The sequence below is a fragment of the Pleurodeles waltl genome, chromosome 4_1, assembly GCF_031143425.1.
Source record: "Pleurodeles waltl isolate 20211129_DDA chromosome 4_1, aPleWal1.hap1.20221129, whole genome shotgun sequence".
In the NCBI taxonomy this organism is placed as follows: Eukaryota; Metazoa; Chordata; class Amphibia; order Caudata; family Salamandridae; genus Pleurodeles; species Pleurodeles waltl.
The window spans coordinates 51,397,796-51,541,974 of record NC_090442.1 but is presented as its reverse complement, the minus strand read 5'-3'; the positions used below and the strand labels follow the sequence as shown (position 1 = coordinate 51,541,974).

Below are 144,179 nucleotides of genomic sequence, written 5' to 3'. Positions count from 1 at the left end.
GGGTGATATCCTGAAACCGGTCCCAGGATGCTTGTCGCTGGTCCAAGGAGGACCTGGCCTGGCAGTTCGGGCTGAACTGTTCCCATGGGGAACAGGGTCAAGACTGATTTCCATACGTCTGGGTCCCCACTGGAATGGCATGGCGAGCTAAAATAAATGTTGGATTAAACCCAGGTCTGTGACTGGGGGTGAATGTTTGGTCTGCTCTGAATTCCATCCATCATCTGTTGCTTTTGCATTAATACAAATGCACCTCTATGTGGCATTTCACATGGTACCAAACCCTATCCTAATCACACGCCTTCACAACATTGCAATTGAGGGACGTGCCTGCGATAGATCTGCTCCTTCCTGGCAAAAAGTACTCAGTCAACCCGACGCCATACTCCTTGGAAACCAGAAATCTCATCTGTGCAACCCCTCAGGGCTCAACACTCAGCCAGACCTTCTTCAACACTTGCAGAACCCCACCGGCTAATGTCATCCATGCCCACTACGTCAACATCCTCTCCTACACTGATGGCACACAACTAACACTGTCCCTCTCTGACAAATCCACAACAGATCGAACAAGTTCACCACCTGCACGGCAGCAGCAGCCAGCTGGATGAAGTCCAACTGTATCAAATGCAAAACTTATAAATCATAAGTGTTGATCTTTGGAAACAACAAGAGACCCTGGGACTCCACCTGATGGCTAGCCAACCTAGGACCTACTCCCACCCCTAGCTTGCACGCCACTAACCTAGGGATCATCATTGATAAAAATGGCGCCCAGGTCAATGCCATCACTGTTTCCACACCCTGAATATGCTGAAGAAAATCTTCAAATGGCTCCAGTGCAACACCAGAAGACATAACTATGCACTCATCACCAAAAGTCTGGACCAAGGGAACTGTCTCTAGTCAGGAATCATAAAACAGTTCACCAGAAGGCTGTAAACTACCCAAAATTCAGCGGTTAGACTCATCTTCAACCTCCCATGCAGAACACATATCACACCACACCTGAGAGAGCTCCCTGGCTCTAGATACATAAGCGCCCACAGTTGAAACGCTGCACCCACACATTCAAGGCACTACACAACAAAGGCCTTGCCTACATTAACAACTGCATCTTTTTCCTTCATCCCCCTAGCACCTCCGCTAAGCCGGACTCATACGCTGACACATCCCACGCAAACACAGAAACGGATTCAGAGGCCAAGCCTTCTCATACATCGCTCCTACACCGCGGAGGGACTTCCTTCAACACACAGAGCCTCCTCTGCTCTTCTTGAGTTAAGCAAGAAGCTGAAGACTTGTATCTTTAAATGACTCTGCCCTCAAGGCTAGTCTTCCAAGCCTGCACAGCCAAAGGATGCCCTCCCGGGTGATAGTGCGCTTTACAAATACACTTAACATTATCCATATACTAACTTTTTCCCCCTGTCAAGGTAAAAAGCAGTGCCAGGAGTACAGATTTAGCCTTCAATACATTCCTCCTTGAAGTGAAGTAAAAAGAAGCACAATGTGGAGGTTCTCCTTCTGTTAGCACTGCATACAGTCTGAGTGATGCAATGGTCCCAGACACCCTCATTTATTTAAAACCACACACTCAGTAAAAAGTGGTACAGTGTGTGAAAGTTTCCAAATAAAGTAAATAATTCCCTTAGTGTGAGCGAAAAGCAGCACAAAGCTCACAGATTTCTTAAACCCTAAATACTGTCTTACTGTAAGTAATACTCACTGCACCTTACAGATGTGTAAATACCCCTTACAAGGGTATGGAATTATTCAAAACAATCTGCTTGCTCAAAAGGCAGACTGACACAGGAATCAACTTGCCGTTTACAGAAATCCACTTGCCTTAATACCTAAATATTAGAAAGACCATAACAGAAACATTCATAGCTCTTTTTTAATAGCAAAAGCATGTCTAGAGTTAGGATAGCTTGAGGTGTTCTTGGGTGCAAAATTGGTGCAATTTAACAGTACTCTTTAATAAATTTTTTTATTAGGAATTTATTAGTATTTGTACTTGTCATACAAAGGTAATGCAGATCGATGCAGGTTGTACATCAACCGCTTAAACAGGAGGACAGTTGGAACATGGGACCCCTTAACTCTCTCACTAGAGTTGAAACTTGTAACCCCCAGGAAAATACATGGATCCCTCCAGTTGGTGCTTTTACACTGTTTGGTGACTGGGATTAAATTGCAGCTCCTTAGTTCTAAAGTTGGTTCAAGTATTAGTACCACTCAACAGTAAATTACACCTATAACTCTTCGAGTCGCATTCACATGGCACTTAAATCATATTTTTAACACACAACATACAATTCAACTTTTTGCAATTCATAAATACTGTTTATTCTTGTCCCTCTTCTGTCCTTCTTTTCAAACTCTGGTACCCTCCCCTACAGATGTCTTTCTTTCATATCATTTACTTTACTTTACCCTTCAGGTTTTTCCTCTCTGTATTGCTCTTATTTTTCTTCTCTGAACTCTTCTCGCTTTTTATGTTTGGCCATCGTGTTCTCCCCTTCCTGCCGAAGTAACGAGTGGAGCAGAATTACTTCAAGAGTCTCTTGGACTCCTTCACATAGACTCCTATATCATAGTACACTCCTCATCAACACACCGTTGATGAGAGAGTGCAGCAACCCTTTGTAGCATTATTGTGCAAATAGCCTTGGGGGCTTGGTGCACTCACACATTTGGAGGTTGTGCTGAAGCCTCACTCAAACCTGGCTAATTTTTCCAAACTATGGGGAAGAACTACAACTTTGTATGTGACTTTGCTCAGATGTCTGCTGTGTGCCGAGTAATACCTGACTATTCTGCACAGAGTAGGCTCTTTTCAGCCAGTGACCCTGAAGATCACTGTACAGAAAGGAGAAGCCAAGGAGAGTGACTGACAGCCCCCCAACATCTGCTGAGACAGACAACCTGCAAAAAGATGGACACACACACAGCCTGCAAAGACAATCCTACCCTGTTCATATGCACACACATCCAACTTGCAGATACACAACCTCCTGCACACGCGCATTAAAAACACAAAGACACATATGTTCAACCGCTTGACAGGTTTCCTACTTGGTAGACCTAAGATCTGATATATCTATTCCCCCCCCGGCAGCAGACAATGCCACAAACCCCAAAGGAATCTAGAGGAATGACTGATCTGAAACTTACTTAAATGGAGAGATGGAAATGAGGGAAGGTGGTAAAAGGGGCATGGGACAGCATGGTAGTCTTTTTTTTTTTTTTTTTTTAATATATTTTTATTAACATTTTGTTATTTTACATTTGTATGTCAGTTCAAAGTAATCACTTACACTCGTTATACATGATCATTAAACAAGCCGCACTTGTGGTATACATTACTTGTGCTTCATTGTATATTCCCATGATGCACTCCTTAGCATTTATGGGTTTGTCGGATCCTAACACTAATACGCTAATCCTATTGACAATCTGTACAATGCTCTCCGTTGATCTACAGCATTGATTTGTAAATGCATATGAATAACAAATTTAGGGAGAGGAAACCCGTTTCAATCTATAACTTGGAGGATAAACCATAAGGAAAAGAAGAACGGGAGTAAGGAGAAGAAAGGGAAGAAAAGGAAAGAGGAGGAAAACTAGGGGGGGGAGGGGAAGGAAGGGTATATAAACTAAACAGAAGGTCAACTTTACAGCATTGTGTGGGTGAGACTTGTGGCTGATAAGCTTTAAGGAACTAAAGCACAGCAACATAAGTGAAAAGGCCGTGCCCGGGGCGCACCAGTGTATAATGGGGGCAGTAGGCCACTCACTCCGCCCCCGACTCTTGTGGCATTGTGGCTGGTGGTGACTCGTTCTTCTCTTTTTCTTTTTTTGCATTTCTCCATGCGGACCATGTATCAGTACGGGGATCTCAAGGCACCACCTGGGAAACTTCCTCCACAGGACCATCCCCCAGGGTGTGCCGATCCTCTCCCACTCCTACTTCAGCGTTTGTTGTGCTCTTGGATAGCCCATCCCAAGTCGTCACCAGGTCTTCCCAGGCCGGGGCAATAGGAACCTGTCGGATGCCCTTGGCCTCCTCAGCCTTCAGGACCTGCAGTTCGGCCCCGGACCATTTCGTAACATCCCTTTTCCAGTCAGCCAGCGATGGGTGGACCGAGGCCTTCCAGCCCTTTGAGATCAGCCTTTTATAAAGGGCCAGAGTTAGGTCCAGGAAACACCCACTTACTTTCCCTTTTAACACAGTCGGCCTGAGACCTAATAAGCACAGGCCCGGGGTGGGCCGTAGCTTTGCTCCGAGTAACTGAGAAAGGACAGCCAATACCTCCCTCCAACCAACTTGAAGTACTGGGCACCCCCATACCATATGGTCAAAGTCAGAACCCAACCGAGGACCTCAGGGACCGAAGCGCGCTGCCCAGATTACCCTCCCCGAGATCTCCCAGCTCTTGGAATATCTGAATACCCAGGTACTTGAAGGTCCGTGGGGCCCAGTTCACGTCTACCGGGCATGTTGCTGGGCGTGCGCAGCCAGGAGTCAAGGGAAACACATACGTTTTGCCGCGGTTTAGGTGTAGTCCGGAAACTTCACCGAAGTCCTCCAGTACCCTAATGGCCCAGGGGAGACCACTAGCACCATCCCTAAGGTATATTAGTATGTCGTCAGTGTAGAGGGAGACAATATGTTCAGTTGGCCCCCATACTACCCCCCTCCCCGCTCCCTCTCCCCGCAGTCGGGCCGCGAGGGGCTCAATTGCCAGGGCAAACAGTAGTGGGGAAATGGGGCACCCTGTCTGGTTCCGCGAAACACCGGGTATGTTCTGGATATTGTTCTGCTCGTCTTCACTCTTGCCAGTGGGGACGAGTACAGTAGGTCCACCCATCTCACCCAGTTCTCCCCCAGGCCCATTCCTACCATCACCGACCTCAGATAGTCCCACCTAATCGAGTCAAAAGCCTTCTCGAAATCCACCGCCAACAGGAGTCCCGTCGGCGGAATCAATTCTTTGGGCATATGCAAGATAGAGAAGATACGTCTAAGATTCAGGGAGGTGCTGCGACCAGGAATGAAGCCGTTTTGGTCAGCAAGTATCAGCATGGGCATATGGGGAAGCAGTCGGTCGGCCAAGATCCTGCTGAGGATCTTAAAGTCGCTGTTCAGCATTGATAACGGGCGGAAGTCGGTCACCGAGGCTTCCTTGCTGGTGGTCTTAAGGAGTGGCACTACCAGTGCCTCACGCAGCGTGCCAGGCAACTCTCTGGCCTGCACTGCTTCCGCGTACATCTCCGCCAAACTGGGAACTAACAAGGATTTATATTTTTTGTAAAAATCCATAGGAAGACCGTCTGTACCAGGGGTCTTCCCAGGGGCCAGTTGAGCTATGGCATTGTTAATCTCTTCTACGGTCACCGTCCCCCCAGGCTGTCCCTGTCCTCTAGCCTCAGCACCTGAAGTGGGTCTGACTCAGATAATTGTCAAATGTCGCTGGCTCCAGGTTGCTAGGTCTCCTATACAGGTGCGTGTAATAATCTCTGAATGCGTCATAGATGAGGCCTGGGCTAAGTCTGCGGTTTCCCTCTTTGTCTGATACACTTGTGATGGGTTCGCTGTCCCCACCCGGGCGTACCAGCCATGCCAGGAGCTTACCCGACCTCCCCTCTTCTGATTGTAGGGATGCCAGGTATTTCTGCATGTTATGACATCTAAGCTTTTCTTCGGCCTGGGAGTGTTCCCTGCGGGCACGGTTATATTCTTCATCCCCTTGTGCTGCAAGGCCCTGTCTTAGTTCCCCCTCGTGTATGATCTTCTCTAGGGCAGTAAGCTCCTTTTCTAGCTTTTTCCTCACCCCTGCCGACTGCCCAAGGCAGAAACCCCTCGTCACCACCTTGAGTGTCTCCCACTCCACTGCCCTGGAGGGGGTAGATCCCTTATTAATTTCTATGTGCTCAGACAGATGGCTACACAGCGCCTCTCTGTACGCCTGGTCCTCAAGTGCCGCGGGGGCCAGCCTCCATGATGGTATGGGGGGTCTGTCCTGTGCTACCCTCAATGTCAACAATAATGGGTTATGATCTGAAATTGTGCGGGCGAGGTATTCAGTATGTGTCACCCCTCGAGCTAGACCCGGGGTGAAGGTCACCCTGTCAATTCTGGTGTGCACCTGGTGGAGGCCCGAGTAGTACGAGTAATCCCTGACGGTCGGGTGGTGCACCGCCAGACATCCACTAATCCCCATGCATTCAGCCACTCGGCCAGGCTTTGTGCTATCTTAATTGATGTTGCTCCTTGTAGGGGCGGGGTGGACCTATCCATGTTTATATCTAGTACTGCGTTGAAGTCCCCTCCTATTAGTACCTCCCCCACGTGTTGGCGGGTGAGGTGTCGCGATAGGCCCGTCATGAATAAAACCTGGTCCTGATTAGGGGCGTAGATGCAGCTCATGACTAATGGAGTCCTATGTAGCTTCCCTTCTAGTATCACAAACCTGCCCTCCTTGTCTATGTTCGAGGTTTCAATTGTCAGGGGGACTCCCGCTCTAATCCATATCATTGCGCCCCTTGCGTAGGCTGAATACTCCATAGCAAACACTCACCCCCTCCATCTCCGCCTAAGTTTCTCTCCCTCTCCCGGGGCCAGGTGGGTCTCCTGTAACATTGCTATCTGCACCCCCCTTCTCTTTAGGAATGATAGTATTCTATGTCTTTTGGCCGGAGTGCCCATCCCCCTGACATTCCAGGTTATGATGTTGTAATCTGCCATCTTGTTCTTGGAGTCTGACAATCGGGGGACTGGTGCGCCCGGTGTTCTAGCTGACCCATTCCTGTGCTCGTTCCTGTATTGTGGTCAGATTCCATTACCGATGCTGTTGATTTAACTCGAAACTGCAAACCCCAACTCCCCAGCCCCAGGGCACCTCCGGAACTATAGGTAGCCCAAAAAACTGTGCATAAGTGCAACTTTTCCAAACACATAACTGCAGTGCTCGCCAGCCAAGCAGACAGGCGAGTGGTAAGGTCAGATGGGAGCGGCCAGGTCCGGAGGAGCCACTCGTTCATGCAGCGCGCCATGTCTCTGGGCGCAACCACGCAGCCGGGCTATCCAAGTTCATCAGCTGTTTGTGGGGTCACCTTCGGTGCTCGAGACGGGCTCCCCGAGCCTCCGGCAGAGGACACCATTGTGTCGTTAGACTCTACTTCTGAGCCCTCATGGGGGGACCCCTCACCTCCCACTCGGGCCGCCGCCTCCAGGGCTGCCCTTCTGCCTGTTTCTCTCTGTGTTTGCGTCGGCGCCAACCGTGGACGATCTCTGGACCTTTTCCCCCTCTGGGCACGGCGGGCCCCGCTTGAACCAGTGCCCACCCGCGCTGGCCGCACCGTTTGGGATCAGTGTCTCTCAAGCCAGTCCCATGCCTCCTCCGGGGATTGGAAGAATGTGGTTTTTCCCTCTACGATCACTCTGAGCCTTGCTGGGTATAGGAGCGAGTACTGAATCCCCTCGGCTCGTAGTGCTCTTTTTACCGTTAGAAATGAGGCTCGCCTGTTCTGGACTTCCAGAGTAAAGTCCAGGAATAGCGTCACCTCCCCATTTGCTACTTTAAACGGGCCCATCCCTCTGGCTTTCTGTAGGAGAATATCCCTGTCCTTGTAGTGCAAGAGTTTAGCGATTACAGCACGGGGGGTCTGCCAGGAGCAAGAGGTCTCGACGGTACGCGGTGGGCGCGCTCCAGTGTGTAGTAGGGAGTCAGGCATCCCGGTGCAACCACTGTGCTCTTCCATTTCTCCAGGAATTCCACCATGTTCGCCCCTTCGGACCCTTCGGGGAGGCCCACCACGCGTATGTTGTTCCTCCTGTTTCTCCCTTCCGCGTCTTCAGCACGCTGTTCAAGTCTTGCGACCCGGTCAGCCAGTGAGGTTACTTCCGCCGCCATGTCTTTCTGTCTTGGACGATGTCCGCCAACGTGGTTTCCGTTTCTTTAACTCTGTCAGCCAGTTTATGATGTTCAGCTCTCAGGAGTCCCAACTCAATCGCAACTTGGTTGATGTCTCGTTGCAGTGTTGACTTTGTGTCCTCTATGGCCCCCAGTATCTTGTCTAGGGTGTCTTGAACTTTGGCGTGTGACTGGTTCAATGGGTCCGCTTCGCCGTCCCCTGGCGGTGTCAGGGGGTCCATGGCTCTACTCTTGTGCCGGCCCTTGGGGGGCATCGATCCAATCAGGGGGTGCACCCCGGGGGGGGCCGGCAATCGACCTGTGTGTTACTGTAGGAGTCACCACTGAGATTGACCCCTCGTTTCGGTCTCCGTATCTTTGACTTTTGTTCGTGGGCGTCGCAGGCCGTGCTCCAGATACTCCACCGGCCGCGCACGGCGCCCAGCCCCAGGGGGCAGGGGGCTCTACTGTAATCGGTCGCAGTCGATCGTCACCTGTGGCTGTGCTGGCCCCTCTGCCAGCTCCCGTTGACCGGGCCCGCCCTACCAGACGGAATCCGGCGCACGCCGCAGCCGGGGCCCAGCCGACCCCCCGTACAGGGCACCCACCTCTTCTCCAGTGGTTCCACTGCGCCCGTGATTGCTCTTCCGCACTTGCACGATGCCCACACTCAGTGGCCAGCGGTGCTCCAGGTTGCCCAGGAAATCCGTGGTTCCCCCATGTTGATCCCCAAGCAGGGGCACCAAGCTGCCTTCGCCTCTCCTGAGGGGTGAAATACAGGGTGTCACACCCCCTCCCGGCGACCTCGCAGGTGATCACCGCTAGAGGGCCCGCCGGCCGCTCACTGCCGGAGATCTACGGTGTTCCCCCCGGGCACAGGACAGCGCTCCCGGGGTGGCCCCAATGAGAATAAGGCCGCGCCTACTCCACCGATTTCAGTTGAGGCGCCTCGACAGAAAAGGTCTCATCGGATCTCCCGGTGCTCAGCAGACTCAACGGGTCCCGCGGTCTGGTCACTGGATCTGACCACCGCCGCCGCCTCCCGCTCCTTCTGTTCGTGAGGCGGCCTGCTTTCCACGTAAGGTTGTGGCTTTAAAGGGGAGGAGGGGCCGCGGAGCCGCAAGCCTCCCCCGCTGGCCGCTCCTTCTGTTCGCGCCGCGGCCTGCTTCCACGCAAGGCCGCGGCTTTAAAGGGGAGGAGGGGCCGCGAGGCCGCAAGCCTCCTCCCGCTGACCGCTCCTACTGCTCGCGCCGCAGCCTGCTTTCCACGCAAGGTCGCAGCTTTAAAGGGGAGGAGGGGCCGCGAGGCCGCAAGCCTCCTCCCGCTGGCTGCTCCTACTGCTCGCGCCGCGGCCTGCTTTCCACGCAAGGTCGCGAATTAAAGGGGAGGAGGGGCCGCGGGCCGCAAGCCTCCTCCCGATCCGAGTGGCTCTGCTCGGCACACAGCGCGTCCCGAGTCCGCCGCGGGGGCCCAGCCGCGCCGCCCGCTGGTCAGCCGTGCAGCACTCGGACTCCGTGTGCAGGCAGCCCGGGCTGGCGCGTCAATTCGGAGTTCTTCAGGCGGCCCCTCCGGAGCTGAATCAACAGGCGTCCGCCATGTTCCGGATCCCGGCCACGCCCCCACAGCATGGTAGTCTTGATGTTCAAAGGTAAAGGTGGGCAGGTCAACAAATTAATAGGAAGACCCGTGTGCACTGATTTCTTATAGTACAGTAAGATGCAGTGCCACAGATTCCTCACAGTGCAGGACGATGCAGTGAACAGATTTCACATGGTGCAGTAGCCAGCAGTGCAATGGCACAGATTCTTCCTACTGCAGTAAATAGTACAGTGTGCAAAAGATTTCTCACAGTGCAGTAAGATGTGGTACACTGTGCACAGATCGTACAGTAAGATTCAGTGTAGTGTGCAAGGATTCCTCATAGTGCAGTAAGTTACAGGTAATTGTGTACAGATTTCTCACAAAGCAGTAAGATGTAGTGTGGTGTGCACAGACTGTAGTGCAGTAATATGCAGTGCAGCATACACAGATTCTTTACACTACAGTAGGATGCAGTGTAGTGGGCACTGATTTCTCATAGTGCAGTAATATGCAGTGCGTGTGCACCGATTTGTCACAGTGCAGTAAGATGCAGTGACATGCCCAAATTCCTCATAGTGCAGTAAGATGCAGTGTGCATGCAAGGATTTCTCACAGTGCAGTAAGATGCATTGCTGTGTACACAGATTCTTCATAGTGCAGTAAGGCGCAGTGCAGTGTGCCCAGATTCCCCATAGTGCAGTAAAATGCAGAGCACAGACAATACAGTGAACAGCAGTGTAGTGTGCACAGATTCCTCGTACTGCAGTAAGAGGCAGTGCAGCATGCACAGGTCCCCACTTGAACACATGGGATGATCACAAACACCCTGAGGCAAAGAGGTCCTGGGACAGAAGAGCCCAGCTCAGCCCGGCTCCTGGCAGAAATGTCCTAAAAACACAACAGAAGGTGCTGACAATCTCCTACCTGAGCAGAACCTGTGCAGTTCTCTCCTCCTCCTGGGGCTGGGCGGGGCAGGTGAACATTTGGGGCTGGGAAGGTGTGAAGATGAAGATAACTGGATGAAGGGAGTCCGTCTCCTCTGCAGCAGACTGGACATGCAAGAAGATACCGGAAGTGATGTCAGCACCTGCTGTTAGTGCTGCCTCTGTCCTCGCTGACCCGGAAGAGGAAACCCCTTTTCCCTTCCATTCAATGTACTCAGTGAATTTCATCGGTAGGTGGCAGGTGCCCTGTGGTGGCCACTAATGTTGGAGTGTGTCCTTTTAAAATAAATATTAACATGAAAAGCTTGCAAAATATTGTGTAATGAAGCTGCATAGAAAATGTGTTAACATAGAAAATAAAGTACGCGTTTGAAATGTGCCCACAGGGAGTGGCCACCAATGTATACGAAGACTAATGAAACTTATTAATGATGAATAAATTAGTGTACTAATGTTATGAATCTGTATTATCATATTATAATTAGAGTCACATATTAGGGGTTTGTTAACTAAATTACTATGCCTTAGTTAGCGAGGGTCTGGGCCTAGCTGCCTGGTCTCATATTAAACTGTGTTTTTCTTAACGTTCAATGTGCTATCTTCCTGAAGGACACAAAACTGTACTTTTTCAGAAGCTAGAGATGTGTGTGTAGCCGTAGTAAATTCTTTACATGGGACCAGACTTGCTCAAGGAGACATTCTTGCTGAATGCAACAGTGTAATTCATAACAGGTGCAAGGCTGCCTGGAGTAGGAGAAAACAATGGGACTACTGACTGGAGCGTAAAGTGTAACTTTTTTTACCTGACATTCCACCCGATGAAGACGTCAATAACATGGGCCAATCAACGGCATAAGAACTGTGTTCTGTGGAAAATTCTAGTGAGGTGTGTGAAGAATTATTGGACAGAGATAATGATGCACCAAATATTATCCAATAGGGAATTAAGGGCTAGTTCGACAGTTTTGATTTAACCGCATAACCCAAGGAGAAATCGGTCATTACTGGACATTCCACTTGAAGCTATACCTTGCCATTGCTCTTTTGAGACTTTGCTGTTTATTCTTCCTGATACTTTAAACCATCCTCTATCTAAGTCCTTACTGGTGCTTACTTCTCCATATGAGGGAAGTGCCTTATTCTTTAGCTATGCCATACTGAGACTTTTCCATGTCCTATCTTTGCTGATGGTGAATCGACTGATGTCCTGAGGACGAAGACTGACGCTGTTTGCTGATTCATTTGGAGGGGTAACTATCTGATGAAAATTGTAATTGTCTGTTTACCTTTTCTTTCTAGGTACCAACTTTTGATAGAGGCCATAGTTAGATGTTTTCCAAATTTGTGTTTGACAAATTGTTTTGCATGAAGCCCAACATGCTGATGCTAGTTCGAGATTAGTTAATGTGATCACAAATACCGGACGCAAATAGACAAATGACTGAGTTCTGGCTTTGTTGAAACTTGCTCTCTGAGACTTTGCTAAATTGCTTCTTATTAATGATGTGTTAATGCTTAATGAATATTCTCTATGCGTTAACTGTATTCAAATTATGTATCTGAAGAGTTACTAATGAGATTGACTGCTAATGAGATTAACGGAGATGACTATTAGATTGGAATGAATAGGGAAATAAATATCCTAACACTTAACTAGATTTGTGTGGACTGAAAGGTCATGGTGTACACTTTATTGATTCTTATTAAATGTTATTGATTAACTTGTTGATTAAGTACTAAAATATTGATTGGGTTATTGATATATTGATTTTGTGATGCCAGAAAGATACCTCGTACTGGGAGGTCTCCAAACGTGGTCAAAAGGTCCATCGGCCTAAGCGTGTCTCCTTGTAAGTTTACTTATCAAGGTTCTGACGCGCTATCAGTTTTTGGTAGCAGAGGTAATGGTTTGGCCCTTTGGGGCCCTAGGACGAGGGACTACTGTTTGATAAGATTGTTGACTCGAAAGGTCGGAAGGTCTGGTAGAAATTGATGAGCGAAGTTTGGAAGTAAGCAAGGTGTATCGGAAAATTGGGTTTTGGGAAAAAAAAATTCTTTTTCAATAATGTTAATTGGAGAAATGATGTGCCCCTAAGTCCCAAATGACTTTCCCGGAATCTCGGAGCCTGCTGAAGGGGGTTTGAGTATGTTCTCGGCGTTCTAGTGATAGTGTGAATGAAGTAGGGTTTGCGCTTGCACAGCTTATGCATACCGCAGGTGAAGTGTGAAGTTTGTGAGGATTTTAGGCCAAATGATGATGTTTTAGTAGGAGTGTGCGTACTCCGCAGTATGAGAGTAGGGAAGTCGGCGAATTTAATGCGAGTGTGGCGCTTTGTGCTAAAAAATTGTCCACGTGGTTGTTGGTGATGTACGGACCCTATGGTCTAAGACTCCGAAGTATACTGATAAGTGTATGAGACACTTGGTCTATGTTGTAATTTGCGTGGTTTAATAGGTCAATCGGGCGTGGTTGACAAGTCGAGTTTGAGTCAAAGTGAGTGAATGAAAACTTCGATGGAGATTTGGTGAGTTCTAAAGTGCACTAGAACAACCCATTGACAAGTCGAGAGTAAAATTTGCGGGTCAAATTTTGCTTGCGAGTGCGGGATCTGAGAAGGAGAGAGTAGCGGCAGAGGTTAAGCAAAATCTCTGTAAAGTTCTGAAGCGATTGTGTTACCCTTTCCTGTAGTAAACCGGCAAATTTGAGTTTTTTTGGTGCTCGCAATATATTGCATTAGTTTTGTGTGAATCGAAAGCGAGGAAGACAAGCCGCAAGACTTTGTCAGCCGCAGTGTGTGCGAGTGTGACGTCATTGGAGCCACGCTGGGGCTGGAGCTCACGGTTAGTGAGAAGGGTCGCGCACGGATTGGCAGCCGTCCGTGAGAGGCAATTGGTTGAGAAGATAGGCGAAGAGAGTTCTGGGAATTAAAGTCACTTCCTGATTCGATTGTGAACAAAATAAAAGACGCAAAAATGAAATTTTTCAAGGCTTTAAAGAGCGCCTTGAGAGGAGATGCATACATTACTGCGAGTGTAGGGAAGGTTATACCGCCAGAAGATACGCCAGCTTATGCCGTAATGGAGGAAAGGGGTGTCGTGCCATGTCTTTGGCTAAAACAGTGGTGCAAAGCGACAGAGAAAGAGGGGTGTTTGGCATTTCCGGAGCACAGAACATTCAACATAAGGGTTTTGGAAAATTTGCGGCGGGTGCTAAATGAATTAAAGCCACCTCCGAGGCCAGCACAGTTTGAGGCGTTAGCAATTTGGGGACTGATGGCAATACAACAGCAGCAACAGAAATTTGAGAGGAGGATGAGGAAAGCAGAAAAGACTAGCGGAGGCTAGGCGGGATAGTACACAGAGAGTGTGGAGGAGAGAGACAATAGATGGAATTAGGATGTTTCCAGCAATAGCTCAAGATGGTGAGGGTAAAGGAGGGAAGGCAACTTGTAAGACTGACAAAAGCTCTTCCAAAGACAAAGAGGCTAAGAAGCCCTGGTCAGAGATGGATGACTCAGACGATGATGAGTTCCTTAATCAGTTACTGAATGACTGACCACCGCCATATGCGATAGACGAGAATAGACCGAGTACTAGTACATGTCCTGTAAGTTCGACTTAAAACAAGGGGACAATGAATACGGTACAGGCTAGTCCAGTCTCCACACCAGTTCCAGTGCAGAGTAGTATTAGTGTGTCCACTGCTCCAGAGATGCAACCTCAGCTGCAGCCACCGCAGGTTCAGAGTCTTTACTCTGATGTCCCAGTCTTAGAGACTACAAAGAATCTGATGGTGCCGTCAGAGCCGGCATATACGAGACCAAAGCTGATTCAAACTGATCCAACTCCACCTTTACTGCGCCAGGTGCAGCAACAAATGATTCCGAATTTCACTTCGGTCACAGGACCGCAGTCAGCCATGGCACCAGTAATAAACCAGAATATGGGAGTTAATGCTCCACAGATTTTGGGAAACAGGCAGACACCAGCCGCCATATCCTTGCCCATTGCGGTTGGTCCACCAGTACCATTGTATGCGCAGACGAAACCTACTGTATGCAATCAAGGGATAATGACCCAAGAGATGACAAGAGGAGGGTTCGTAGGGAGCTCTCAACGGATGACTTCAGTGGAACCGATATTCAAAAGATCTAGGTCTTTGTTAGACTTTAGTCCGATTGGGGCTCCTCCAGATGCTATGAGACAATCAGGTTTGGGACTGGTGATACCGCAGATCTCAAATGCGAATATGCTGCAGACACCCATAGCACAGGGTGGGAATATCTCATTACAAGGTTTGACAGCCCAACAGCTGAATGACTGGTTAGATAAGTTAAATTCACCACAGTCTACTCCTGCAGTGGCAGGGAGGACGAAAGGAGAAGAGTACCTGAATTTTGTGAGGTTGGGCATGGAGGCAAATGAACTTGTTGAAGGGAGCATGGGAGTGAACAGGTTAGAGTCATACACGGAAGCAGAATTGAGATACTTGTGTCCAAAGATAACTAAAGAAGTGAGCAGAGTGCACCAGAGGTTGGCAAATTTGGCAGATAAATATGGAATAGACTTAATACCAAACATTTGAAGAGGAGTTACAGGTTAGACTTTGAGCCTAAGGATTTTGAGCACATGAGGTCTACTGGGATGAAGGCACACCTTAAAGAGATACTGCAGAGTGCACAAGTTTGGGGAGCCTGAGAGAAGTGGGAAGGTAGATGGGCAAAGAAGAGAGATAAGAGAAAGAGCGACTACATAGAGCCGCCAGCTAAAACCTCACAGGATGCTGGTGCGGTAAAGATGTTAGCAATGAGAGAGATGGCCGGAGACGTTCTTGTCCATGTGCCATGGACTAGAGGTGATATTCTATCATTCACAAATGACTTTCCCAGGCTGAGGGAGAAGCCGATAGAGTGGTATCAGCAGATGGACAGGTCTGTGAAGCTTGCGAAATGTCTCTGGGTAGACCAGAATACTCTCTTTGACATCATAGTTCCAGCTGATTTGTGGCTTGAGTGCAAGAGGAGTGTGGATTGGCCGACCGTGGAACCGGCAAGGGATAGAGTCACAGGAGCACCGTCTCCTGAGGTGATGAACTATTACTGTAAGGTGATTGAATTCTTGAAACGGAGGGTTTCGCCAAAGAATATTGATTGGCAAAAGATTGATCGGACAGCGCAAGAAGCCAAGGAATCGATACATGCCTATTATGAGAGGTTGTTGAAGGCGTTCAAGCACTTCAGTTATACAGAGGTTGTTGAAGCGAAGGACATGAAACACCTTGTGTTTAGGTTTGTTGAAGGGGTGAGACCTGAGATTAGTCAGATGATTAAGAACCATTTGATTTGCTGGCAAGAAAGCCGATTGATGAGGTGTTGCAGTATGCAAAGTACTGTAGTGACAAAATTGAGTTGACGCAGAGAAAGTTGAAGGAGAAAGTGATGGTGATGCAAATTAAGGCAGCATAATCAGGGATGCAGGGAGGTTGTTCTACAACAGATGGTGCAACAGCCGCGAGAAAACGGGATGTTTCAGGTGCAGGTGAGAGGCAGAGGTCGAGGAGGTTTTGTGAACAGGAGCACAGACTTGAACACTATAGTAGTTCAAAATGATGTACAGGGAATGAAGAAGATGTTACCTTGTCATGCTTGCGGGGGCGTTGGACATTGGAAGTGGGAGTGCCCGATGATGGTGCAGGAGGGTGTTGTTCAACAAAGCAATGATGTCAGTGCATTTCAAAATGTGAAAGGACCGAGGCTGAGAGGTCCTAATCCGAACTTCCAGAAAACATGAATCAGATGCCACGTATACAACCGATGCAGATGCAGCAAATGCAGCAGCAGGTTCCTATGGTACCTAGATAGCAAATGCAAGTGCCTTTAGCACCAATGGAACAGCAACAGGTGATGCTTCCTCAACATGTCACAGGTCAAAGAATGAGTCAAAATAACACAGTGCAACAGTTCCCATTGCGTGGTGAGAATGGAATAAACGATGAATGGTCGGACGAGAGTTCAGATAGTGAGGAGTGTAGGCTTGCAGCATCCTTAGAGGTAGATCAGAAACGGCCCTATGTTCAGGGGAGGTAATGGGTCACAAGGTTTCATTCTTGGTTGACACAGGAGCTACACGCTCTACAGTCAGAAGTGCAGAGGTTCCGAAACTGCCCCTTTCGGGACGTACAGTCATGGTAGTAGGAGTGGCAAATCAACTCCTGACTAACCCGATCACAGATCCGGTTCAGGTTGAGGTTGAGCTTGGCACTTTTCAGGGATTGCACAGGTTTGTGGTCTGCAATTCAAGTCCTGTGTCCTTACTGGGAAGAGACTTACTGTGCAAGACAAGATGCTCTATCACATGTTCCAATGAGGGGATTGAGGTTCAGACAAACAGTGACGATGAAGGAGATGAGGAGCAGATTTCAGAGCCTGAAACGGAGACCACAGACGAGGAGTATCCTCTGATTAACCTCTTCCCGATGTTCACAGTGGCTGATTTCCTGGCAGACTTGCAGGGAACAGTCCAAGAGAAAGTGTTGGATTTGACAGGAAATTAAGTAGGACTGATAAAAGGAGTAGAGTAAGTTAAAATCAGTGTGAAGCCAAATGCTGTGTTTCCCCAGGTACTGCAGTACCATATGGCGCAAGATGTCCTTATAAAGGTTGCGCAATTAATTGCAGACTTTGTGAAACAAGGAGTCTTGAAGGAAGTGATGAGCAGTCCTTGTAATTCACCAATAATGGGACTGAGAAAGCCTTGTGGGAAAGTTCGAACTGTCCAAGACTTGAGAAAGATCAATGACATAGTGGTGAAATGCTGCCCAGTGGTGCCAAATCCGGCTGTGATTATGTTCCAGGTTCCATGTGATGCAGAGTGGTTCACAGTAATTGATTTGTCCCAAGCGTTCTTTTCTGTGCCTCTTCATGAGGACAGCCAGTTTCTCTTCAGTTTCAAATTCCTGGATAAGGTTTACAATTGATGTTGAATTCCTCAAGGGTTTTCGGAATCACCTTCCATCTTCAATCAGATACTGAAGAAGGATTTGGAGTCGTTGGAATTGCCTTTTCAGTCGACTCTAGTGCAGTACATTGATGATCTATTGATCGCAACCAAAACAAGGGATGAGTGAAAGTATGATTAGATTGCTTTACTGAACCACTTGGGGAAGAACGGGCACAAGGTGTCCCCAAAGAAGCTGCAATATTGCCAGAAAGAGGTGAAGTATTTTGGTCATCAAATTGAGAAAGGGACGAGGAAGTTGTCCAGGGAAAGAGTGACTGCATTGTTACAGATGAATCCCCCAACCACACAGAGAGATGTTAGGATGTTTCTGGGAATGGTGGGCTACTGTTGTCAGTGGATCCCGAATTTTTCAGTTATCTCCAAGCCATTGGTGAGACTGATGGTCAAGGAAGGGCCAGATGTCATAGTGCTGACAGAGAAAGAAATGAAGGCATTTACTGAGCTAAGGGAGAGCATGTGCAGGGCTCCAGCTTTAGGTATGCCTGATTACGCGAAGCCTTTTGTTCTGTTTTGTCACGAACGTGATGCATGCTCTTTGTCTGTCCTGACACAGGTCCATGGAGGTGTAAACCTACCAGCAGCATATTTTTCAGCTACTTTGGACCCAGTTGCAGCAGCCTTACCAGGTTGTCTGCGTGCAGTAGCAGCAGTTGGTCAAAGCCTCACACATTGTGAGGGCATGGTGATGGGACATCCTTTAACAGTCATGGTCCCTCACTCAGTTGAGATCCTGTTGACCCGTACCAAAACGCAGCACATGACAAATGCAAGGTTGACAAAATATGAAACGATTATATTGGGGTCACCAAATGTAACGTTGAAAAGATGTACAGTATTGAACCCAGCAACTTTGCTTCCAAATGAAAACACAGAAGTCGAAGATGTTGAAGATGTAGAACATGATTGTCTTGAGGTAACAGAAATGTGCACCAAACCGAGGCCTGATATTAAAGATGCCCAATTGGAAGAAAATGATCAAATAACCTTTGTAGATGGCTCATGTTTAAGAGACTCAGTAGGAGTGTTGAGAGCCGGATACACTGTATGTACAATCTCTGGTATCCTAGAAGCATCTTGGCTTGAAAGAGCATATTCTGCTCAAGTGGCTGAATTGGTTGCTCTTACTAGAGCTTGCCATGCCGCTGCCCAGCTGAGAGTGACTATCTATACTGACAGCCGATACGGATTCGGAATTGTCCATGATTTTGGCCAACTATTGTCACAGAGGGGTTTTCTGACCTCTTCTGGTTCTCCAGTGAAAAATGGTGAAAGAATTAAGGAGTTGTTGCACGCGATTCAGTTACCTCATGAAATTGCTGTGGTGAAATGCAGTGCTCATTTGAAATCACAAGACTTTGTTTCAATGGGAAATGGATATGCGGATCAAGTCGCAAGGTTTTGCGCATTGAACTGTATATTGTTTAAGGATCAGTGGGAATTGTTACCTGAAACAGAAAATGAGACATGCACAGGTTACGCATTAAGGGTGATTGACATGTTAGAAGAATTGAGATTGTTGCAGGGACGTGCCAGCAAAGATGAGAAGCGTTCTTGGGTTAGGATGCAATGTGTACAAAGACCAGATGACTTGTGGGTCTCAGATGAAGGAAAATGGTCTTGCCGAACAGTCTCCTGTCACAGTTTGCAAGGTTTTATCATGGTCAAGCACATATTGGGAGGGATGCCATGATCAGGTTGTTCAAAATTGACTGGTTTAATCCAAAATTCAGACAAGCTGCAGAAGTGATCTGTCATAGGTGCATCATCTGCCAGCAGAGGAATGCGGGGAAAGGGACAGTGGTGAATTTGAGCCACATTGGGAGAGCAGGAGGTCCATTTAGCAGAATGCAATTGGATTTTATTGAGATGCCTGTGTGTGGAGGATTGAGATATGTGTTGGTGATTGTGTGTATCTTTAGTCACTGGATTGAAGCATACCCTACACGTAGGAATGACAGTCGCACAATAGCGAAGCTGCTACTTAGGGAATTGATACCACGCTTCGGGTTTCCGATGTCTTTAGAATCAGATAGGGGAAGTCACTTCAACAACGAGGTGGTTAAGCTATTGTGTGCAGCATTGAACATTGAACAAAAGTTGTATTGTAGTTCCCGCCCTGAAGCATCAGGACTAGTGGAACAGATGAATGGTACCCTGAAGTCGAGAATGGCAAAAATATGTGCAGCCACGAATCTGAAATGGCCCGATGCATTACCTTTGGTGTTAATGTCAATGGGAAATACACCTAACAAGAAAACTGGACTGTCTCCTCATGAGATTCTCATGGGCCGAGCTATGAGACTGCCCGCAGTGCCTGCGAATGCTCTTGTGAATATCACAGATGATATGGTGTTGGACTACTGCAAGGGTCTGGTTGATATGGTCCGCTCTTTTTCTCACCAGGTGAAAGCTACCACCGATAAATGATCCAGGACACAATCTGAAAGATGGTGACTGGGTTGTCATCAAGAAACACGTAAGGAAGTCGTGTTTGGAGCCACGTTGGAAGGGGCCATATCAAGTAATACTAACGACCACTAGTGCTGTGAAGTGTGCGGGAATTCCGAATTGGATCCATGCCAGTCACATGAAAAAGGTGACGTGTCCAATTGATGAGGAAGTTGAGTTGTTGAAAGTTCCAACAACAGAGAAGGAAGTCTCAGTGCCGGAGAATGATTGAAGGGGAACTGAGACAGAAGGAGAGCCCGTTGAGGACGGCTTGGTCACTCCAGTAAGAGACGAAGGAGAGGAGACCCAGAGGGGTGACGGTGAGCCTATTTCAACTGACGCACCAGGAGAGCCAAATCAGAGGGAGGTTCTCCCAGAAGCAGACGAATATGGAAATGAGCTAGAGCTCCTGAGCAAATTGCAGGTCCATCAAGAGAGAACACCATAGAGTCAGAGGAGGGCGAAGGGTTGCCACAGGAAAGATCAAGGACCAAAGAGACACTGAAAGGAGATAAGTGGCCAGAGTTGCAAGTGAAAAAGGGAAAGGTGGTTGTCGAAGATGCAATAGAGGAAGAGGTTGATACAACATGGAGAGAAGATCTAAGTGAAGGAGAGTTGCAAGGTGATCGCAAGTTGAAAAGAAAGAGTAGCGAACAGAAGGTATGCGGATCCTGAATGGGTGTATGCAACGTCAGCTGAATGGCAACAAGAGTTCTTGGTGTTTTGCTTTGATAGAGAGATCCCAGGTCAGTACTTTGGCACCTGAGTCTGGCGGAAGAGACTGAGTTGGCATAAGAACTTAATTAAAGAAAAAATGTTAAGAAAGAGAGAGACTGATAACTTACTGGATGAGACTCTGATAACCTGAATTGACTTTTGAAACCCGATTTTGACAAGCTGCTAACTTGAATTGACAAGGATCCTGGGAGTGAAACTGAGAACTGTAAATACTTGCTTGTTTTGACTTTGCTGTGAGAAAAAGAAAAAGAAAAAAAAAGAAAGAAGAAAGTTTTCTAACTGTCCTCTGTTGTTGTTTGAATTAACCTTTCTTCACTTTCTGATTCTTTAGATCATGCCTAACACTAGAGAGGATAATAGAGGGAGTAGGCGTTGTAAATATTTGGGTGTCGTATGTGTGATATTCATCATAGTTGTGATTGTGGGTATGCCACTAATGGATAAGAGTGGGACTAACAATGCTACAATTTCTGAGCCTACCACTGCACTAACAGCTTGGGAGAGGTTTGAGCAGGATACAAAATATTTGCATGGGGGAACTAACACAAAAGGGGAACTATCCACTAATGTTTTCTATCGCTTGCTGAGTGAGTATGTTGATACAATGGATGCGGAGGATTGCTTTGTGTGCACACAGATTCCCGTTTCGGTACAAGAGGGGGTTACCTATCATAGTCTATCTTTAACATATGGGATAAGCTGTAGTCTGTTACTAACAAGATTCTATAACCAAGAATAGATTCAGTATTTATATTCGAACCATGACCTTGTGTTTTATTATGTGCCTATCATAGAGGATTTGAGTAGTGTAGCTAAGTACTATTGTATAAAATTAGTAAAGGGGTTCTTTGAAGCAACATTAACAATTAGTACATCCTATGCACATCGCAATAATTTGACATGTTTGCTTACACCTGTAGAGAAAAGCTTTTTAGATCACACAGAAGATAGAAGAAGGGCATTGAAGGCTAAATTAGAGAAAGGATTGCAGCAGCGAGCTTTTGCTAGTAGTGAGGGTTATAGTGCAATTAGAGAACAGAGGAAGTTAGCTTTAGATGCACTACACGTAGGTAAGCTTTGCATATCTAGGCCAAAGTCATATTATGACAATGTGTTTGTGGGAATGAGTGAATGTAAGCATGTGTTTTTGTTTCAGAGTAAGTGGACGATCATGTTAAATGGACAGGATCCAGCGATCCCTGGGATCTATTATATATGTGGACTTAATGCATGTTACCGTCTTCTAAAGGGATGGTATGGGACATGTTATTTGGGGATAGTTTTCCCAAAGATATATCAAGTTGACGATTTGAAAAGGTTTCCGAAATTGTCTGAATTACATCGTACTAGACAAAAGAGAGTGACTGCTGCTGGTGTAGTAGGAGACATATTTGGGGCGATAATTCCTTCAGTGGGAGTTATCTTAAACTCCATAAAGATTCGAAAGTTGTCTACTATTGTGGATAACATGCTGACAAATTTTACAGGGGCTATACTCCTGATGGATACTGAACTTGCTGCGGAGAGGGCTATGACTCTGCAAAACAGGCTTGCTTTAGACATTCTTTTAGTGAAAAATGGCGGAGTCTGTAAGATGCTTAATGAGCGTCACTGCTGTGTTTACATACCAGACAATAGTAATGAGATTAGAAGTATGCTTACTAACTTAACTAGGGATAGTACAGATTTGAAGGAACTGAAAGAACCAGGTGTTTGGGAAAAGGTTGGGAAAGGATTTGCTTCAGTGGGAAATTGGTTTAGTGGTATTTGGCATGGGATATTGGCGAAAATAATACAGTGAATATTGATTGTTATAGCTTGCTTATTTGGCTTATGGGTGGCATGTAAATTAACTAAAAGAATAAAATTGAAAATGGCAAAAAATAATAAGAGGAGGGAAGAAAAACAAAGGGAAAAATTATTCAGGGCAAAATCACAGGGGGAAAGGTTAAGAGAAGAGATTGAAATTAAGGAATTTTAGAATGTAAAATTGGAAGGAAAAGGTTTGTTTGATGACAAGAGTCATCAGAAGAGGGATTGTTGGAGTATGTCCTTTTAAAATTAATAATATTAACATGTAAAGCTTGCAATATATTGTGTAATGAAGCTGCATAGAAAATGTGTTAACATAGAAAATAATGTACGCGTTTGAAATGTGCCCACGGGGAGTGGCCACCAATGTATACGAAGACTAATCAAACTTATTAATGATGGATAAATTAGTGTACTAATGTTATGAATCTGTATTACCATATTATAATTAGAGTAACATATTAGGGGTTTGTTAACTAAATTACTAGGCCTTAGTTAGCGAGGGTCTAGGCCTAGCTGCCTGGTCTCATATTAAACGGTGTTTTTCTTAACGTTCAATGTGTTATCTTCCTGAAGGACCCAAAACTGTACTTTTCCAGAAGCTAGAGATGTGTGTGTGTGTAGCCGTAGTAAATTCTTTCTCATGGGACCAGACTTGCTCAAGGAGACATTCTTGCTGAATGCAACAGTGTAATTCGTAACAGGTGCAAGGCTGCCTGGAGTAGGAGAAAACAATGGGACTACTGACTGGAGCGTAAAGTGTAACTTTTCTTACCTGACATTCCACCCGATGAAGACGTCAATAACATGGGCCAATCAACGGCATAAGAACTGTGTTCTGTGGAAAATTCTAGTGAGGTGTGTGAAGAATTATTGGACAGAGATAATGATGCACCAAATATTATCCAATGGGGAATTAAGGGCTAGTTCGACAGTTTTGATTTAACCGCATAACCCGAGGAGAAATCTGCCATTACTGGACATTCCACTTGAAGCTATACCTTGCCATTGCTCTTTTGAGACTTTGCTGTTTATTCTTCCTGATACTTTAAACCATCCTCTATCTAAGTCCTTACTGATGCTTACTTCTCCTCCATATGATTGCCTTTTAAATTATTAAGCTAGATGGCTCTGATGGGCACTGATAATGGCGACTGTCTCTTTGGTTTTTTCTTTGTTGACCATCTCTCCACCTCTCTCAACAAAGATTTACTTCTGGACCTGTGAAGACTCTCCTGAAAATAAGAGCTGCTGAAGGACTGCCGCTCTGCTGGACTGCTATCTTGCTTGACTCCTGCCTTGCTATGCTGCCTTGCTGCTTGCTACTCTCTCGCCTAAGAGAGAAAAACTGGACCAACATCACTTGAACCCAGAGTTGACTCCAAGGGCTACCGGGCTGGCCTCCTCAGGAACATATTGACTTCCAAACATCCTGCTTCTACATCTGGACTCTGCCTTTTGTGAGTATGTCCTGCCAAGCGGTGCCAACCCAGTCCTGGACCCCAGGAAGTGGACCTAGGTGCTTTGCTCAAGAAGAACTGATGTATCCTCTACTGCAAGAGTAGAATGAACAAATTGCCACTGTTACAAGGAGCAGAACTGATGCATCTCCTCTACAGCGTAGGTAGGAACCAATGCAGCTGCTTTGCCTCTCCGCTGTATCCCCGCATCCTGAGACCGACGCTCTGCTCTGGAACCTCTGCTCTGTGAGACTCTTCCCAGCACAAGTTCCTAACATCCCGTTGACGGCAGACTTGATGACACTGCCGAAACGTCACATTGCCGCAAATGTACTAATTGGAACCGATGCATTTCCTCGACTGCACAACATATCATCGACATCGGTCTTTGCACAGTAAGCCCAGTCATCTGCATCCTCATCGTTGATGCATCAGGTCTTAGCCCCACAGCCTTGCCGCACCCCAGAACCGGCACATCACCTCTGCTGCAATAGTAGAACTGGTGCATCGCCTCTACGGCATGCGTAGAAACTCATGCAACCTCAGATCGAGGTACTTTTGATCAGCAGGCCTAACGGGGTCGCTATATCTGGTCCGTGATCCATTGCGATAACCTCAACTCTAGACTTTTTCATGGTCCAGCATGACCATATATCCCATTTAAACATTTTGTTCTTCTCAGCGCTATTGTTATCTAAAATCAAAATCTCAAGTTCTACTTATTAGATTCTTGCCGCTTTGTTCTTGTTTTATTTATCAAAGTCAGATTTATTTTTCTAACTTGGTGTGGTATTTTCTGCATGGTGTTTTCACAGTTTTAATGTTTGAAATGTTGCACAAATACTTTACACACTACCTCTAAGTTAAACCTGACTGCTGTGTGCCAAGCCACCAGAGAGTGAGCAAAGGTTAATTTAAGGTTTCCTGACACTTAACCTGACTAGGATAGTGGTTGCTGTTTAACCAAGATTCACACCCAAGTCAACCAACAACCCAATTTCTAACATGTAATATCAATAAATTATTTTAAGGGGGCCGACTAACCCTCAGTCATAAGCACTCAACACCCATGGGTCTGCCAGCCCCCTGTGAACACTAAGCATTTCTGGACAGGAACCGGTGAAGTTTCTCCCCACAAATGGGATCAAATTAGTCCTGTTGGCTCTCTAGGGCCAACCACTATGGGACTGTGATTGTGGTCGATCAGCAGTCCTACTTTTGTTGTATTTGCCTGAAGTGTTCATCCGCCGGTCTTCTACAGGTGTTGCTGAAGAGGGTTGTAATATGTTGGAAATGAAAGAGAAAATGCCTTTTGTTCACCTACTAGTCTCCTACAGGTGCTGCTAGAGAGAGTGTAGAATAGGTAGCATTTGTGAGAGAGTGTTCAGTGTCCACTCGCCAGCCAACTACAAGTGCTGCTGGAGTGGGTGTAGAATAGGTTGGGTTTGACAGAGGGAGAGTCAACGAATGGCCGACCTTTTCCATGAAGGGGCACGGTCGGCAGATAAATGTACACATTCTTCCTAGCAGTACTAACAGTGTCACACAGGGCTTGGCATCACCCTCACCGTTCCTTTGTAATGCTTACATGTTTCCATTGCTTTCATGTTTTACATCACAAAACTTAGCTAGCAGCTATCTGGACATGGTAAGAGGTGGCCTAATCCAGTCACTTATTGCAATCAGTGAGGATGATTAAATGGTGATAGACAGGTTCAACATTGAAATTCCCTGGCTTTGAGTCACTGTGCCCTCCCCTTTAAGCTTTGACAAACCAACAGTATTCCATCGGGCCCCTCACACCTCTCTAATGAGAAAGAACATAGACATAAATTTCAAGCATTCTCCCTTCATAAATAAAAAATAATCACAGAAAAGCTGACAGAATGAGTAAAAAATCAAAATTTATTTCACAATATTCAGAAAATTGATACAGCATAATACAAAAGAATAAGTTAATGACTAAAATTCATTTTAACATCAACTAATGAATTCATAAACACTGGTGGGAAACAAGGAAGTAGTGCATAAAAAAGTATAAGATACATCCTACATCTAAAATGATTATAAGTTTGATTAAACATTCTAAGATATACAGACTGACTAAAAAGATTCCATAGTTAATCACACCAATAGTTAAATGAAACTAGCGGAAATATGTACCAGTAGCATCCTCCAACCCATGGGTGACAGGAATTCTTAGGCTAATAAATTCACTTTTTGACCTAAAACTCTCTAGTTTGTTTGTTTCATACTTTTGGCCAATTACTGCACAATCTTTGGATCATCTGAAGTTAGGAGGAAAGTTAGATTCTCACACTGGCTTTCTTAAAAAAAAAAAAATGTTATTTTCGTTTTAAGGGCCTAATACATTGAAAATGTAGCAATCCAAGGGTGTTGACCTAGGGTTACAAAAAAAAGGGCGCTTGGGATCCTATATCAAGCAAGTAAATATTCTGCAAACTGAAGGTGCCAACACAAGGGAAACACCCAACCCCTCAACGCTTAAGAACTAAGCAAACTCCATGGAAACAATGTATGGCATCTGACTCATTGCAGAAAAGAATATAAATTGTACATCACTATTGAAAAGAACATAATCAAACATTGAAATCACACTGTACTAATAAAAAACATGGCCTCATTACATATTTGTAACTGAATTACATTGAACAAGTGTTGAAAAATATACTCAATCGAGAATCCTCTTCCGTGGTGCTGCAATTAGATTTTAATGTAAACCCAGCAGCCTAATAATGACATCTCAAACATTAAAGATTATTTGTATTATCGCTGCAATTTGATGACAACATTTCAGCCAACACGTGTTTCGTCAAGGGAAAACTTCTTTTCCCTTCTTCTCACGCCAAATATCACGCCGTGGAAGTCAATTAGAGCGGTCCACGGCGTGATATTTGGCGTGAGATCGCTGAACTTGATAATTCATCATCGATGGCAGTTGGCTAATCATAAGTTGTGTGACTGGTTTAACGAAAGCCCTGAAGAAGTCGCTTGGGAAACCAAAGAAGTTTTCCCTTGACGAAACACGTGTTGGCTGAAATGTTGGCTGAAATGTTGTCATCAAATTGCACCGATTATACAAAAAATCTTTAATGTTTGAGATGTCATTGTTAGGCTGCTGGGTTTACATTAAAATCTAATTGCAGCACCACGGAAGAGGATTCTCGATTGAGTATATTTTTCAACACTTGTTCAATGTAATTCAGTTACAAATACGTAATGAGGCCATGTTTTTTATTAGTACAGTGTGATTTCAATGTTTGATTATGTTCTTTTCAATAGTGATGTACAATTTATATTCTTTTCTGCAATGAGTCAGATGCCATACATTGTTTCCATACATTGAAAATGTAGCTCAGCGCATAATGGTTGGCAAACCATGTTCTGTTATTCTTTTATCTGTGACCTTGGTGTCAGCAACTAGGTGTCACAGAAATTGATGACCTCCTTATTCTGTGCACTGCAGTGAAAGCTAGGGACAGTTGTCTTGTTGATCAACTAAACTACATTTTAAGTTATTTGGAACATCCCCAGTGGCCTCAGCCTAGGTTGTGATGGGCTCTCTGACCGCCCGTGCTCAGAGCCGATCAAATGTTAAGTCTATCGATTCAGCCTAGGTTGAGAAGTCTGCTCTCTTTGAACACCCACCATGTCATACAGGACAGGTCGCCAGTTGCTAGGAATGTCATTGAATTTCATTGGTTCATAAAACCTTCCATACAAGAAATGCCAGGGTGGACAGAACTCTGGCTTCCTAGATGTGCTATGCTCTTTTTAGCAGTTAGCTTCAACTAAAGGTTACATTTCCAAGTTCTGAAAGTGACCTTGGCCCACTCTACTGGATGTAGACCTAGTATACTGTATCTCACACCAGCTTTATAAACATTTCGCCTAGCATCTGTTTTAAAAAGAACCAGGGGCATAGAAAGGTAGACCCATAAAAAAAGCAAATACAATCATTTTCATGTCCCAATTCTTTTTGTCAAATATTTTGGTTCTCTAAAATTATCAAATGACTCAGCCTCATCCTAATAATTGTATTCAATCACTTAAATTTTAGTTATTGTGCCCTGACTTACGAAGCATTGGAGTGAATATGTAAAGGAAATTAGGACACCCCCCCTCTCTAATGCACATGTGCCCCCCCCTGCTGACAGGACAAATTATCTTGTTAGTATGAGGGAGAAATCTAATTTCTAACCAAAAAGCAGTAAAATATCATAAATCCAATTTTCTTTTGTTTTATTACAAATCAAAAACCTCACATTTATTTTTAACACGTCCAATCTAGTAATTATTGTGTACATTTAAAACCATCAGGATTGGTTCTAGATTTATAATATTTTAGTGAAATAAATCTCCTTTTTCGTGTCCTTTGTGAAACAATCATTTCAAAAGTTGGCTCCATTAGCCACCTGCCATCTACAACTGTCCTCCAAGAATGTAAAATGGTGATTTTGTTCACTTCGTGCTCTGCCTGGCTGTCACACAATGTGAGGCTCTGTGACTTTTGTTCATCCCTCACTCTCCTGCACAGAAGCCTTGTGCTCAGGCTGGCTATGACACAGCTATGTGACTTTCATTATTGATCCCGTACTCTTCTAAAGTGAAGCCTTGTGCTCAGCCTGCCTGTCACACAGCTGCAGCTCTGTTTGCTCAGCAGGCAGCATTCACCAGTGGGGTTTATATAAAATGAGGGTTCCTTTTTTATTGTAGACACAGAACCAGAATATCGTTTGTGCCAGAAATTAAATACCATCCATGTTCTTACTCTTCTGAATCCAGATTTCTTTTCCAGGTCAAGAGTCCCGAACTATAAAGCAGAGAGTCAATAGCTCTGCATTCTAGCCTCTAAGTCCTGCAATTCTTTACTGCTCAAGATTCAATCATTGCCTAACCATCAATCCTTCAGAAACCTATTCACAACTAAATGTTTCTGCTGCTCTGCCTCCTAGGATTTGATTGAATGATGACGGAAAGAAGTATTGTTTCTCCCAGATCAGGATGTTAGGTGTAAATGTCATAAACTGCAAGGATTGACCCAGAGAGCTACAGCTCACATTTTCCTACTTTCACTTCTCCTGCTTTTGGACACTGTACTCTGGCCGCTGTCACAGAATCATCAATGTTGCATAAAATGAGCAAACACCATAAACACCTATGAATGTTCTCCAGTGAGAGCTTGTTAAATTGGTTTGAGTGTGTTGGGCTTATATGTTTTATCACTAATCTCTAAAATTAGCTGAAATACCCTTGTTAGTTCAAGCATTGTTCATAATGATTTTACAGGCAGTGTGATCAGTTGTGCTTGGAGTTTCTTTAATTAAAACTATGTCACAACATAAAAACCAACAATGTTTCTTTCCTTATAATCCATATTGTGCTAGTTTCCAAATAAGCTCCCTGATATTTCATGCTTTTTCTTAAATGTAGGGAAATGATCAACAGATGGGAACATACACTTATAATTTTTGAAATATGTGTGTTTTTCTTCTTTCTTACTAGTTCAGTCTTCTATCATCTGCTTTTTATCAGCTGGTATTTGAATGCCCCATATATTTATATTTTTATAATTTTCTATAGTTCCTTCATCTCACAGTAACTGCACTTTTTTGCTTCGATGTATGTCCATAGATTGGTCAGTATTATTGTTGATGTACTTAAATACTTACCAAATTCACTGCATCTATGTCTATTTCTATTTCTATGTGTGTTCAGTGACTATGTGTGTTTGCTATGTCTTTGTAGGTTTGAAAATTGACGAAAGCTTTTCACACATTCACTGCAATGATATGGCTTTTCCCCCGTGTGCGCTTGCTGATCTGATGTCTATGTAGGTTTGATAAGCAATAAAAGCTCTTCGCACATTCACTGAATTTGATTGTGTCTTCTTCCCTGTGTGTTTTTGCTGATGATACATTAATGGTGAGGATTACCTAAAATTACTTCCACATTCAGTACACTTGAATTATTTTTCCAGTGTGTTTTCCGATGATGTTTTAGGTTTGATAAATATATAAAGCTCTTCTCACATTCATTGCACTTGAATGGTTTTTCCCCCGTGTGTTTTCTCTGATGCTGTTTTAGGTGTGATAATCGACTAAACCTCTTCACACATTCACTGCAATTATATGGTTTTTCCCCAGTGTGTGTTGTGTGATGGTGCTTTAAGTCTAATACTCTCCTAAAGCTCTTCACACATTCGCTGCACTTGAATGGTTTTTCCCCTGTGTGTGTTCGCTGATGATTCCTTAATGTCGATGAATCCCTAAAACTACTTCCACATTCACTGCAATGATATGGTTTTTCCCCAGTGTGTGTTACCCGATGCCGTCTTAGATATGCAGATTGACTAAAGCTTTTCACACATTCACTGCACTTGTATGGCTTTTCCCCTGTGTGTGTTCGCTGATGACTTCTGAGTTTTGAGGAATCACAAAAACCGCTTCCACATTCACTGCATTTGTATGGTTTTTCCCCTGTGTGTGTTTGGTGATGTCTTTGGAGATTTGATAATTGACTGAAGCTCTTTACACACTTATTACAATGGTAGGGTTTTTCCCCTGTGTGTATTCGCTGATGTGTTTTTAGATTTGATAACTGACTGAAGCTCTTCACACATTCAGTGCAATGGTATGTTTTTTTCCTTGCGTGTGTTCGCTGATGTCTTTGTAGGATTGATAACTGAATAAAAGTCTTTACACATTCAGTGCATTTGAACAGTTTTTCCCCTGTGTGGGTTTGCTGATGGCATTTTAATATTGATGACAAACTAAAGCGCTCACTGCATGTCTCTGATACTTCTCTCTTAATTAGCATCTCTGGGTCAGGTATATATTTGTTTACATCCCATGACAGTGCTTCCTGATGGGCCAACATGGTTGATAAAACACTTGTGTTACTACCACATAACCTGTATGTTTATGGAATTTTGCACGATTTCTTTCCAATTTAACATTAAAGTGCAATGGCCACCAAATACTTGCTACACTCAGTGTGTATAAGGTTTCTTTGTGGGTGATTCTTTCTTTAGACTGGATAATGGTACTGCACGATTACAGGTAAAGATCCATCCTCCTTCTCGTCAGTGCAAATTGGGACAGTACTGTGTATGTTAGATAGCAGAACTCCTCTTTCCTTTAACCTTCAGTTGTCTGGCTCCACCTTATTGTGATTTTCTCTGGGTGCTATGGAATCGCCTGAAACAGTTTACAATACATCTCTAGCACTGAATGGTGGTCTGATATCGCTTTAGAAAGGAAAGCAGTGTTGTAATCACACGGTACCAATCAGACAATCAAATATGAAATCGGGCTCGCTTGCACAGGAGCTGGTTTGTCAGTGTTGCCTTGATTTTCTAGAGATCACATCTTCGTCTTGGGGCATGGAGGTGCACAGCTTAGACTCAGAGCACCACTGAATTACCCTTGATGCTTCTTCCAGGATCTTTCAGTTTATGTTCTGGTTCGTCTGTCTCTGACTGCACTGATGTTCTCCTGAATACTGGAACTCAATATTTCGAAATGTGTTTTTGCAGAATTACAGGATTACCTTCATTAGTCAAACATTTTGTATATTCAAGGATTGTTTTCTGCCGGATGTAAAGAGATTTAATATTACTTAAATAAGAACATAATGGAATGTGCATACACATTTTTTTATTGATTGTAAAAACATTTCTTCATTACCTTCTATGAATCTTATGCACACACACATTTAACCATACACAGATATTTAAATAAAAGTTTTGTTTAACATGCCACATCTTATTTATTTCAGCAAGGGTGGTAACTTACCAGAGTTCATAGAGAAACTTAGTATAAAACAGAGGTTGAATACCACTCTTATAATAGTTACAGCTTTAAGTAAATGCATATGGTCAAGATTGTGTTAAAACAAGAACCGCTCTTGGAGTAAGAGATGGATCAGAAAGATGCCTGGATTCATACACTACTCCCACAATATGCTATAGAGTAGCAGCTTATTCATTTTATTTACTTTGTAGTTTTAGTTTTTTTAAATATTTTTTCGCTATTTTTATTTTGTAGGTATTAACCACCGAGGTGGGAGCTACCGGGCTGGACCAGGAGGCTGAGCTGGGCTACAGTCTGTTTTGCTAGCTGTTCCACTTTTGGGCGTGTCAGGCAAGAAATGACCATAAAATACATGTGCTTTTGTGATTATATGTCAATTTGTTTGTAAATAATCATTTTGCTCATTTTGTTAATTTTGCACTATTAACCCTTGTGCCCCCCCACCACCCAGTGCTTTTTTTGTCTATTTGCAGAAGTTCATGATTAGGCCCCCAAATCTTTTGTCCACATCCTGTGGATTCTAAAGGTACACAGGGTTTGTGGATTCACCTGGAGGGGACCGAGAAATTAGCCAAAATACAGCTTAATGGGTTTTTGGGAAAAATGAGGGTAAAGTGCTGCGCAAGAAAGCAGCTGGTGTTTTCCCTGCAAATGGCATCAACAATTGGTCTGCAAGACTAAAATCATCATCTTCCCAGCTTTCAGGAACAGGCAGACTTGATTCAGAAAACCAAATTTTTCAACATGGTTTTGGCATTTTACTGGGACATAGCCCATTGTTCTTATCTTTGTTGTTTTGAAACTCCTTCCTGTTAGTGGGTGAAATGGGTGCGAAACCAATGGTGGATCTCAGAAAGCTATACATTTCTGAAAAGGAGACAAAATTCTGAATTCAAAAAGAGGTCATTTGTGAAGATCCTTCAAAGTTTTCTTAAAGAAAGAAAAAGTTGGGATAAAAAAAATATTGAAATGGAGTTGAAAAAAAAAAAAAACTGCCATTTGTGTCTACGTTTTCATCTGTAAATTCTTCTAACTATGGCAGATTTTCAAAAGCAATATGCCGTTAGTTCGGCTCGACCCTTCTGGTTGAGGGGATATATAGGGCTTGTCGGTTCACAAACAGCTCTAGGTACTCAGAGCCAATAACTGAGCTGCACCTTGCAATGGTTTTTCATTGTGTACCAGGTCTACAGTAATTAACTTGAGAGCAAAAAATAGATATCAAGGAAGCATATGTATTCCCGAAATGGGCACAAGATATGGAGTTTAGAAGCAGTGGTTATTTGCATATCTTTGAATTTGGGGTTACACATACTAGCATGTGAAATAGAGGGCATTTCTCGAAATGACTTCTTGCTTACACGGTGTCTTACATTTGGAAGACGCAAATGCAGAAAAGACAATTGGTAATAACACTTGTTCTACTATTCTGTGTTCCCCAATGTCTCATGATTTGTGTGGGTAGGCCTAGTGTCAGCAACATGAAATGGCCCAAAATGCAACATGGATACATTAAAGTTTTCCATGCAAACTGACCTGTTTTTTGCAAAGTGGGTGGCTGTGGTTTTTGGGCCATTCCTCAGTCGGCATTTAGGGAAACCTGGCAAACATTTACATTAATACTAGGCGCCCAGGGGAATCCAGGATGGGGTAACTTGTGTGGCTCTCACCAGGTTCTGTTACTCAGAATCTTGTGCAAATCTCAAAATTTGTCCGAAAAACACATTTACCTCACATTTCGGCCGGGAGCCATCCAACGCAGAGAAGTACTGTAGCGTCGGAGACCTCCAGGCCATCTGATGCATGGAACCACATAAATATCCCCAAATGTATAAATACAAAAATAAATGCACACAGAGTTGTGTACTAGGATAAATTATTATATTTATGAGTTATTCTTTTTTTTTTTTATAAACGTTTTTATTTAGTTTATATATAGCAACAGTATAAAACCACAAAACCAACAGGTCGCAGAGGGGACTCGTAAAAACAGGCATCCTGTCAGACAATTGCACATAACAAAACGAAGTCTCTTGGTCGAAATACACATATATGGAGCCAAGACAGCGCATTAGACAAGTGTATATTACCTCGTATCGGTATTGTCCCCTCCCCACGCCCCCATCCATTTCCCCCACACCCTATCATGTTTACGGGGACAGCCCCTTGCTTCGTACACAAGCTTCTCTTGTTGAGCGCACCAGTCCACTCCTCTGCGCCGCTTCCCCACTGCTGGGGCCATCTCTGATTTCCAGCCTGCACCAATATCTCTCTTAGCCACCAAGTAGGCCGTTCCGATAAATGTCCGATCTGCTCTATTTGAACCCACCCCGTCAAGGACTCCCGAAAGGATGTGTATTGGGGCAACATCTAGCTCTTCGTGCAAAACCCCAGCAATCTCGGCCACCACTGTTTGCCAATAGGATACAATGTGCATACAAGTCCACACCATATGAAAGAAGTCTGGGGCTGCGCAGCGCGGACAGTCAGCCTGGGGCAGGAGGCCCATTTTATGGAGTCTCGCTGGGGAGAGGTATGCCGCGTGAAGATAATAAGTTTGTATGACCCGAAGTCGGGAGGTCATGGTCAACGTCCGTGGGGGCCATCAGAGCAGCTCTCCAATCGTTATCGTCCAATGGACCCACCCAGCGCTCCCATCGCGCACGGAGTTCATCTAGGGGCCTTGAAGTGTGGGTTGACAATGTACGATATATGCATGACACTCCGCCTTTGCCCAAGTGACCCATCAGCGTCTTGGCCTCTACAGAGCTAAACTCGGGAAGGATTGTCCCGGTCCGAATGTGTACGTGCAGTGCATGGCGGAGTTGCAAATATTTATGGAATTGGGAGGGGGCCAGGGAGAATTGCTGCTGAAGGTCCCGGAATGATCGCATGTGAGTACCAGCCCAAACATCTCCAAGCCGTGATATGCCAATGAGGTCCCATTTATGGAACGCCTCCAGTGCTGAGACGTCTTTGAGCCACTTGCCCTGCCACAGTGGGGTCTGTTGTGTGAGACGATATCGCCATCCCGTCGCCGCCAGTGTCGCCCTCCACCCCATCAGCACCACCTTCGTCACTTCTGGGAGTGTGCGTGGCAATGGGTTGCTGTATAGCAGCCTCATCAACCCTGAAAAGCTGAGTGTTGGCAGCTCCCGCCGGTAGGCCGGATCCGACCAGCCACCTCCCAACCAATCGTTGATCACCAATAGTTGCATTGCAAGGTAATAGTGGTAAAGATTGGACATCCCCAGCCCATCCTCATATACGACACCCTGGCAAAAGCAAAATGCCACACGGGGGCGGGAGTTGTACCACAGGAACTGTCGAGCTATAGTCCCTGCTTCTTTGAACCATTTCCTGGGGATAGGGTGGGGTAGTTCTGGAGCAAGTAGAGGTATCGGGGGAACACCATCATTTTGTAGAGTGCAATCCGGCCTAAGATATTAAGAGGTAGGGGCCGCCATCTCTGAAAGGGCCTCTTTAACCTTCCGTGTCAGGGGTCCTACGTTGAGGGACCAGGCCAATTCAGGCAAGAGTGCAATATGCACGCCCAGGTAGCAGAAACTATTATGACGAATTGGGATTGTACTTTGCCAATCATAACAGTCCCTGGCGGGGTGGAGTGGGATCAGGAGCGATCTACTGGGGTTAAGCACCAGGCCGGAAGCCTCTGCGAATAGCTCTAGCAGGCGCATCACCCTAGGACTGCTACGGGCTGGATTAGCCAAGAACAAAAGCACGTCGTCCGCATATAGAGCAATACGGTCCTCTTCTCCGGTAGGCCAGGACCAGCCCTCGACTAGGGGGTCCTCCCGGATAAGCTTCGCCAGGAGCTCTATTGCCAAGGCGAACAGAAGCAGGGATAGAGGGCATCCCTGGCGTGTGCCCCGACGAATAGGGAACCAGTCGGACATCACTCCATTCACTTGCACCCGGGCCGTTGGATTAAAGTATAGGAGTCGTACTAGCGCTCTAAATCGTGACCCGAGCCCCACTTTTAACAGCACTTGCTGAAGGTAGGTCCAGTCCACTGTATCGAAGGCCTTCTCGAAGTCCTGGAGGAGGAGCGCTAGCTGGGGGGTCAGTAGGCGACGGTGGGCCAAGGCCACATGTAATTGCCTTATACAGTGTCGGGTACTCCTAGTCGGCATGAAGCCGCATTGGTCCAGATGAATTAAGGAGGGTATTACTTTTTTCAGCATTTTGGCCAGGATGGTTGATAGTATTTTTAGTTCGGTATTAAGCAGCGAGCTAGGGCGGTAATCCACACAGTACTGCGGGGGGCTGGTCTTCGGGATTACCACTATGGTAGCCAGATCTAGATCAGGGGGAAGGCACCCCTTTCTTTCGGCCTCCTCATACATGGTGAGCAGGTGGGGGTAAGGATATCACAAAACTTTTGGTAGAGCTCCGCCGGAAAGCCATCGGGGCCTGGCGTCTTCCTAGCGGCCAGCCCCGAAATGGCCTCCGCGACCTGCAGGTCTAGCAGCTCGTCAAGGTCCTGCCGTTCCCCTGCCGAGATCATCGGAAAGGACACCTCTTGCAGCAAAGGGGCCTCTCTCTCAACCCGGGGTCTAGGCCGCTCCTCATAAAGTTCCCTATAGTAAGTGGCAAAGCTCTGTGCCATTTCATGGGGGGTCCTGGAGGGGGCGCCAGAGTCGTCAATAATCTCCGGCACAATTCTGTTCGCCATTGGTCAAGTGGCGAGCCAGTGGAGAAGCTTGCCATTTTTGTCCTCCCAACCGTATAGGCGGGCAACTGAAGCACGCCACATATGTTTGGCTGCCTCCATGGTGGTGTGTCGTATCTCTTCCCTCACTACGATTAGTTGCTGCGTCGCCGATGGAGAAATGGTGTTGTTTAGCTGGCCCTCCAGGCACATCGCTCTGGCCTCCAGGGCCGACACTTTCTGAAGGCAAGCACGCTCTCGCACTTGAAGGAGGTGCTTGGCATGTCCCCGGAGTGTGGCCTTGCAGGCCGCCCAGATCGTACCTGGGGACGGTACGGATCCCAGATTAAAGGCAAAGTAGTCTAAAATATGCTCCCGAAGAGCCTGGGGGTAATCTGCATCCTGCAATTATGAGTTATTCTTATATATTTAGTTTGACACAATTTAATATGACTTCCAAACAAATATATTGGTGCCTGAGCTGCTCATTACTTTATGGTCATTATATTAGCCCAAGTGTTGCAGTGAATAAGGAACCATCCTGTTTTTGAACCATATTGGAACTCCAAGAAGCTATTTCAGGCAGACTGAGACTCCCAAATATGGAAAAATATCCTATGGCGTATCATCTATCACAGCATATCACATTGCCACAGATCTGGAGTGCTCCAATTAGATAATCCTGAAACAGCAACTGGGGTGGGGGCGTGGGGGAGGGGGCATGGAGACCGCAGGTGATATATCTACAGTATACCTCACAGATACCTTAAACAGAACTCCTTTGTGAGACTCACTTAAACAAAAGAGGAGGCCCTAGCGATGGAGGGAGAAAATCTGCGCCACCACGGGGGGGGTTGTTCCTGGTTTGGATACTCTTGGGTCCCTGTTTTTCTCTCAGAGAGAGAGAGATCATAGACCCAGAAGGTCGCTATGTGATATTAGCAGGCAAATTGGATGGCAAAGTTCTAGCCTTTGTGAATATTTATGCCTCCAATGTACATCTCCTTCTGATCCACCCTAATACCTCCTCTCCTGAATACATAATTACTATGTTACTTGAAGGAGATTTTAACTGCGTAGCTGATGTCACTCTGATCACACCCCCGGGTTGGAGAGAGAGAGAGAGAGAGAGAGAGACCAGGTTTACAATCAGGCCAAGATTAATATGGCCTTTGTGGTCTATTATTCGACCCTCAGTTCCTGTACAGCAGCTGTTTATTGTTTTGTTTTTTTACTTTGTTGGAAATGGCCCTTTTTGCAGGGTTATCCCCAAACTGTTTGCCTTCTTCCTCCTATTTTTTCAGGGCTGTTTTTGCTGGTTTATTGTCTCTGTGCACTTTACAATTGCTAATCAGTGCTAAAGTGCAAGTGCTCCCTCGGTAAATTGCATTGTTGATTGGTTTATCCAAAATTGGCATATTTTATTTACTGGTAAGTCCCTGGTAGAGTGCACCAGAGGTGCCAAGGGCCTGTAATTCAAATGCTAATAGTGGGCCTGCAGCACTGATTGTGCACCCACATAAGTAGCCCTGTAAAAATGGTTCAGACCTGCCACTGCAGTGTCTGTGTGTGCAGTTTTAAACTGCCAGTTCGACTTGGCAAGTGTACCCACTTGCCAGGCCCAAACCTTCCCTTTTGGTGCACGTAAGGCACCCCTAAGGTAGGCCCTAGGTAGCCCCATGGGCAGTGTGCAGTGTATTAAAAAGGTAGGACATGTACTGGTGTGTTTTACATGTCCTAACAGTGAAATACTGCCAAATTCGGGTTTCACTGTTGCAAGGCCTATCTCCCTCATAGGTTAACATGGGGACTGCCTTTAAGTAACTTTAAAGCGCAGATTCCCTTTGAGGGAAGATAGAAATTTGGAGTTTGAGGTCTCTGACCTCACAATTTAAAAATACATCTTTTAGTGAAGTTGGTTTTTAGACTGTGAGTTTGAAAATGCCACCTTTAGAAAGAGAAATGTTCTCGCTTAAACCATTCTGTGCCTGTTAGTGGATTCCCCATCTGGGTCAGATTGACAGTTGGGCTGTTCACACCTCTCCTCTAAGCAGTGACACAAAGGGAGTTGGGGTGTAGCCTGCACATCCTGATGAGCCATCTGGACTAGAGTGGAGGGAGGACTGGTCAATTACACCTGAAAGGACTGTGCCTTTCCTCACATAATGCAGTCACCAACCCCCTGGTTTGTGTCTTGGGCCTGGCCTGGACAAGGAAGGATCTTGCAAACATTTGAGACTTTGCTTTGAAGTTTGCCAACTTCAAAGGCAGAAAGAGTGGTTTGTCCCTTGTTACGGTGATTAGTCTTGTGCACTCAAGGAAACAATTTCATGCATTTATGTCAGTTTATTTGTGGTAGATTAAATTAATGGCAGGGGAGAGTGGAATATTATGTGAATTCATGCATATAGTTAGTGGGGTTAGCCGATGTGCTTACGGTGACTTATGTATTCTTAGGTTGCAGGGGTGTGACTTTCAAAGAAGGAGAGACTGTCATCTTTGATAGGAGTTGTGGCCAATTTTCAGAAATACAGAGTTTAAGACAAACATGCATGTGCCTTTAAGGAGCAGCCATGAAAGGTAATTTACATTCTGATACATAATCCAGACAGTGAGAGTCTTTGGAAGACAGATAAGTCAATGTTTAGTAACCTGATTTGAGGTTCCTCTCAGGTGTTTTGATCTGCAGAGGAGACGACTTCCTAGAAAGGGTGAAGGCCAACATCTGATCCGTATCATTTATTGACCAAACCTGCTGAGAAGTGTGGGCCGTCTGCTGGCAGCCTGGTCTACCCAACCTGTGCACTGGCTGCTGTGCTGGTTTTACAGGCTGTTACTGCGCAAGTAGTCCTTCAGGCTCTCGCTCCATATGGCCTCAAAGAGGACTGCACAGTGCGCCTGCACCTCCAGAGATCCATAGGAAGGTGCTGCCAGATGGAGTAAGGTTAGAGGACTGACTTCTGGCCCAGTGCTTTGTCTCAGGACGAGTGTGCCTTATGGGTTGCAGGGCTTGCATGGTTCACGGCTGAAATATCTGGATCTGGTGGATGTCCTGGGCCTAGGTTGCTGCTGAAGTGGAGGTTTCCACTGTGTCCTCTTGCAGCCTGCCCTACTGCATGTTGGAACACTTGTAAGGTGCCTCTGTGAGTGCAGCTTTTACAAGGCAGATTAGCCAATATCATCAATCAATCATGGCTATTGAGTGGCACAAGCGGACATGCCTTTGAACTATTTCCCCACTGAAGAAAGTACTATCACCTATTCTCCTCCTAAAGAACAGCCCAGATTTACAGGGAAAGGAGTGATGCGGTCTAGTTAGATCTCAGTATACATAGGTTACCTTGGTATAATATAGGCGTTGGGCCAGGCCCTTCTTGCCTCTGGTACCCTTTTAGACAGCAGGGTTCCAAATATTATGACCTTTTGCTTATCTACCCCTTTTCTCGTTTTGACACTACCTGCTAAAATGGGAAAGTCCATATGGAAGCATAGTAACCTACCCTTTGATAATAAAGGAAGTGTAGGACGCCTAGCCTTCAAAACTGAAGGAGAGCACTGAAGTCAATCAGAATTCACCTAACTGTAATGTCAAATATTTATCAATGATAATGAAAAGAAGCCTAGAAAACAGTGATGCTAAAACGGACACAATCTAAGACATAAGAATTAATCAAATGAAAGAAAGACTGAGCAAATACACCACCAGAATTGGGGCAATTGAACAGACAACCTCAAATCTAGAAGATGGTACCAACACCCCAAATGAGTCCATACGTCATTTAGAAAACGTCATTTGATCACAAAAGCCATGAATGAAGTCCTGAGAGCCAGATCAAGGAGAAATAACGTAAGGATTACTGGAGTGTTAGAAATAACAGTCATGGGTAGTATAAAGGATTTTTGTAAAGACTCTACTCTTCGATTTGTTTGGTAGATACCAGTTCTCCAAAGGGCTGGTGGTAGAGTGAGCCCATACCACCTTAAACAGACGTAGACACTGGAGGCAACCACAAGACCAGTAATTGATAAACACTTTAATAACAAAGACCATGATGCCGTTCTCAGGCTGGCCAGGGAAAAGGGGGGGAACTACAATATCATGGTCAAAAGCTGGCTATACTCCCTGGCTTTACTGCGGCAGTACAGGAGGCCCTTCAGTGAGGCAGAACAATTTATATTGGTAGCTCAAAAACACATATGCAATGCTAGACCCTGCCAAGCTCAAGCTTATGTTCCGTGGGAAAACCTCCCCTATTTAGTTACCCAAATCAGCCTGTCAAATGCATTTAAAAAAACAAGCAGTACAAAGCCAATAGGTCTGGGGTTGGCACCCAGACCTTTAGCAATTTTTATTTGTTCTGTCAAGGTGTTTTTTGGGAAAGCTGCCAGCACTCATCAATCTAAAACAAACATTGGCTAAATGCAAAAATGTTTTTTGCCGTCAATAAGGCACAATGTAGTGCAGTGGGAAAGTGTGCGCACCCTTCCTACACATGCTAGGAATGGGTGCTTCTATGACTGGTTCAGGTGCTGTACACAAGAGTGCCCTGTAAAAAGGTACACCACATACCTGGGGTGGGTACGGCCCTGGCTACTAGTGGGATGTTGCACTGAGTGTGCCACCCACCTGACTAGCCTGTCAAGCATGTATCTGGCCTGACAATGCAGGCTGTGGAGGCACAGTTGCGTTTGTGCTTAGGTTCTTAGCCAATTCTAAGGGGCCCTCCGCTACCCCTAGAACACCCCCTGAAGGGCAGAGCAGATGGTAGACAGAAAGCTGGGCAGGTACACACGGGTGTCCCATGCCCAGTAGTGAAAAATCCCCATATGAGATTCTCCTACTTACGGGACTGGCTCTTTCCATAGGTTTTTGCTGATCCTCCATCCAGTGGCCTTACGACCCTGAACGCTTTCCAGGGGTGAGAAATTCCTATCGCCTGACACCGGGACATATTGTTTGGGGTCAAGGGCCCATGTTTATTTTGTCCTTGGGACAAGTAGGCACAACCCCCTGCAGCACAAACCCTTTGGCTGCCAGTTTACAGAGAAGGGAACTGCCTATAGTTGAGGTAATATGTGTATCCATAAGTTAATGCTTTTCAAACTTGTATTTATGGTTCATTAATGAAAAGCCTTCATTATTAGGGTGAGCACTGTGAATAAACTTTTTAAGGTCACACTGCACTACTGACAGTGGTTACAGTAAAAAAAAAAAAAAATGTTCTTTGCAGGAGGGCGCCCTCCAGTTTCATTATACCACTGCTTGCCACAGTAGTTCCTGGCACTGAACAAAACTACTTTGTGTGCCAATATGCTCCTGGTGGAAGGACAGAATGCAATCACTCACAGTAAAGCCAGCCAATAGGTAAAGAAAGAAATAGAAGTTGAATAAAAACAAAATGTCTTTGTTACCGCCAGACCTAATTAGGGACCCAATTCTGAAAGAAAGTCACAAAAAGTGCACCCATGGTATATGTCTTTGAATCTGTGGCTTTCATGAATTCACAAGACCTTACAGAAGTAAGAAATCATACTCCTAGAAAATGTTTTTGGATTGTATTTTAGCACAAGCAAATATGCATGTGTAGATTTGCTCATGTGAAAATCTATTGAGCGTTTACAAGTTCACCTTCCGCGCAACCACTTTTTTCCCAACCCTGGAAGAACTTCTACTTCTGCCACTGTCACAAGTAAATTTCCAACCTTTCTCATTATGGGAAAAGATTAGAGAAGAGCTGGTGAAAATCCTTAAAACATGCAAGTGAGGAGACTCAAAGGCATTTCAGCCCTATTTAGTAACCCAAATCAGAACTGCTTGCAGCTTCCTCCAGCTCTAGTATGTAGATCTATGGAAAAGTGGCAAAATAAGTAAATTGCTACAACAGGGATTGAAATTGCAAGTATTCAATCCTTACTATAGTATTAGCCCTGGCATATTCAGAGAGGCTATTATCAGAGATCTTACATAATGATATTGCTGCCATAATTTGTTGCCGCACTACATGGCACCAAAGAGACAAGTAGATGTTTTACAGGACAAGTAGGCGTAAGAAGCAGTCTGTCACATGCAGAAGTAGATATTTTATTAAATTCCACATCCCTGCCTTTCCCACTGAAAGTACAGAGTGAAAGTGTGCTCACCTCTCCTACATATGTTATGAAGTGGCACTGGCCAGTGTATAGAGCACCAGTGGACACGTGTGCAAACGTGCTGAGCCTGTCATAGCAGGCCTGTGCTCACTTGCACCTATGGTGTTCTAAAACATGATTCGAGCATGTCATAACAGGCCTGTGTGTGCCAACATGCATCTATGGTGTTCTCAAGTATGAGACCAGCCTGTCATAGCAGGCCTGTGTGCCTCCTTGCACCTATGGTGTTCTAAAACATGATGCCAGCCTGTCATGACAGAACTGTGTGTGCCAACATGCATCTATGGTGTTCTCAAATATGAGATCAGCCTGTCATAGTAGGCCTGTGTGTGCCCACTTGCACCTATGGTGTTCTTAAACGAGTCCAGCCTGCCATAGCAAGCCTGTGTACACACAGTTGCACCTATGGTGTTCTGAACTATGGGTCCAGCCAGCCATAACACGCCTGTGTGCTGACTTGCTCCTATGGTGTTCTTAAACACAAGCCCAGCATGTCATACCAAGTCATTGCGCACCAGATGGTATGCCCCATTTCCGGGGGTGGAGGGGTTGGAGTACATGGGTGGTTGGGTGCTATGCGTGTGTCCTACAGTGACCCTCTCCCCGTGCTCTGTAGAACAGGGCCTGTGCAGGAAGGCACGGTGCAGAGACCTTTGAGTAAACCTTTTCTTCACTTAATTATTTGCTCTTCTCAGGATTTATCCTGATTTAACATCAAAATACCTTTTGGTACTGGAGTACTTTCGAGAAATTCATTTATTTACATTGTGTAGTAAACGCAGGAATTCGTGAACAGATGTCCTCTGTAAATGTCACCAGAGTGTGAATAAAAAGCAGACTGAAGTGCATAGATTTCATAAGTGGTGTGGTGCGCACATACTTCCTCTTTTGTAAGCTACACTTCTAAAGTGACTAAAAATCAGTGCACTGTATACAGGTTACTTTTTTAGTATAACATATCTTGGTGTTTTAAAAATGTATGCAGCATGCATAAATTTTTTCTTCTGAAAGATCTCCCTTATTGTGTTGGAAAAAGTCAGTTTTTGGAAATGCCCTTTTTTGCAGGGTTATCCCCACACTTTTTTGCCGTCCTCCTCCTATTTTTTCTGATTTGTTTTTGCTGGTTTATGGTCTCTTTGCACGTTACCACTGGAGATCAGCGCTTGAGTGCAGGTGCTCCCCATGTAAATTGTATTGGTGATTGGCTTTTCCATGATTGGCATATCTGATTTACTGGTAAGTGCCTAGCAAAATGCACCAGAGGTGCCTAGGGCCTTCAAATCAGATGCTACTAGTGGGCCTGCAGCACTCATTGTGCCACCCACATGAGTAGCCCTGTAAACATGTCTCAGACCTGCTACTGAAGTGTCTGTGTGTGCAGTTTTAAACTGCCAATTTGACCCTTCCCTTCTTGCACATGTAAGGCACTCCAAATGTAGGCCCTAGGTAGTGCCCTGGGCAGGGTGCAGTGTATGTTAAATGTAGGCTATGTACTGATGTGTTTTACATGATCTGAGAGTGAAATACTGCCAAATTCTTTTTTCACTATTGTAAGGACTATCTTGTTCATAGGTTAACATGGGGAATGCCTTTAAACATCTTTTAAGTGCAGTTTCCCATTGGGAGCAGATAGAGAAATGGAGTTTGAAGTTAAAAATACACCTTGTGGTAAAGCTGGTTTTTAAATTTATAGTTTGAAAATGCCACTTTTAGAAAGTGGGCATTTTCTTGCTTAACCATTCTGTGCCTCTGCCTGCCTTTCTTTTCCACATCTTGGTCAGACTGACAGTTGGGCTGTTGTGCATTCCCTCTACACAGTGACACAAATGGAGCTGGGGTGTAGCCTGCAAATCCTGATGAGTCTCCTTGGCTAGAGTGGGGAGGGCGGAGCTAACACTTAGACCAGAAGGTGCTGTGCCTGTCCTTACACAATGCAGTCTCCAACCCCCTGGAGTGTGTCTGGAGCCAGGCCTGGGCAAGGCAGGATCTTGTGAACAACAGAGACTTTCATTTGAAGTTTGCCTACTTCAAAGGCAGAAATGAGTATAAGTAGTGGACCCAAAACCCCAAACTTTCAGAACACTTCTGGATCAAGAGGAACCTCTGCCAATGAGAAGAGCTGGAGGAGGAGTACTGCCCCTTTGCTGGGTTGGCCTGCAGTTGCTGCTTCTGCCTTAAAGAGGGCAAAAACTGGACTTTGCTGTGTATCCTGCCTGTGAAGTTTCTCCAAGGGCTAGAAGTAGAGCTTGCCTTCTGTTGGAAGTCTCAGGGATATCAAAGACTTCAGTTTCATCTGCCTACAGCACCGGGAACTGTGTGTTTTGTGATGCAACAGAAGAAAAACCACTGATGACTCCACAAGGAACCGTGCCCCACGTCGTACCGCAACCCTGGTCTCACAAACGACGCCACTTGACACCGTCAACAAGCCGCTGCTTACACCGTGACCTGTGGGCTCCCACTCTGCGTCACCTTGCTCACACCGCAGCCTTGGCATCCCCGTCGACGCCGCTCCATGCTGACCCTAATGCCGCTGCCTGCACCATGCCTTGAAGACACTGCCCGTGAGGTACATAACACACCGTCCCGCACCCCCGATGCCAACGCCATAGACTCCAGCCTCAACAGACGACCCTGTCTGCACCACGACCCGTGGGACCCGCACGGTGTTCACCCCGTGCCGCCGATTTGGGCCTATCGACGACAGTGCTTCAGCAACAATGCCAGCGCTGCCTGCACCGTGACCTGGAGACACCGCATGTTGCATCGTACTGCTTTGCACCACAGCCCCGACGCCATCCACGCTAGCGCTCCTGACTCCGTCAACAGACCAGAGTTTGATTTGCAACGGAAGTGGCTTCAAGAGCCTAACGAGCCCCGCACTGACCTCCGGAACTGACGCCTGTGGCGCTGCCCTCCAGAACAGACGCCCGTGGCGCAGCCCTCCAGAACAGACGCCCGTGGCGCTGCCCTCCAGAACAGACGCCCGTGGCGCTGCCCTCCAGAACAGACGCCCGTGGCGCTGCACTCCAGAACAGACGCCCGTGGCGCTGCACTCCAGAACAGACGCCCGTGGCGCTGCACTCCAGAACAGACGCCCGTGGCGCTGCACTCCAGAACAGACGCCCGTGGCGCTGCACTCCAGAACAGACGCCCGTGGCGCTGCACTCCGGATTTCATTGCAAGAATCACGACACCCTGCATTTCCAAGCTACTGTTTTGCGGGTCTACACAACACCCTAGCTGCCCTGCGACGCCATGGCCGGCCTGAACTGTTGGATTTGTTATTCACAACACCGTGATAGCCCCAGACTGAGCTATCAACTTCAAGAAACTGTATTTTTAAGTTAATTCTTGCAAAATTCATGTCTTTATTACTGTATGTTGGATTTTTCTTGTTTTGGTCTTGTTTTACACAGATACATATTGGCTATTTTTCTAAAACTGGTGTGGTGTCCTTTTGTAGTGTTTTCACTGTATTATAGTGTGTTATGTGCAAATGCTTTACAAATTGCTTCTGAGATAAGCCTGACTGCTTGTGCCAAGCTAACAAGGGGGTGAGCAGGGGTTTTCTGACCTGGATATCTCCCTTATCCTGACTAGAGTTAGGGTCCTTACTTGGACATGGTACAAATCGACTGCCAACTAGAGACCCCATTTCTAACATCAGTGCACTGTAAATTCCCCTGCTGGTGTAGGTAAAAGCAACCAGCATGCACTGATTTCTCACAGTGTAGCAAAAAGCAGTGCAGAGTACACAAACACTTCTCATAGTTTAGTTAAAAACAGTGCAGTGTGCACAGATTTCTCATAATATGGTAACAAGCAGTGCAGTGTACAAATTTAATTTGTGTTTGTCCTTTGTAATGTGGTAAAAAGCAGCACAGAGTGCACAGGTTACTTAGGGCCTCATTACGAACCTTGAGATCTCATTGTAGGAGGCTGGACTGGCTTGTAGTGGGTACCAAGGGGTACTTACACCTTGCACCAGGCCCAGGTATCCCTTATTAGTGTAGAGGGGTGTCTAGCAGCTTAGGCTGATAGAAAAGGTAGCTTAGCAGAGCAGCTTAGGCTGAACTAGGAGACGAGTGAAGCTCCTACAGTACCACTAGTGTCATATGCACAATATCATAAGAAAACACAATACACAGATATACTAAAAATAAAAGTACTTTATTTGTATGACAATATGCCAAAGTATCTCAGTGAGTACCCTCAGTATGAGGATAGCAAATATACACAAGATATATGTACACAATACCAAAATATGCAGTAATAGCAATAGAAAACAGTGCAAACAATGTACAGTCACAAAATAATGCAATGGGGGCACATAGGGATAGGGGCAACACATACCATATACTCTAGAAGTGGAATGCGAACCACGAATGGACCCCAAACCTATGTGACCTCGTAGAGGGTCGCTGGGACTGTAAGAAAACTGTGAGGGTTAGAAAAATAGCCCACCCCAAGACCCTGAAAAGTGGGTGCAAAGTGCACCTAAGTTCCCCAGAGAGCACAGAAATCGTGATAGGGGAATTCTGCAAGGAACACCAACACCAGCAATGCAACAACGATGGATTTCCTGACGAGAGTACCTGTGGAACAAGGGGACCGAGTCCAAAAGTCACGAGCAAGTCGGAAGTGGGCAGATGCCCAGGAAATGCCAGCTGTGGGTGCAAAGAAGCTGCCACCGGATGGTTGAAGCTGTGGACTCTGCAAGAACGACAAGGGCTAGAAACTTCCCCTTTGGAGGATGGATGTCCCACGTCGTGAAGAGTCGTGCAGAGGTGTTTCCGTGCAGAAAGACCGCAAACAAGCCTTGCTAGCTGCAAGGGTCGCAGTTAGGGTTTTTGGATGCTGCTGTGGCCCAGGAGGGACCAGGATGTCGCCAATTGAGTGAGGAGACAGAGGGGGCGCCCAGCAAGACAAGGAGCCCAGCAAGACAAGGAGCCCACTCAGAAGCAAGCAGCACCTGCAGAAGTGCCGGAACAGGCACTACAAAGTGGAGTGAACCGGAGCTCACCCGAAGTCACAAAGGAAGGTCCCACGACGCCGGAGGACAACTCAGGAGGTCGTGCACTGCAGGTTAGAGTGCCGGGGACCCAGGCTTGGCTGTGCACAAAGGAAATCCTGGAAGAGTGCACAGGAGCCGGAGCAGCTGCAAATCACGAGGTACCCAGCAATGCAGTCTAGCGTGGGGAGGCAAGGACTTACTTCCACCAAACTTGGACTGAAGAGTCACTGGACTGTGGGAGTCACTTGGACAGAGTTGCTGAGTTCAAGGGACCCCGCTCGTCGTGCTGAGAGGAGACCCAGAGGACCGGTGAAGCAGTTCTTTGGTGCCTGCGGTTGCAGGGGGAAGATTCCGTCGACCCACAGGAGATTTCTTCGGAGCTTCTAGTGCAGAGAGGAGGCAGACTACCCCCACAGCATGCACCACCAGGAAAACAGTCGAGAAGGCGGCAGGATCAGCGTTACAAGGTCACAGTAGTCGTCTTTGCTACGTTGTTGCAGTTTTGCAGGCTTCCAGCGCGGTCAGCAGTCGATTCCTTGGCAGAAGGTGAAGAGAGAGATGCAGAGGAACTCTGATGAGCTCTTGCATTCGTTATCTAAAGAATTCCCCAAAGCAGAGACCCTAAATAGCCAGAAAAGGAGGTTTGGCTACCTAGGAGAGAGGATAGGCTAGCAACACCAACAGTCCAGTGACTCTTCAGTCCAAGTTTGGTGGAGGTAAGTCCTTGCCTCCCCTCACCAGACTGCATTGCTGGGAACCGCGTCTTTTGCAGCTACTCCGGCCTCTGTGCACTTCCGGCGGAAATCCTTTGTGCACAGCCAATCCTGGGTCCACAGCACTCTAACCTGCATTGCACGACCTCCTAAGTTGTCCTCCGGCGGCGTGGGACTCCTTTGTGCGACTTCGGGTGAGCACTGTTTCACTCCACTTCGTAGTGCCTGTTCCGGCACTTCTGCTGATGCTGCCTGCTTCTGAGAGGGCTCCTTGTCTTGCTGGGCGCCCCCTCTGTCCCCTGACACAATTGGCGACATCCTGGTCCCTCCTGGGCCACAGCAGCATCCAAAAACCCTAACCGCACGACTTGCAGCTAGCAAGGCTTGTTTGCGGTCTTTCTTCAGGAAAACACTTCTGCACGACTCTCCACGGCGTGAGGGATCCGTCCTCCAAAGAGGAAGTTCCTAGCCCTTGTCGTTCCTGCAGAATCCTCAGCTTCTACTGTCCAGTAGCAGCTTCTTTGCACCCACAGCTGGCATTTCCTGGGCACCTGCCCATCTCCGACTTGCTTGTGACTTTTGGACTTGGTCCCCTTGTTCCACAGGTACCCTCGACTGGAAATCCATGGTTGTTGCATTGCTGGTTTGTGTCTTTCCTGCAGAATTCCGCTATCACGACTTCTGTGCTCTTTGGGGAACTTTAGTGCACTTTGCACTCACTTTTCAGGGTCTTGGGGTGGGCTAATTTTCTAACCCTCACTGTTTTCTTACAGTCCCAGCGACCCTCTACAAGGTCACATAGGTTTGGGGTCCATTTGTGGTTCGCATTCCACTTTTGGAGTATATGGTTTGTGTTGCCCCTATCCCTATGTGTCCCCATTGCATCCTATTGTAACTATACATTGTTTGCACTGTTTTCTAATACTATACTGCATATTTTTGCTATTGTGTACATATATCTTGTGTATATTTGCTATCCTCATACTGAGGGTACTCACTGAGATACTTTTGGCATATTGTCATAAAAATAAAGTACCTTTATTTTTAGTATATCTGTGTATTGTGTTTTCTTATGATATTGTGCATATGACACTAGTGGTACTGTAGGAGCTTCACTCGTCTCCTAGTTCAGCCTAAGCTGCTCTGCTAAGCTACCATTATCTATCAGCCTAAGCTGCTAGACACCCTATACACTAATAAGGGATAACTGGGCCTGGTGCAAGGTGTAAGTACCCCTTGGTACTCACTACAAGCCAGTCCAGCCTCCTACACTTCCTGGGCCAAGCCTGGCTGGACCCCAGGAGGGAAGAAACCTGTCTGAGGGGTTGGCAGCAGCAGCAGCTGCAGTGAAACCCCAGAAAAGGCAGTTTGGCAGTACCCAGGTCTGTGCTAGAGACCCGGGGAATCATGGGATTGTCTCCCCAATACCAGGATGGCATTGGGGGGGGGCAATTCCATGATCTTAGACATGTTACATGGCCATGTTCGGAGTTACCATTGTGAAGCTATACATAGGTAGTGACCTATGTGTAGTGCACACGTGTAATGGTGTCCCCGCACTCACAAAGTCCGGGGAATTTGCCCTGAACAATGTGGGGGCACCTTGGCTAGTGCCAGGGTGCCCACACACTAAGTAACTTAGCACCCAACCTTTACCAGGTAAAGGTTAGACATATAGGTGACTTATAAGTTACTTAAGTGCAGTGGTAAATGGCTGTGAAATAACATGGACGTTATTTCACTCAGGCTGCAGTGGCAGGACTGTGTAAGAATTGTCAGAGCTCCCTATGGGTGGCACAAGAAATGCTGCAGCCCATAGGGATCTCCTGGAACCCCAATACCCTGGGTACCTCAGTACCATATACTAGGGAATTATAAGGGTGTTCCAGTATGCCAATGTAAATTGGTAAAATTGGTCACTAGCCTGTTAGTGACAATTTGAAAAGAAATGAGAGAGCATAACCACTGAGGTTCTGATTAGCAGAGCCTCAGTGAGACAGTTAGTTGTAACACAGGTCACACATACAGGGCACACTTATGAGCACTGGGGCCCTGGCTGGCAGGGTCCCAGTGACACATACAACTAAAACAACATATATACAGTGAAATATGGGGGTAACATGCCAGGCAAGATGGTACTTTCCTACACTCATGACCGCCAGGTTCGTGGATGGTGGTCGAACTGCCGCCAATGCAGCGGTCCGCACGCCATATCATAACTACAGCGGTTGTGCTGCGGTCGGACCGCCAGGAATAGTCGTGCTGGCGATCTGGTGGTCACCACAATGGCGGCCACCTCCCCATCGGAAGTTCGGTGGACGAGTAGAACAGTCTGCCAAAATCGTAATCATGCTCTCAGTGTGGTAAAACACAGTGCAGTGTAGAGCTTTCTCAAAGTGCAGTAAACCACACTGACATACTAAAATATTGCTCATAGTACAGTAAACAGCAGCATGCAACACTTTATCATAGTGTAATAAAAGTAATACAGTGTGTACACAGAGACACTAAGCAGCAGTGCGCACAGTTTTGTCAATGTAGTAAAAAGCAATGCAACCCATATATTTCTACCATACATAAAAAAACAGAGTAGTGTGAACAGATTACTCACAGTGTAGTAAGATGCAGTGTATAAAGCTTTTTCACAGTGTAGTATGAAGCAATGCAGTGTGAAGATTTCTCATAGTGCTGTAGAAAGCAGTGTAGAATGAACAGTGTAGTAAGATGTGGTGCAGTGTGCACAGATTTCTCATAACATGGTAACAAGTAGTGCAGTGTACAAATTTACTTTGTGTCTGTCCCCTGTAGTGTGGTAAGAAGCAGTAAAGAGTGCAAGGTTACTTAGTGCGGTAAAACGCAGTGCAGTGTACAGACTTCTCAGAGTGCAGTAAACAGCACTGACGTATGCACATATTGCTCATAGTGCAGTAAACAGCAGAATGCAATACCGTAATAAAAGTAATAGTGTGTACACAGATACACTAAACAGCAGTACAGTGTGCATTGGCTGTGTCAACGGAGTAGAAAGCAGTGCAACCCATATATTTCTACCATACAGAAAAAAACAGTGCAGTGCAGTGAACCAATTACTCACAGTGTAGTAAAAAACAGTGTATACAGAGTTTTCAATGTGTAGTATAAAGCACTGCAGTGTGCAGATTTCTCATGGTGCTGTAAAAAGCAGAGTAGCTTGTACAGTTTTCTCAGTGTAGTAAGACATAGTGCAGTGTATAGTACAGTGCAGCATGCACCGATTTCTTACTGTGCAGTAAACAGCAGTGCAGAAAAAAGCAGAGAACTGCATAGATCCCTCATACTGCAGTAAGAAGCAGTGCCATGAGCACAGATTCCCCATAGTGCAGTAAAAAGCAGTGCAGTGTGCACAGGTTTCAATTAGTGCAGTATGCATGGATAGTGCAGTGAGAAGCAGTGCAGTGTGAACAGACTTCTCACAGTGCATTACAAGATTGTGTGCCACAAAATGTGGGATAGGTTTAGGTTAAAGACAAAAAAAGTGTAGATTTTGTAATATGCCTATTGCACCCAGTGCAAACAGTTTTAAAACTGTTCATTGAATGCACACTCTTCACAGCTCATTTCTGGGCATCTTAGATACCTCTCAAAAAAACAAATCCTTCACTTCAGGCAGCTTTAAGTGAACTGTATCAGTTAACATCTATACAGCATTCAAGCAGCCTTTACATGCGCAGACTAACCAGTTGCAAACATTTACATTTCTTTGAGGCAGCTAGCACCCTGGCAAGAAGGCTGGTTTTTAGTTGAGCTGTCTACCCTGCCCCATCCTTCCGAATCAGTCTTTTTTCTAAAACGCAGCAGAAGGTACCTGAGTAGAAACCTGTGCAAACGATTTGAGGCCCGCTCCTCCCTTTGGGGCTGAGGTGGGGGTTTTGGGGTCTGAAGATGAAGATAACTGCAGTCAGTATAAGGACCCTTCCTCCGCTTCAGCACGCTGAACAAAGGATGAGAAACCGGAAGTGGCGTCACCACCCACGGTTGTGCTGGCTCTGCCGCCACTGACCCGGAACAGGAAACCCTTTTCCCTTTCATACAATGCGCTCGGTGTTTTACATCAGCCGGTACGATGGATATTTAGTTTCCAATTCTGAATGTTGAAGATTCTCGGTTGTTGATGTATTTTTATAATTGGGTTGGTCTGTTCTGTTTTACGCCTGATTTGAGGGGTAGCCTGACACACGCACAAGGCACACCGAGTTACATAATATTTTGTTTTGAGTGTCCCTGGTGGTATTTATACATAACGTGATTAGAAGCGTGCTTACATTAATTCAGGACCGGAGTGCTAATTGTGATTGTATATTTCATGGCGTAAAACATTTGACTCACCGGATTGAACATTCCTGAAGGACCCACATATTGTGAGGAGGGATTTTGGATAGACCTGATTAGGATTAAACCACTTGGATATTTTATAGGTGGGTATTTTTCTACAGGTACACTGGATATCTTGTGGTGTTCTCCGTGCCCATGGGCTGTAGGTGTTGTACACTTTTTGGGTGTCTTTTTTGTTGTTCATGCAACAGAGTTCTTGATAAGGTGGCCACCCGTCCATACATTTCATGGACCACCCGTTATTTGAGCCTCACATTCGTTGTCCGTGATGATCCTTTTTATGGACGCCTTTTATCGGTAATTCTGGGGGCTGAAGTGAGTCATGCTGCTCCCCAGCGACAAGCCTCCCAGATCAGCAGCAGTCACTCCTGGGGACAAGACGCTCTTCTCTAAAGTCAAGGGCCTGCAGCACCCCCTCCCTCAACTAGCACTGACTGCCATAGGCCCAATGTCATTCTGTCTGCAGAGTGACCATGGGCCAACCTAGGAAGTTACAGCCTGTGGTGCCTCCTCTTGCGGTGGCCAGGAGCACAGCTGCTAACGCGTCCCTTTATGATAATTAATTACACATCAGGACTCGTTTTAGGCCAATGAATCTTTTGACCCAGTTGAGAGACACCTTAGGACGAGAGAGCTATCAATATGTCAATCAATACGTCAATAATGTCATCAATATTTATCATAACAATATATTTCGAAGTCATTAATCAATTCAAAACTCTACCATGACCTTGCAGCCATGAATAACCACACCAGTTTAGTAGAATTTTATACGTTTTTTTCCCTATTGATTACAAATCTAAGAGCAGGTGTGTTAATCTCAAAACCAAGAAACATAATAGCATAGTCATGATATGGCAACTTTGATAAGATTTCATTAAGGCGAGAATCACAAACATCAGAACATAACACGGCGTAAACATAGATCAGTTTAGCAGAGTGTCAATATTGCGTCAGTTCAACAAAGCATAGATTCGGTCGTTTGTCTATTTGCGTCAGTTTAGTGAACACCTGTCCTAACCACTGATTAGCATTCGCATGTTGGGCTTCATGCAAAACAATTTAGAACACCAATTTGGAAAAAACATCTAACTATGGTCTCTGTCAAAAGTAAGCAGTTGGTACCTAGAAAGGAAAAGCAAACAGACAAATCACAATTGCATTGTCATAATTACCCTCCAAAGTTTAGGTCAGCGCACAGGTTCAGTCTTCGTCTTCAGGACATCAGTCAAATCGCCATCAGTCAGGACTCAGCTCCGGGGCAAAAGGGCACTTCCCTCATAAGGAGGTAAAGTGTAAAATGGACAAATCTAAGGGCGAGGATGGTTTTAAGTTAAACCAACAAATCACCAAACAGAGTGATAGAGTTTCTGGATAAAATCAATAGCATTCCCTAACCCACCTAAATGGCTCCCCGTGTCATGGGTTTTTATCCCTTTGTTGTTGTACATTCCCCCCAAATTCTATTGGACGTTTGTTATACCCCACTATCTTTAACCTATCAGGAAACACATTATGTCACCTAACTTTCACCCCATATTATTTTACAAGTCTTTGATTGGTTTCCCTATTCGATGTCTTCAGAGGTGGCACGTCCGGTATGATTTCATCTTTCTGTAATTCTTTGCACATCTTTTGGTCAGTAGCTTCATTGTCTTCACCGGTTAGAATGACCTTGTACATTGTTTTAATATCATCCTACAAGCAATGGAAAAATTCATGGGAACGGATCTAGCATGGTTACATTCGCCTTCTAGTTTAAAGAAAAATAAAAGGTCATGTCCTTTTGTGAGTCAGCACACTGCAAGATAGGAAAAATACATTTAATATGAGAGCCAAGCAGCTAAACTTCGGCTCGTGCTAACTTAAGGCCTATAAGGATTTCAGCACAAATTCAATGATACAATTATTAATAATTAATATAAACGTATTCAATATAATAGTAATACATAAACATTTTAGTCATCATTATTAGTCCACGTATACATTGGCGGCCACTCTCCGTGGTCACATTTCAGGTGCACGTTTCAGCAAAATTATTATTCCAGTTTCTATGCGGCATTATCACACATTAATTCATAAGCATTTCATGTTAATATAGATTATATAAGCTACGCTCTCTCAGTCCCTCCTCTGATGACGTTCGTCATCACACAAACCTTTCCCTGAAACCTTTCACTTAATTTTTCACCTTGCGCATAATGCGCATTTCAACATCTTGTCCTTTGTGTGAACTCTCCCAAATTTCATTAAACATTTTCTCCCTTTCATTTCCTTCATTCTTTTAATTTCTCTTCGTCCAATTTCTTTTAATTTTATCATTAATTTTGCATGCTCCCCATAAACCTAATAAACAGGCCAGAACAATTAGCAGACCCCCTAGTATTTTTGCAAGAACCCCATTCCAAATATTGGTAAACCAGCTCCCTACCCTGGCAATTCCTTTTCCCACTTTCTCCCACACTCCAGGTTCCTTCAAATCTGCACTATCTTTAGTTAGGTTAGTAAGCATACCTCTAATCCTTTTACAATTGTCCGGTATAAATGAGCAACAATGACGCTCGTTGAGCATCTTGCAGACTCCGCCGCTCTTTGCTAAAAGAATGTCTAAAGCAAGCCGATTTTGAAGAGTCATAGCTCTTTCCGCAGCAAGTTCAGTATCCATCAGGAGTATAGCCCCTGTAAAATTTGTCAGCATGTTATCCACAATAGTAGACAACTTTCGAATCTTTATGGAGTTTAAGATAACCCCTACTGAAGGAATTATGGCTCCAAATATGTCACCAACGACAGCAGCCGCTGTCTCTCATTTTTGTCTAGCATGTTGTAATTCAGACGTTTTAGGTATTTGCTTCAAGTCATCAATCTGGTAAATCTTTGGGAAAACTATTCCCAAATAACATGTTCCATACCATCCCTTAGGGAGATGGTAATAAGCATTAAGTCCACAGATATAATAGATCCCAGGGATCGCTGGATCCTGTCCATTTAACATGAATCTCCACTTACTCTGAAACAAAAACACATGCCTGCATTAACTCGTTCCCACAAATAAAGTGTCATGTTCAGATTTCGGCCGATATATACAAAGCCTTCCTACATGTAACACATCTATAGCTAGTTTGCCTTGCATCTTTATTGCGGTGTAAGCATAATCATTTGCATATGTGCGTTTTTCTAGCCCCTTTTCTAATCTTTCCTTCAATGCTTTGCGCCTGTCATCAGTGTGATCTAAAAAGCTTTTCCCTACAGGTGTCAATAAGCAAGTTAGATTATTGCGGTGTGCATAAGCTGTCCCAAATGTAAGAGTCGGTTCAAAGAAACCTCTAACTAGTTTTATACTATGCTCTTTGGCTAACTTGTTCAGAAACTCAATCACCGGCACAAAAGAAAACACCACATCCATATTTGAATACAAATATTGCACATGCTCTTGATTATAGAATCTTGTTAGTAGCAAACTACAACTTATCCCATAAGTTAAAGGCAAGCTATGGTAGGTGACCCCTTCTTGCACTGATGAAGGAATCTTTTTGCACACATAACAGCTTTTCGCATCCATGGTCTCAACATACTCCTTCAGCAAGCGATAGAAGACATTAGTGGAAAGTTCCCCTTTTGAATTAGTTCCCTCATGCAAGTGTCTTGCATCCTGCTCAAACTTTTCCCATGGTGTTAGTGTTGTAGTCTCAGGTTTTGAAGCATTGTTAGTTTCTTTCTTATCCAACCACGGCATTCCCACAATTACACCTACAGTTATTATCGCACACGCAATACCTAATATAAGACTTAACCAACCACACACCTTACCCTTTTTGCTACTACCTCTATTATAAGCCATGTCTGTAAAGAATCAGATAGCAGAATAATCTTCAAAGCAAATAATCAACTTGAGGACGATATAAAACTTTTTCTTCGCTTCTCTTTTTTTTTTTTCTTGATGCAAAGTCTCTCTCTCTTTCTGCGTGTATTTACAGCGTTTAACTCACTCCAGGACCCTTTTGTCAAATCAGGTTAGCAGCTTGTCATAATCGGGTTTTCAAAGTCAATTCAGGTTATCAGTGTCACATCCGGTAACTTATAAGTCTCTTTCTCAGCTTTTCAGCTTTCTGTTTTCCCTTTTTAATTTCAGTTTCAACACAGTCTCTTTCTCTGATTGAATTCAGGTACCGTAGTATTGACCTGGTACTTCTCGATCAAAACAGAATGCTAAGAACTCTTGTTGCCATTCAGCTGTCGTTGCATATGCCCTTTCAGGACCTGCGTACCTTCTATTTGCGGTTCTTTTCCTTTTCAATCTGCGTTCGCCTTGCAATTCTCCTTCACTTAGATCCTCTATTCGGGATGTATCAGTTTCTTCTGTTATTGTTTCACCTGGTACAACCCTTTTTTTCGCAGCCTGCTTCTCTGGCCAGTTATCTCCCTTATGCGTCTTTTTCCTGCTTGACCTTTCAAGACGCTGAACAGCACCCTCCTCTTGTGCTATGGTGTTTTCTCTTGATGGATCTGCAACTGGCTCAGGGGATGCCGGTGTGCTTTGATCTCTCTCTACTATTTCCCCTTCTTCTTCTGGATCTGTAACGGGTTCAAGCTCTAACCCGTATCCATCTACTTCTGGGAGAACCTCTCCTCGATTTAGTTCTCCTGCTGCCTCTACTGAGATAGGCACACTGTCACCTCTCTCGAACTCGTTTACTGTTTGAGGGACTAGGCTGTTCTCAGTGGGCTCTCCTACAGTCTCAGTTCCCCCTTGGCTATTGTCTAACCCTGAGACTTCCTTTTCTGGAACTGTTGAGTCGGAAACTTCAAGTTCCTCATCAGTCGAACACGTTACCTTCTTTGTGTGACTGGCATGTATCCAGTTTGGAACGCCTGCACATTCCACAGCAGTGGTTGTTGCCAGTATTACTTGATATGGCCCCTTCCAGCGCGGTTCCAAACACGACTTTCTTACATGCTTCTTGACAACCACCCAGTCACCGGCTTGCAGGTTGTGACCTGGATCACTGATCGGTGGCAATGTGTTGGCCTCCACCTGGTGGGGAAAAGAGCGAACCACATCAGCCAAATCTTTGCAGTAGTCCAACACCATATCATCCGTGATATTCACAAGAGCATTTGCAGGTACTGCGGGCAGCCTCATAGCTCTGCCCATAAGGATCTCATGGGGTGATAGTCCTGTCTTCTTATCAGGGGTATTCCTCATCGACATCAGCACTAAGGGCAATGCATCTGGCCATTTCATATTGGTAGCTGCGCACATTTTTGCCATTCTCGACTTCAGGGTACCATTCATCTGTTCCACTAATCCTGATGCTTCAGGGCGGTAACTACAATGCAGCTTCTGTTCTATGTCTAACGCAGCACACAAAAGTTTAATCACCTCATTGTCGAAGTGTCTGCCCCTATCTGATTCTATTCTATAGAGACCGGAAACCCAAACCTGGGTATTAGTTCCCTAAGCAGCAGTTTTGCAACTGTGAGATTGTCATTTCTTCGTGTGGGGTAAGCTTCAATCCAATGGCTAAAGACACACTCAATCACCAACACGTATTTCAATCCTCCACAAACAGGCATCTCAATGAAATCCATTTGCATCTTGCTAAATGGACCGCCAGCTCTCCCTATGTGGCTCAGAGTTACCACAATCCCTTTTCCGGAATTCATCTGTTGACAGATGATGCACCTGTGACAAGTAACCTCTGTGGCATTTCTGAATTTTGGGTTAAACCAGTCAATCTTGAATGACCTGATCATTGCATCTCTCCCAAGATGTGCTTGTCCATGATAAAGCCTTGCGAATTGTGACAGAAGACTATTTGGCAAAACCAATTTCCCCTCCTCTGAGACCCATAAATCATCAGCCCTTTGTACACATTGCATTCTCTGCCAGGAGCGTTTCTCCTCTTTGCTAGCACGACCCTGTAGTGTTTTTAGCTCATCTAATGTATCAACCACCCTTAATGCAAAGTTCAAGCATGTTTCATTTTCAGTTTGCAGTAACAATTCCCACTGATCCTTGAACGATATACAGTTCAATGCACAAAATCTTGCGACTTGATCTGCATAGCCATTTCCCATGGATACGAAGTCTTGTGACTTAACATGAGCATTGCATTTCACCACGGCAATTTCAAGAGGTAACTGAATCGCATGTAACAAATCCTTAATTTGTTCACCATTTTTCACAGGAGAACCGGAAGAGGTCATGAAACCTCTCTGTGGCCACAATTGGCCAAAATCATATATAATTCCAAATCCGTATCTGCTGTCAGTATAGATAGTGACTCTCAGATTTTCAGCTGCGTGGCATGCCTTAGTAAGGGCAATTAGCCCTTAGCTCTGCCACTTGGGCGGAATACACCCTCTCGAGCCAGGAAGCTTCAATAATACCAGCTATGGTACACACAGCATAACCAGCTCTCAGCATTCCGACTGAGTCTCTCAAACAGGATCCTTCAATGAACATAATGCAGTCATTTTCCTTTAACTGCATATCTTGAATATCAGGTCGGGGCTTGGTACATAGTTCTGTTACCTCAAGACAATCATACTCCACTTCCTCCTCATTATTAATCTCAGTACTTTCAACAGGAAGTAGAGTTGCCGGATTTAATACAGTACATCGCTTCAGTGAAACATTAGGCGACCCCAAAATAATTGTCTCATATCGTGTGAGTCGGGCATTTGTCATGTGCTGGGTTTTGGTTCGAGTTAACAGAATTTCAACTAAATGTGGAACCATTACTGTCAAGGGATGTCCCATCACTATGCCTTCACACTGCGTGAGGCTTTGACCAACTGCTGCAACTGCGCGCAAACAACCCGGTAAGGCTGCTGCGACGGGGACCAAGGTAGCTGAAAAATATGCTACAGGGCGGTTTGCACCTCCATGGACCTGTGTCAAGACAGACAAAGAACAAGCATCACGTTCATGACAAAACAGTAGAAAAGGTTTCGTGTAATCAGGCATACCCAAAGCTGGCGCCTTGCACATGCACTCTCTCAAATCCATGAATGATTCAAGCTCTTCTTTGGATAGGGTTATGGTATACGGTTCATCCTTAATCTCTTTGCCTGTCAGCTTTATCAATGGTTTAGAGATAATTGAGAAGTTGGGTATCCACTGGCGACAGTAGCCCACCATTCCCAAAAACATCCTGACATCCCTCTTTGTTGTCGGGGGTTCATTTGCAAAATAGCTGTCACCCTTTCCTTTGATATTCTCCTGGACCCTCTCTCAATCAAATGTCCTAAGTATTTCATCTCTTTAAGACAGTACTGCAGCTTCTTTGGCGACACTTTATGTCCGTTCTTTCCCAAATGATTCAGTAAGGCAATTGTGTCATACTTACAGTCATCTTTTGTCCTGGACGCAATCAGCAAGTCGACAATGTACTGCACTAGATTCGAACTGAAAGGCAGTACTAAGGATTCTAAGTCCTTTTTCAATATCTGATTGAAGATGGACGGTGACTCAGAAAACCCTTGAGGAATTCTGCACCAACTGTACACTTTGTCCAGGAATTTGAAACTGAATAAAAACTGGCTGTCCTCATGAAGAGGCACCGAAAAGAAAGCTTGTGACAAATCTACAACAGTGAACCATTCAGCCTCACACGGAACCTGAAACATGATCACTGCTGGGTTTGGCACTATGGGGAAACATTTTACCGCAATCTTGTTTATTTTCCTCAAGTCCTGCACAATTCGAACTTTCCCACAAGGCTTTTTCAGACCCATTATCGGTAAATTACATGGGCTGCTCAATACTTCCTTCAGGACTCCCTGTTTTACAAAGTCCGCAATTATTTGCGATACCTGAATAAGGACATCTTGTGCCATGTGGTACTGTGGCACCTGGGGAAACACTGCATTTGGCTTTACTTGTACTTTAACTGGTTCCACTCCTTTTATCAGTCCCACTTCCTTTCCTGTCAAATCCCACACTTTCCCCGTCACTGTCCCCTGTAATTCAACAGGTAAGTCAGTTACTGTAAGCATCGGGAATAATGTTATCTTCATTCGCGGTTTCTGTCTCTAACTCTGAGAACTGACCATCATCCCCTTCATCATCACTGTTTGTCTGTACCTCAATTCCATCATTGGAAAAGGTAATCGAGCATTTCGTTTTGCACAGTAAGGGCCAGATGTAGCAATCGGTTTGCATGTCGCAAACTGTGAAAAACGCAGTTTGCGACATGCAAAACGGCCATTGCGATGCAGTGTCACATTTTGCGAGTCGGTATCGACTCGCAAAATGTGATTCCGACTCGCAAATAGGAAGGGGTGTTCCCTTCCTATTTGCGACCGCATTGCCATGCTGAGTTGCTTTGTGACCGCGAAAGCGGTCGCAAACCAACTCGCAGTTACCACCCACTTGAAGTGGGTGGTAACGCATTCGCAAACGGGAAGAGGTCCCCATGGGACCCCTTCCCCTTTGTGAATGTCGCTGAAAATATTTTTTCAGAGCAGGCAGTGGTCCAATGGACCACTGCCTACTCTGAAAAAATGAAACCAAATGGTTTCATTATTTTTTTGAATTGCAACTCATTTTCCTTTAAGGAAAACGGGCTGCAATTCAAAAAAAAAAACTGCTTTATTAAAAAAAGCATTCACAGACATGGAGGTCTGCTGTCTCCAGCAGGCCACCATCCCTGTGAGTGCAGGGACTTGCTATGGGGTCGCAATTTGCGACCCATCTCATAAATAATCATGAGGTGGGTCTTTGCGACCCCATAGCGAGTCGCAGAAGGTGTCTGAGACACCTTTCTGCATGCACTTTTGCGAGTTGCAATTTGCGAGTCGGTATGACTCGCAATTTGCAAGTCGCAATTTTTTTTCTTGCTACATCTGGCCCTAAGTCTCTTCCCAGTAGGGACACAGGACTTGAATCACAGACTACAAACTTATGCAATCCCTGAAAGTTGCCAATCTCAATTTGCACCGGATCTGTAATTGGATTTGTCAAGTACTGGTTTGCTACTCCGACCACTCTTATGGTACGCCCTGAAAGTGGTAATTTTGGAACTTCTGACTGTAGAACGTGTAGCTCCGGTATCAACCAAGAATGAAACCTTGTGGCCCATTACCTTTCCCTCTGCATAGGGTCCCCTCTGATCCACTTCTAGGGACGCTGCAAGTCTGCACTCTTCACTGTCTGAACTGTCATCCGACCATTCCTCATTCATTCCATCTTCACCACGCAATGGGAATTGCTGTACTGTATTATTTTGGCTCATTACTTGACCTGTGACCTGCTGAGGAAGCATCACCTGCTGCTGTCCCATTGGAGCTAATGGTAGTTGCATTTGCTGTCTAGGTACCATGGGAACCTGCTGTTGTACTTGCTGCATTTGTGCTGGTTGAACACGCAGCATTTGCATTTGCAGCATGGGCTGTAGCCCTTGCATCTGAACCATGTTCTCCTTCAGTTTTCTCTGCTTTAGCTCAATCTCGTCACTACAGTATTTCGCGTACTGCAACACCTCACCAATCGGCTTTGCTTGCCAACAGATCAAATGATTCTTAATCATCTGGTTAACCTCTGGTATCAGCCCTTCAACAAATCTGAACACAAGATGGTTCATGTCTTTCGGCTCTATAGTCTCAGTACCACTGTAATGTTTGAATGCCTTAAGTAACCTCTCATAGTAAGCATGTATCGATTCTTTAACCTCCTGCGAGGTCGAGTCAATTTTCTGCCAATCAGTCACTTTCGGCGACACTTTCTGTTTCAAAAACTCAATCACTTTATGATAGTACTTCATCACCTCCTCGGATGGTGCTCCAGTCACCTTATCCCTTGCCGGCTCCTGTGTTGGCCAGTCTACCCCCCTCTTGCACTCAAGCCGTAAGTCAGGTGGAACAATGATCTCAAACGGGGTATTCAAGTCTTCCCAGAGACACTTTGCAAGCTTCACAAACCTATCTGTTTGTTGGTACCACTCAATCGTTTTTTTTCCTCAACCTGGGATAATCATTTGTGAAAGATAGGATGTCTCCCCTGGACCACGGTACATGGACTAAAACCCCACCAGCTGTTTCTCTCATTGGTAGCATCTTTACTGATTCCGTATCTGGTGAAGCTTTAGCCTGACTTGACCCCGGACTGTCACTTTTCTCCTTATCTCTTTTCTTTGCCCATCTGCCTTCCCACTTTTCTAAGGCTCCCCAGATCTGAGCACTTTGCAGTATTTCTTTTAGATGTGCTTTCATCCCGGCAGACCTCATGTGCTCGAAGTCCTTTGAGTCAAAGTCTAATCTGTAACTTCTTTTCAAATGTTTAGTAATATCAATATGGTATTTGTCTGCCAGGTTCGCCAACCTCTGATGTACCTTACCTACTTCTTTAGTGATTTTAGGGCACAGATACCTTAATTCTGCTTCTGTGTATGACTCTAATCTGTTCACCCCCATTGTTCCTTCCACTAGTTCAGCAGCTTCCACGCCCAGTTGCACAAAGTTCAGGTACTCATCTTTCTCAGACCTTTCTAACTTTTCTACAGTTGTTGCGGCTTTTGGGGCGTAAGTTTTTTCTAACCACTCATTCACTTGTTGCACCGTAAACCCTTGCAGTGAAATATTCCCTGCATGCATCATTGGCGACTGTGAAGCATTCGTATTTATTGTTTGTGGGGTTAGCACTCCTAGCCCTGCCTGTCTCATTGCCTCCAACTGTGCTTCAGCCGGGTTAAGGTCTAACAAAGACCTCGGTTTTTCGACCGCTTGCTCTCCTGGGGCCATTAACTGGGGAGTTCCTATGGACCCTCCTCTTATTGCATCTTGGGTCATTACTCCCTGATCACATATACCAGGCTTACCTTGTGCATACAATGACACCGGTGGACCAACAGTAATTGGCAATGATATTGCAGCGGGTGTCTGACCTGGTCCCAAACCTCGTGGAGCAGCGACTCCAAAGGTCTGATTCACTGAAGCCGGGGCAGGTATTAATGGAGGTCCTGCTGCTGGGTTATATCCCGGTATCAGTTGTGTCTGCAGCTGGGGCAGCAATTGTGGAGTCGGCTCAATCTGCACTAACCTCGATTTTTTTATATATCGGATCTGGCGGCACTATCAGATTTGTAGTAGTCTCTAATACTGGGACGTCTGAATAGATTCTCTATATCTGCGGTGAAGGTTGCAACTGTATCTGCATGTCTGGAGCAGTGGGTACACTGACACCATTCTGTATTGAACCTGTATCACTAGTCTGTGCTGTATCAGTAACTCCCTTCTCCTGCGTCTGGTTCCCAGGACCCGCACTAGTGCTTGGGACATTGTCGCTTACCGCATAAGGTGGCGGGCGATCATGCAATAACTGATTTACGAATTCTTCGTTATCTGAATCATCTTCGTCTTCCCAAGATATCTTGGTCTTCTTAGGCTTACTAGAGTCTTTGTCTGTTTTACATGTGGCTTTCTTCCCATGCGTCTCATCTCCCTGTGTTATTGCTGGGAATAATTTGAGTCCGTCAACTATTCCCCGTCTCCACATTTTGCTCTCATTATCGCATCTAGCTTCTGCTCAAGTCTTTTCTGCCCTTTTTATTCTTCTTTGGAATTTTTCTTGTCTCTGTTTAGTAGCCATTAAATCCCAAATTGCTAAAGCCTCGTACTGAGCTGGCCTCGGAGGTGGCTTCTGTACACTTAACATCCACCTTAAATTCTCTAGAATTCTCGTATTGAACGTTCTGTGTTCCGAAAACGCCAAACATCCTTCTTTTTCCGTCTATTTGTGCCACTGTTTCATCCATAAACAAGGCGCAACACCTTTTTCCTCCATAATTATATAAGCTGGAGTACCCTCAGGCAGTGTAGGCTCCCCTTCATTCACCATAATGTATGCTTCTCCTTTCAGAGCGCTCTTAAAAGCTTTGATAAAGTTAATCTTTGCTTCTTTTCTTTTCTTTGTATTTAATCAAGAAGGGACTTTAATTCCCAGGACACTCTTCACCCACCTTTCTCAACCTATTGCCTCTCACGGACGGCAGCCAATCCGTGCGCGACCCCTCTCGACAACTGACCTATCTCAGCGCGGCACCACTGACGTCACACTCACACACTGCAGCTTACAAAGTCTTGCGGCTCATCCGATCCTCACTGGATTCACACCAAACTAATGCAAAAATTACCGCAAGCACTTTAACAACAACACAAATTTGCCAGTTTACTACAGGAAGGGTAACACATTCGCTTCAGAACTTTACAGAGATTTCACTTGAAGCCTCGGCCGCTACTCTCTCCTTCTCAGTTCCCGCATACGCAAGCAGAATTCGACCCGCAAATCCTACTCTCGACTTGTCAATGGTTTGCTCTAGTGCACTTTAGAACTTGCCAAATCTCCATCGAAGGTTTCATACATACAATTTGACTCAAACTTGACTTGTCAACCACGCCTGATTGACCTAATTAAACCGCACAAATTACAACATAAACCCAAGTGTCTCCTACACTTGTCAATATACTCCGGAGTCTTAGACCACGACGGGTCCGTACATGAACAACCAACCACGTGGATAGTTTTGAGCACAAAGCACCACACTCATATGAAGTACGCCGACTTCCCTACTCTCATACTGCAGAGTACGCCCACTCCTACTAAAACAACATTACCGGGCCTAAATACACACAAACTTTACAAATCACCTGCAAAATGCATAAGCTGAGCAAGCGCAAATCCTACACCACCCATACTAAAACGCCAAGAAGAAGAGGGCTTGCAACTGGAAAAAAAGCTGGGTAGTAGTGTCCTTCTTTTATACATCAAACATGAAATGTGTATCCACTGTCTGCAAATGCAACTGCAGATCGTGATTAGCGGTGTTCTTCTGTCCTTTCCAGGCTTTCTTCCAGGTGCAGCCTGTCTTTAAAGTGATGCTCCTAACAGCAGGGTTGTCTCCAACTTGAAGCACCAACAACAGAGGTACAAAGAGCTGTGAGGTTTCTGTACCTGGCTATCAACAGCCATACATTTCCTCCTTTCAGTCCATAGGCCTCCTCCCTCCATCTGCAAAAACCGTCCATCTTTGCACTTGGCCAGGTCAGGGCTTCCAAAATGGACCCAAGTGCCACTATTACTCCAGGTCAGTCGTACACACAATGCATGCCCCATACTGGCTACACACATATATATCGACGCATACCATGCACTGGGATGTTAGGACGCTGGTTAGTGCACAGAAGCAGAACTTTAGCAGGCCTCCATTCCTGTGACACAGGTAAAAAAGATCTGGTCACAAGTACTGATTTACAAAACCAGGCATTCGGAAATCACTGCTAATAATGCTAAACCCATGACAGGGAGTGTTCACTGTTCAACAAAAGAGGGCACACTCTGGTCGGCCCTCCAGATCTAAGACAGATTCAGGATATTGCTTGTATCAAGGGGAAGGCCTGGGCCTTCACACTTACAATAGATTGGTGTGAGCCTAGGGCCATAATCAAAAACCAGGATACCAGATACTTCCAGTTAGACACTAGGACAGGCGAGCATGACTGGACACCATTTGGGGGACATCAGTCCCAACAGACGCTGCTCCCACATCAGACTACCCAGAACCTCACCCTTAGAGAAGTCCCATCAGCAGATCAGCAAACCCAGCGGTAAAGTCCACTTGTCCACACAGGGTCTGACGTGATACCCCCTTACACAAAGGAAGGGGACTCGCTGCCCTACCACACATCGGGTGCTTGTGTTAAGAAGTAGAAACTGCCTGAGTGGAATGCACAACTGTGTGCAACAGTTTCACCTGATGATGGTTGCCTTAGAGCTGTGGCAGACTGAAAGGAAAATTAACTTTGCTGTGAATTGCTACTCCAAGTAGGGAACTAAGTTTGAATTTGATTGGATAGTTCATTTGGCTCAACTGCCCCTTGAACTAGGTGAGGGAGCCTGGATGTAGACAGCCCAGAATAGGGAGAACCTGTCTTCGCTGCCTGAAACAAAGTCCATCACGAGCACCTTGCTGTGAGTCTGCCAATGCAGAGAGACTGCAAACCACTGATCAGTCCAGTATGTATTCTCCTAGGTGTTTTGTCTTGTAACTAAATAAGGGAGATTCCATGAAGGAACATTTATGCACAACCCTAATAATAACAGTCATCACTACCTTGCAATACACTGAAGGCTTCTGTGCTTTACCTCTACACACATAAGTTAGGAGCAGGACGTTACCATGGCACCCGGCTTAATGGCAGAGCCCATGATCAACCAAGAGGCTGCCATGGCATCCATGCTTTGAAACCACGGTACCCTTCCCTGAGCTAAGATAACCTCTCTGCTGTCGAAGTGACCATGCTCAACCGAGGATGTTTTCCTGCAGGTAAACCAGTGGCCCCTCTAGTTTCAAAACTTCCAGCAGTTAGGCATTGCAAAGCTTCTCTGGCGAACAAAACTCTGAAAAAGACTGGGAGCTCAGTAATCCTCTCGCACATTAATAATTAACAAAAAAACAATGATGTTTAAAAGATGACTCAAGCCTTTCTGCTTTTAAAATCTGTTTGAAGGGATGTCTCACAAAATGCTGACTCAGTGTATCGATCTTTGGAGCGCCTCCTACACGCAGAAGACCTGGTGACAACGAATATCACCAACATAGGCCTACAAAATAAACTGAATTTATTTGTGGATTAATGTAAAAAGAAAAAGGTTAATGGTAAATATGGACAAGACTAAGGTGTTGGGATTTGGGAACAAATCTGTAAAATTTGAATGGTGCTTGGGGCCCAATGAAGTAGAAACAGTGAATAATGTAAGTATTTAGGGGTATGGTTTGAGAATAGGCTAATGTGGAAAGACCATATTGAGTCGCTTAAAGTAAGAGCCTTGGCATCAATAAGTGGACTTAAAAAATGTAATAAATGTTAATGAGATATGTCCCTAAGGCCTGTTTTGGCTGTCTATGCGGCCATGACCTGACAGTAGTTCCAGTATGGAGTTGAATTGTTTAGCCTAAGTGGCAAATTGAACTGGAAATATGAAGAGGGGAAATGTCTGGAAACCCTGCTGTCACTACCGAGGTCGGGAATGACCAAGATTGGAAGCAGGGACACCATACTGGAGTTATCTAGCATATGTCAAGGCAGTAGGTTTCTGGCTGCGCTTCGAGACAGGAGAAGGGTAAAAACTCATCACTGTGCAAAACTGAGATCATGCACAGTGAGACGAAGTGGGCCAAGAGCCAGAAAAAACTGAAGGAGATATGTACGATGTTGGGTTTAAATATAAGAAGTGACAACCTCCACACAGCGACCATAAAGGGCGAACTCCGCGTATTGATAAAAAATAAAGCCAGAGAACAGGGTATGTAGCATCTAAGAAAGTCCTGTGCCAGCTCTCCTCACAGTCTTTCCAGGTCTCCTCTGATTCCTGAGCCCTGCCCCTCTTTGACACGATCCCTGCCTGTCTGACACTGCAGCTGACTTATCCTGGTGTGCCTGCCTGAGTTTGCGTCACTAGACAGCCTTTCATTTCCTGTCCACTTAGCCTGTTGTGTCTGCCTGGCGTGTGTGCCCTCGCAGCCTTTCTTTTCCTGCTAGTACATTGCCCAACCAGCCTTTACTTTACGTTTCAGCCATTGTATTTACCTAACTTTGTTTTTGGTTTACTGTTTTAACACTGCCTTATTGGGCGATTTTTCTTTTGTTTTCTCTTTCCTCCTGCCACACAGAGACCCATCCTCCCCAGGACCTACTTGGTGAAAGCTGCAACGTGGAACGCCACTGGCTCACCGAAGGCATGCCAAAGGCTAGCCCGTCTGCGCCCGGCTCCAGAACCCCAGGCTTTCCCACCAGCCACTGGTACACCGCCGAGGAGCTCCTGGCCCTGGACCCCAGACACCAAAACAACATCTGCTGCACTTCCTCCCTACAATCAACCAAAGGCCCCTTTACCAGTCGCCACTGCCACTTCTCCTGCAACACAGGACCGCCAGTCCTCACTTGATCCCGCGCCACTTCCACCCAAAAGACCACAAACAACCCATGCATCCTGCTAAACCCCTGATCCCTCTGCAAACATGCCACAGAAATCTGGGACATCATCGCAGCCCTCTCCCCGACATGGCCTTCATCATCGAAACATGGCTCAGCCCCTCCTCGAACCCCAGCATTGCCACCGCAATTTCCGGCAGCTACAAGATGATACACCTAAGAAAGAAACCTTCCAATGTATCGCCACCAATGACAACCCCACACCCCTCATGGAAAAACACAACTCCCAACTACAGACCGACACCAAGACTACTACAGCCATCGTGACATCCATCCACTCTGGGGCACCCACCGACCCCTGCCCCGACTCAATTAGCACAGAACTCACCAGCATCATCAACACTTCCATCACCACAGAAGCCTTCCCGTAAAATGGAAACAAGCAGAGGTCAGACCCCACCTAAAGAAACCATCCACAGACCACAGCGAACCCAAAAATGATCGACTGATCTCCTTGCTTCCTTACCCTTCCAATTACTCAACCAACAGCTCACCGAATACCTCTAACAAAACTACCTACTTAACGCCTCTCAATCAGGATTCCGTGCCAACCACAGCACTGAGACCGCACTGATTGCTGCCACAGATTACATCAGATCCCTTGCCGACCGAGGAGAGAATGTGGCCCTGATCCTCCTTGACATCTTTGCTGGATTCAACACTGTATTCACCATACCCTCATCAACAGACTCTTCAACATTACATTCAGCAAAACACCCTCAATTGGATTGACTCCTTCCTTACATGATGCACAGAGAGCATCTAGCTGCCTCCCATCACATCAGTGTACCCCAAGGATCATCCCTCAGCTCTACCTTGCTCAACAGCTACATGACCCCCCTCGCAGACATTGTCAGATCCCAGTCTCAAAATAATTTCCTACACAGATGACACTCAACTTATCCTCTCGCTCACTGAAGACCGCTTCACCCCCAGAACTAACTTCTGCAACACCACGACCAACGTAGTAAGATGGATGAAAGACAACTGCCTTAAACTTAACTCCGCCAAGACAGAAGTACTTATCTTTGGGAAGAACACTTCCTTATGGAACCACAGCTGGTGGCCAGCTGAACTCGTACCAACCCTCACACCAGCTGACCATTCTCACAACCTAGGTATCATTCTTGACAGCAAATTGACCATGAAGTCAACATAGTTGCCTCCTCCTGCTTTCACACCCTTCGCATGCTCCGCAGAATCTTCAGATGGATCCCAGTCAACACCAGGAAGACCGTTGACCAAGCCCTCGTCACCAGCTGCCTCAACTAAGGCAACACTGTATGCCGGCATCTCCACCCAGCTCCTCAGAAGACTCCAGGCCATTCAGAACGCTGCATCTAGACTCTTCCTGGACCTCCATAAATGGACCCACATTACCCCCACCTCAGAAAGCTCCAATGGCTTCCCATCCAGAAAAGATGCCAGTTCAAGATCCTCACAAAAGCCTACAAAGCTCTACACGATCAAGGACCATCCTGCATCAACCACGACTGAACTTCCACTTTTTCTACAGAGACGTCACTCCCATAGCGGCCAGATACCCCTAGGGGTGACATTGCGGTGCTATACAAATGCTGACTGATTGATAAAGGGGAAGTTATCTATTCAATTTATGCTAAATTCATGACAGAATGAAGAGTGGTATCCATATCCTGACGCACCTCCAAATCCCACAATCAGATCTGCAATACTAAGATTAAGAACAGGTCTAAAGCTGTGCCACAGGAATTGTAAGGTAAAAACGGTAATGATGGATGAATGTGGAAAATGCACTTGCATGTTAAATGTAAAGTGTGATAATCTGCACATGCTTTTAGATTGTATAAAGTTTCAGATACCTTGGAAGTTAATAATAAAGCCTCCTTTTCTTGAATATGGTAACCAAGAACGGAAGCAAGCAGTAGTGCTTTCAACTGATACGAGATTTCTGGATGTAGCATGTGCTCTAAGAAGATTCATGGTCCCCAACACAAACTTTATTGCATTTTCAATTGGTGAACATTACCGGATATCGGTTGTTTAGTGTTAAATCAATGCTGGAAGTTAACATCTGTGGTACCAATGTATTGATTGAATTATATTGTGTAAAGCATTGTTCAATGGTGTTATAGTAGGCCAACATTTCCTGCCATACCGAAACCCCCACACTCCACCCGGATCCCAAACCGTAACAATACATTGTGTCATCTAGGAGTAACTACTTCATACCAGAAAGGGGAAAGGAGTATAAACATATTGTTGTCTGGGTGTAAAGCTGAGTCTGTTGGTGGCCTCAGAGCCTCCGCGGGATGTATTCCCTCATTATATTATCAGGAGTAAGTTAATATGGATGATCATGGTTCAGTGCAATGTTGCATCAGGGTCAGGTTCTTGTGCATTAAAGGCCTCTAAGATTGAAACCCATCCATTGAGATGGGCGTTTTACGGAGTCCTTTGTATTCCTCCCGCCAGAGGTTCTGACTTTCTGAATTTTAAGGAATGGATAAACTTTACGTTTAAATTGAATGATATGATTTTATTTGTACTGATATTTATCAAGATGACGAATTTTAAAACGGTTTTATGATGGTATTTAAGACTAATGTCAAAATAAACGTCTCTTGACTGAATGACTGATCTTTGGAGTGGTAGCTCTTTGAGGATTGTACTGCCACTGGTTTTGATATTTCAATATTACATTTTCATATGTCCTCGTTTTTTATCATCTTTTTTTTATTAATTTCCTAGCGGAAAAAAAAATTCAATTTTGTACAAAATAATTCCATGCCAAATGCTTCAAGTGTCACCTTTTCAATAAAAAAGTGTCTGTACCGGTTCCTGGAAACTTGCATCCTGCACATTTCACAACTTGAAATACCTGTTAGACAATGGTATTTGCACCCACAGACTTTATCAAACATTTGTTGTGTATTATTTCTTTTTTTCAAATACCTTTCCAGTATAATTATTCATAATTCTTAATCATTCTTAATTAGTTTCATCCACATTTCTGCTAAATCATCAGCTTTCCATAAATCAGTGATTACTGGTCAGGCTCACACTGCCACTTGTATTGTATTAGTGGCATGGACTTTAGACCAACCCTGCAAGCAGTGTCTGTTGTTCACCCACTAGACGTTTAGTAGTATGCACTTGTGTTAACTAAGAGCTAGAAACCTTTCTTGGGGTCATAGCTTGTTAGAACTTTATTTTTTATGTTATTTCTGATTCTACCTACTCCGCCTTTATGTAAATATGTATTTTGTTAAAAGGTAACAGCTCTAACAGAGCACAAAGTATGGTGTGTAAAGGTTAGTCTGTCATACGTATGGTAACCAGATCCATGTCACAGGGTCACCACTTTCTCATTACTGCACTTTTCTTTTACATAACATTGTTATCAGGTGTGTTGGTTTATTTGGTTCAAGACTACAACTCACAGAATGCACTGATTTGTTAAATCAAAATCCCAAAATGGAAAAGTTGTTTCCCAGTGAAATTGAGTCATTTGGTTCCTCAAATCATACCTTATTCTGAGCTCCAAACCCACTACTTCCTGAAGTAAGCCTAAAGGAGGTCCTGGCAGTGCCATACCAAAAGAACCAGCAGAAACCAAGCTGTTTTAAGTTTGGGTGGTTTCCTAGAGCCAGCTTTAACTCAGCAGTTTATGGAACGTGACTCTTCCCCCTTCAGGAATTTGACTCCAGCCGCTATACTAGTGATATGAATACTGTTAGACCTGACAGCCTTAGGGTGGTTTTGCTGCCAACGTTTTGCCTGTTTCCCCCATTTTTCTGACCTTGTTTTTGCTGGCTTTATGACTCTGCGCACTTCTCCACTGCTAACCAGCACTAAACTGCTTGTGCTCTCTACCCTAAACATGTTAATATTGGATCATCCCCAATTGGCATATGCGAAGTCCCTAGTAAACTAGCACTACATGTACCCAGGGCCTGTAAATTAAATGGTACGAGGGGGCCTATTGCACTGCTTGTGCCATCCACTTAAGTAACCCTCTAACCATGGCTCTGGCCTGCCATTCCAGAGCCTCTATGTACAGGTTACACTGCCAGGTCGACCTGGCAAAACAACCCTTTTGCCATGCCTAAACTTTCCCTTTTTTTTTTACATAGAGGTCACCCCAAAGGTAGGCCCGGGTCAGGCCACAGGACTAGGTGCAAGGTATTTAAAAGATAGGATATGACCTTTAAGATTTAAAAACTCCCAAAGTCGTTTTTTCACTAATGCAAGGAGTATTTCACAATCTGAAGGGATAGACTTTTAAAGTTTGGTGTCTCTGGAATCACAATTTAAAATCAAAACGTATAGTGAAGTCAGATTTTTAAATTGCAATTCTGAAAATGACACTTTTAGAAAGTTGTCATTTCTTACTTAGTCATTTGGTGCCTACTGCCGGTCTCTGCTCACATCTGGGGAGAGGTGACAGCTGAACCTTGTGTATTCCTCCTAGAAAGCCACACACAATGGGAACTTAAGCGTGACCTGAGGGCCATTGATGGGCTATCCTGGGCATGATAAGAGGGAAGAGCTGAGCACAGAGTCACTTAAATATGAATAGGCTGAGTCCTATTCATACACAAAGGGCTGCTTAAAACCATGTAGTGAGTCAGGAGCCATGGCAGGAAGGACCTCTGTGCACTTCAGAGGTCTGTCTTTGAGTCTCCCACACTTCAACATTTAAACTGGGTACACATACTGGCCCTCTGACACCACAACTTCAGTACGCTTTTGGACCTGTGAAGACTCTCCTGCAAAGAAGTACTGCTGTGCTGCTGAAGGAGTGCCACTCTGCTGGAATGCTGCTTTGCTGACTCCTGTCTTGCTCTGCTGCCCAGCTGCCTGCTACTCTGTTGTACGGGAGAGAAGCACTGGACCTACCTCACTGAAACCCCGAGTGACTCCAAGAGCTAGCTGGCTGGTCTGGAGATCTGAAGTCTCAGGGACATAAATGACTTCCAATCACCCTGTTTCTACATTTGGACTCTGTCTTTTGTGAGTCTGCCATGCCAAGTGGTGCTAACCCAGTCCTGGACCTTTGGAAGTGCTCCTGTGCTGACTCGGGGCCTGATCGAGCCATATATTAGAATCAGTGAGGATGATTAAATGGTGATAAACAGGTTTGACATTGAAATCTTCTGGCTGTGAGTCTCTGAACCCTCCTCCCCTTTAAGCTGTGTCTAACCAACAGTGGTACATCAGGCCCCACACCTCCACAATGAGGAAGATCTTACACATATATTGAAGGCATTATCTCTTGATAAATAACATTTTAAAAACATCACAGAAGAGCTGACAGAATGTGAGTGAATGATTTATTTTTTAAATAACGACTATTTCACAATATTGATACATCAATAGCACAGAACAATACGTCAGTGACTAAAATGCATTTTAACGTTAACTAATCTATTAATAAACACTACTAGGAACAAAGGTACTAGTACATCAAACGTATAAGATGAATCCTACATCTAAAAATAATAATACATTTGACTATACATTCAAAGATACAAAGACAGGCTAAAAAAGATTCCATAATTTATCACACCAATAGTTAAATGAAACCTGTGGAAATATGAACCAAAGCCTCCCCCACCCTTTGGATGACAGGAATTCTTAGGCTAATGAACTCACATTTTGACTTAAAACTTTCTAGTTTCAGTTTGTTCTATAGTTTTGGCCATTTAGTACAGAACGTCAAGATCATCTGAGGTTAGGAGGAAAGTTGGATTCTCACACTAGCTGTTTTAATAAAATGAAATTTTCATTTTGAGGGCCCTAATGGCAAATTGCTACTCTGTTTTTCTTTTATCTGTCGCCTCAGTGTCAGCAACTAGGCGTCACAGCAATTGACAACCTCCTTATTCTGTACACTGCAGTGAAAACTAGGGACAGTTGTCTTGTTGATCAACCAAACTACCTTTTAAATTAGTTGGAATATTCCCAGTGAAGTCTGTTCCCGCTGAACACCCACTATGTCATACAGGACAGGTAGCCAGTTGCTAGCAAGTAGTCTTTTTTTACTTGAAAATCATCGGCTCACAAAACCTTCCACACACAACCTGCCAGGGTGGACAGAGCTATGGCCCCATAGATGAACTATGCTCTTTCTAGCATTTAATTTAGTTCTGAAAGTGACTTTGTCCCAGGCTACTGGACATAGCCCTAGTGTATTAGCCTGTATCTCACACTAGCTTTATAAACATATTGGCGAGCACCTGTTTTAAAAAGAACCAGGGTCATAAAAACGATTACTCATTAAAAAAAAAAAAATCAATAATTTTCATATCCCAATTCTTCGCATCAAATATTTTGGGTCTCTAAAATTACCAAATGACACAGCCTCACTCTAGTAATTTTATTCAAATGTATTAATTTGTACTTATGGTGCCATGACTTTAGAAGTAGTGGAGTGAATATGCACAGGAAATGAGGACATTTTAACACAATTCTGCGAGATGACCACGATCCCTGTGCCAATCATTTACACTCAGTGACAACAAAGATTCTCAAAATAATTAAGTGGACAGTCTCCTCAGAATCTCAGCAGAGTTTTTCAGGTAAAAAAAGACATACAGCAGGACAGACTACTTACCCATATATTGGCCTAGTGTAAGAAGGCTTTTAGTTCCATTATAGTCAATTATACATTTAAAGTAAACCTCCCACAGGACTATGGAAATATTATTCCTGAGGAACCCACAACAAGATCATTTACAAGTCACATACACCAGCTCAGACAGGTCCTACTCAGTGCGCCACTGGAGTGGCTCCATAGATTGCCTTTGCTAGAATTTTAACACTGTATGTTCTTACAGGGGCTTTGAAGAGGAGCTTTCCATGCTATGAAAAAGCTTAACATTCTCAGTTAGTCCTGGACATAGATAGACCGACATTCTGAATATGATTGTTGCATAAATACTAAAATAGCACTAAAAAAGAACCTTAAAAAAAAAAAACATAAAATAACTTTTGTATATGACAAATGTATGTTTAAATCCCTCTTGCAGCAGAATACATTGAAGTACTGAATGTTTTGTGGCATTTAAATGGATTATTACCAGGGGAAGTGCCAGGACACAGAAATATTTGTAGCTTTCCTAAATAAATGAGGTATTGGTTTGGTAAAATTGACTGAATTAACAGGAGTGAAGCCCAGATCTCTGTTATTAGAAGCAGCACTTCTCTCTCCATCAACACAGGAGAGCTAGTACCATCTCAAACAAAGAACCCTTGTCACTCCTGGAAACACCATAAGCGGAACCATTCTGAGAGCAGTCACACTGTCGAGATAGGACCCCCATAATGTCACCTGTGCCATACCCCTTTTGACCGCACATATTATCTTGTTATTTTAGGGGAGCAATCTCATTTCTAAACAATCAGAAGTCCAATACCATAAATCCAAATACATTTGTTATTACATTAATTACTGTGTACATTTTAAAGCATCATGATTTGTTCTAGTTATAGAACATTTTAGTGAAATCAATCAACATTTCTCTTGTCCTCTGTGGGACAATTATTTAAAAATGTGACTCCATTAGCCATCTGCCATCTACAGTTGTCGCCCATGAATGTAAAATGGTGATTTTGTGCTCTGCCTGGCTATCACACAATGGGAGACTATGTGACTTTTGTTATGATCCCTCACTCTCCTGCACAGAAGCCTTGTACTCGGCCTGGATATGACACAACATGCCGATCAGTGACTTTTATAAATGACCCCTCACTCTCCTGAAGTGAAGCCTTGTGCATGGCCTGGATATCACACAGCTGCAGCTCAGTTTGCTCATAGGGCAGCATTCACCAGCAGGGTTTATATAAAATGAGGTTTTCCTTTCTGCTTGTAAACACAAAACCAGAATATCATTTATGTCAGAAATTAATCATTCATGTTCATTTTCTTTTCTAGGCCAAGCGTCAAGAACTATAAAGCACAGTCAATAGTTCTGCATTTTAGCTTCTAAGCACTGGAATTCTTCACTTTTCAAGAGTCCATCTTTAAATAGCCATCAAGCTTTCAGAAACCTGTTAATAACTAAATGCTTCAACTGCTCTGTCCCCTGGGATTTGATTGAATGATGGAAATGAGAATAATTTTCCCACATCCGGGCTTCAGAGGTAAATGTCATGTATTGCAAGGATTGACTCGGAGAGGTGCAGCTCACATTTTCAACTTTCACTTCTGCTTTTGGACACTGTTCTCTGGCCGCTGTCACAGAATCATCAATGTTGCATAAAATGACCCAAGCTAGGGATTTTCTCCAGTGAGAACTTGTTAAATTGGTGTGTTGGGTTTATTTGTTTTATCACTAATCTCTAAAATTAGCCGGGAATACCTTTGTTAGTCCAAGTATTGTTCATAGTGTTGCTTTTACAGGTAGTGTAATCTGATCTGATTGGGGTTTTGTCATTTAAACTGTAAAATAATAAAATCTGACAATGTTTCTTTTCTTACAGTCAAAATTGTGCTGACCACCCAACGGGTTTCCTAGTATTTCATGTTTTTCCCAAATATAGGTAAATGATCAACAGCATGGAACAGACACTTTTATAATTTTTGAAATATGTGTATTTTTCTTCTTTCTTACTAGTTCAGGTTTCTATAATCTGCTTTTCATCAGCTGGTATTTGAATGTCCCACATAATTGTAATTTTATAATTTTCTATAATTCCTTCATCTCACAATAACTGCACTTATTGGCTTCAGTGTATGTCCATAGATGGGTCATTATTATTTTTGAAGTACTTAAATTCCTAACAAATTCACTGCATTTCTATGTTTATTTCTATGTGTGTCTTTGTAGGTTTGAAAATTGACAAAAACTCTTCACACATTCACTGCAATGATATGGCTTTTCCCCTGTGTGTGTTTGCTGATGTCTATGAGGGTTTGGTAAACGATAAAAGCTCTTTACACATTCCTTGCACTTGAATGGTTTTTCCCCTGTGTATGTTCGCTGATGAATCCTTAATGTTGAAGATTCACTAAAACTAATTCCACATTCCCTGCACTTGAATGATTTTTCCTGTGTGTGTTCTCTGATGCTGTTTTAGGCTTGATAAATATATGAAGCTCTTCCCACATTCACTGCACTGGTATGGTTTTTCCCCTGTATGTTTTCTTTGATGCTGTTTTAGGAGTGATATTCGACTAAACCTCTTCACACATTCACTACAATTATATGGTTTTTCCCCAGTGTGTGTTGTCTGATGATGTTTTAGGTCTGATAATCGACTAAAGCTCTTCACACATTCACTACACTTGAATGGTTTTTCACCTGTGTGTGTACGCTGATGATTCCTTAGTGTTGTAAAATCCCTGAAACTACTTCCACATTCACTGCAATTATATGGTTTTTCCCCAGTGTGTGTTCCCTGATGCCGTTTTAGGTGTGCAGATTGACTAAAGCTCTTCACGCATTCAATGCATTTGTATGGCTTTTCCCCTGTGTGTGTTCGCTGATGACTCCTGAGTTTTGAGGAGTCCCTAAAACTGCTTCCACATTCACTGCAATCATATGGTTTTTCCCCTGTGTGTGTCCGCTGATGTTTTTGGAGACTTGATAGCTGACTAAAGCTCTTCACACATTCAATGCAATAGTATGGTTTTTCCCCTGTGTGTGTTCGTTGATGTATCTGTAGGCCTGATAATTGAGTAAAGCTCTTTACACATTCAGTGCATTTGAATTGTTTTTCCACTGTGTGCATTTGCTGAGGGTGCATTAGTTCTGATGACAAACTAAAGCTCTCACTGCATGTGTCTGATACTTTGCTCTTGTTTAGTGTCTGCGATTCCAGTATATATTTGTTTCCATCCCATGACTGTGCTTCCTGATGGGCCAACATTGCTGATAAAGCACTTGTGTTATACTCACTTTCCCAGTATGTGTGTGGTATTTTGTATGCTTGCCTTCCAATTTAACAATAAAGTGCAAGGTCACCAAAGCTCAAAATGTGTGTAAAGCTTTTTTGAGGGTGATTGTTTCATTAGACTGGATAATGGTTCGGCACACTTGCAGGTAAAGATCCATCCTCCTTCTGGTCGGTGCAAACTGGGACAGTACTGTGTATTTTATATAGCAGAACTCCTCTTTCCTTTACCCTTCAGTTGTCTGGGTCCACTCCAGTTTGCTTTTCTCTGGTTGCTGTGGAAAGGCTTGAAATAGTTCACAATACATCTCTAGCACTGAATGGTGGCCTGATATCACTTCCAAAAGAAAGGCAGTGCTGTAATCACATCCTACCAATCGCACAATCCAAGTTGGCATTGGACACATTTACACAGGAGGTGGTTTTATCAGTGTTGCCTTCATTTTCTAAAAGTCACATCTTCGTCTTGAGGCATGGAGGTGCACAGCTCAGAATCAGAGAATCACTGAATTGCCCTTGACGCTACTTCCAGGATCTGTCTGTTTATGTTCTGATTCATCTGTCTCTGACAAGGATGTTCTCCTGGACACTGGAACTCAATATTTTGGATTGTGTTTTTGCAGAGTTACAGTATTATCTTCATAATTCTTAAATATTTTGTACATCCAAGCATTGTTTTCTGTTGGATGTAAAGAGAATTAACATTAGTTAAATAAAAACATAATGGAATGTGCATACACAATTTTTAATTGATTGTAAAACATCTCTTCATTACCATCTTTCAAACTTATAAAGGCACATTTAAGCATACACAGATATTTAAATAATGTTCTGATGAGCATATCACATCTTATTTATTTCAGCAAAATGGTAATTTACCGGTGTTCATAGAGAAACTTAGTAAAACAAGCATTTGCGATGCAATAGGTCTTGCATCTGTGAGCGTTAGGTATTGGCGTTGTAAATGACAATGTATTTTCCCTATGTGCTTTGGTTTGCATTGTAGTGGATGTATGTGGTGTGGAGTGGAATTAAGTGGGTTATATTGAGATTGTTAGTTGTGGAATTGTGTGGAATGCATTTGTGTAGTGGAATTACGTGGCATGGTGAATAGATAGGGGTAAGACCTGCACAGCATAAATAGAAAGGAAGATAGAGAGGGATAGGTAGTTTGTTTAGGTGAAAAACAAAATAGACAATAGGACTACTGCCTGCTCTTAAAAAATGTTTTGCATTCACAAAAGCGAACGGGTCCCTTGGGGACCCCTTCCTGTTTGTGAATAGGTTACCACCTACTTAAAGTAGGTGGTAAAATGCGAATGGTTTGCAACCGCATTTCGGTCACAAAGCATTCCTACTGTTGCGACTCGGTATTAGGAAGGAACACCCTTCACAAGTTACCGAACCGCAAATTTGAATTCATACAAACCAAAATGCATTTTTGCGGTCACAAATGGCCCAATCCGGCCACAAAAGTCATGATACATCGGCCCAAAGACCATTGAAAAGTTACATTCCGCACAGATGCTTCTTTCTCCTAGATTAAAATGCTAATTCTGAATGTTCTTCCCGATAAATGTTGAAAGGTTAGACTTGCTAAAATTTCTGCCCCAAGATAAGAAAAGGAAATGCTTTTTGAGGAAAGATATGAAGCTTGGAAATATTGCATGAAATACCAGTCAAGATGTATTGGTATCATGTGTCAGCAACTGATAACAAAGAAAAGAGTGAAAGAGAAATTTGCTTTTACCACTTCTGGATACTGCTGTTTATGTTTTTCCAGGGAGAAGGAAAGAAGATAAGGCCATGTGGAAAGATGGCTACCCTACAGTCTGCGGGCAGGAACATAAACAAAAGGTGAGTAGTGAGCAGATGTATAATGGACGCCGGTCCCAAGGGCTCATAACGAATGCCAGCAGCGGCTCCATTGTATGTTGGAAAGCGGCAGGGGTGTCCGCCACTTTATCACAATAATGCATTCAGCGTGCCTTGCTTGCCACACAGAGGAACAGGCTGCACATAGCAGATGAAGTGAAGATCTCCTCAAAGAATTCACAACAGAGGCTTCCGAAGTTTTTTTAAAAAAAAGTACTCATTTACCTTAAGAGAGGTTGCTGTAACAGGCACGAAAGTTTAACACAAGCCAAAGGGACAAAATGTACACCAAAAATAAAGCCAGACTACGCTGAAAGCAGTTGCTGTAATCAAATGCGGCAAAGGCACAAGAATTTAACACGGATTGAAAGCAAGGGGGAGCTGGCACGCAATGAGGAGGTGCAGCGAGATGGTGCGAGAGATGGATGCACTCACCCACCAAAAACAGGCAAACAGGAACACATACTAAAAAAATAGTGCCTGAAATGAGCACCAAAGTGGAACTACACCAGAAGTTAGGTGCTCCTCCTCAATCAATCAATCAATGTATAGAGTGAGCTACTCACCCGTGAAGGTCTCAAGGCGCTGGGGGGGTGGATCAAGAGGGGGGGCAGGGAGGGTCACTGTTCGAACAACCATGTCTTGAGGTTCTTTCTGAAGAGCAGGCGGTGTTTGGTTTTGCTAAGGTTGGTGGGGAGGGAGTTCCAGTTTTTGGGAGCGAGGTAGGAGAAGGACCTGCCTCCTGTGGTGGTGCGCTGGATGCGGGGGACTGTGGCTAGGGCGAGGTTGGCTGATCGGAGGTTGCGTGTGGGAGTGTGGAGGTTCACTCTATCGTTGAGGTAGGTTGGGCCGGTGTTGTGGGGGATTTGTGTGCGTGGATGAGGATCTTGAATGTGATTCTCTTGTGGGGAGCCAGTGAAGGGATTTGAGGTGTGGTGAGATTAGTTCGTGGCAGGGGAGGCCAAGGACGAGGCGTGCGGCTGTATTCTGGATTCTCTGGAGTTTGCGTTTGAGTTTGAGTGTGGTGCCGGCATAGAGGGCGTTACCATAGTCTAGTCTGCTGCTGATGAGTGACTGTCTTCCTGGTCTCTGGGGGAATCCATTTGAAGGATTTTTTTTGAGTGCGGAGTGTGTGGAAGCAGGAGGAGGTTAGAGCATTGATTTGCTGTGTCATGGAGAGGGAGGGGTCCAGGATGATGCTGAGGTTGCATGCGTGGTTTGCGGGTGTGGGTGCGGGGCCTAGGGCGGTGGGCCACCAGGAGTCGTCCCATGTGGTTTTGTTGGGGCTGAAGATGATGATCTCGGTTTTGTTGGAGTGGAGCTTGATGTTGTTAGTGGTCATCCAGTTGGCGGTGTCGAGAAGAGCAGCGTGTAGGTTGGTTTTGGCGGTGGTGGGGTTGCGGGCAAGGAAGACGATGAGTTGGGTGTCATCTGCGTAGGAGAGGATAGTGATTCCGTGTGCTCGGAGGATGTTGGCTAGGGGGATCATGTAGATGTTGAAGAGTGTGAGGCTGAGGGAGAACCCTTGGGGGACTCTGCAGATGATCTTGGTAGTGGTGGAGTGGAAGGGTGGAAAGCGGACTCTCTGGGTCCGGTCAGTGAGGAAGGAGGTGAGCCAGTCTAAGGCTTTGTGGCGAATTCCTATGTTGTGGAACTGTGTGCGGAGTGTGTGGTGGCAGACGGTGTCAAAGGCTGTGGAGAGGTCTAGGAGGATGAGTGCGACGGTCTCGCCTTTGTCGACTTTGGTCCTGATGTCGTCAGTGCATGCGATGAGGGCGGTTTACGTGCTGTGGTTCTTGCGGAACCCGGATTGTGAGGGGTCAAGAGTGTTGTTTGCTTCGAGGAAGTGGGATAGGCGGGCGTTGACTAGTTTCTCGGCAACCTTGGCGGCGAAAGGGTGGAGGGAGATGGGGCGGTAGTTGGAGAGGATCTCTGGGTCAGCTTGTTTTTTTTTTAGGAGAGCTGTAATTTCTGGGTGCTTCCAGGGGTCTGGGTAGGTGGCGGAGTCGAAAGAGGAGTTGATTATGTTGCGGAGTATGGGGGCAATGGTTGGGCTGGCTTTGTTGTAGATGCGATGTGGGCAGGGGTCGGAGGGGGATCCGGAGTGGATGGAGTTCATGATTTTTTTTGGTTTCTTCGTGTGTGGTGGGGGCCCAGGTGGTGAGTGTGGTGGGGGGGTCATGAGTGGGGGTTGGGTGAGTGAGGGGTGTGTGCGGTGGGTGTGTGTGGTATGAAGCTGTTGTGGATGTCCAGGATTTTGTGGTGGAAGTGGTTGGAAAGGGCGTCACATCGGGGCTGTGTGTATGAGGAGTCTATGTTGCTGGCTTTGGGTTTGGCAAGTTTATTGATGATGGTGAAGAGTTCTTTGCTGTTCTCAGAGTTGTTGTCAAGGCGTGTCTTGTAGTGATCTCTTTTGGCAGTGCGTATGAGTTGGTGATGGGTGTGAATGGTGGTTTTGAGGCTGGAGAAGTTGGTTGTAGAGGGTTCTAGTCGCCATATTTCCTCAGCTTGGCGGCATTTACGCTTGGAGTCTTAGAGTTCAGGGGTGAACCATGGGGCGTTCTTGATGTTGCGGGTGACGATGTGTTTTCTGAGGGGGGCTTGTGTGTCTGCGCAGGCGGTGATCCATTTGGAGAGGTTGTGTGCTCCTGTGTTGGGGTCGTTGGCGTGGGGGGAGGGGGAGTTTGTGAGCCAGTTGGGAGTTTAGTCGTTCTGTGGGGATCTTGTCCCACATGCGGTAGGGTGTGGTGTGTTGATGGTGGTGTGTGGGGGGTTTGGTGAAGGAGAAGTGGATGCAGTGGTGGTCAGTCCAGAGGAGTTCGGTGGTGTGGGTGTAGGCTATGTGTTGGCTTGAGGTGAAAATTGCGTCGAGCGTGTGTCCTGCTGAGTGGGTGGGTGTGGTGACCAGTTGTTTGAGTCCGAGGTTGGTGAGGTTGTCTATGAGGGAGGTAGAGTTGTGGTCTTTCCAAGTGAAAGTTGATATCACCGAGGAGGATGTAGTCTGTGGAGGTGAGGGCGTGCGAGCTGATGCTGTCGCAGAAGGCGGCGCGTGGTCCTGGTGGTCTGTAGATTAATGTACCTCTGAGGGTGGAGTTGTTGTTAATGTGGATCAGGAAGTGCATGTGTTCTGTGTTGTCGATAGTGTCTTGGGAGCTGGTGGTGACTTTTATGGTGTCCCTATGTAGGATGGCGATGCCACCACCTGGCCTGTTGAGGCGGTCTTTGCGTTGGAGTTTGTGTCCCTTGGGGGTGGCAATGGCTATGTTGGGTTCTGAGGAGGGGTTGGTCCAGGTTTCCGTGAGGAAGGAGATGTCAGGTGAGTGTGATGTGATGAGGTCCCAGAGTTCTATGGCATGTTTGTGAAGGGAGCGGGTATTGAGGAGCAGGCAGTTATGGTGGTTGTGGTGGGTGGTATTGGTGTGGTACATGAGGGTGTTGTTGCGGGGTGTGTTCTGGTTGTGGGCTGGTGTGCAGCAGGGTTGGTGGGTGGGGGCAGAGCAGGTGAGTATTGTGTTGGTGTTGTGTTTGTTGAAGGTGGGGTCGCTATGGTTGGTGTGTGGTGTGAGGGATGAGGAGCAGGAGAAATGACAGGTGTGGGAGGTGAAGGGGCCATGAGTGTGTGTGGGGCTAGAAGGGGTGCACGTGGGGCGGGGGCCTGGGTTGAGTGAGTGGAGGGTGAGGAGGGAGTAGGTTTGTCTGATAGGGCCAGGGGGACTGGCGATGGGCGCGCCAGAGACGCGGCCGTGCCGCGGCTGCCATAAAAAGAGGGTAGGGTGGGAGTGGCAGCTGGGAGGAGGGAGGGCTGGTCGAATGGGAGGGCTGGGGGGTAGGGCCGCAGGGGATGGCAGCGGCGGGGAAATTGACAAAGAATAAGATGGTGAGGAGGTGGCGCAGGCGGCGGAGTGGGGAAACAAATGAGTACAATGCAGGAAAAAGAGGACATATTGCCCTTTAGGTAGCATGCCTTCTTCCAAGTAACCAATGAAAAGCCAGTGGGCAGTCTGTTAGCTCATAAAGTGATTACAGCATGTCTCAGAGACAGCACATGCATGCTGCCAGGCTTGACTTAAAAAAAAAAAAACACACTTGCTTAGCACCCATTTACTAGTTACAGCTTTAAGAAGGTGCATATGGTCAAGATTTTGTTAAAACAAGAACAGCTCTTGGTGTAAGAGATGGATCAAGAAGACTCATGACAGCAGGGTGGACATCAGAAGCTTGCGCCATACATCAAATGTTTTTGTTCAAAGAGATGCCTGGCTTCATTCACCACTCCCACAATATGTTGTAGAGCAGCAGGTTATTGATTTTATTTATTTTGTGGTTTTACTTTTCACAAATATTTTTTAGCTATTTTGAGCTTGTCAGTATTATCCCCAGCTGGACCAGGAGGCTGAGCTGGGCTACAGGTTATTTAGTCCCACGTCTACCTTAAGTGGCTGTTGAGATATCACACTAGTCTAGCAGCTTACCAGTGTAACGAGCACAGCAATGGTGCACCAAAGCCAAGCCTGTTAGCACCAGTTCAGTCTTGGACCATGACCAGTACCCGAAACACTTTCTCAAAACATCTCTTAAGTCAAATGGCTCTGTCCATTGCTCCAACACCTCCGTTGCCCTCCACACTTTCAACCATCAAAGTAGGACCTGTTCTTGCATTTATTCGTCTGCATCTCATTTGCATAGCCCTGCTGTCAACATTCCTTTTCCAGCCGAAAGCCTGTGAACAATATTTTCCCACCACGTAATTACCATGACTTTTCATAGGTCTCTCCTCCTACTCGCGCTTTGCAACATCACCTGCAGAAACCACTGTGGCCACATTTAAAGGAAACATACTGAGGTATGCTCTTTCTTTCCACAAGATGGACTAATGGATTAATATGTGACAAGTCGTGAGCAACGTATATGATGCATCCTCTTATATGTTGTCTGTGTTTGGCATGTCCATGTTCTGTGTCTTTTTATCTTAATTTACAGAGTGTGAATACAAAGGGCGATGTCCCACTCCTTGACCAGTAAGCTGACAGCCCCTATAACTAGGATAAGGGTAAGGGTAACTAGCATTAGATATTCCTAACAAGAGGATTAAGTGTAGTAGATTGAGAGATGATATTTCTCTACTTTTGCAGAATACTAGCTGCTACTAAGCATGCATAGGGGGATTTATTGCATGAGTTGGGTCACATGTCACAAGTGTTTGCAGTGAAGTGTGCTGTGTTATGTTTGGTCACAGAGTGTTACATTAGGGGATCCTAAAATTAGCAGAGATTGTTCCATAAGCCGTGCTTTTATCTTCCTGCAGGAGGCTTAAGTAATTCTTGGCAGTGACTCAGGTAGGATTTCCCTGCATGTAGTTTCCTTGCACTAAATATAAAGGAGAATAAAGCATATTAGTAAGCAAGGTTTCGTAGGGATCCATGGCCCTGATGAATGCTCAAGACCAGTTTGGGCTTAACAAAATGGGTAGAAACATGTTGGCCATACATTAGGTGACTCGAACCATAATGTTTGAGGTATCACCTTCTACTGTTTTTAATAATACCTGTGTTCCCCATCAGTAAAGGTGAAAATCCGGGGTAATACAAGGTATCTTTAGTCATCTGGATCCCAGTTTTTATCCAGTAGTTTACGTATTAAAAACTTTCTCCTGCACGGAATCTATCAGGTGGTTGAGTCGGCCCTGGTGGCATTGTCCTACTAGGGTGGGGATTGGAAGCCGATGATGAAGCATGACACTATTAGGTGAATGAGGCTTCCTCTTCCATAAAAAGAATGATCCCCCCCCCCCCCCTTTGTGGCTTAATACCCTGTATCTAGACCTCAAGGGGAGGCTCTTTGGAAAGAGAACCAAAATTGGTTTTCTCTGCTGTAGCAGTCACGTTTGGTTGTGTTTTTTCTGATTCTTTAAGGGGATGTGTGACTGCTCCTTTTTCCTTCCTCTCTAACTATATGCGCTTGAAAGTGCTATGTCATTGTTACTTTTTGTCTGGCCGTGGGTGGCCATTGTCAACAAGGTATGGATGCGGCGACATCTGTCCCCTTGTGTATTTCACTGCATTGTAGAATTCCTAGGTCTGAGGGGAGTTTGGGAGGAATCCTGGAGGGCGATCTGATACTGCTCCAGTTGTATGCATACGCCCCACGCACCTGCCTTTACCTAGAGACTCCCACCAAAGTCCCTGCTGGACGCTGCGTTCAAAGGCGAGCTGGGTCAGGCTATAGAGGAATTCTTTGCTACAAATGTAGGGTCCGTAGAGAAATTCGCTACAGTATGGGAAACCTTCAAAGTTTATATACAGGGAATTATCATATCTAAGCACACGGAGATGGAGATCGCGGCATTTTGAGAGGCGGCCTCTGATGGAGCCGGCCTGAGTGAAATTAAGGCTACGCTGGAGGAGTTTCAGGAGGTGGCCCAAAGTGAGGTGACCCATTTTGGGAAGTATGCAGTGGTTCGAGTGTATGGCAAAGGGGAAAGGCCAGGGGCTATGTTGGCTGCATTATTACGCCCCAAACGAGAGAATTATATTATTCTGGGGCCAGACTTTAAATGAGCCGGGACAGGTGGTGGATGGAGCGCTTCTGCGGCTACTATGCTGACTTATATAGGTTCTACTTAGCGTATGATGAGGAGGCAGCCAATGACTATCTTGAGCACATAGCCATGAAGTGGCCATCAAATGAACACAGGAAGCAACTAATGGCCCCACTGCGCCAGGAAGAGAGAAGGGCTGTATGCCCCACGGTATGGCACCGGGCACTGATGAGCTTACAGTGGCATTTTATAAAGCTTATCAAGACCAACTTGTACTGCGATTGATTACCCTCTTTGGGAAGATGGCAGAAGATGGCTGCATGACCCCTTCTATGCGAGAGGCATTACTGATGGTACTGCTGAAGCCCGGTGAGCCAACGGACCGCTGTCCAACGTACAGATCCTTATCGCTCATGAAAGTTGAGACGAAATTAAATGCTAAAATACTAGTTAACCAGCTCGCACCCTTGCTGCCTGTGGTGGTAGGTATGGAGCAGGCAGGGTTCGTACCAGGCCGCAAGCTATTGTCCAATCTCAGAATGTTGTTGAATACAATACAATATGTAGATCAGGAGACCAGAGCGGTTGCAATATTTCTTAACGCTGAAAAATCTTTCAGTTCCATTGAGTAGGGTTTATGCAGGCGGTCCTGTGATGTACTGGGGTGGGAGATCTTTCTCCAATTGTCAGAATTCTCTACACGCGCCCACTGGTGCATGTCAGAGTGAATAGTATTGTCACAGTTCCCGTTGTTATCAAGAGAGGTACTCAACAGGGTAGCCCTCCCTCCCCTATGCGTTAGGCGTTGGTGGCAGAGCTGTTAGCTTGTGCACTCTGGGAGTATCTCTCCCACAGGGTCCTGCGTTTCCCCCACTACATCTCATTATATCGGCATATGCAGACAACACCTTGTTATATATTTGAGAGCCTGCGCGCAATTTAAACCCGGTACTGAGGGACGTGGTGCAGTTTGGGGGGCATGCGGGTATTCGAGTGAAGTCTAATATTTCCGCTCACCCCTGCTACAGAGCCCATATCGCTAGACTATCCACTACAGTGGGCAGATGACCCAGTGAGAGATCTGGGGGGCCGAGAACATATGAACCCAGCAATAGTTATGCAGGAAAATTATGGCAGAGCATTGCAGCAACTGTCAAATGGTGTTGATCGCTGGATCAGACTACCCCTTCTGCTTGCAGGAAGGGTGGCCATCATAAAAATGGTGGTCCTCCCTCGCTTCTTGTTTCATTTTTTGAAAATACTGATCAAACTTACATGGACAGTCTTTGACAAACGATGTACCTTGATGATACGACTGGCATAGGCAGGTAAACAACTGAGGGTGGGATGGGCGACACTAACACTGCTCTATGATATGGGAGGTCTGAATGCCCCTGACCTGGAGGCGTATTACTGGGCTGCACAATCAGCAGTTTACCCACTACTGGCTGAATGGCCCTCAAGACCTACCACGTGTGCAGCTGGAATATGGGACAGCTGCCCCAAGCACATTGCCCCAACTCTTGTAAAGGCAACCAACTCGTTGGTATGGGGTGCTGGATTCATTGAATACAACTCTTTATGCATTGCACTGGCTCCTCGAGGGACAGGTGGGCTCACTCCTTTACTCCCCTCTGGCCCCTTTAGACTGTTGTGCATGGTTCCCATTGGGACAAGAGCGAGGCACCCTGCAGGATGAGTGACTGGAAGACACTGCGTGCCCACGGCACCCATATTATCCCGCTAAAGCACTTTTACTACCTGACAGCACAACACTCTTTACAAGCACTGTTGGGTGAGGAAGCATTGGAACCACTGGCTATGCCAGTCTTAAACTCCGTGTTGAAGACACCCAAACCTCACCACATACGGTACAGATTATATGCACAGGAAGCGCGTAGGCCAGAGGCTACAGGGGCGCGACTAGCGTGTCAAAATGATTTGGGTATGCCCATTGATGACAAGAAGTGAATATAATGTTGTTCAGTGATGAAGACTAAATCCCTAAATAGCCGACATAGGCTCATTCATTTTAAATATATTAACAGAGTCTACTCTACACCGGCCAGGCTATATCGGTACGAACTGTGGGATAATGCAGCATGTGCTCGTTGCAGAGAACCAGATGCTGATCTTCTGCATTTACCCTGGACCTGTCTGGGGGTTTCGGGTTTCGGGTGTGCGATGTTCTGTAAAGTGGGCAGGATTGAAGGCGGAAGCCTCAGTCCATACCCAGTCCTGGTGCTGCACTACTTGGATACAACAAAAATTTACCAAACGCTACCAGGAGAATGACTGCTATAGGTTTGATGTTGGCAAAGCGCAGGGTGGCAATACCCGGGGTGCGGGGTCCACCGCCTAACTTACAAGAATGGCATAGAGATATGGCCTATTGTAATCTACAGTGAACTCTTACCAAGTTGCAGTTGTTCACGTGATATATGGGGATTGTATCAGGACTTCCTTGCACAAATGGACGAGGAGCGGGCGGGGTGGGGGGAGAAAGATATGACCAGGAGGCGACTTGCTGGAAAGAAAGAAGCTCAACATCTGATGCGGATCATTTATTGAACAGACCGGCTGAAAAGTGTGGCCCGGCAGCCTAGTCTACCCAACCTGTGCACTAGCTGCTGTTCTAATTCCAGGGTTGTGACAGGCTGTGAGTGTGTTAGTGGCCCTTCAGGCTCTATCTGGTCTCATAGAGGACTGCACAGTGTGCCTGCACCTACACGGATCCATGGGAAGGAGCTGCCAGGCAGAGTAAGGTTAGACAACTGACTTCTGACCCAGTGCTTGGTCTCAAGAGGAGTGGGCCTTTTGGGTTGCGGGGCCTGCCTGGCTCCCGGCTGAAACATTTGGTTCTGGTGGATGCCCTGGGCCTGAATTGATATTGAAGTGGAGGATGAGTGGAGGTAGCAGAAGCTCCTGCCCCTCCCTGCTGGGTCCGGCAGTGCTTCCAGTGGGTCCTCTTGCAGCCTGCCCTACTGTATGTTGGATCACTTGTAAGGTATCTCTGGGAGAGCAGCATTTGTTGAGGAAGATTATCCAAGATCACCAATCAATCACCGCTATAAGTGGACATGCCTTTAAACTAGCTGCCCACTCAACAAAGTAATTAAGCCTCACCTCTTCTCCTCCTAGAGAACGGCCCAGATTTAGAAGGTAAGTGGTAGAGCAGTCTAGTTAGATCTCAGTATATATAACAGGCTAAGCATATCCCCATTTGGTTACCTTGGTATAAATTTATAGTTGGGCCCTGCCTTTCTTGCATCTGGCAACCTATTACACAGCAGTGTTCTACATATTAAAAACGTTTGCTTATCTAACCCTTTTTTGTTTATCGCTGAAAAAGAAAGGAAGCCTAGAAAAAAGTGCTGCCAAAATGGATACAACTTCAGACTTTAAAAAAAAGAAAGAAAGACTGAACATCACCAGTAACAATGCAATGGAACAGACAACCTCAGATCTAGAAGATGGTGCCAACACCTCAAATGAGTCCATACTTCATTTGGAAAAGAAATCATATGATTATAAAAGCCATGAATGAAGACTTGGAAGCCAGATGAGGGAGAAATAACAAGGATTACAGGAGTGTCAGAAATGACAGTCATGGGCATTATGATGAATTTTATAGAGGCTCTGCTCTTCGATTTGTTTGGTAGACACAAGTTTTCCAAAGTGCTGGTGGTAGAATGAACCCATACAGCTCTTGTACTGAATCTGACACTTGCAACTGCCCTAAGACCACTAGAATAACTAAGATCATAATGCAGTTCTCAGGCTGGTCACAGAAAAGACAGAACTACAATATTGGGGTCAAAAACTGGATATACTCCCCGGCTTTACTGCAGCAGTACAGGAAGAGCTTCAGTGAGGTAGAACAATGTCTACAGGCAACTCAAATCAAATATGCAATGCTATACCCTGCCAAGCTCAGGTTTTTGTTCAGTGGGGAAACCGCCCTATGTACTAAGCCAAATGAGGCTGTCAAATACATAAAAAAAACAAGCACTGGCAAAGCCAATAAGTCTGGCATTGCCACCAACATTTTTGCTTTGGGAATTCTTGTTTTTTTCTGTCATAGTTTTTGCAAAACCTTATTGTTTAGGAAGCTGCCAGGCCCTCATCAATCTAAAAAAACATGTCTAAAGGCAAAATGTTTTTTTGGTCTTAGCACACATTACCATAGTAGTCCCTGACACTGAATGGAACTATTTTGTGCGTGGATGTGCTCATTGTGAAAAGGCACCATGCCATAACTCAGTGTGGAGTCAGCCTATGGCTGGAGTGAGCTGAACCACTGCCCCATGATGCATGCAAGAGTGGGTGGAAGAAAATTGTGAATGACACAAACACAGACTAATGGATGAAGTGCCTCTGAAAACCCCTATATGAAACTATATTATTATTCATATGGTTTTTGTAAAATCAAATGATCTTGGCTCAAATCAGGCCTAAAAAATGCCAATCACTCTGTCAGCCTCTTACCTTTGCTAATGCTTGTTTTGTAATGTTTTGTAACTCGTTATTGCAAATAGAGAGGTCGGAAAGGGAAGATAAAATAGAGGGGGTTGAAAAGATAAATAAATTGAGAAGTTTGCAAAGACAGACTGGGTTACAAAGAAAGTGTTCTAAACCCCAAGTCAGATTCAATTTAGAACGTTAGGTTTGCCTGTCTGCCTTAAAGTCCAGATTTAGCATGTAGATATATTTTCATTCATGTGTGCATCTTTTTGCAGAAATGTGTTAAAGTATCAAGTTGTGCTTAAACACCAATGAGTCTGTTTTTGTCAGAAAAGCAGATGATACAAGTCTAATACAATTCCTCAATATCTTCTTCCCAAGGTTTTAACAGGAGATATGCAAAGTAAACATGTAGTTAAGAGCTGACGCAGTTTCACTAATTAGTAAGATTGCACTTAGTATTCTGAAAAATCCCCAAAGTGATTTTAAAATACCAAGATAGAAATCAGTGGTCAATTTCTTATATAAATCCTAAAACTAACCACAGAGGTAAAAAAGCCTTCTCACCAGATTATCCCGAGTGGTCATTCCAGGCTTTGGACAAAGAGCTCTTATGCTAAGAGTTGATCCTGTGAGATGAGCTGAGCTCACCTGTTTGTGTTTCATCCTTGAAAAGCACATTTTCTTCCGGCTGAAGTCTAATGAACAAAGTTGCTCGCTGAGAACAAGTATGCATTGCTAAAACCCATAAGAAACCAGTCGTGGCTCGAGGGGATTCCTGGGGGCGGGGCGACGCGCGGAGGGGAGGAGGGATAATTAATAACATTTAAAAAAATAAGATAAAAATAAATCCTTACCTCTGCTCCCACGCCGTGCCACTCCTCTGCTCCTGGCTGCACGCAGGCACAGGCTCCCAGCCTGCCCTGCGGCTAATCCTGAAGATGCTCAAAGCAGCATCAGGATTGGCTGGGAGCGCCCAGCCAGGGTGCTCGCAGGCAGAGTGGGAGCCTCTGTGTTTCTGGGCTGGAGAGAGCCCTGTGCGCATATGTGTTTGGCCAGCCAAACGCAAATGCGCTCTGAGGGGAGCGCACAGTGCACTCACCCCTGCTCGTCACTCTCAATGCCCTGCCCTTTCTCAATTATCCTTTCCTTGTGAAAGGATTTGCAGCGGTTGCTGGCAGGGGTGGGGGACGCTCCTCCCCCCTTATGGAGGAGCCGCACCTATAATAAACTCATAGAGGCAAACTAGCTATTTTATGGTCTCATAGTGTAGCGCACAGATGGCTGTATGACGCTAGGAACATTCAAAAGATATGTTAGAACTGTTCATATCATTCTCGCTGCCAGACAAACTTAGGTGTTCTTGTATTCATATGCTGTGTGGTTATGACTCATATACTAAGTAACGTAATATAATTTTTAAAATAAACATTTTAAAGCATTCTATGTCATTCTTAGTGCTGTGCTTGTATGTGCTATTCTGATAACGAAATTGAGTTTGGAATACCAGGGTGTCCCTGAACCATGATAGTACCATAGATATGATTTCCCAGTAGTAATACTAACTGGCAAGGTGAGGGACTCAGTGACAGTGCACTGAACTCAGTCCCTGCACATTTGGGTTAGGAATCAGACCCCTACAGACTTGGACTAAATCCCAACACTTGTATAAAAAGGGAGAGATAGCTAGATAGTGAAGAGTGAATAGTGATAGAGAGTGAATGGCAATTAAATGTCTGTATAAGCATGACCCGTTGCCCTCTGCTATAGCAGGCAGAAGCAAAATGGGAATGACACAACAACAGACCAATGGATGAAGAAAGCTGTCTGAAAGCCCCTTTAATTATGTATATTATCCATATAATTTGAGTAAAATTAAAAGGTCTTGGCTAACACCAGACCTAAAAATGTGGGAGAGAAGAAAATACAGATGTCCCGAACCAGTTGCTTTCTTCATTGCCACAGCAGGGTGTGCAGAATAAAACACTAATTTCAGAGGGCTTTCTGTATGGGGTGGGCTATTTTATTTTGATCTGTAATAAGAAACAAAAATAACGCAATCTTGTGCTGATCATCTATGAGGCTATTCTCCTCTTGGTTGGACCTACACTCTTGAGAAATGAAAGAATAGGTGGCTAGCAGTTGCCTCACTCCAGTGCTAACGCTTAACAGGGATAAATGGCTGTTATTTTTGTTTACACTATTTGGTTACTGTTGTGCTGACAAGTTGGTGGAGTCGACGTGTATGGAGTGGAAGATGTGAAAAACTGAGAGGTAAAAGGCTGAAGTTAAATAAGCAATAATAAGCAAAAATGAACTACATGCTACAACTGCCTGCAGCTGAACACAGAGAAGACGGAAGTACTGATCTTTAGCAACTGCACCAACACATGGAAAGACTCCTGGTGGCCATCAGAACTAGGACCCACACTAACTCCCTCCGGCCACACCAGAAACATCTGAATCATCATTGACAACAAGCTCACCATGAAAGCACAGATCAACGCCATCTCCTCCACCTGCTTCCTCACTTTGCACATGCTACATAAGATCTTCAAGTGGCTACCTCTATACACGAGACGCACCGTGACAGAGGCCCTCATTACCAGCCGACTGGACTATGGCAACACTCTCTACGTAGGAATGGCCATGCACCTCCTACAGAGACTTCAGACCATTCAGAACGCTGCAGCCAGACTCATCCTAGGCCTTCCACGACAAACCCACATCACACCCCACCTTAGGCAACTCCACTGGCTTCCCGTACGGAAGAGATGCAAATTCAAGCTGCTGACCCATGCACACAAGGCTCTATACAACTAAGGATCTGCGTATATTAACCACTGCCTAAACTTCCACCGACCATCCACTATGCTGTGCCTCCTTTTCACTTGCCCATACTCCCTGCATCTACCAAAGCAGTAGTGGAGGACGCTCCTTCTCTCACGTTGCAACAAAAACCTGGAACTGCCTCCACATCACACCTCCAGACCATCACCTCACATCCAGAATTCTGAAGGACCCTCAAGACGTGGCTGTTTGAATAAGCATCCGGGACCTGCAAGTGCCTTGATACCCTGTCGGGTGATTAGCCACGCTTTATAAATCCTGACTGATTGATTAATTGAACATATGCCGACTAGATAATGCTATAGCCCTTGCACATTGATGACACAGACCAAGAGTAATACTCCTTGCAGACATAGAAAAAGCCACTGACTCTGTAAGCTGGACATATCTATTTGCCCTACTATCGCGTCTCAATTTTGGACCTAAATTCATAACGTAAGTCAAACACCTTAACACTAACGTGACAGCACAGGTGACAGTGAGCTCAGAAACATCCAAACCATTTCCCCATTGAAAGAGGCACACGACATGGATGTCCTTTATCCCCCTTGGTTTCTGCCACTGATATAGAACCTCTGGCGAAATGTCTTGAATTGATGCCTAAATGATGGACTTTGAAGGGGGACCAGGACTCGCAGACAGAACTGCCTTATGCGCAGACAACACGCTTATCTTTCTAACTGATCCTGACACCTCAGGCCAAAGAATGATCCAAATCCTTCCTCTATTCAGAGACACTTCAGGCCTCACCAGAAACTTGGATAAATCAGCGATATTCCCGATTCGTCTCATACACAGACCCTGGAATGAGCAAGGAGTATACCATCATCCTCGCATAACTTTCATACTTTTAAGTGCACATCATCACAGACATGGAACATCCGACCATTACTGGATGAACTAACTAAAAACTTTGCAGCCATACCCATATTCCACTAACTCTCATACGATGTTCAGCCGTTTTCAAAATGGTCTCACTTCCAGCTTCCTGTGCCACTTACAGAACTACCCATACATGCTCCCTGCATCCTTCTTCTAGAATGTTCACTTCATGCTCCCCAGTTTACTATGGAACCATGGCCTCTAAATGCTTTAAGTTCACCTTTGATGGGAGTATTGCAACAGGGGACATAGATGTATGTTATGCAGAAACCCAGTTAATGGTCATTAACAAATGGCTTGAGAAGTCAGAACTCCAAGGACAACTGTACATTAAGTGCTATATGGGAAGACTACTCTACAAACAATCTCATCCCCCACATTAGAAGTAGTGATGCAGACATGGAAAAACACTTTGAAAACCACATGACGGCAAAGGAAACATATGGGTCTGACACCACTGTGGAGGGGTCTGCCCTTGGCCAAGTGGCAACACTGGAAGGATTTTGCCAATGGAACCTCATCGGCATTTCAACCATGTGGGACCTGATGGTATGTACTACACTGAAAACATATCAAACACTAGAACAAGACTACACCCTGCACGTATCCAGTTTTATCAGTACCTGCAACTGGGCCATTCTCTTACACCGAACATTACAGGATTAGAAGACCTCATGAAGTACAACCGCTTGGAGGCTACACTGCTTACGAGTGAACTGGGGGACCACAAAATATCGCAGATGTATCGTTGGCTGGTGCATCATACCCAAGACACTTATCCAGCACTGAGCGAAGCCTGGGAAAAAGACACAGGAACGCTAGAAGATGAAGATTGAGCAGAGGCTAGGGTGTCCCCGAAACAGGCGGCAATAGCCACTCAGCTTCGACTCATTTAGCTAAACTGTCTTCAAAGAACATACCTCACAAGACACAGACTTAAACAGATGGGGCTGACCGCCTCCCCCTACTGCCTACGACGAAACACACAAGATGGAGACTTATTTCATACCATATGGGAATGCACAAAATTGCACCCATACTGGGAACGGGTGTTCTCCTGCCTAGAACACATCTTAGATCACTCTATTCCCCAGGATCCCAAACAGACCCTTCTCCACATCAGCAGGTCCCTGGTCCAGCTCTCCCCGTGCCGCTGCATCACTGTTGCTCCTGTCTTCTCCTTGCTTTTCCCTGTTTTTTGAGTGCCTTCTCCTTGATTTTCCCTTGTCCTTACTGGTTTCTCTTTGCTGTTCCCTCAGTTTATGAGTACCTTCATGTTAGACCCTTTGTCCTTAGTCTGATCTTACCCCAGACTTTTTGCCTTTATCTCCTGTTTTGTTGCTTCATCTTTTTGGTGGCCTTAGGACTCTGAGCATTTTTCACTGCCAATCAGTGCTAAATAGCTAAATAATCGTGGTAACACTGGTGCATCCACAAGTGGCATATCTGATTGACCTGTAAGCCCCTTGTAGGGTGGTGTACCACATACCCAGGGCCTCTAAATTAAATGCTACTAGTGGGCCTGCAACACATATTATGCGACCCACTTAAGTGGCCCTGTAAACATATCTCAGTCCTGCCACTGCAGAGCATGCATGTGTAGACTCACTGCCACCCGGAATTGGCATCTAAAACCTCTTGCCAAATCCAGAACTCCCTTTTTTCTTACATATTTCACCCCTAAGGTAGGCCCTAGGTAGCCCATGGGACAGGGTGCCATGTCAGCAAACGGTAGGACATGTACGTTTAAGTTTTTCCTGTCCTAGTAATAAAAAACTCCTAAAATAATTTGTCATTACTGTAAGGCCTGCCACTCTCATCTGGTAAAGTTGGATTTCTTATTACTATTTTAGAAATGCCACTATTAGAAGATGGACATTTTTCTATACTCTATGCCCTGTGTGCCTATCACCTATCTGCAATACATGCCTGGCTTGGGCTAGGTGACAGCTTCACTTGTGCATTCCCTTCAGACACCCATAACACAGGATAATCATACTACATCTGCATTCATCTGCATACTGATTGGTCTTCCTGGGGAGGAGGTTGGGAAGGGCTCTCACTTGCAGTTCAAAGGCTAGTGACTAGCGTCCACACAAAAGGGCTGACTACCTCCAACTCGCAGTCTGGAGCTGAGGCTAGCCTGAAAGGGGGACCTGCTTACTTCACAAAAATTATTTTGTAGTCATCCTCCACATCAAAGGCAATCTCTTCTACAAGTACAGGTAGAGGCCCAGGTTGCAGGGGAAGCTATCCCAGAAGAGGAGCCAGAAATTCCTGAGCAGGAAGATGACCTGATCATGGATTCCCATGAGGAAGGGTAACCACCTGTGGAAAGGGCCAACAGTTGCCAGGAGCAGGAGTGGTTTCCAGACCAGGGAGCAGTGACTCTTTAAGGAACCTGTCACCAAAGGAGCTGGCAGACAAGAGGGAGGAGAGAAAACCCAGACTGGAGCTTACTAAATTTGGGCAGGCCTGTGAGGAAAGAAAACTGGCTCTTGAGGAGCCAAAACTGGCCCATGAGCTCATTTTGAGTGAGCTGGACATAAGAGCCCTGGAAGTAGGGTCCATCAATGGAAATGCTGGCCGCATACCAGCAGTGCCTTCAAGTAAGTCCAGAGTCCACATTCCAGAAGATGTGGCACCCAGTTTCAATGTGGAGGATGACATAGATAAGTGGTTGCCAGCCTATATATAAGTACATGCTCCCAGTGGGGAGGAACACCCTTCTTACTTTGGATGTCAGAGACCAGACAAATTGCTCAGCAGGAGTTCTGTATTGCACAGAGGGAGTGTCCAACTCTTGAGGGCATGAGGTCACAGTCCCAAGCCCATCAGCAGGTGATATCTCTGGGAGCTATCACATTTACTGGGAGGACGACCTATATAGTGACCCTAAGGCTCCTGTACATAGGACAACAAGGGTCCTGGTGATCCTCCAGTGCTACAGGGCCTTCCTACTGGAGCTGGCTCATGAGATACCCCAGGCAGGACACTTGGGCCAAGACAAGACCTTTGCAAGGCTTGTCCCCCCACTTTTACTGGCCCAAGATGAGGACCTACTTGGGCATGTTCTGTAGGACGTTTGTGACCTGCAGGCCAGTGGGAAGACAGAGCAGCAGCTGAAGGCTCATCTGGAACCACTGCCAATCATTAGCACCCCCTTTGAGAGGGTGGGCATCGACATTGTTGGGCCTATGGATCCCCAGACCACCTCTGGTCACAGGTTCATCCTGGATCTGGTGGACCAAGCCATGCAGTGCCCAGAGGCCATACCTCTGAGGATCACGACTGCACCTGTAGTGGCAAGAGCCCTCATGAGGGATTTTCACCCGGGTGAGTTTCCCCAAGGAAGTGGTGTCTGACAGGGGCACCAACTTCATGTCTACTTATATGCAGGCCATGTGGAAGGAGTGTGGGGTAACCTACAAGTTCTCCACCCCTTACCACCCCCAAACCAACAGGCTTGTTGAGAGTTTTAACAAGACCCTCAAAGGCATGACCAGAAGTCTTCCTGGGAGCCTGAGGATAAAGTGGGCTATCCTCTTGCCCTGCTTGTTGTTTGCTTAAAGGGAGGTACCACAGAAGGGGGTAGGCTTCAGCCCTTTCAAGCTTCTGTATGAGCACCCTGTCAGGGGACCTCTTGGCTTGGTGAAGAAGGATAGGGAGCAAGCACCCAAGAAAGTCCCTCAGGATGTAGTGAACTACGTGCTGGCCTTCTGTAGCTAAATGGCTAAGTTGTGGAAGCAAGCTTTTGATAACTTAGAAGCCAGCCAGGCTGTAATGAAGGAATGGTATGACCAAAACTCTACCACTGTGGAATTCCAGCTGGGGCAGAAAGTGTTGGTGATGGAACCTGTGGAGCCTGGGGCCCCAAAGAGTGCTGGACTGGGCCCATGAGGTGGTTTAGAAAAAGGGTACGGTCACCTATGTGGTGGACCTTAAGACCCTAGGCAACCCCATAGGGTGCTGCAAATCAATCACCTCAAACCCCACTTTGAGAGGTCTGAGGTCACCCCATGTTGCTGGTGACCGAGTCTGCTTGTGCCGAATCCTCCCCTCCGGAGTCAGAGAGACCGCCAAACTGATCCCAAGGTACCGTGCCATGCACTGGAGTGACACCGAACCACAACGCTATCTTCTTGGGCCAGCTACAAAGAATCTAGCTGCCAACCCTGCCTGCGGCACCAAGAGCTGCACAGCAGCATGCTCCCATCCTGACAGCACGGGACCTTAGAAGAAAAAACGCAATCCATTGCCTAGGAGTGCACGGGCGTTTCAGTGCTGCAGCCACAGTGCGAGGATTGCCTGACCCGTGGGAGAAGCGCTGACCCGGTCATAAAGACAGAAAAGCGTCACACATTGTGGGGAGACCCATGAGCCTCAGTGCTTCCGTTGCGCTAGGACAATTGAAGGAGGTACTTACTCTGGGAGGCTTGACTTTGGCCAGTCACTGATCTGCCCAATACATCCTCATGGTCATCAGCACAGGAACGCTGCATTTGAACAGCAGTACCGTAAAGGTTCTAAAACTAGCTCTCAGCTAAATTTATACCTAACTAAATCATGTTGCTTTAATATATGAAGAACTAAGGGGCATATTTAAGAAAAGTGGCGCTGCACTGTGTGCAGCGCCACTTTTCTTGCGCCCTTTACCACCACCATGGGTGCGCCGTTTTAAAAATACGGTGCACCATGGCGCAGGGTGGGGGGCAATAGCGTAATTGTTCATGACACTATTGATGTACTCTGCAGGAGTAGCGCCAAAATATTGGGGCTACTCCTGCAGAGTACATAGGGACCCATTATAAATAACAGAAGCCCCCTTTTAACGCCTGCTCTGAGCAGGTGTTAAAAGTGCTGTACAAACCGATGCAAGGAAATCTGTCAGAATTCCTTGCTCCATTTTTTCGACCCCCTTAACAGGGGAACGCCCCCTTTGCGTACATTATGCCTGGTGCAGGCATATTGTAGCGCAAAGGGTTACAAAGTGGCGCAATGCATGCATTGCACCATTTTGTAAATGTGGTGCAAGGATTTTGGCCTCCTTGGGCCACATTAGCGTAAAAAAAATATGCTAATGTGATGCTAGGGGCTTATAAATATGCCCCTAAATATCTTGACTTCTGTTGATCAGATTCCTGTCATTTTGGCCTTATTTCAAACCTATAAATATTATCTATTTTTCTACATCTGTGTGGAGTCTTTTTGTGGTGTGCCCATCGTGATCCCTGTGTGTGTATTGCACAAATACTTTACACATTGTCTTCTAAGTTAAGCCTGCCTGCTCTACGCCAAGCTAACAGAGGGTGAGCACAGGTTAATTCAGGTCATGTACTTGGCTTGCCCTGACTAGGGTGGTGGGTTATGCCTGACTTCGATACATACCTTAGCCAGCCAGAAACCCGATTTCTAACACTTCACATTGCCTTTATTTTGTTTTCACTGCTTCCTTCTTGCTTTTTTCCCCATTTTTTGTGTGCCTTTGCCTTGCTTTTCCCCATTTTTGTGTGCCTCCTCCTTGTTTTTCCCTCTTTTTCCTTCCTTTCCCCTCGTTTTCTGTGTGCCTTCTCCTTGCTTTTCCCTAATTTTCTCTTCTTTCTCCTTGCCACTCCTGCATGCCATGCGTTATTTCCCATCTCCTGCCTAGCCCTGTCTCTCAGGGGCCCTTCCAGTACCTACTTAATGGAGACCGCAGCGTAACATTTAGCAGGTCCAAGGGCCAGCTCTTCCCATGCTGATGAATCGCTCTTGCTCCTATCTTCTCCTTGCTTTTTCAGCACCTTAAGACCCTCACGTGATTACCCATACTCTATAAATCCTTGATTGATTAACCGCCGATCTCTCTCTGGGTCGCTACAGGCAGACACTGCTCTGGGTGAGGCTTATAGTGGCTAAGAGGAACATGCAGTGACAACGGAAATTAGATGTCCCCCTCATCGATCGCCGAATGGAAAAAGGGAATGGAATGGTGCATGACTAGTTAGAAACCAGCCTATGAGGCCAGAGGATGTCTCCAAAAGCACACAAAGTCACGGAGCATTTTGGCACACTACAGGGGCATAACCATCACAACGATTACTCCCTACTGATCACATATTGACAATGAGATTCGGACGCATAAGCGTTCAGGACTGCGGCCACCTACTGCTGCACAAATCTAGATGCAAAACATAGGGTCTGGGAAGAAGGGGAAGTGGACCTCCACGAATACAGCGCTATTGTTGTGCTATTAGTACGTTACACCTTGTTATACTTGCTGCAAAAATCAATAAAGTGTGTTATTAAAAAAATAAATACAAACATATTTAGATACAATGTTGGCACTGTTTTTTACAAGACACACATCTGAGTCACAAGAGCTATCAAATATCTGCATTAAAATGAAGTCAATCCTGATTCTTTACCTCCAACGCTAACTACGTCTGTGATTTTAGCTCTGCGTCACACAAACCTTACTGACTTCCCGTTAATAAGAGGATTTCCTACAAAGTTCTTTGCGTAGTACATAATGCTGGAATCCTCTTCTATATGTCTTAAGAATAAGCTAAGTACACTCCTTTTTGCTGCATTCTTTTGTCTCTAACCTTCTCTCTAGTCCTGTTTCTGCTAAGCCTCTTCTGGATATAGGTCACTTTCAGTTCTGGCCCCTTAACTGTGGAATGAACTGTCAGCAGAGTTGAAATCTTCCTCCTCCCATGTCTCATAAAAAGCTTATAATCCACCTTTTCTTCAACTAATTGTTCACTCTGCTCAGAATTTATCCTTATCTAATGTCAAGACACATTTGGATATTAGAGCGGTCTACAAATATTACTTTTATTTCGTAGTATAGTAAAAGGCAGGACTGCGTACATAAATGTCCTCTATAAATGCCCGCACAGTGTGAATAAAAAGCATACTTCCTCTTTTGTAAGCGACACATAGAAAGTGAGTAAAAAGTAGTGCCCCCTGCTCCCCATAGCGCCTTCAGACCCTCACGGGTGAGTAGTGCGCTTTACAAATACTATTATTGATTGATTGATTGTATAGATGGCCTTCTCTGTAAATATCTCTCACAGTGTAGTAAAAATGATTGCAGCATGCACCCATTTCTTCGTCTGGAAGTCCTCCCTTATTGTGTTGTAAAAATCAGTGCACTGTATATTCCCCTTGAGGTGCAATTAAAAGCAGTCAACATGCACAGATTTCTCACAGTGTATTATAAAGCAGTGCAGTGTGCACACATTTCTCATAGTGTAGTAGAAAGCAGTACAATATGCACAGATGTCTCATATTACGGTAAAAAGCATTGCAGACAACACATTTACTTTGGGATTTCCCTTGTAGTGCAGAAAAATGCAGTCCAGTGTGCACAGATTTCTTAGTATGGTAAAATGCAGTACAGTGTGCACAGATTTCTTAGCGTGGTGAAAAGCAGTAAAAGTGTGGTAAACAACAGTCCAGTGTGCACATATTTCTTACTATGGTGCACAGATTTCCTCTTTAATCTGTAAATATGTCTCACAGTGCAGTTAAAAGCAGTGCAGTGCACATATTCCTCAATGAAATGACGTAGTGTACATATTTCTCGTAATACAGTAAAAAGCAATGCAGAGTGCTCATAGTGTCCTAACAGTGTAGCAGAAAAGCAATAAAGTATGCAAAATTTCCTATTGAGCAGAAAAAATAGAGCAGTGCTAAAAGACTTGTCAAAGTGTATTAAACAGCAGTTCAGATTGCACAATCCATCGTGAACATATTTCTCATACTAAACACCAGTGTAGTGTGTACAGATTTCTCAGAGCGTAATAAACAGCACTGAATTGTGCGGATTTCTCCTAGCGTAGTAAAAAGCAGTGCAGTGTGCCCTTATTTCTCAAGGTACAGTAAACAGTAGGGCAGCAGGCACATATTTCTCATAGTGCAGTAAACAGCAGCATGCAATGCTTTATCAAGTAATGCAGTGTGCACAAAGAGCGCCAGCAATGTAGTGTGCAGCCAAAAAGCAGTGCATATATTGTAATCACACAGAAAAAACACAGAACACGGAAAAAATCAATGCGGTGTGAAACATTTCTCAAAATGTGGTAAGATGCAGTGTGTTTCATAGTGTAGTGCAAAGCAGTGGAGTGTACAGATTTCCTGCTGTGCAGTAAAAGCAGTGCAGTGTGTACCGCATTCTCAGGGTAGTAAGATGCAGTGAAGTGTGCATAGATCCCTCATATTGCAGTATGACGAACTGCAGCATGCCGCAGCATGCCCTGATTTCTTAGTGTAGTAAACAGCAGTGCTCTGTGCATATATTCCTCACAGTGCAGTAAAAAGCAGTGCAGTATGCACAGGTTTCTTTTAGTGCAGTGTGCATGGATCATGCAGGAAAAAGCAGTTCAGCATGCAGACTTCTCCCAGTGCAGTACGATTCTCTGCAGTTAACAGGTTTCACATAATGCAGTAAGATGCAGTGCAGTGCACAGATTTCTGACAGTGCAGTAAAATGCAGTGCAGTGTGCATAGATCCCTCATATTGCAGTATGACGAACTGCAGTATGCACTGATTTCTTAGTGTAGTAAACAGCAGTGCTGTGTTCACAGATTCCTCACAGTGCAGTAAAAAGCAGTGCAGTATGCGCAGGTTTCTTTTAGTGCAGTGTGCATGCATCATGCAGAAAAAAGTTCAGCATGCACAGACGTCTCAGAGCAGTACGATTCTGTGCGCTTAACAGGTTTCACATAATGCAGTACGATGCAGTTCAGTGCACATATTCCTGACAGTGCAGTAAGATGCAGTACAGTGTGCACATACATACCCTTTACCACAAATGATGACCACAAACATCCCCAGGCCCATAAGGAAAGCCCCCCAGAAGTCCCCGATAAAAGCTCAGCTCCGCTCCTGGCAGAGATTTCCTCCAGGATTATTCAGTCTATTTCTACTAACACAGCAGAAGGTGCTGACAATCTCATACCTGAGCAGAAACCTGGGCAGGCATTTCCAGGCTCCCTCCTCCTCGGGGTGGGGTGGGTGGGGCAGGTGCAGATCTGGGGCCTGAAGGGGGGGTCTATGAGGACCTGGAAATGAAGATAACCACAGATAAACAGAGGGTCCTTCCTCCTCTGCGGCAGGCTGGACTCACAAGGAGGCCGGAAGTGATGTCAGAATCCGCTGTTGAGGCTGTCTCTGCTGCCGCTGACCCGGAAAAGGAAACCCTTCTCCATTTCTTACAATGTGTTTATTAGATTTCACCGGCAGGTGAGGAGCGCCCTCTAGTGGCCACTAACATAACCTCTGTCTCCAGTGTCCAGGAGTGAATACATTTCACAGAAACAAACAAGGAGGTTGTGGCAGGAAAGGCCTGGGTGTTCACAAGTAACAGATAGGGTTGCCACCTAAAACCAGTTGAGATAGCAACACTAGTTGCAGACATGGCTTGTCTTAGGACACGCAATGCAAAAAAAAACAAGCATTTTCAATGCAATCGGTCTCGCATTTGAAAATGTTTGAGCTTTTGGTAATGTAATTGATTAATGTGTTTGTTTGTGGGATACTTTTTGGTTATTTGTAAACAAATTTGTTTTGTGTGATGAAATGAATGAAAAAAACAGAGAAAGCGTAACACTGCGAAACAGATGCACAAAACAGATACATGGCACTTAGTACAGAGAGACAGATACACAGAAATAGAACACACAGGAAGGGTGACACGACAAACAGATGCACAGAAAGAGAAGCTTGAAACTGGCAATAAAGGAAAGTTGCACTTAAAGAAAGAGACAGGGTGCGTGTAATGAATAGAGGCACAAAAAGAAAGACACACAGGGAGTGTGGCACTGGATAAGTGATGTACGCAAACAGAATTAGACATAGCAGACTCACAGAAAGAGATGCTTGAAACTTGCAATAACGGAAAGTTGCACTTAAAGATAGAGACAGGGAGCGTGTAATAAACAATAGAGGCACAAAAAGAAAGTCAGATAGAGGGTGTGGCACTTGATGACTGATGCATGGAAAGAGAGGCACAAATGGAAGACACACAGAAAGAGAGACATAGGGAGAGTGCTACTAAAAGAGAAACAAACAAAGAAAAACAGAGAGAGCTTGACACTGAGAGACAGATGCACAAAAGAGATACACAACGCTTACTAAAAAGAGACAGATGGACACAAATAGAGACACACAGGAAGAGTGAGACAATAAACAGATGTGCAGAAAGAGACGTTTGGAACTTGCAATAAAAAAAACTTGCACCTAAAGAAAGAGACAGGGAGCGTGTAATAAACGATAGAGGCACAAACAGAAAGACAGATAGAGAGTGTGGCACTTGATAACTGATGGACGCAAACACAACCAGACATGGCAGACGCACAGTAAGATGGATGCAGAGAGGAGTTTAATGAAGCAGTTTATAAATAGATTAAATACCGGAAGGACTGTGAATTGGATGTGAAGCTGCACTCGATAACTGATGCACGTAAAGAGAGGCACAAATGGCAGACGCACAGAGAGACGTAGGCAGAGTGCTACAAAAAAAGAAATGGACAGAATGAAAATAGCGAGATCGTGACACTGAGAGATAGATGGACAAAACAGATACACAACACTTACTAAACAGAGACAAATGTACAAAAATAAAAACACACAGAAACACTGACACGAGAAACAGATGCACAAAAGAATGACACGTCACAGATGTACAGAAAGAAACGTTTGGAACTTGCAATAAGGAAACTTGCACGTAAAGAAAGAGACCGGGAGCGTGTATTAAACGATAGAGACACAAATAGAAATACAGATAGAGAGTGTGACACTTGATCACTGATGGACGAAAACCGACCCAGACATGGCAGACGCACAGTAAGACGGATGCAGAGAACAGTTTTTTGAAGCACATTATAAATAGATTAAATACCGAAAGGGCCGTGAATTGGAGGGGAAGCTGCACTCGATAACTAATGCACATAAAGAGAGGCACAAATGGCAGACGCACAGAAAAAGAGGCGAAAGCAGAGTGCTACGAAAAAAGAAACGGACAGAATGAAAACAGAGAGAGCGTGACACTGAGAGACAGATGCACAAAAGAGATACACGATGCTTACTAAACAGACACAAATGACCACAAATGGAGGCACACAGAAAGTGACACGACAAACAGATGCACAGATGGAGATGTTCGGAACTTGCAGAGAAAGTGTGGCACTCGATGACTGATGCACATAAGCAGAGACAAACATGGCAGACGCACAGAAAGACAGATTCAGAGAAGAGTTCATTATAAACTTTCTAAATAAATTAAATACCGGAAAGTGAAGATGTAAATCGCCCAAGGTTTTCCTGTCCCGCTCGTTTGGAGCCCTGCTGCTAGAGCACGCTGAAAGGTAGACACCATTGTAATCGGAGTTTTTGAAAACAAAACTTGTACAGAGCAATTTACAAAAACACAAAGGTCGCGTTTTACTGTGACCTTTTTAAACTATGCATGAGGAAGGGAATCATGTTTACACAACATGCAAGCTGGCCCTGGAAAAGCACCCCTCTGTTTTATTATGTTTGCAAAGGGAGCTGGTAAGGAGGAGGGACTGAACAAGCATCCACAGTCTTGAAGTCAAACAGGCAAACGGTAAAAAAAGTCCCTTACAGAAGAGATAAACAGAACATAGCGTAATTACAGAGTACTTTGTGCTGCTCCCAAAATCAAAAAGGCAGGACAAAGGAAAGAACTGACCACTAGCAAGCAAGGAATTTTGAAGGACACTGCAACTAACGAATCAAAACACTGAAACTCACTCTATTGTATACTTTAGTATACAGCAGGCCGAACGCTAACGCTCAACCTAAAAAAGGCATATCCAGTCCAAAACGCTACACAAATGTGGTATTATTAGGCAGATGGTGACTCAATACAGATGATGCAGGAATGGATCGGGGATGGATATGCAGTTTGTTTTCATTTAAGGACTTATTATTTTTAAGGCATATCGGTTGTGCTAATGTATTTTTATAATTGGGTTGGATTGCTCTCTTAGACTTAGATTTGAGGGGTAGCCTGACACGTGCTCAAGCTAATATTTCAATGCAGTTACATAATATTTGTTTTGGGTGAGTATCCCAGATGGTATTTATGTATGATGTATATATAGCTTGATTGCATGAATGCTTACATGTATTCAGGAGTAGAGTGTTAAGTGGGATTGTATATTTAATGGCATAAAATATTTGTTTAATAGGATTGGACATTTCTGAATGATATACAGTTGTGAGGATGGATTTTGGATAGAATAGATTAGGATTGAACCACTAGAATGTTTTATATGTGGGTAGTTTTCCACAGGTATACTGGATATCTTGTGGTGTTCTTCATGCCCATAGGCTCTGTGTGTTATACACTTTTTGGGGTGCCATTTTGTTCTTCATGCAACAGTGTTCTTGAGGAGAAAAAACCTGTTTGTTGTGCCAAATTTTGAGTCATTTTTGTTGGACGGACGGTCAGGTGGATGGCCGCCTGGGACGACTCCTGATAGCCATCCACCCTCAACACCCCCCATCCCTACGTACAACGCACGCAACCTCTGCTTCATCCTGGACTCATCGCTCACCATGACCCGCCAAGTCAACTCAGTCGCATCCTCCTGCTTTCACACACTCCGACTTCTCTGGAAGATCTACAAATGGATCCCAAAGGACTGCAGCAGAACCGTAACCCATGCCCTAGTTACCAGGAGACTCGACTATGGCAAAGCACTCTATGCCGGCACCACCCAGAAGAAGCTGCAACACATCTAAAATGCTGCCACCTGACTCATCCTGGACATACCCCATCTCCAATCACCTAAGAGACTTCCACTTGCTTCAAACTCCTTGTCCATGCATACAAGGCCCTCCATGACCTAGGACAGACCTACCTCAACCACCGCATCAGCTTCTACTACCCCTCCAAACCTCTCCGCTCTGCTCAACAAACACTAGCCACCGTACCCCGCATACGGAAGACCTCAGCTGGTGGAAGATCCTTCGCCTACCTCGCGGCAAAGAGCTGGAACACCCTGCCCCTGCACCTCAGGCAGTCACTATTGCTACCTCAATTCAGGAAGGACATTAAAACCTGGCTCTTCAACTGAAGCTCAGAGGACAAACCCCCTCAGTGCCTTGAGACCCTTACGGGTGAGTAGTTGCGCTCTATTAATCCTGATTTGATTTGATATTTGGTATGATTTGCTTCTACTTATGTTTTTGTTACCTTACTAGTGAACACATCGGTACAACTTCTAGTTGTTTTTGAACTTAATAACCATAAATGAACTGAAAAATACTCTTGGAGATAATCTTTGGGCATAAGTGTACCGGTCACTGTTTTTGGTTAAATGTATTTTTTTTTTAAATAGATTTTGTTGGTTACTTTTGTACATGTTGTATGGTTTTCTAAAGCCAATTAATTTGAATAAAAAAAAAACATGTGTTGGCTAGAGTGGAGGTGTAATAAAGAAGAATTTGAACATCAACAGTAACCAGAATATTGTACATTGAACTACTGTAGACTTGGAGTGTCCAAGATATTAGGTAACTTCTAAATTTAAATTTTGCACAAAATACATAACAAATTTGCACCAAATCACAAGCTGTTTTGGCAAAGCCAATAATAGGTTAACCTTGTATTTTCTGACCTAGCTAATACATCGAAGAAAAGCCTGCTAGGGTGAAAAAAAACAAAATATCAATGATTGCTTTTTGTGCACAATGCATCCATGAGATAAAAATAAATAACATGATAATTCAGTATACTATTCAGATGTGAAATAGTCCATCAAGGATTACAATGCAAATATTCTATAGAAGGTGGAATAATAACACTAAAAAGCCAATTGCAGGAGGTGATAGGGTAATTCTTCTCTGGTTGGAGCCAACGCTCACTCTATGTACAACTTGAAAACATCAGTGCCATCAAGCTAGACCTAAAAAGCATGAGACACCATGATTAATTGTTCAGGGAATTACATCTGGGAAAAACAAACCCTAGCTAGGGAACATTAATATAAACAACATATAAAACAAATTATTATAACTCGTGCACCTTCATAGAGAGTGTATTCGGTAGCCACATCACACGGACTATAACTTGTCACTCTACCATGCACTCTGTCCTAAAAAAAAACATTTGATTTGCGATGTCCTAATTGTTCTTGTAAATACTATTATTTTAGCTAGAATAAGTGAGATAATATAAAACAACAGAAGTAGTGCATGGAGAAGGCACAAGTTATAGTTACTGTATTGTGTCCACAGAGTCCAAAACACTCTGTATGGACATGTACAAATTGTAATTCTTCAAAGGTGTTGTAGAAAAAATAAATTAAAGGTATAAGTTTAGAAATTTACATTTTAGTGTAGTTTAAGTTTGGTTTGTAGCTAAAGAATAAATAAATGTATATTCATTTAAAGGTGGTACGTACATTATAAGGCATATCTATAAATTAAGAATTTGTAATGACTGTGTATTTTAAGTTTGGTTTGTATAGAAAGAATATATACCATTTTCCTAGCTATAAAAAAGGTTTACCCTTAAATTTTTTCAATGAATTTCAATTGTGTTTATTTTTAATAAAACATTTATTTAAATCATACAGTTTTCTGTTGTTGAGTGGAGTGTGAGTAAGTGGAGTGTGGCAAAGTGGAGGAAAGTGTCATGCAATCTACTGTTGTAGAGTATGGTGTTGTGGAGTGGAGTAGACTGGAAGGTGGTACAGTGAAGTACCTTACAGTGGAATAGCATAGAGTGGGGTGGTGTACATTGGAGCTGGGTAGAGAGGAGTGGGGTAGAGTGGAGTGTCAGACAGTGGAATGGAATAGAGGAAAGTATTGTAGGGTAGAGTAGACTTGCATAACATGTAGTGGAGTAAATTGTTATATTGTATAGTGGCATGGTGTATAGTACAGTGGTGTGTAGGGTACTAGAGTGGACAGGCATAGTGTAGAGTTGAGTAAATTGTAATGGTGCGTCTTAGAGCATTGGAAAGTGTTGTAGAGTGGAGTAGAGTGTTGTACACTGGGGTGTAGGGCATACAGTGGAATAGAGGGTTGTACAGAGTAGTGTAGTGGCATACAGTGGAGTACAGTGTTGTATAGTGGCACAGAGTGTAGTTGAGTCTTGTAGAGTGGAGTTGAATAGACTGGAGTAGATTGTGCTCCCGTGGGTTGGTGTAGAGTGGAGTATTGTAAAGTGCCATAAAGTAGGGTAAAGTGTTGTGCAGTGGAGTAAAGTGTAATAGAGCCCAGTGTAGTGGAGTAGCATAGAGTGGAGTACCGTGTTCTAAAGCACAATGACATGGAGTTGCATACAGTTAGTGGCATAGCATAAGGTGGAGTAAAGTGTTGGAGAGTGGAGTGGTGTTTGGTATATTGGAGTGGAGTGGACTGGTGTGTTGTAGAGTATACGGAACTGTCAGAGTGAAGTAGACTAGAGTGTCACAGAGTGGATTAAATTGTTGTACAGTGGAGTGGTGTGGAATAGAGTAAATTGTCGTACAGTATGGTAGAGTGGAGTGGGATAGTCTGTTGTAGAGTTGAGCGGCAGAGTACCATACAGTGGAGTGGCATAGAATGCAGTAGTGAAGCTGAGTGGCATATGGAGCAGTAGTGGAAGTTGCGTAGTGTCATAGAGTGTTGTAAAGTGCTACAGCTTAAATTAGAGTGCTGTACAATGGCATTGAGAGGAGTACGTTGTTGTACAGTGTAGTTCTATACAGTGGAGTATAGTGTGATGCTACAGTGCAATAGCGTACAGTGGACTAGCGTACAGTGGAGTTATATACAGTGGAAAAGCGTAGAGTGTAGTGGCATACAGTGGAATGGCTTTAAAATAGCATAGAATTGAGTGTGTACAGCGGAACAGTATAGAGTGGAGTGGTGTAGAGTGGAGGGAGGTAGAGTGGAGTGGCCTACAATGGAATAGCATAATGTAGAGTGGCATACAGAGGAGTGGTAGAGAGTGGAGTGGCATGGAGTAGAGTGGTGTAGGATGGGTTAGAGTGGAATAGGATACAGAGGAATAGTATACAGTGGAGGGACATAGAGGGGAGTGGCATACAGTGGAATAGCGTACAGTATAGTAGCATACACTGAAATAGTATAGAGTGGAGCAGTGTGGAGTAGTGTACACTGGAGTGCATACAGTGTAATAGTGTACATTGGAGTGGAGTAGAGGAGGGTGGCGTAGGAGGTGTGGGGTAGAGTAGAATAGCATAGAGTGGATTAGCGTAGAGTACCACGTAGTGGAATAGTGTACACAGGAGTGCGGTAGAGTGCAGTGAGGTACAGTATACTGGCATACAGTGGAATATTGTAGACTGGATGTAGTGATATGTGTGTTTTGACCACTGACATTGTGTTGCACCACATTGCACGTGGATTAGCTGTCCAGTGTTCACCAGTTACAGACTACATTTTGTATTCAGTTTAGCTTTAGATTCATTCTGCCTATTGACTTTATCGTAGCAGTAGACACTGCCATGTTAAAAGCTGCTTGTAATTTTCCACATTGTAAACTGTGCATTCTGTCTTGTTTTCGTGCTCTTTCTCACCGAAGAGCTAGTACATAATAAGGAGGAGTTAGTCAGTCAGCATGATAAGGATGTACTAGACTGATGTTTTTGGTACAGCAGGGAACAGCTTAGGCTTAGGAGAGACACCTTGGGAAACTGGCCAGTTCCAACCTGTTTCTTTCAACCCTGACCTAAACTAGCCAGCATGTTTGAATTACGAAATGAGGGTGTTTTTCCAGAAGGTCCTTTTGTTTTTTTAAGAGATAAAAAAGACCCAGTGCAACAGTGAGAGTGGGAGTGGCCTGAATCAGGATTTTAGACGTCGGATGGCTGATATCTGTCCCATGAGGGTGGAGATCTCTTTCTCTTTCGCAGTCGAACGCGGTCATCGTCTTGCTGGCATGAGAAAGATGAAGAACCTGGCAGGTCTTACGGTGATGCATTTTTACTTCATTATTTGCTTTGCATTATAATATAAATACATATATTTGCTGTGTACACTGGAATGGAGAATCATTTTGGTAAGTTTTCCTTTCATTGCTGTGAGTATTTTTAAACGTGTGCTTTCAACATGCTAATCTCCTTTTAGGAACCTCGTGGTGAAATAACAAATTTCTTCTTTGAAGTAAGAGGTGCATTTCAGAGATTTTTGTAAGCTCGGTCATTAGTGAAAAGTAAAACACTGGAGTAGTGTAGAGTGGTATGGCGCACAGTGTGGTGGCCAAGAGGAAAGTGGCATAGAGTGAAATAGCGTGCAGTCCAGTGTTGTACACTGAAGTGGCAAGAGTGGGATAGTACCTTTGAGTGTTACTGGTGTTCAAAGGAGTGGCATGTAGTGAAACAGCATAGAGTAGCGTAAAGTGTTGTACAGTAGAATAGCGCAGAGTGTGATATGGTAGAGTGGATTGGCCTAAAGTAGAGTTGTGAAGAATGGAGTGATACAGTCTAATAGCGTACAGTGGATTGTCATACAGTGGAATGACGTATAGTTGGGTGACGTGCAGTTGAGTAGCGTAGAGTGCAGCAGCATACATTGGAATAGCGTACAATCCAGTGCAGTACACTGAAGTAGCATACAGTGGAAAAGCGTAAAGTGTAGGAACGTAGAATGGAGTTGCATACAGTAGAGTGGTGTAGAGCGGAGTGGGGTAGAGGGGAGTGGGGTATAGAGAAGTGGCATACAGTGGAATAGTGTAAATTAGAGTGATATACATGAGAGTCGGGTAGAGTGAAGTGGCAAAGAAAGGAGTGGCCTAGAGTGGAGTGGGGCAGAGTTGAGTGGCATAGACTGAAGTGGCGTACAGTGGAATAGCGTACAGTATGCTAGCATACATTGAATAGCGTACAGTGGAGTAGTGTTGGGTGGAGTGGCGTACTTTCGAGTGCCTCACAGTGGAGTGGCACAGATTTAAAATGGCAAGCAGTGGGGTGGAATATAGTGCAGTAGCCTACAGTGGAATAGTGTACTGCGGAGTAGCGTACAGTGGAGTGTGGTGTGGTGTGGTAGAATGAAGTGAGATAAAGGTGAATAGCATAGAGTTGAGTGACGTAGAGTGTAGCTGAGTACAGTAGAATAGCATATAGTGGCATACAGTGGCGTGGCATATAGTGAAATAGCATACAGAGGAGTGTTTTAAAGTGGAGGTGCATAGACTGGAATAGCAGAGTGGAATGAGGTTGAGTTATTTACACTGCAATAGAGTAGAGTACAGTGTTGTAGAGTATAGGGCATACAGTAGAGTGGCCTTGACTGAAGTGGTGTAGAGTTGAATGCATACAGTGCAATTGGATACAGTGGATTACTGTAGAGTGGCGTGGGATAAAATGGAGTGGGGTAGTGGTGCAGAATGGAGTGGCATAGAGTGGAATTGCATAGAGTGGAGTGGGGAAAACTGGAGTTTCGTACAGTGGAATAGCATAGAGTACAGTGTTGTAGATGGTAGTGGCACACAATGGAGTGGCCATAACTGCAGTGGGCTGGAATGCAGTGGACTAGTGAACAGTAGCGTGCTCTACAGTGGAGTGGTGTACAGTGGAACAGTGGAAGGTAGAGGAGCATACAGGGGAAAAGCATCAAGTGGAGTGTCGTAGTGTACAAAGTAGTGGAGTAGAGTGGAATACAATGGAATAGCATACAGAATAGTAGCATACATCAAAATAGCGTACAGCAGAGTAAAGTAGAATGGAGTGGCATTCAGTGGAGTGGTGTACACCAGAGTGCCTTACAATGGAGTGGGGTAGATATGGAATAGTGTACAGTGGAGTGGCATAGGGAAGAGTGATGTACAGTGGAGTGGCATGCAAAGGAGAGGAATACAGTGGAACAGTGTAGAGGGGGGTGTGGTAGAGTGGAGTGGGATAAAGTCAAATAGTGGAGAGTTGAGTGGTGTAGAATGTTGTTGCGTACAGTAGAAAAGCGTACAGAGGAGTGTCGTGGAGTGGAACACAGTGGGGTGGTGTACAGTCAAGTGGCATAGAATGGAATATCAGAGTAAAGGGGGGTGGGGTGGAGTTGTGAACAGTGGCATAGTGTCAGAGTGTACTGGTGTACTGTGGAGTGGAGTTGACTGCAGTGGCGTAGTGTTGAGTGGCATACAGTGGAACAGCATACAGTGGAGTGCTGTAGAGTGGAGTGCTGTAGAATGCAGTGGTGTATATTGGAGTGGCGTAGAGTGGAGTAGGGCATACTGGAGAGGCGTAGAGTGGAGTGTGGTGGGGTATAGAGGAGTAGCATACAGTGGAATAGCGTACAGTGGAGTGATGTACAGTAGAATGTGGTGGAGTGAAGTAGGAAAAGTCAAATAGGGTACAGCTGAGTGGCGTAGATTGTAGTTACATAAAGTGGAGTGGCGTACAAGGGAGTGGCGTGGAGTGGGGTAGTGTAGAGGATAGTGGCATAGACTGAAGTGGCATACAGTGGAATAGAGTACAGCATAGTAGCATACATCGAAATAGTGCACATTGGAGTACTGTAGAATGGAGAGGCATACAGTGGAATGGCATACACTGGAGTTCTATACAGTTGAGTGGCCTAGATTGGAACAGCATAGAGTGGAGTGGCGTATAATGGAGTAGCATACAGTCGAATAGCGTACAGTAGAGTGATATACAGTTGACTGTGCTAAAGTGGAGTGGGAGAAAGTCGAATAGGGTAGAGTTGAGTGACATAGATTGTAGTTGGTAAGGTGAAGTGTTGTACAGGGGAGTGGCATAGAGTACAGTTTCACAGAGTGGAGTGGGGCAGAGTGGAGTGGCATACACTGGAATAGAGTGGAGTGGTGTAGAGGACAGTGCCATAGAGTGGAGTGGCATACAATTGAATAGTGTACAGTATAGTAGCATACATCAAAAGAATGTAAAGTGGAGTAGCGTAGAATGTAGTGGTGTACACTGCAGTGCCTTAGAGTGGAATGGTGTAGATTCTGAATTGTGTACTGTGCAGTGGCATAGAGAAGACTGTTGTACAGTTGAGTGGGGGTACAGTGGAGTGTGGTAGAGTGGAGTGGGATAAAGTCGACTAGACTAGAGTTGAGAGGTGGAAAGTGTAGTTGCGTACAATGGAATGGCATATAGTGGAGTGGTGTGCACTGGAGTGAGATACAGTGGGGTGGTGTACAGTGGTATAGCATACAGAGGAGTGTTGTAGAGTGGAATGCAGTGGGGTGGAGTACAGTGGAGTGGCATAGAATTAAATATTAGTAGAGTGTGTTGGAGTGGAGTTACGTACAGTGTAATAACATAGAGGTCTGTGTCAGAGTGTAGTGATGTACCTAAGAGTGGCACTGACCGCAATGACAGAGTTGAGTGGCGCACAGTGGAGTGGGGTATAGTGGAGAGACAGAGTACAGTGAGTTATAATTAAGTTGCATACAGTAGAGTGACCATACAGTGGAGTGTGGTAGAGAGGAGTGGGATAAAGTTGAATAAGGTAGAGTTGAGTGGCATAGATTGTAGTTGCTCAAAGTGGAGTGGCATACAGGAGGGTGGCGTAGAGTGGAGTTGCATAGAGAGAGTGCTGTAGAGTGGTGTACCATGCAGTAAATAGTATAGCAGCATTTACTAAAATACAGTGGAGTAGTCTAGACTGGAGGGGTGTACACTGGAGTGCCTTAGAGTTGAGTGTAGTAGATTGGAATAGCAGATAGTCAAGTGGCATAGAGTGGGAATAGCGAATACTGGGATCTTCAAAGTTTCTACAAAGCGCTCCATCAGTTGTCCTTTTTGTGCTGCCCCAACGACATTAACTAGACCTTCTTGGCCCATGGTCGTCCAACCATGCCTGACCTTTGCAGACCTCGCTCCTCCTGTGCGCTGTGAGGCTCCCTACCTCTTCTTCTGCTGTTTATTTCTCCTGCCGCTCTCTCACCTCGCTCACTCTTGCTCCACACACTCTCCATTTTCTAGTGCTTGTCTCTAGCCGCTGTTTCTCTGTTAGTACCTTGCTTCTGTTTTTGCTTTGGTTTTAATTTGACTGTTTTGTTTGCCTATTTTTGCGATTCTACCTTGCTGGTTTTTTTATCTCGCTGCTTTGCCTTTAACTTTTATGCCTCTATTGCTTGGTTTTTAGCCTCTCTGTGCCCTTTTTGCCCTTCTTTCACCTGTTTTGCTGTGCCTCTTGCTCTCTTTGGCAGAATTTCTTTTTTGCTCATCTCCCTCGTTTTCCTCTCTTAATTTTTGCCATTTCTGCTTTCTGTCCACTCGTCTCTGTGCCTTTTTGCCATTCTTTCTCCTCTCTTTTTCTTGCCCCTTAGATCTCTTGCCCCCTCTTTCAGCCTCTCCCACACTTTACCTTTTTCCTGCCTTCTGCCTGTACGGCTATCCTGCCTGCACACTCTCCCGGCTCCACCCTCTGCTGTCCTCCCCCTTCCTGAACCCACCTAATGGCTGTCACAGTGCCTGGAACCCTGGTTCTCCACTTCCATTACCCCAACATGATCCACCATATGTTCAACACTAAATGCATATACCATAGAGCATCAAAGAAGCATTGTCCTGTGTCACCTGCAAGTTCTTCTGTACACTCCCCTACCTATCTCTCACCACCCCTACATTGAAAGCACCCAGCACCCAACTCACTCACAACCACACACACCAGACACCTACCATACAGCACTCTAACCCCATCATGTATATTTTCTAACACCCATTCTCTCACCAAACACGCAGCTGAACTCTGTGCCCTGCTTCACGATCACTCATCAAACCTGCTCTTCCTCAAGGAAACCTGCATGCCCCAGGCATTGCCTTGGCTATTTCCCCTGACTACATGATTGCCAGACAGGAGAGAAGACACATGCCCAGAGGCAAATTTACATAATCTTTCAATTATTCCATCCCCTGCACCACCATCTCAGACACGACTCCTAGCAACATGGAGCACATGACCTTCCCACTCCACCTAACTGCCAACTTCAGCTTGAGAGAGGCCCTAATCTGCTGCCCACCAGAACAATGCACCAACTTTGCCACCACAACAGCAGATTGTTGTGTGGTAATTCAACAACTTATAAGGTGGAAAAAAAGACAGACTCCTCTTTGGCAATGTAAACAGCACCTTTCTGTTGTGACAGGGAGATCAACCCTTCTGACACAGGCAGGCATGCGGTCTCAATCTGCTGACAGCTTCTTATACACAAAACCACACAATGTGTTATTGCAAAACAGTAAATAATAATTGACTTGTCAGTTACAGATTGAAAACAGAAAAACACTAGAACACCTGTGACCTTGTAACCCTAACTTCTAACCTGAAGCCCTACACATTCTTTATTTGTGCCTTTAACAATGCTTGGCAAACTAACCATTCTTCATTCTTGAATGCATGCATATTTGCAGTAAATACAGCTTTAATAATGTGTGCTTTATCATTGTGTACCTAAGACCTCCTTATAGTCTGAACTGATTAGATGTCCTGCACCCGTTGTCTAATCAGGTTACAATCTATTTGAAAACACAAAGAACATGCCAGTGACCCTGTGTGTTAGGATTGTAAATTCCTTCATGCTTACTAAACACGAATTGGCCTTTAACTGCAACCCTTTAAAGTTACTTATCCCATTATATCCCCAAGTGAACTCTTCACCTTATTCTGATCAGTAATAGATTTGGGCCTGCAATGTTCTTTTACTACGTACATCTGTGTAGCGCTTTCTGCCAGTGTCTTTTGTTGCATTAAGTTTTCGCATTCATACTCCAAGCTTCCTGTAACAAGACTTCATTGCACCCCTCATCTTTGACTCAAGTACCTTCATCCTCCTGGGAGACCTTTATTTCCACCTGAAAGACAACACTGACCCGAACACAATCTCTTTGCCTGAGGACCCGGCAAACCATGGCCTCGCCCAACATGTGGAAGGGCCCACTTAGGATGCTGGACACCTAGTAGACCCAACATTCACCCCCTTCAGTGGCATCAGGGTAAATAAGCCTACTATGATCACCTGGTCCAAGCACACCCTCATCACCTTCACCATTCCTATCCTGCCTCCCCATACAAATACCAAGTCAAATCCAAATAACAAGACTAGAATAAAGTCTCAGATTAACCCTGGACATCTAAATTCCAACTTCAGCGAAAACCACCACCTGCACTGACAACTTGGCATCCCTCAAATTCAACAAAACAAAAAGGACCAGGCTGCAAACCACCTGGTACACAGAAGAGCTCAGAATGTCCAGGGCCACAGCAGGCAACTAGCATCAGCCTTCAGACTCTACCACCAGCTGATCTAAGCAACCAAGCGCTACACACTTGCAGACCACATTGATGCTAGCACCAGTGACACTTAAAGAGATTATTGCCATTGTGAAAGATTTCACGTCCCCAGCAGCCAGTTCCACCTGCATCATCCCCATGCTGGGCCGCTGCACTAAGCAAGAAGCACCTGGCTACTCACATCAATGAGAACCATCTCCTCAACACAGCTCAGTCTGGCTTCAGACTGACCAACAGCACAGAAACCGCAATAGACGACACCGCCGTCCTCATCCTCTTGGACCTCACTGAGGCCTACAACACTGTTTCCCACATCATCCTCATCCAGTAACTGTGTGAAACCAGCATCCAAAGACCTGCATTCCAATAGATATGCTACTTTCTGGCTGGCTAAACCCAGTCAGTCAGGCTGGTCCTCTCCTACTCAGACGTCTGCATCCTCATCTGTGGAGAACCTCAAGGTTAATCTCTTGACTACCATTAACACCTATATGCCCCACTCGTCAGTATCATCAGCACCTGTGAAATCAATATCTTATTTTGCTTCGAAGACACAAACCTAATACTCTCACTCTCTGGAAAAATGCCAAAGATTCGGACCAAGTTCCCTGCTTGCATGACCAAAGTCTACGATTAAATGAGAACAAACTATCTTAAACTGAACACTGACAAGAGAGAAGTTGTAGTTTGCGGCAGACGCCCCTCACCGTAGGACTCCACCTGCTGGCCTACCCATCACCCACGCCAAGAACCTCATTATGTCGTAGTTGGACTCTTACTCTAGGCAAGACTGCTGGTTTAAGGATGACAGTACTTATGTTTGTAGGCGACTATGCCAGTCCTACAACAAGTCGCAACTGTCGTCCCATCCCTCCCGGCTCACAAGCAGCACCTCACCTGAAACCGAAACAGTAAAAGCTGATTTGTGGCAGCCTTTACGCATGGACTCAAGAGTGTGACATCTAAGGGAGTGTCATGGTTAAACGGAAATTACCCCTTTCTCACATTAACAACATGTCAGGCAATGAAAGAGATGCAGTAAAGTTTTCAATAGGTATTATTAACAAAACTGCAATCTACGATACGTTGCATGGGCTGCAATGATAAGGATAAGGGATAATGCAAGGAACACAATTGTGAAGACGAGAGTCATTAACACAAAGACTCCTGCCATCTTGCAATAACATAAAATGAAATGTGAAATATGTCCTAATACCCTAGCATGATGAACCTAATCTCTAACCTGAAGAGAGCTAGGTGTGTTAAACCTATTCTACCAATGCCATGTCCATGAGAAGAGATCCCCAACCCTGGTTACCTTGGAATGAGGTCTCTAGCTCAGACTCCGTAGGGACACGAAGACTGGGTCAGCGTCAAGGCGACATGCAGCATGGATAGCGTTGATGGCATCTGGTTGGAATCCCTCTGACTATCTGTCTAAGTGAGGTGCATTTATACAGATCTGCTCGGATCCCTGACATAGGTCTGTTCCCAAACAATAGATAACAAAACATGCTTGGGATGGCAATTTATGTAAACGATTCCCTCGAAGGCCTGAAGAGGGAAAGTATCTAATGTGAATACTTACAATATGTTTATCTTTGTTGCTTGATAGTGACGCTTTAGCACGGTGGCACTGATAATGTGAAACTAAAACACTGGCCTAACTAGAAACAATGCAGCCATCTTGGAAACATATAATTAAATAATCGCGCTAAAACAGAGCAAGCTAAGTATGGTAAAAGTTACTAGGTGACGGGGGCACAGGTCCGCAAGCCAGAAGGCTAATCTAACTCCTGTTTCCCATTAAAACAAGATAGGATTCACTACAATTATAGTTATTGACAATCAACTCACCATGACCGCCTGCTGCTTTCACGCCCCGAAGACACTGTAGAAGAACTTCAAATAGTTCCCCACCAGCACCCACAGAACCGTCACCCAAGCCCTTATCATGAGTCAAATGGACTACAGATTGTCTTCTGCACAACTGACTGGACGACTCCAAATCATAGAAGACTCGCCATCCTGGCTCACACTCAACCTATGACCATGCAAGGGTACACTCTGCACCCCAGGAAGCTTCACTGGATTCACATCCACTAACAAGCTCTGTTCAAACTCCTCATGTACACATTCAAAGCTCTACGCAGTACGGGCACAGCTTGCCTCAACAGCATTAGATTTCACAAATCTACTAGACATCTCCGCTATAGCCAGTCTCTTCTTTGCACACATCCTATGCATACGCAGAACCAGAACCAGTGGTCATACTTTCTCCCACATCCCTTTTAATGACCTGCCTCTTCAGCCACTTCAATTCTTGATCTCCATACGCAGCTGAAGATGTGGCTCTTCAACCAGGCTAACTCTAAGCTAGGCTCAGAATGATCAACAACAGAATTCCCTCCTGGGTGATGGAGTGCTTTACAAAAACTCTTAACATAACAGAATATCCATATGTTGTTCCTCCTTATGCTTTTTTGTCATCTTCTTGTTGTTCGATAAATTGTTCTTTTGGTTTGACGAGTTAAAGACCTAATTACAGGAATTCCATTATCTCCAGAACAACTGCTGTCTTAACTTTGTGAAGCCCTGCCTCATTCCTCGCCATACTGGTCTGCCAAATGGGGCGTCCTGGTAACTCCCTTCTTTCTGTAAAGCCACCACTTCCTCGTTCACTTGCCCAATCTCCTGAAATAGAATCCCTAGAGAAGATTGCTTTTAGTCTTGTACCTCCATAGTTTGCACAAAACCCATTCATGTGTTGGAGAGGATGTTGTTTCTTTGTCCTTTAGATAGGGTACCATAGCTGAACACTGTTGGCCCTGTACTTTCTCTTTTGATTTATTTTTGCCCTACATTCTATTTTCCATAATTTTCATTGGTGCGTGGCAACTCTTTTGGCTAGAGGTAGCACTCTTCCCCTGATAGAGGAAGTGCACAGTGTATCCACCCCAGTGGATCCGTTATCTTTGCCTGCTTTCCACATAGACCACTTTGCTCATTGAAGAAACTATGAATCACTTTGAAATGCGCTCAATATGCCATTCCAGCCCAGGTGGCTTGGCACCCTCTTCATATCTCATTTCTTCACCTTTCACTTAGGTCATAGTATGTCACTTGTATACCTTCCTGCTGTTGATGACCGGAATTCATAGCCAGACCATCCTTACTGGGTCAGAGGTCAGCCCCCCCCCCCCCCCTCCCCCCCCCTAGACCTCCTCCATGCACCCAAAGGAGAAATGTCTCGATCTAGTGACCCGGGCTGGAGTCTTATATTAGGAGGAAACCTCCAGTAGAATCGGGTGAGTATAGCTATTCCTCATCACTCTGTTTTATCAGATGGCCTACTACAGGCTATCTCCCTCTTGCATGGGAACCCCGCTCACACCTCCAGACCACCGCTGGAACTGCCCAATGCACCATACAGAGCAGTTACAGGGAAGAGACGGTGGCCATTCCCACCAGCTTGCCTTCCTATGTCTCCAACACTCCTTGCTGGACCAAGTGCCATGTGTAATTTCCTGTACTCCCAGTGTGGCTCACACATCTTCATGAGTTGTGGTTTGTAGCCGCACTCCCTACACATGTTAGGGCTCTACGATATAGCCCTCCTAGCCACCGCACGCCATAAGAAGCCTGTGGATGGCTCAACATCATCCCCACTCTCAATGGGCAACCATGCTTGGTTCTCTCAATTCCAGGAGAGTGATGATAGCTATTATTTTCTAAGGCAGGACATGAGGAGATTGTTTCTTCCTTCTTTTTTTGCCTCACCAACTCGCTACGTAGGCCAGGAGCACAGCATCCAGGACCAGAGCATCTGTAGTTTACTTTCTGTTGTTTATCTTAAAAATATCTCTGCAAATGTGTGGGATATTTGTCGAATACTGTCGGCCAACATGGAAATCAATGGAAAAACATCCTCACAACTTCCCTGCTGTAAGGGCTGTGAAATTTGTTAAAATGTTGCTCTAGCCAAGTCACATGCTAGACTGCTTGACCTGGGTAGCTTTCAGCCAAGTGTAACATATGCTATTCCCCTCTCATTTCTCCGTTTGACTGAAACCTGCAAGTGAACTTGGCTTCATAAACAATTCTACAGTTGAAGGATGATCTAAGGAGCAGCACAGGTAAAGGGGTATGCAGCTAATGCTCCACTAATTGTCATAACCAATTCGGAGAGGGGGCACAGAGCAAGCAGGGCTACTGGGCTTCAGCTATGGGGTCTGAGGTTGTTTGCCTTTGATATCCCTGGGTCCATCCTACTATGGGTCCACAAACTGGGCAAAATAGAACGCCTTCAGCATTTGATTCTCGTGGCAGCATAGGAAAGGAGTCACAGGCTTCTTAGGGAGATAGTATGGGGGTGCTATAAAGCTCAGCACTTAATCACCAAGCAGCAATTGATTGTTCAACCCAGTGCCTGTCATTAGTAAAACGAAAGATCCTTAATACACTAAGAAAACATAACACTACAGGAAATCAGGCCCTATGTCTTACATGCCCTGGGTATCATATATTTGGACTTATAAATAAGTCAGGCCTTGCCAATTGGATGTATCCAATTTGAAGTGCAATTTGTATAGGGGTAGAGCACTGGCACTGAGGTCTGGCTAACATGCCTTAGTGTACTCGGAGTCAAAAAACCAGCAGCATCAGTCCAAAAATGTGGGCATGCAAAAAGAGGCATTACCACTAACCCATTAGATTCCGGATGGTATCAGTAAAGAAATGATACGTCACACCACCTTGCTATTACATCTCTCATATAAGAGGATATGATATTGGTTCCCTCGTCGGAAACCAGTTTTATGAAATACAAACCTAAAAAAAATGCCTAGTAAAGCACTAACAAAAACCTATGCAGTAATGCTCCTCAAAGGTACTGCATCTTGAAACCCTGTCCCATAATCCACAGCAACCAAAAAATACTGATGCTGAGGGGAGGCCATATGGAGCCTACACTACCGGGTGCTGGGCAGTCTTTTAGAGGGCAGACAGCTGAATGAGGCAGACCCGTGTCATCAGCATTAGTCGAGTGGAGTGAAGCGGGGAGACGTCTAGACAGTCACCCTGAGGTTTGTCTTAAGCTTTTGAGAGTGATCATAGGATTTTGCTTTTACTAGACCCTACACCTAGGGGCAGAACATGCACATGCTCTAGACTGATCCACAGTAGTAGAATCAGATTCCAGACTGGTCACTGTAGTGTCTGCCAAGCACATTGCTCACTTTCATGTTATGTCCTTGTCCTCGAGCCACCGGTGGTTCTGCAGGTGCTGCTCCATTTTCAGATGAAATTCCAGTTGTGCTACATCCCCACCTGCCAGCATGGGGCATACGTCCAACCAATCTTCATTCCTCCTATCCTCGCTCTTTCCTCTCAAGCAGTTTAGTGATCTGTTGGAATAGAGAGGAAGGAGGCGGAACAATTGGAGTGCAAGTCCTAATCCTGTCCCTAAGGTGGGTAATTTGATATTCCAACTTTTCCCGAGTATTTTTCATACTTCGGACATTGGATTTGTTTATGTGCTTATGCTCCTCCTCCTACCATTGATGAAGAGTAGGCAATATATGGCATCTATTGTATTCTTGGGTCTTTCAGTCACTTCTGTAGATTGATACCAAAAGGTACCATGCTCCATAAAGGGTGTCTCTACGTCCTCATTGGGAGTTCCACTCTTCCAAGTACAGACACAAGTGTTTGCCAGATTATTGGTATATAGCGTGGCCAGGTGTCTATTTTAGTTGGGTCTTGCTACATGTAGACTCTCCAGCCCCCATGAAGTATGTTGTGTAAAGTGGTTGCCATACTTAGGGTAACAAGATAGTTCAATGTAACTGTGACACCTCTTTTCCATTCCTCCAATTCGCTTTTAGACATTATTGTTATCAGGAATGTTGGTCCAATTAGCTCAATTAAAATTAACTGGTGCTACAACTACAATTATGCACTAATATGTTAACTAAAAAGTCAGAAGTAGAAATGTTGTCTCCCAGAGATAGGAACTCATCTAGTCATTCTGGTCATGCCTAGTCCAAACCTCTTACCTCCTGAAGTAAGCCTTGACTGCTGCTATAAGCGACATAAATGTTTCTGCTGGAAGATTTCTATAAAGGAAAAATGATTGCTGATTACCCTAAAGGGCAGCCAGGTAATAACCTACCAGAAGAACTAGTGGAAACCAAGTTCCTTGAAGTTTGGGTGGTTTCCATGGGTATTTCTAACTGTAGCAAACTAGGGAGGTTACTCTCCCACCCTGAAGAGTCTGACACCAGCTGGCGTACTAGTGATCTGTAGTCTATCAATAGATTACTTTGTGGGAGCCTAGAAACCCCTGGTCATAAGTACTCAGCGGCCATGTCCTTCCAGAACAAGGCTTGCCTGTCGCCTGTGAACACTAAGCATTTCTGGACAGGAACTGGTATAGTTTCTGTCCACATATGGGACTAAACTAGCCCTTGTGAATTCTAGGACAAGCCACCACAGGCAAGGGATCAGGGTCTATCAGCAGTTCTAGTTTTGTTGTATTTATTATTGTACAAATGTTGCCAGAAAGGGTGTAGAATAGGCTGTGTTTGTGTTAGTGTCTGCTGTCCGTACACCAGACTTCTTTAAGTCCCACAGGGGTGGAGGAAGAATAGGTTTGGTTTGTGAAATAGTGTTTGCTGTTCACACCCCAGTCATCTGCAGGTGCTGCAGGAGAGCTTGTAGAGTAGGGTAAATTTGACAGAGAGAGAGAGAAAGAGTCCAGGAGTGGCTCACCTTTTTCATAAAGGGGTGCAGTTAGTGCATAAATGATTGCACTCCTGTTTGCAGTGCTTAATCGACCGGGTCACACAGGACTTTTCGCTACTTCCTCCCCCCATTTATAATACTTCAACAATTGTGTTGCCTTTATTCTTTACACTGTGGCATCTTGATTTCCAAATGTGTGCTGGACACAGCCAGCTAGAAGTCTATCTGGACATAGGAGGAAAAGAATCTGGTCCAGTGCACTTAGTTAGATCAGCGAGGATGAGTAAATGGTGATCAACAGACTGAAATCCTCTGCTTGTGAGTGTCTGTGGCTTCAAATTTAAGTTTTGACTGGCCATCAGAGATACATCAACCCTACACACCTACCGAACAGGAACACTCTAGACATCCATTTCAAGCATCCTCTATTCATAAATAAGAAAATCACAAAGCACTTGCAGAATGTGAGTGTACGAATCACCCAAGATTTATTTTAGAATTCATGTATATTCCATTAAATCAATACATAAATAGTACAGAAGAATATATCAATGTCAAGAATGTATTTTAGCATTTACTAATCAATTGAGAAACACTGGTAGGGAAATATGGAACTTCTGCATGAAAAGCATAATAAACATCCCACGTCTAAAAACCATTGCATGTTTGACTAAACATTCAAAGATACGTAGGTTAATCAAAAGGTTTCCATAGTTTTCGCACCAATAGTTGAATAAAACCTGCACAAATGTGTACCATCAGCCTTCTCCACCCTGTGTGCGACTGCAATTGTTAAGCTAATGAAGTCTACTTCATACTTTCGGCCAATTAGTACAGAAAGTCCGGATCATCTGATGTTAAGAGGAAAGTAATTACATATTAACAGCTTCTCACACAATCGTTTAAAAATAAATGTCATTTTTTTTTTCGGGCTCCAATTCATTGACTAACGTAGCTCAGGGCATGGATGCTTACAAGTTGCTGCTCTTTTTTCCGGTTATCTGTTGCCTCTGCATCTCAGCAACTGAGCACCACAGGGACTGATTGAACCTCTTTATTCTGTACATCTGCAGTGAAAGCTAGGGACAGATGTCTTCTCAATGAACCAACCACTTAAATTAGTAGGAGATCCCCGCGCCCTCGGCCTAGGGGAACAATTCTCAGTAAACCTTTGCCTTTTCATGCAGGACAGGACAGGTGGTCTTTCCTAAGTCACATGCTGAGTTTGTCGACTGTCGTTATTTTGCAAACCCTTCAAAACCAAACATGCCAAGTTGGACAGACCTGTGGCTCCATAAATGTGTTGTGCTCATCCCAGCATTTAACAGCAAGTACCAGTTTAATTTCGAGTTCTGAAGGTGACCTCATTCCAGACCACAGGACGTAGACCAAGCGTAGCTACTGCTGCAACTCAACCCAGACTTATAAACATATCGGCTTGCAGTTATTTTCATGATATCCAGGGGTACAAAAATAAAAAAGGTTTTGAGATATTTTGGTTTACCTTTTCAAATAAGCAAATAGATTCATTTTTAGATCCCTATTTTTGGTGCCAACATTTTTGGTTCACTAAATTATCAAATATATCAGCCTTACTCTAGTAATGCTATTAAATATTATTAATTTTTAGCCAGGGTTCTCTACCTTGACACGTACTGGAAACAGAAACATACATTTCTTATTACGGTGTAAAATCTAGCCATTTTCTGTATATTTTATAGCATCAGGATTGGTTTTACCTGTATCACATATTCATGGGATCATTTTCTTTTTCTCATTTACTATGTTGAGCACTCATTTCAAAATATGAGTTCATTATCCATCTGCCCTCTACAAAGCTTTTCAAAAGATGTAAACGCTTTTGTTTGCTTTGTGCTCTTCTTGGCTATCACACAGCTGCAGCTCTGTGACTTTCATTATTGATCCCTCACTCTTCTGAAGTGAGGCCCGTGCTCGGGCTGGCCATCTTATAGTGTGCAGCTTCAGGAATTTAAGAAGTTACTGTTCTACCTGTGTCAGAGCCAAATAAACAATGATTTTGTTTGTTGGGTCTGCGTGAAGGTATCCACATTGTACAAGAGTAAGTAAGACAACACACTAGGATAATGTTCTTAATGATATGTAACAAAATTAATATCTTATCGAGAACTTTAGCTGCTGACCTTGCAAACTAGAGACCTCGACCACCAGTCTTGATAATTAAGCATATCAAATGATTATAGGCAAACCAATTTACCTCTCCTTGCCTCAAACTAACGTAAGTGTGTGAAATTTTATAAAACGTTTTAAAAAGTGATGTTAAAATACATCTGCATGGTATGCTCTCTAGTATTGTCCCAACTATTGAACATGGCCTTTTCATCATCTGCCTTGTCTTGGCAGTCATCACCGGGGCTGCCCTAGATTGTTCCTGCCTCTTCCTGCATGGCTGATCTCAGACATTTTCCCACCTGATCCAGTAGTCTGCTTTCAGTGTTATCCATGTACTGATGTCACCCACACTGTGCTCAATTTGGATTTGTCATATGTTATCATCATGTGTCCAGTTCCTACTACCTCTACTATTGCACGAAAACTCTTTCTTTTTACTTTCTTTTTATTGATAATAACACAATGAGATACAAAGTCAGTGGGATCAGGGTCCCGTCATTTGAAAATAATTGCACATCAGAGATATTAGAAAGCTAAAGAAATTGAAAAACGCATAAGGCACAAACAAGGTATCATTCGTAATTTGAAAACCTGAGGTAGAGTTCTCTTCCAACATATATTGGGCGATGTGGGGGATTTAAAGAAGATGAAGATATAAGGGTAGAGAGTAGGTTGTATCTGCTCAGACGGGGGAACCGGGGAGGGCCGCCTTAGAAAGAACGTGGCGTCGCATTGATAGTGTGTCTCAGGGTGTCAATTACCAAAAGAGGAGGAGGGGGAGTCGCTGCGTGTATGATGGGTGTTGTGGCTCTTGTCAACTCTGTGGCCAGTTTCAGCTGAAGCCAGGTGTCTGTCGAACGACATAGGAGTAAGGATCTACCACGGAGGTCTGTTTGGAGTATTGCTGGAGGGCGACATGCAGACTCTAATGGGTTTTTAAAAAAGAGACGTGGAGATAAGGGGCGAAGGGGAGGGGGAGAGAGAGAGAGAGAGAGAGAAAGAAAGAAAGAGGGAAAAGAAAGAGAGAAGAAGGAACAGTAGGAGAAGGAAGGGGAAGGAGGGGAAGGAGAGAAAAGAAGGAGGAGAGGAAAAGAAAGGAAGAGAAAAGAGAAGGGGAAACAAGGAGAGGGGGAAAGAGTGCAGAGGGAGAGGGAGGTGCGAGGGTAGGGAAGCGAGGGGGAGAGGGGGGAAAAGACGAATGTGAGGGAGGGGAGGGAGAGGGAAGGGAGGAGGGAACAGTGGTGGTTCCGGGTAGGGCACTATTGCCCCCTTATAAGGAAGGGAACCTATACCTATATGAATATTTGAGCTTGATCTTGTAAGTTATAGATGATTCGTTCATGTGTAGCAGTGCGGGTCATGGCTGTGATCCATTCCTCCGGGGTTGGAGCGGTCTCTGACCGCCAGTGTCTGAGTATGCAAATTTTTGCAGTAGCTAGCGCTGTGTGCAACAGTCTCGTGTGTGGTCTAGAGAGGTCTGGTAGGGAGGTCGTATCTTGCAGAAGTATGAGGGCAGGAGGAAGTGGTGACGGAAGTGACATTACTTCAGCCAGAGTGGAGCTCACAGCATCCCAGAGTGGTCGTACTGTTGTACAGTTTACCAAGATATGCATCAGGTCACAAGATGTCTCTGGACATCGCCAGCAGTTCGCGTGCAGGAGGAGTCCGGTCCTATGTAGTTTCGCTGGGGACCAGTGCCAGTCGTGTAAAATTTTGAAGAGACAGAATTTCAAGCGTGCCTCCCGGGTACCTCTATCTAGTGCCTCTAGTATAGCTTCCCAATCATCTGGGTCTAGATCCTGCTGTAGCCGGGTTTGCCACCGTAGGCGTAATTTGTCCACGAGCGGCTGGGAGTAGAGTCGTCGAATAATTAGGTCATAGAGGCCCGACATTACTCCCTTGCATTGCCCCCATTGCTGCAGGTAGGCCACTATCGGTGAAGGCAGAGATCCCCGTAGGGGAGGTGTATTCCCCCAGGAGAGGCAGTGTTTAAGTTGCATAGATCTCCATTCCTGGTTCGGGTGCAGGTCGAATTCCTCCCGCAGCTTGGGGAAGGGTTTGAGCACATCATTTTCTAAGACCTGTGAGAGGGTGAGGATGCCTGCCTGTTTCCATTGCGGCCAATTGAGTACCTCGCCACCTATGCGTATGCCACTGTTGTGCCACAGGGGCGCTTGGGCATATATGAGGGGGTGAACCCCAAACAGTCGGTGGGCCCTTCGCCAGGATGCCCTGGACGCCGCCAGGATAGGGTTCACTGAGTTAGTGGCTGGGAAGTCTGCACGGTAGGGTCCACCAAGTCCTTCATTCGCAGCCAGGAGTCATTTTTCCACTGCTATCCACAAGGGGTGGGGTCTGGTATATTCGATAATGTATTGGATAGCTGAGACATTTGGAGGGCTAAAGAGTAGTGTTCCACCGAAGGGAGTCCCATTACCCCATTTATACGACGGGCCAAAAGTTTAGCTGGTGATAGCCGTGGTCGCATTGTGCCCCACACGAATGATCTAATTAGCGCATCAATGCCTCGTAGTGTAGAACGGGGCACTTGTAAGGGGAGGAGGCCCAGGATATAGGTGAAGCGGGGTACCGTCACCATTCTAACCGCTTGTACTCGGCCCCACGTGGAGAGGCCTAACTGGGTCCATTTCGCAAAGTCCAGTTTCGTCCACGTGATGAGAGGGTCAATGTTGTCCGCCACCATGTGTGCCAGTCCTGGGTTAACAAGCACTCCCAGGTATTTAAGACGTTTTGGCGTCCAACGAAATGGGTAGCCTAGGAGTGCTGCTTTTGTGGTTACTCGCGATAGCGGAAGTGCCTCGCTTTTGTCCCAGTTAATGCGGTATCCCGAAAGGGCTGCGAAGTCCTCGATTACCTCTAATAAGGCCGGTATGGATCTTTCCAAGTCCGTGAGTGTTAAGAGGATGGCGTCAGCGTAGAGGTATATCTTGGAGGTGCCTTTGGGTAGTGGTAGGCCGGTTATGGAGGGGGAGGACCGAATGGCTGCCGCCAAGGGTGTCCATTGCCAGAAGGAACAGGAGAGGTGAGAGGGGGCACCCCTGCCGTGTACCCCTCAGGATAGGAAAAGGATCCGAGAGGAAGCCCCCGCAGTTGACTTTGGCCGCGGGCTGATCATAGAGCAATCGTACCATGGAGATAAATTTGCTGCCCAGACCAAATCTCTCCAGGGCCGCAAATAGGTAGGGCCATTCTATGCGATCGAACGCCTTTTCGGCGTCTAAGGACAAGGCCAGTGCCGACTCCGGGGAGTCTCTGGCCGGCCATAAGGTGTGGCATAGGGTTTGTAGATGGTTCCTAGACGTGCGGCCCGGCACAAACCCCACCTGTGTATAGTGTATTAAGGACGGATTACTTTTCGTAATCTATTTGCCAGGACACTTGCTAGAATTTGGATGTCCCCGTTTAGTAGAGAGATGGGCCGGTAGCTGCCGCATAATAAAGGGTCTCTCCCAGGCTTCGGTATGACAGCTATTGTGGCATTATTGGATATGGCCCCTAGTGTCTGTGTTTCGCAGGCTTCATTGAGGGCTTCACATAAAATATCGATCGCCTCTGTCCCTACCCATTTATAAAATTCTGCTGGGTATCCGTCCTCCCCAGGTGATTTGTGGTACGGGAGGTCAGAGATGACTATCTATCTCCTGTCTGCTTATTTCCCCTTCTAGTAGGCCACGGCCCTCGTCTGTTAGGGAGGGGAGGTCTAGCTTCTCTAAGAAAGTGGCAGCTTGGTCGTGGTTTCCGGCATGTAAAGGTGTCTATAGAACATGGCAAATTCGTTTGCAATTGCCTGGGGGTGGGTCAGTATGTCCCCGGAAGGAGAACGAATGGCTGGGATGGCTAAAGCGGCTGTTCTTTGACAGAGTTGGGCTGCAAGCAGTCGTCCCGCCTTCTCACCCTGTTCATAGTGTCTCCCTTGGAGTCTCTGTAACGCGAATTCGGCCTGGGTGGTGTACAGCTCATTGAGGGCCATTTGGGCTTGCTCTAGGCTTCGGCGGCCTGGGAGGGAGGGATGTGCTGTATATTGTCTGGTTAGTTGACGTATGTCGAGTTCCAGTGCCGCTTGTTGCTCTTTTCTGTCTTTGTTCGCTATCGCCGCATCTCGCATGAGCTATCCCCGTATCGAGGCTTTGGCTGCAGCCCACATGGTTCGGCTAGAGTCAACTGTACCTAGGTTGTCTTGGGCGAAAGTGGTCACATGATCCTGTAGCTGCAACTTACCTTGGGGGGGATCGATAGCGATGGATCGCTAATCTCCAGGGTTTTCGGCCCGGAGATACCAGGCCCAAGCGGATGGTTACAAAGACTGGGGAGTGATCTGAAAGGCCTCCCTCCAGTATATCGTCCTCCAGGGTGTGGGCCATAAGGTTATGGGATAGGAGAAAATAATCAATCCGAGATTGGGTACCGTGTACTGGCGAGAGAAAGGTAAATTCTCTGTCCGTTGGGTAAGTCAACCTCCAGTGATCGACTAACCCATTATCCGCGAGTATGTCAGTCTGTATGGCTCTGTCTGCGTTATTGCTCGTGTCTAGAGGCCCCGTCCTGTCCAATGCTGCGTCCCTGGCTAGGTTCCAGTCTCCTCCTATAACGTAACGGGATGCCTCTATCTCGGTCAGAAGTCAATTGAGCTGGAGGAAGGAGAGGTGTTTGGGACCTGTTGGTGCATAGACTGATCCCACACACAATGTTGAGTCCCCGATTTTCAGTTTGGTAAATACGTATCGGCCCTCAGGGTCCGTCCACGATTTGACGACCGTGAAAGGGAGGGTTTTACGTAAGAGGATCGCCACCCCGCTTTTTCTTGGGACGTTCTCTGTACCGGGTGAGGGTGGGTTGCAGCTAAACAGGACGTACCCACCCAGTAACGTCGCAGTCTAGCAGATTCAAGACTGTCTAGGTGTGTCTCTTGTAATAAGGCGATGTCTGCCTGTTTAAAGTTAAGGTAGGATAGGACTTTCTTCCGTTTGATGAAGTGGGTGAGACCGTTTACATTCCATGAGATAACCCGGAGGGGTACTACCTATGCTCCCATCTGGTTGGGCATCCTCACTTCCTGTGTCAACCCACCCGGGGGTATGGGATCGGGGAGGGGGGGGATGGGGTAGACTCTGTAAACTGAAGAGGATACCGGGGAGAGGAGAGGGGGAACGACAGGTGCGTTGAATACGAAGAAGAGTTGAGAAAAGAATTAAAAAAGAGACCGTGGATCAGTGGGGAAAAGAGGAAATAAAGAAGAAGGTATAGAAGGAAGAACGGGATACGAGTGCCGAATTACACGAACTTTAACCGGCGGGTCTAAAACCTAGGCCGAATGAGCATTGACGCCCGGCCAGCGGGCCCCGCGCCGGGGGGGGGGGGGGGAGAGGAGGGGGGGAGGCGCCCCAGACCTCCGTGTAGGTATCTCCAGTCATGTCCGGGGGGGGGGGGGGGGATGTTCTTGTGACCAGAGGGCAGGGGTGGGGGGTGGGGGAGGAGGCCGTGTGTTGGCCGCATCCCAACGAGGGGGAGGGATGGGGGAAGCACGGGGAAAGGACAGGGACAGGTGCTGCAGTTGCTCTGAGGGGATGCTGCATGTGTATACTCTGGGACTCAGCATCTGTAGTCTGTTCTGCTTTGTACCAGCTCCCATCGTTAGATCATTACTACTCTTGTTAGCAGATCGGGATCTAGAGCCCAACCCCAGTTCGAAATCATTTAGTCCCACCCCAGCCCAGGCAAGCCAATGATGTGCAAGGGTGTTGTGTCAGTTCCCACACTTCCCAGAGAGTATAATAGAGCCTGACTCCAGGTGGAGGAAGTGGTATGGGGTATGATAAGTGTTACCCGACGTGAGGGGGAGGGGCAGTGAGAGAGAGAAACGAGAGCACTCGGGGGCCAACAAAAACTATCACACAATCCGAACAGTCTAAGCAGTCCGAGATGATCAAAGCCTACTGGGAGGGGGGGGGGGTTCTCAGCGGTACAATGTCTGAAGAGTATGCATGAAAAAGAGTACTCATCACTTCTCTGTATCAGGACTCCTTCACCATAAAGTTCCTGTGTTTCCTGCAACGTTTCTATGACAGTCTGTGGTTGTTGATATCGAGGGCTTGTAGGAAAACCGTACCCATGTTGGTTTCAGGCGGAGGGCACCTAGGGTTTCAGAGGGGATCAGGACTTGTCTCCGTCTGACAGTTGTGTGTGCATCGCCACCGCCTGTAGGACTTGGCCCCTGTCGTCGAAGCTTTTCGTTAATCTCTCCAGGTCTCTGCCCCTGGTTTGAGGGTCTGTGGTGGGTCTTCCGTTGGTGTCCAGAGCAATTTACGGATGGCCCATGCCCCTGGTTTGGTTGTGTGTGTCTTGGGGGGGGGGTTGGGTTGCTGATTCCATGGGTTGTGTCGGGTCATGCAGCCCCTCTAGGAATGATTTCAGGTCCTCTGGGTCATAGAAGGTTCGTGACTCACCGTTCATAGTTATCCACATCCTGGCTGGCTCGAAGAGGCCGAATTTAACATCCAAATGGCGAAGAGAAAGAAAGGCTCTTCTTTGGTCTGCTGTTTCTTTAGAGAAGTCCGCTGAAAGGCGGATTTCGAGGGGACCGAGCCGGAGTGGGCCTTGCCTTTGGGACATCTGTAATAGTTGACGGACCCGCCCATGTCAGAGGAAGCAGGCTATGATTGGGCGAGGGCGGTCTTTTCCGTTTTGTCTCTTGAGACCAAGTCTATGCGCTCTTTGAAATTCCAGAGGGGGATCGAATGTTATGTCGGCTAGTTTGGGGAGCGTGTCTCGCAAGTAAGAGAGGATATCTGTACCCTCAATGCCTTCCGGAAATCCAAGGAAACGGACGTTGTTTCTGCGGCTTCTGTCCTCAAGGTCGGTTAACTTGCTGCGGAGGTACAAGAGTTCCTGATCTCTGTCAGTCTGTAAGGCCACTTGACTTTCCACAGCCGCTACTCGATGGTCCAGTCCGGAAATTTGTGACTGGAAGCCCGCTATTTCCAGGCGCATGGATCTCGTTTCCGCTGTTAATGCCGTCATGGCATTGTCCATACCTTCCAGTTTGCGACCTACTGCCGATATCTCCTGCAGTATGCAATACATTGATACTCCTGGAGCGTCTTCTGACATGGTGGCGTGTAAGGGGGGTGGAGACTCCGCAGTGGAAGGGTGTTTCTGTTGGCACAGAGCAGAGTAGTTGGCGGGCAGGCTTACCCGGTACTTTACCCGCCGTCTTGCCTCTGGGCATTGCAGGTTTCTCCGTACAGATGGGGATCCGAGGTGGTGCTCGTCCGTGTCACAGTGAGGGCGATCAGCATGGGCACGTGGGCAGCAGAGGAGAGAGGGTGGCGGGGGCGAGGAGGGCTCGGAGTAATTGATGAGTTCAAGTGAGTACCTCTCCAAGCGGCCTCCTGGAGAAGGCTGTTATTGGTGTATACGAGGGGAAGGATCCTAGTGTCGGCTCTATAACGATCAGCGTCCCACTGGGCTGTGTCCGGACCACGTGGGGGTGAAGTTTCTTGCTGCTCTCTCACGTGTTAGCTTAGGGGTCTGTGGGTCTGTGGAGAGAGGGGTTGCTCTGGAGCCGAGGCCCGTTGTTACTCCTGGCCCTCTTTGCTCTCCATGCCTCGTTAGTTCTGGACTTTTCACTTTTGCTGTTAGTGTCTTTTTTTAGTCCTTACTCCTTCCCCCCTCCTGTACCTACCCCTCATCTTATTAGGTGGCGTTTACTCCTTTACTCCTTGCCTTTTCCTCTTCCCGTCGTTTTCCTCCCCTCTCTATACGTTGTTGTATTTCTCTCCCTCTCTTCTCTCTCCCGGCCTCTCTCTCACTCATCCACCATCCTCACCTCCTTGTGTCTCTCATCCTCTCTGGCTCACCGACTCGGCCCTCGCTCCTCCGTCTTCCCTGGGGCCTCTGCCGTTTCTGAGGGGGCCTCCTCTGAAGCAGGTAAGGCTGGGAGGTGGGGGCAGTCGTCCGTTGTGCTCCGCTGATGGCGAGGCCTCTTATCGCCGATCCCGTCGCCCCCGGCAAAAAAGGGGGGGGGGGGTTGAGGAGGCACTGGGAGGCGTGTTTTTAGTACCGGGTCACCTCCTGCTGTTGTTGTTCTGGGCCACGGTGCCGGTCAGTTCCGTTCCCCCTCTCCGGGACCGATCGATCGGGAGGAAGGGAGGGGTAGGCGGCGACCCGGCCTGTTGCCGGCTCCAGGGGGCCGCAGGCGAGCCGCCGCCAAGGTGCAGGCAGGGGCGGAGGGCACGCCCCCCTACCTTGGGCTCCAGCGGGGGACGCGTCACTCCGCGCCGGGATGACTCCGCACTCGAGGCCACGGCTCAGAGGCCTGCCGCAGGCGTCGAGTCTGCTCCTTTCGCTCCGCTCGGCGTCTCCGGGGAGGGCGCTCCCCCCGCGTCGCGGACGTCGGCCGCCTCCGACCCCCACGCCGGCCCCCGCTGCGGGGGTCTTCTGGTGCGCCTCCAGCGCCACCGTCCCCGCCGCGTGGCCCACCGCCGTGCGGAGCTCGGCTCTCAGACGGCCATCATGGATCGCGGCCAGACCACGGCCCGAAAAACTCTTTCTTAATAATGCCACATGTCCATGATTGTCTGTCAGTGATGACATTCTAAAGCAACACTTCAGTTTAAACAGAATTCATATTTCACACATCTTTTATATTTATCTGCATTGCATCAAATTTTAAACACATATGTGGTCTCTTGATATATATATATATATATATATATATTATTAGTTAAAAGGGGTGCCAAGTTGCCGCTTCCCCCCAATAGTGATGTTATTTTAGCATTTATAGAATAATAGTGCTATTACTGTGTTCTGCAAGGTAGGTTTTATAGACATATTAACTTGCGGATTACTAGAGACAGCTTGGTATGACTGACTCAGCCTTTCTTCCATCTATGTTTGGTAAAATGAGTAACAATAAATTTGGTAGTAACAGCACTCTTCAATAAAGAGACACATGAGTGAGTGCCATATATTAACTAAGTGGCTGTTTGTATTATTTAGTGTAGAGAAGAACTATGCTCATTATCCTAGGATATCTTTTGACAAATACTGTTAAGAGGTTGCCTATTTTACATGTTGTGTGTCAGCTTGCGTTGGCTCTTTTTGTGTTTATCACTCCCCACCCTTCTGACTGGATGACTTGTATACTTTCACTACCTGGGAACTGCCTTTGTCATTTGGTTCAGCATTCCATGGGAGGGCATATCTTACGGGGGTATGGGTTTGACCACCAATCCCTAAATCTAGCTGAAAATACCCTTGTTAGTCCAAGCATTGTTCATAGTGTTGCTTTTACCAGTAGCATGATCAGGTGTGCTTGGGTGTTTTTCTTTATTACTCAGTTTCACTCAAAAACCAACAACGTTTCTTTTCTTTTAGTCCACATTATGCAAGTCTCCCAATATGTCTCCTGGTATTTCATGTTTCTTCTTACTGTAGATTAATGAAGAATTACTGAGAATAGACACTTTCATAATTCTACAAACATCTCTGTGTTTCTTCTTTCCTGCTAGCTGGGTCTTCTATTATGTACTTTTAACTATTTGTTATCTGAATGTTCCATATAATTATAATGTTATAATTTTCTGTAATTCGTCCAGCTCACAATAACTGCACTTGTTTGCACCTGTGTGTGTCCACAGATGGATCAGTATTATAGTTGATGTACAAGTTCTTGCCATATTCGCTGCATCGCTAGGATTATTTCCATGTGTGTTCAATGGTGTGTTTTTGCTTCTGCTGATGTAGAATTGATAATCAAATAAATACCTTCATACATTTAGTGCACTTGTACGGCCTTTCCATGTCTGTTCTCTGATGCATCCTTAGATTTGAGCAGTTACTAAAAACTACTTCCACAATCACATTCAAAATGATAAGGCTATTCCCTTGTGTGTGTTCGCTGATGTACTTGGAGGTGTGATAACCGACTAAATCTCTCCACACAATCATTGCAATGGTATGGTTTTTCCCTAGTGTGTGTTCGCATATGACTTTGCAGGGTTGATAAATGACTAAAGCTCTTCACACATTCACTGCACTTGAATGGTTTTTCCCCTGTGTGTGTTCGCTGATGACTTTGCAGTGTTGATAAGTGACTAAAGCTCTTCACACATTCACTGCACTTGAATGGCTTTTCTCCAGTGTGTGTTCGCTGATGTCTTTGCAGGGTTGATACATGACTAAAGCTCTTCACACATTCACTGCACTTGAATGGCTTTTCCCCTGTGTGTGTTCGCTGATGTCTTTGCATGGTTGATAATTTACTAAAGCTTTTCTCACATTCACTGCACTTGAATGGCTTTTCCCCTGTGTGAATTCGCTGATGAAGCCTTAATGCAGAAGTGTCATGAAAACTACTTCCACATTCACTGCAATGGTAAGGTTTTTCCCCAGTGTGTGTTCGCAGATGGCACTGTAGGACTGATAATCGACTAAAGCTCTTTCCACACTCAATACAATGGTATGGTTTTTCCCCTGTGTGTGTTCGCTGATGCCTTCGGAGATCTGATAATTGACTAAAGCTCTTCCAACATTCACTACACTTGAATGGTTTTACCCCGTTGTGTGTTCGCTGATGCGTTCGTAGGACTGATAGCCGACTAAAGCTCTTCATACACTCACTGCACTTAAATAGCTTTATCCCTGTGTGTATTCGCTGATGATTCCTTAACATTGAAGTTTGCCTGAAACTACTTCCAGATTTATTATAATGATTTGGTTTATCCCCTCTGTGTGTTCGTTGATGTTTCTTTAATGTTGAAGTCTGACTGAAACTACTTCCACATTCACTACAATGATACAGTTTTTCTCCTGTATGCATCTGCTGATGTCTTTGGAGGTGTGATAACTGACTAAAGATGTTCATACATTCATTGCAATGGTAAGGTTTTTCCCCAGTGTGTGTTCGCTGATGTATTTGGAGGTGTGATAATTGACTAAAAGACTTCACACATTCATTGCAATGGTATGGTTTTTCCCCTGTGTGTGTTCGCTGGTGTACTTTGAGGTTGGATAACCGACTAAAGCTCTTCACACATTCATTACAACGGTATGGTTTTTCCCCTGTGTGTGTTCGCTGATGCCTTTGTAGGATTGATAAATAACTAAAGCTCTTTGTGCATTCATTGCAATGGTATGGTTTTTCCCCTGTGTGCGTTTGCTGATGTCTTTGCAGGTTTGATAACTGATTAAAGGTTTTCACACTTTCATTGCAATGGTATGGTTTCTCCCTTGTGTGTGTTTGCTGATGTGCTTGGAGGTGTGATAACTGACTAAAGCTCTCCCCACATTCACTGCATTTTAATGTTTTTTTCCTTGTGTGTGTTTGCTGATTCCTTAATGCTGGAGAGTAACTAAAATCTCTCCCACATTCACTGCAATGGGATGGTTTCTCACCTTTGTGGGTTTTATGATGACATTCTAGGTTAGATAACCAAGTAAAGCTATTAGCACATTCAGTGCAATTTAACTGTTTTTCACCTGTGTGTGTTTGCTGAGGATGCTTTAGTTCTGATGACAAACTGTTGCTGCTTGTGTCTGACACTTCTCTCTTGGTTAGTGTCTCTGGATCGGGTATATATTTGTCTACATTCCATGACTGCAATTCCTGAAGGTCCAACATGGCTGATAAAGCAGTTGTGTTATTTCCAAGTTCCCACATAATGTGTATGTGTGTGATATTTTGCGGGTTTGCTTTCTGATTTAATGCTAAAGTACAGTGGTCACCAAATACCTGTCAACTCATAATGTGATAGTGCCTTTAGAATCAGTAATGTTTTTGCACATCTTCCTTCTGGTTGGTGCAAATTGAGCCAGAAGTTTGTATTTTACATAGCAGAACTTCTCTTTCCTTCACCCTTCAGAAGTCTAGCTCCACTCTGTTGTTCTTTTCTCTGGTTCCCATGGTTTGGGCTGAAAGAGTTTCCAACACGCTGACAGCATGGAATAGTGGTGCTCATTTTAGGAAGTAAAGCACTGCTCTAAACATATCATACTGATTTCATGATCAAAGCTGGAGTTGGACACCTGCGTACATAGGAGGTGGTTTGTCGACGCTGTTGCCTTATTTTTCTAGGAGGTAATTTCTTAGACTTGTGGCATGGAAATGCACGGCTCCGACTCTTACATTCACTAAATTGCCCAGGATGTGTCAGTTTATATTCAAGTTTGTATGTCTCTGACTGCACCAATGATTTCCTGGATACCTGTAGCTCAATTTGTCATTGTTTTTGCAGATTTACAGTAGTATCTTCATTATCCATATTCATTTCATGTAACCAAGGTTTATTCTCTGTTGGATGTAAAGAGATGTAAAATTACTAAATATAAACATGAAGAAATGTCAATACACATTTTTTGCTTGTTGTAAAAGACATCTCTTCTTTACCATATTTGAAACTTAGCAAGGGATATTTCACCACATACAGATATTTAACTGAATGTTCTAAAACCTCACACCTTATTTACTTCGGAATAGGAGGTGTTTCACCAGTGTTCACAGAGTACTTTAGTAAAGAAAGGGTGCTCATGGAGCACCCATATGCTAAAGATAAAGCTTTATGTAGACACATATGGTCATGATTGCATCTAAGAAAGAACAGATGGAGCAGGATGTGCTGCAGATACGTAAGTTTCAAGAAGTGTATAACAAAGGTAACTCTTCCCGAAGTACATAACAAAACTAATTATACAGGACAAATATAACAAATGTAACTCAGGGAGCATTGTTAGCTAAAGAAGTAGAGTGATTCAATGCATGCACACAGTAAAAGTCAGGTAATGGCCTGATAGTCAAGGGGTCATGGTTGGCAGAGCGGGTATCACAAGCTACATTACAGAAGCTCGCCTCGTCGGTACAGACGAGGTGCACATGTAGGTGCTTATGAGGTACAAACAGAGGAGATGCACAGGTAGCTGCATATTTCTCCCTGGGTCTGCTTCCATCTGTACTTGGCGGGGGATTGGTGTACAGTGCATCCTATTCCTGTTGCCTCACAGGGGCGCTTGCTGCATGGGTGTTGCCATTTTGACCCTTTTCTTGAATGTAGCAAAGCCTCAGAAAACAACACCTGGAGGCTGCTTGCCTCGAGGGGGAGATCCAGGTTAGGGTGCAGGTGTCGGACAACATAAGCTTGGGAGACAAAAGAATCCTAAGAAACATCTTGTTTCTCAATGCGTTACCACAACAAATCCAAGGGTTCATTTGCTGTCAGTCTCCTCTCTTAAATTCAGATTCCTTTTCCAGTGCCTCTGGTACTACACCTGCCTCTCATATTTATGATTGTTGTAGGTTCGAGGCCTGATATAGAGCTTGTCAGACAGGTAACCCATTCACAAATGTTACAGATATCCCATCTGCTCACCTTATTACAACTGCAACAGGTTATAATGAACTTGTAATAAGGCTGGGATATCTGTCATGTTTTGTGACCTAGTAACCCGTCTGCCAAACTCTAAATCAGGCCCTTGGTGCACATTCTGCCCAGTCTTTTTTCAGTGTCAGAAAGTCTCAGTTTTATAGATGTTCTGGGAATTGTAGTCTTTTGTGACTGCAGTTAACTTGGTTGCCGCATAGACAAAGCAAGGAAAGTAATGCTCAATGCTTTCCTCTGTGCATTTAATAAAGTTCAGACTTTCTGACATTTTACACTTAGGAAACTCTAAACTCTGAGCATGCATACAACTTAGCTCATGGAAAGTGTATATTAGAAGAAGAACATTATCAGAGGGTAGAGAAGAAAGGAAGTGAGAAGAGAAAATGAGGAAGGGAGTATAAAGGGTGAAAAGAACCCAGCATATCCAGGGGGTCAACCTTAAAAAAAAAAGATAAAATCAAGAACTTAGTTTACAGTTTTTTTTTAGGTCTAGTTTCAACACTTTTATTGATGGAGCGGGTCTGATATGAACTGGTAGTGGGTACCAATCGTTCAGGGCATTGCCAGAGAAGACCCTTCTCTGGCAATGCCCTGAACGATTGGTACAATAGACCCTATTGAGAGTAGATGTGTGTCAAAAGAGGATACTTGAGATAAAGACCCACTTCATAGAGTTCTGTTCTTACTCAATAGCCAAGGCCTTTGCTTTAATGCATCAAATTGTATTACTGCATTGAAAGGTGTTTATTAAAAGTGATAGTTCTCAAACATGAACTTAGAAAACATTCATCCCTTCTCCACCCTGACAGCAATACCACTGTTGGGCCAAGAGGCAAGTGAGTTGTCCTGTGCACCATCTAGGTGACCTGGGTTATTACTGTACGTGGAACAAATAAATTATAGTTTATTAAATCAAACAAGAGGTTTTGTACAGCACTCAAACGGAACTCATGTATTTCAAGGAGCTCTCATATGTAGTGATAATGAAGTAAAATGAGCTAAAGTGAAATAAAAGAATTGCCTAGGATCACACAATTTAGTAAAGCAGTGAAGCTAGCACTGATCGCAGGTTTTGTAATTTCATACTGTGCAATTCAGCGAGTAGATGGGCATCTCTTTTGCTCTCTCACCTTACATCACAAGTTAGTGCTTTGTCTTTAGTTTTTGAGGCATGAGCTTTAGGCGTGGGTGGTAGACACAAGGGTCGGCTTGTTTTGGCCTGAGGATCCAGGCGAATCCTGAGCTGAGACAAAGCCAGGGATCTAACTCGAGCCTAGTTTGAGCCTTCACGGGCTCACTCACCTCTGTAACACAATGGCAATTAAGGGGACAAAGACATAGTAAGGATATGATTTGACTATCACCAAAATATTTTGTGAAGCAGAAGTACCAACACCTGAGCAGAGAACGCCTTGTTTCAAGATTCATTATTTTCTCACAATTCCATATCTTAAACAGTGACTATGAGACTGGGTGTTCTCTCCCCAAGGGTCAAATACATTGATTATTGTTTTACAACTCAGTTTTATCATCACATACTTACTACCAGTGATTTACGTTTTTCGTATCTCTGTTGAAGAAAAAGGAGCAAAGAAGTATGATCAGACAAGAGCACACAATGTGTCACACAGAGAGACGGAGATTAATCAAAACAAAAACAAAATATGTTTGGTTTTATAGTTCCTATCTGGGTCATTACACAACAACTGGGTTGTGAGTGAATCTGATGGTTAAACTCAGGGACTAGTCTCACCAAGAGATATGCCACTGTGTTGTGGAACTAGTCGAGACTTTAAGTACAGATTTCACAACCAGCATATTTTTTGTAAAGCAAGGATTAAATGCAAAGCCTCATCACGAGATGGCTAAAACTTTCCCATGTCTACCGGTGGAGGACGGGTGTTTTTGTCTGCCCACCTCAGTGAATTGCGCACCTTGTTGGGGGGGGTCTGTCATGTATTTTTATAGCAGTTGCTACATTATCCAAGTCTGATTCTAAGCGCTCAATGTTATCAGTTAAGAGATAAAGGGCATATGGAGATTGTGAGGCCTAAGATTTTATTTTATTCTAATTCAATAATCAAGTTACTTCCTTTGTTCATTTGATTGGCTAATGTAGCAATACCATGCAGAGAAGGCTTATCCCAAGGGGCGGGTGAGGGCTGGTACCCTCAGATGCAGCATAACAACGTATTGTCAAATCTATAACTCTGTTGCGGACACTAAGGACTTAGTTTCGAGGGCAGTATGGAATGAAACCTTCAAAATAACCCCAAGACTCACTGTACACACCACGTACATGCATTGCTTCTCCTACACCAACCTTCCACCCAGCCCCATTCCAGGGCTGCTAACTCCAATGCAGCTCTCTGCCACAACATAAATCAGAACATCTGGCCCCCTAGGAAAATGTTTGTAAGTACCCATGATTTTGCATGTCAGGTGGGGTGGAGGTGGGGAAACAATGTGCTGCTCCCTCACACTGAACAAGGCATCCATTACCGGTACGAGGGTCTTGGCTGAAGAAGGTTGCCCGTTAGATTTCAAGCAACAAACCCTGGATGCTGTTGTGGGTTTTGCACCCTTCTGGTTTTTGTGCTCCTCATTTTATTATAAATATGCTTGTGTGCAACATAATTCATATACTAATGTGTGCCTTTTAGATTGCAAATCAGGAGTTCTGACTGTTTCCAAGATAATGTACAAGCTGTAATTAACCTAAATGCACAGACAATTCATCAAAGAGGACATCTTCAGATTTACAAACAGAGTAAGGCTGGTGATGCATTTGTCTGCCCACTGAAGCCCATGGACTAGTAGCTCTGCTTGAGTCGATAGCTGTACTCTTGGACTATGGAGTGTCAAAAAGAATCACAAAGCAACCTTGTTTTTTAAGTCAGGCACAGTAATAGATCGAGAAAATTTCCTGTAAAGCATGTGAGCCAGGGCCTGCTGAGAAACACTTGTGGGCACGTTTCAGCTTTGGCCTTGGAGGATCAACTGGAACAAAAAACATCAACTACATTACCATTCTTTCTAATCCACTGTTTTATTGCTCATATCGTCATGCATTTTTGTTTATTTTGATTATAACATGTATGCCTAATTTCTGCACTTGAATAGGGCATTAGTTTCCATTCTTCTGAAATGTTTAGTGTGGTTTACGTCTGTGTGTCCAATCGTGTGGAAAGGGCACTAGAAATCATTTATAAATAATCCTGTGTGGCTCACAGGACTGATCACTGCCTAGTACACGCTATCTCCAAGGAAGAGGTGCTAGCTGTGTGGCTTGCAGTCTGTCTGATTTTCTTCCTCATTACTTCGAGGTTGGTGAAGCCTGCATTCCTCAGAGATCAGGGTTCTAAATCTGGCCCATATTGGCTCTTATGTGTGCCAAACCATAGCATGCCCTTCAACTCGACTCTACCCACTAAGACTAACAGGAAGGCATCCATTGTAATACTGATTACATCCCTCTAAGCTTAGGAGCTCCCTA

At 45.1% G+C, this 144,179-nt stretch overlaps 1 protein-coding gene and 1 pseudogene across 1 annotated transcript; both read right to left on the bottom strand.

Annotated features, from left to right (window-relative positions):
- Positions 1 to 27,017: 27,017 nt before the first annotated feature.
- LOC138287381 (oocyte zinc finger protein XlCOF6-like) lies at positions 27,018 to 52,312 on the bottom strand. Its single transcript, XM_069227767.1, has 2 exons — positions 52,157 to 52,312; positions 27,018 to 31,537 (listed from the first exon to the last, which is right to left on the bottom strand). Exon 2 carries the CDS (start codon positions 30,823 to 30,825, stop codon positions 29,866 to 29,868), a length of 960 nt encoding a protein of 319 aa, XP_069083868.1. The 5' UTR covers positions 30,826 to 31,537; positions 52,157 to 52,312; the 3' UTR covers positions 27,018 to 29,865.
- Positions 52,313 to 77,344: 25,032 nt separating this feature from the next.
- On the bottom strand, positions 77,345 to 139,107 carry LOC138286978 (zinc finger protein 850-like; annotated as a pseudogene).
- Positions 139,108 to 144,179: the final 5,072 nt, after the last annotated feature.

Coding starts and splice junctions, on each gene's coding strand:
- LOC138287381 (XM_069227767.1), bottom strand. CDS start 30,825: ATGTTGGCCCATCAGGAAGCACTGTCATGGGATGTAAACAAATATATA.